Source organism: Hemiscyllium ocellatum, chromosome 12 (genome assembly GCF_020745735.1).
Source record: "Hemiscyllium ocellatum isolate sHemOce1 chromosome 12, sHemOce1.pat.X.cur, whole genome shotgun sequence".
In the NCBI taxonomy this organism is placed as follows: domain Eukaryota; kingdom Metazoa; phylum Chordata; class Chondrichthyes; order Orectolobiformes; family Hemiscylliidae; genus Hemiscyllium; species Hemiscyllium ocellatum.
In genome coordinates this window covers 58,612,724-58,756,902 of record NC_083412.1, presented here as the reverse complement: position 1 = coordinate 58,756,902, position 144,179 = coordinate 58,612,724, and the positions used below count along the sequence as shown (strand labels likewise).

Below are 144,179 nucleotides of genomic sequence, written 5' to 3'. Positions count from 1 at the left end.
ACAGGCAGATGGTGAGACTTTTATGTTCAAAAGTCACAGCTTGATGATTAGGCATGAACTGTGACTTACGAAAATCTAGATCTCAATCAGATCCAACAGTATTCTGAAAGAGACCCTGCTGGGACATTTCCTAACTTTGCCCTTGCCTGTCCCATCCAGCAGACACCTCTTTTCTAAACCTCAACCCCACGGGCAGCATGGTGGCACAGTGGCACAGTGGTTAGCACTGCTGTCTCACAGCACCAGAGACCCGCCTCAGGCAACTGTCTGTGTGGAGTTTGCACATTCTCCCCATGTTTGCATGGCTTTCCTCCGGTTGCTCCAGTTTCCTCCCAAAAATGTGCAGGTTAGGTGAATTGGCCATGCTTAATTGCCTGTAGTGTTAGGTGAAAGGGTATATGTAGGGGAATGGGTCTGGGTGGGTTGCTCTTCGGAGGGTTGGTGTGGACTTGTTAGGCCAAAGGGCCTGTTTCCACACTGTAAGTAATCTATTCACTAACTGGTTCCTTGTATCCTCAGAACTCTGTCCATCAAGAGCTGGTTGTTGTCTGCAGTTATGTTTTTTCTCAGTGTTTGGTTTGTTTAATAGTTTTTTTTTCCACAGACCCTCTGCAGTTTATTTCAGAAGAAGGCTTGCACTGTACCCATAAGGTTGCCTCACAGCTACACAGCATATTGACAATATTGGTCCTCAGTGGTATCAGATTCCTGCCCATAGGAACTGATATCACGACTGCTCAGTCAGCTGATCAGGCCCAGGAATTCAAATGGTTCTGTTCACTGTATGGGATTTCCAGGTACTGGTGAATACTGGGGTTTAATTTATTTTCCTGACCTTTAAACTTTTTATGAAAACAATAATAATTCCAGTTTATGAAATGGAAGTGCTGGTATTGGACTGGGGTGGACAAAGTTAAAAATCACAGAACAATATTTGGATGGGTAAATGAATAGGAAGATTTTGGAGGGATATGGGCCGGGTGCTGGCAGGTGGGACTAGATTAGGTTGGGGTATCTGGTCGGCATGGACGGGTTGGACCGAAGGATCTGTTTCCATGTTGTACATCTCTATGACTCTATGACTCTATAATAAATTCCAATTTATGGCAGACACCAGAAACCTCAGTGGTTTGGGGTACAATATTTATATAGTAGATAGCTAGGATCAGATTCAAACTTCTCTGAAAGGGTAGATTTTAATTCTAGTTCATTGGATTAATGGAGTGGATGTTATTGATAGGGCAGTTTATGCAGAGGTTTTGTTAGAACTTGCCAACTGATAAAAGGCACAGGGGGAGTCACTCTCTCCAAGATTGTGTGACGCCTACTCCATGCCAGGACTCACTTGCCAGTTTACATTTTGGACTCAGGCATTTCTAACATATATCTCGTGCAGTGGCCAGATGAGACCAAGACCAATTATATGACTTTTCTGCAGAATCTTTATGGATCAAAGGGAGACCTTTGTTGTATCACTCCCCTCCTCATTCCCCCTTCCCCCACCTTACCCAGCTCCAAACTTCCAGCTCAGCACCATCTTCATGACCGGTCACCTTGTCAATCTTCCTTCCTACCTCTCTGCTCCACCCTATCACCTTCATCCCCACCTCCATCCACCTATTGCACTGTCCATTACCTTCTCCCCAGCCCCATCCCCTCTCATTTATCTCTCCACCCCCGAGACTTCCAGCCTCATTCCTGATGAAGGACTCCTGTCCGAAACATCGATTTTCCTGCTCCTGGGATGCTGCCTGACCTGCTGTACTTTTCCAGCACTACTCTAATCTTGACTCTAATCTCCAGCATCTGCAGTCCACACCTTCGCCTTTGTTCTATATAGTCTGGTCCTTCCTATGCAGCACCAGAAAAAAAACTCCCTCACCAGCACCAGATATAAACCCTGCCTTCCTCACTCAGAGACTTGAATTCTGATCTAACATCCTGGTTCCTAATCCTATCCACCAACCCTAATTTGGAGCTGACCTGCCAGGACTTTTGATTAGGGATAACATTACGATTGTACTTAGTGAGGATATTCCTGGGAATACGTCCAGAGACATTATTTGGGTGGAACTGAGAAATAAGAAAGGGGTGATCACATTATTGGAATTCTCCTATAGACCCCCCAGTAGGTCAGCGGGAAATTGAGAAACAAATTTGTAGGGAATTTTCAGTTAGCTGTAAGAATAGTGGGGTGGTTATGGTGGGGGATTGTTATTTTCCAAACACAGATTGGGACTGCTATAGTATTAAGGGTTTGGATAGAGGGGGATTTTTATAGGTGTGTACAAGAAAATTTTCTGATTCAGTCTGTGGATGTACCTACTCGAGAAAGTGCAAAACCCGACCTACTCTTGGGAAATAATGTGGGGCAGGTGACTGAGGTGTCAGTTGGGGAGCATTTGAGGCCAGTGACCATAATTCTATTAGTTTTAAAATAACGATGGAAAAGGAGAGACCAGATTTAAAAGTTAGAGTTCTAAATTGGAGGAAGGCCAATTTGGTCAGTATTGGACAAGAACTTTCTAATGTTGATTGGGGCAGATATTTACAGGTAAAGGAATGGCTGGAAAATGGGAAGCCATCAAAATAATACGATGAGAGTCCAGAGACTCTATGTTCCTGTTGGGTTGAAAGGTAAGGCTGGTAGGTGTAGGGAATGCTGGATGACTAGAGAAATTGAGGTTTTTGTCAAGAAAAAGAAGGAAGCATATGACAAGTATAGACAGCAGAGATCGAGTGAAACCTTAGAAGAATATAAAGGCAGTAGGAGTATATTTAAGGCAGAAATCAGGAGGACAAAAAGGGGACATGAGATAACTTTGGCAAATAATGTAAAGGAGAATCTAAAGAGATTCTTCAAATACATTAAGGACAAAAGGGTAACTACAGAGAAAATAGGACCCCTCAAAGATCAGCAAGGCAGTCTATGTGTGGAGCCACAGGAGATGGGGGAAGAAATTAAATGAATATTTTGCATCAGTGTTTACTGTGGAAAAGGATATGAAAGATAAAGAAAGTGGGGAAATAAAAAGCAAAATCTTGAAAAATGTCTATATTACAGAAGAGGGGGTGCTGGACATCTGAAAAAGAAAGAAAAGTGGATAAATCTTGAGGACCTTAGATTGGATTCACTACAGTGTGGAAACAGCCCAACATGTCCACACTCTCCCTCAGAAGAGTAACCCACCCAGACCTGATACCCTCTGATGAATGCACTTAGTGTAATTTAGCATGGCCAATTCATCTGACTTGCATATCTTTGGAGAATGGGAGGAAACCAAAGCAAACCCCAGGGAGAATGTGTAAACTCTACACAGACAGTCACCCAAGGCTGGAATTGAACCTGGGTCCCTGGCACTGTGAGGCTGCAGTGCTAATCACTGTGCCACCCATATCTGATCAGGACCTGATCAGGTGTACCCTAGAACTCTGTAGGAAGCTAGGGAAGTGATTGCTCAGCCCCTTGCTGAGATATTTGTGTCATTGATTGTCACAGGTGAGGTGCCAAAAAACTGAACATTGGATAATGCGGTGCCAAAATTTAAGAAAGCTGGTAAGGAAAAGCCAGGGAACTATAGATCAGTGAGCCAGACATCGGTGGTGGGCAAGTTGTTGGAGGGAATCCTGAGGGACAGGATGTACATGTATTTGGACCTATTAGGGATCGTCAACATGGCTTTGTGCATGGATAACCATGTCTCACTAAGTTGGTTGAGTTTTTTGAAGAAGTAACGAGGAGGATTGATGAGGGCAGGGCAGCGGACATGATCTATATGGACATCAGTAAGGTGTTCGACAAGTCTCCTTACGGTAGACTTGTTAGCAAAGTTAGATCAGATAGAATACAGGGAGAACTATCCATTTGGATACAGAACTGGTTCCAAGGTAGAAGACAGAGGGTGGTGATGGAGGATTGTTTTCAGACTGAAGGCCTGTAACCAGTGAAGTACTGCAAGGATTGGTGCTGGGTTCACTGCTTTTTGTCATTTTTATAAATGATTTCAATGTGTACATAGGAGGTATGGTTAGTAAGTTTGCAGATGACACCAAAATTGGAGATGTAGTGGACAGCGCAGAAGGTTACCTCAAAGTCCAACGTGATATTGATCGGATGAGCCAATGGGCTAAGGAGTGGCAAATGGAGTCAATTTAGGTATATATGAGGTGCCGCCTTTTGGAAAGGCAAATCAGGGCAGGACTTATACACTTAATGTTAAGGTCCTGGGGAGTGTTGCTGAACAAAGAGACCTTGGAGTGCATGTTCATAGTTCCTTGAAAGTGGAGTTTCAGGTAGATAGTATAGTGAAGAAGGTTTTTGGTATGCTTGCCACTGTTGGTCAAAATAAGTTTATCAGAGTTGGGAGGTCATGTTACAGCTATACAGGACATTGTTTAGGCCACTTTTGGAATACTGCACGCAATTCTGGTCTCCCTGCTACAGGAAGGATGTTGTGAAACATGAAAGGTTTTAGAAACAAATTGCAAGGATGTTGCCAAGGTTGGAGGCTTTGTGCTGTAGGTAGAGGCTACTTTTCCTGAAATGTCAGAGGCTGAGGGTTTATAAAATCATGAGGGGAATAGATAGAGTGAATAGCAAAAGTCTTTCGCCCAGGTAGCAGAGTTCAAAACTAGAGGATGTAGGTTTAAAGGTGAAAGGAGAAAGATATAAAAGAGACCTGAGGGGCAACTTTTTCACAAAGAAAGTGGTACATATATTGAATGAGTTGCCGGAGGAAGAGGTTTGTAAAATTATAACATTTAAAGAGCATTTGGATGGGTATATGGATAGGAAGGGTTTAGAGGATATGGCCAAGTGCTGGCAAGTGAGACTAGATTAATTTAGGATATCTGGTTGGCATGGAGATGTTGGACTGAAGAGTCTGTTTCCACATTGCACAACTCTATGACTTTATGATACTGATTCCTGATATGACTTGACAATCCTGAGGTTTCTCCTGTTAGTCACAAGAAACGTTTATCCTTTATGAAATGGGCCTTGAGATTTGACTCCCATCCTGGACCCTCTGACTACATCAGGTGCTCCTTGATAAAATGTGCTCATTGATTCAGCATTGAGTTACAACTCAGAAAGAGCTCATAAAATTTCATTTTTTCTGATTGAAACTAGCTATGGGAGGTGCTTCTTGCCTCTACATTTGATTCTAAGAGAGTGACCATCTATCAATCTCAAAACTGTATTAACCATTCTCATCAGTGTGCTGTAAGTTCACAATTGGGCTGATGAGACATACAAGTAGTTTGACTCAACAAAGGAATATGATTGTCATAAAATCCTAACAGAATTTACTCCCCATTGAATATATATGTATACTTCAAAAATGCCAAGCTAAAAGGAGTGAATTGTTATTCTAAAATAGATGTCCAACTTAGCTGTATATAACACTACTCTTTTCTGTCTGCTTCAAAAGCTCAGAAGGCATTGCCGTAGGGAAAAATCTAGATTCCAGTTAAATTAGTTCCAGTGAGTTCCTGCTCAGTTTTTAGCCCATTGTTGAGATGCGCACAGTTCAAACAGACAAGAACTACTGTACAAAGCCACAACAGTTGTGAGCATACTTCATTCAAGGTACTTAAAGGGATGAATCTTTGAAGAATGAACATCGCAGTATAGATTATTAGTGACATCAGCTCTTAGGAATGCAGTAAGGACTTTTCAGATTACTTAATGAGTGTAGTAGTTTGTTAATGCTGGATTAATTTATGAAATCACTTCAATGAACACAACATAGGGAACCCTTTTGTGATTCTGTGTTTTTTTAATAACCTAGTTTGACAGGAAATAAATAACCTTTAAAGTATTGGATTCTAAAAGGGAGAGCAGCATAGCCCATTTTTGTATTGACACACCATGCATAAAGGATAGGTCAGAGTTCCCTGCATTGGCTATGGTAATTAGAGCTGCTAAGCCAAGAAGGAACCTTCCCCCCATTTGTAGAAAAATATGACCCTTCTATGCTGTCCTTTTTCTGACTTGGGTGGGTGGTGCAAGTAAAAATGCAAAAGAGAATTAAAAAGGCAGCAACTATTGGCATTTTGATTTAGAAACTTTACAGAATGAACTGACGGATAGTCGATTTGTTCTTTGTTACAGCCCATGAAAGCTTGCCATCTCTATGGTTTGCATGCATTAAAATGCACATTATGTCACACTAGTTTGCATACTGAGCAAATTATAATATTCCTGCAAAAACAACATGTTCTTGTTATAAGGTGAGGCTCGTGTGAACAAGAGCCCAATTTAATAATCACTACTACTATAGCCGAAAACATGTTAACATAATTCAAAATAATTATTTTTGCAATAATTAATAATTAATTAAAAGTTATGGAAAAGAACAATAGGAATATTGGTCATTGAAAGGTTGGCCAGCATTAAGGTAATTCCATCTCATGTTGCATATATTAGGATTTATGTTTTAAACCCTTAAAAGGGGATAAAATGCATAAATGTTCTTTAAGACTTTGCCAAACTTGAGACTGTGGCTTTTCTTTATTTGTCTTTAAAATTTATTGACATTTACCGACATGCTCCTTTTATTATTCCATTAAATATGTAGTCAAAATATGAGTAATTAGCATATTTAAATAGCATTAGCACTTTAGAGAATGATACATTTCATATGACTGAACTGTCTGCTTAAGTTCATAAAGACTCAGTTCTATAATATCGAGGAGTAAGACAAACAATATCTGGATTCTACATGTAACAAGGGAACATGTCTATTATTTTGCAGTAAATTCACACACAAACACACACATGAGTTAGGAACAGTCCTTAAGCCTGCTCCATAAGATCATGTCTAATCAGATTCTCGGCTCAATTCCCCTGTTGTGAATGCCCCCTTACCTCCACCCCACTACTACAAAGTACACAAGAGAATTATAATATGAAAGTTATTTTGATTCGCTATATCTGGAAAATAAAGTGTTTAAACATTATTATGGTTCCTTTTCTCCTTGGCTAGGTAACTTACTTTGTATTAAAGTAAACAATCACTGGAACCGCATTTCAAACATGCTTTCCCTCCTTTTTTATTGTGGCAAAATACCATTCTTTAAATCATACAACTTTGACAAAATCTTACAGTACTAGCCTGAAAATTTTAAGTGTGACTTTGAAAACCTGTTGCATACTACACATCTTAAGGTTCATAATTAAGTGAGCAACTGGAACTCGTGGTTAAAAAAAAAGTCCAAATGGAGGTATTAAAATTGGTTAATGTCATTCTCCTTTCAAAGGTGGTATTATGGTGTCTGCTCTAAAGTTCATAGTGTTTGAGCTTGCTCTATGCCTCAACATTGACATTTCCCATACAAAATGACCACCATGTTTCATCATGACTTGACCTGCCAGTGTGTATTGTTTAAGATAGCTTACCATTCCAAAGCAACAGCTCAATACTACGGGTGTTGAAAATCAGAAATAAAAACAGAAAATGTTGGATATTCTCACTAGGTTGGTCAACGCCTTTACAGAATAAAATAAGGTTAATGATTTTAGTTTGTGATCTATCATTTGGACTGTTTCCATAGTTTGGCCAAAAACTTTTCATAAAAAAAATTACTTGCACTGAAGAGTCAACATCAAACAGTAGCAGAAGACAATCCTGATCGAAGAAGACAGGCCACAGTTTACATTAAGCATCAGTAGCATACAATCTATAACATTCGAGGGATATGGGCCAAATACTGGCAAATGGCATGAGATTTATTTAAGGATATCTAGTTGGCATGGACAAGTTGGACTGAAGGGTCTGTTTTTATGGTTTACATCTCCACAACTTTATGACTATGAATATAATCGACCACTTGCCCACCAGGATTTCGGACATTGCCTTGAAAGGCACATCAACAGGACAGGTCGTGCCTCACAAACCTTATTGAATTCTTTGAGAAGGTGACTAAGGAGGTGGATGAGGGTAAAGCAGTAGATGTGGTGTATATGGATTTTAGTAAGGTGTTTGATAAGGTTCCCCATGGTAGGCATATGCAAAAAATACGGAGGTATGGCATTGAGGGTGCGTGAGAGGTTTGGATTAGGAATTGGCTGGCTGAAAGAAGACAGAGGGTAGTAGTTGTTGGTAAAGGTTCATCTTGGAGTGTAGTTACTAGCGGTGTTCTGCAAGGATCTGTTTTGGGACCATTGCTGTTTGTCATTTTTATAAATGACCTGGAGGAGGGGCTAGAAGGTTGGGTGAGCAAATTTGCGGATGATACGAAAGTCGGTGGAGTTGTTGACAGTGAGGAAGGATGTGGCAGGTTACAGCAGGATATAGATAAGCTGCAGAGCTGGGCAGAAAGGTGGCAAATGGAGTTCAATGTAGATAAGTGTGAAGTGATTCACTTTGGTAAGAGTCACAAGAAGATGGCGTACTGGGCTAATGGGCGGATACTTGTTAGTGTGGATGAGCAGAGGGATCTTGGTGTCCATGTACACAGATCTCTGAAAGTTGCCACCCAGGTAAATAGTGCTGTGAAGAAGGCATATGGTGTACTGGCTTTTATTGGTAGAGGAATTGAGTTCCGGAGTCCTGAGGTCATGTTGCAGTTATATATGACTCTGGTGCGGCCGCATCTGGAGTATTGTGTGCAGTTTTGGTTGCCATACTATAGGAAGGATGTGGAGGCACTGGAACGGGTGCAGAGGAGGTTTACCAGGATGTTGCCTGGTATGGTAGGAAGATCATATGAGGAAAGGCTGAGGCATTTGGGGCTGTTTTCATTGGAGAAAAGAAGGTTTAGGGGTGACTTGATAGAGGTGTACAAGATGATTAGGGGTTTAGATAGGGTTGACAATGAGAACCTTTTTCCATGTATGGAGTCAGCTATTACGAGGGGGCATAGCTTTAAATTAAGGGGTGGTAGGTATAGGACAGATGTTAGGGGTAGATTCTTTACTCAGCGAGTCGTGAGTTCATGGAATGCCCTGCCAGCAGCAGTAGTGGACTTTCCCTCTTTATGGGCATTTAAACGGGCATTGGATAGGCATATGGAAGATAGTGGACTAGTGTAGGTTAGGTGGGCTTGGATCGGCGCAACATCGAGTGGCAAAGGGCCTGTACTGCGCTGTATTTTTCTATGTTCTATGTTCTATGTTCTAACACCTGTGGATACCACACAGATCATCCCAAATAATATTTCCGATCATCATAGGAAGCAAATTAACCCAAATGTTATTTAACTTAATATTTCAGGGTGTAGATATAATTGTGTTAATATGTAGCAAAGAAGGGTATACAGGCCTCTGAGAACGTGAGTAAAAAAAGGATTTCCAAGGGGATTATTGTGGTATTAGGCAAATACTTCTAATAAGACAGCCAATGACACCACAGGAAATGATGTCAGGTGGGTCACATGACATTCAGAAGGACTTGTTCTAGCACAGTCATTACAGAATTTCTCCTTGTTCTGTATCCTATGTATTTAGTTGAAAAGAAATGCTCTGGTTATCAGCCTTGCTCAATGCTCATTTTTAAGCACACTTATAAAATTGAGGATTCTTAAAAAAAAAACTGAAAACAGTTTTCTTGGTTTCATGGGAATAACCCTTGATGGCCCAGCACTCCTGTGAAAATTTAAAACAAAGGCAAGTAACAATGGCTGCAAAATCAGGATGGCAGAAAAGGCAGAAATACAGTGAAACTGGAGAAAAAAGCAGCAGAAGTGAAGGAGGCCACAAAAGGTGGTCTAATGTGAAGAGCAGGAAACCATGTGGGATAAAACAGCAGAATGTGGAGCTGCTGGAACCTAAAGATGACCAAACAAGCTTCACTGGTAAGCAAAAGGACTAGGAACGGGTTGACCTAGTAGCGGAGACATCAGGCAGGCAATCATATAGCCTGAAATCAGCAGCACTCAGGGACAAGGTACCAGACGGATGTGAAGGGTTTGTAGAGGGTTCAGAAAAAAAAATTACTGAAATAGCTTCAGTAGTGAGACACTACACAGAAGGGTGAGATGGTTCTCCTTGATTTCGCTGCTCGTTGGATGCTACCTGAACTGCTGTGCTCTTCCAGCAACCATGATCCAGAATCTGATTTCCAGCATCTGCAGTCATTGTTTTTACCTCGTTCTCCTTCGAGTCAAGTAGCTGAGTAGATTTGCAAGAGATGCGTAAAATTGTGAAGAGTTTAACAAATAGAAATTGATGGATCAATAATTAAGTGCACATTTAACTTCGTTTAAACTGATTTGTAAAAATTCCAGAAATGGTCAGAAGGAAGTTGGTTAGGATTTGGAATGTGTCCCTGAAATTTTAATCCCTGGATTAAAATTATGGAAGTACTTTAATGGAAATTGGATAAGTAATTAGAGGAGAAAAAAGAGGGTTTGTGTGCTGTGGTGGAACTGATTGGATTTCTTTTTGAAAGATACAATTCTGTCTCAATGAGCTGAATTGTCTGTTTCTGTGCTGCACTGTTCAATTCCATAGGATCCAAAGTGTATTGTAAAGGCAGTAAGCAGAAGCTGAACTCAACAATGTGTAGGTTTATTGCATATTACTTGAAAGTAAGTTCTATTACATCAATCATATATGATGGACTCTTGTAAGATAAAGGTATAAGTTAAGACTAAGTATACATTATGGCTACTGAAGTATTCTCCCACTGATTTGGTAACAAACACAGAAGAGAACTGGTTAGCTCTACCCAGGAATAATTAGAGCTTGACTGCGTGATTGGGGGAAGCTTCCCTCAGTGATGTCAGTTAACCCTTATAAAACAACATTTTATAATAATTGATCTGGTACAATCCAGAAGACGGAAATTTCCAGTGTGTGCATACTGTAATTAACTCACAAAACAGGTTTTAAGTTTAATGTAGCAGCAGGGGTCTCAATTGTTTCATGCACAGCTTGGTAGAAGAAGCTGGAATTTTTCCAACCCTTAACTACTCGACCTCATGGTGCCTGAGATATCCAACCGAAGGTGGGGGAACAGCTGGCCATAGCATTCCAGGCCAAAGGGAGAGAAAATGTATAAATATTCAACACCATTCATACACAAAGTTGCTTGCTTCTAAGTTTGAGAGCTTGCTCATAACTACGGCTCACTTACAAAGTGGACAAATTATGCAACCAGGACAAAGCAGAATAGTTCAGGTTACAATTCCCAAAATGTTTCATCGGTATTGGGGAACTGAGCAAAACTTATGACATTATGGTATCACTAAACATCAAATCGATATCCTTTCATATGCCAAAGGATTCACATCAATTTCTACGAAGGCTAAACAAGAAATACCTCAGGAGGTCATGTCACTGGTAACCCAGTCTACTAATTCTCATCCTGAGATCATTCCTGTTATGTGTATCTTGCTTCTATGAGAGTTCACCTCATGTGCTATATGTAGCTTGTGAAGGACTCCTTCCTTACGAAGCTAGAGGCCAGCAGGAAGTTCTGGCAGCTACCTTTAGATGATGAGTCCAAGGTATTGATATTTATAATGCCATTTGGGGGGGGGGCAATGCAGCTTCAGTTGACTACCTTTTGAGATTATCTGGACACCAGAGATCTTCTAAAGACCAGTTGCTTCCATTTCGAATGGGTTAAAAGGAGTCAGCTGTGATATGAATGACATCCTTATCCATAGGTCTGTGGTGCAGGAACAGGACACTTGGGTTTGGCCAGTGTTGTCGTGCCTGTAGAATGCAAGGCTCTAGCTAATCTATAAATTTGATTTTTCTAGAACTACAATCATTGTTTTGAAGTGTATCACATGTGCATCAGGCAGCAGAGCAGACCCGTAGAAGTCAAAGCCCATTTGGGACTTGCTTCCACCTCAACATCATGGAGTTTCAATGATTCATGGGCCTCACCTAAATGGTGAATCAGCTTGGGAAGTTCCTTCCTAATCTGCCACAGGACAATGAGTCATAACACCAGTTCTTAAAGCAGAACCATGCAGGTATTGGAATGAACACCAACAGAGTGTTTGAGCACATCAAGCATATACTTACTTTCATTAAATGCTAGGTCATTAAGACACGTACTGTCCCATCATTGTTGTAGCAAATTTGACATCTTAAGGGATCATGACGTTCACAGGCCAGATAAATAATGCTCCACAGACCATTTATTATTCATTCAAAGTGTTAGTTGAGACAGAGTAACAGTACAGTTGTGCAGAAGGATGTCTGAGTGGTCACTATTCATGCAGTTCATAAACCAGAATTTAATCACTTCGCTCAACACCAAGAAATTGACAAAGATATAGAGATTCCACCTAAAATTCATAGACATAAATCTACTCCTGAGCCTTTTCTTTAATTGCTTCATAGAATATGGGGATCGCTGGCTAAGCCAGCATTTGTTGCTCATTGCTACTAGGCCCTTGAGAAGATAGTGGTGAGTTTTGTTTTTGGTCCACCACAGTCCATTCACTGTGAGTAGACCTACAATATCATTAGGGTGTGAATTCCATGATTTTCACCCAGCAACTCTGAGGGAATTGATTTCCAAGTCAGGATGGTGAATAGCTTAGAGGGAATTGCAAGTGCTCATGTTCCCAATTATCTGTTGCCTTTGACCTTCTAGATTGCGTGGGTCATGCAGGAAGTTGCTGCAGTTTAAGGAACCTTGATCTTCTGCAGTCCATCTTGTATATGTTGATTGCTGCTACTGTGTGGATGTTATAGCCTGAAAGTTTATTGTTATGGTTCCAATCAAACAAGTAGCTTTTGTCTTGGATAGTATCAAGCTTCTTTTAGTGTTTTTTGGGGCTGCAGTTGTCCAGGCAATTTGGGGAATGCTTCATTATACTCCTGACTTGTACCTTGCAGATACTGGATAGGCTTTTGTGAGTCAGGACATGACTTATTTACTTCAGGTGTGCTAGTCTCTGACCTTCCTTTGCATCCACAATAATGATATATCTACAAACAAAAACAGAAACTGCGGGAAAAGCTAAGCAGGTCAGACAGCATCTGTGGAGGTACATCAGCGTTAACATTTTGGATCAAGTGACCCTTCTCAGAATGGATTGGGAACTAGTCCAGTTCAGTTTCTGGTCAAGAATAACTCCCAGGATTTCAATAGTAGAGGTTTTAGTGATGGTAATACCATTGAATCTTGAGGGCAATGGTTAGATTCTCATTTGTTGGAAATAGTCATTGTCGGGTATGAATGTTACTTGCCACTCATCAACCTGAGCCTGGATATTGTGTAGGAGAAAGTGAGGACTGCAGATGTTGGCGATCAGAATGAAAAAGTGTGGTGTGGGAAAGCAGAGTCAGTCAGCAGCATCTGAGGAGCAGAAAGTTGACATTTCGAGCATAAGCTAACAGCACATGGACTGCTTCATTATCTGCTGCTGAACATTGTGCAATCATCAGTAAACACCACTCTTCTGATCTTAAGATGGAAAGAAAGTCATTGATGAAACAACTGAACATAGTTGGCCCTCGGACATTCCCCTGACAAGCCCTTGCAGAGATATCCTGGAGTTAATGACTGACCTCCAACAACCACAACCATCTTCTTTGTGTCGGGTACAACTTCATCCAGTGCTTTTCCCGACTCCCACTAACTCTCGTTTTATTAGGGCTCCTTAACGTCATAATCAGTCAAATGGCTTAGGCAACTATCTAACCATAGCAGGCTTACATTCCTGGGTAGGTGCCAACTTCCACAGGACTAATATTGTCGAGGATATGGAATCCTACATTTCTTGGACCATCAAATGTCTACTGGTGAAAATGCAAAACATGAAATTTGAATGACACAAAAAACAAATGTGAAGTGTACACACAATACAAGAATATTGCTTCAACAGCTGGATGACCTATGGTCCCAATGTCTTTATTCTTAAACAGCAGATCAAACAGCATCCGTACCTCAACATTATGGATAATTTGTTAGTATACATTGAAAGGTAATATGCCTTTAAGTCCTAGAATTCAACATTTTCTAACACCTACTCCAAGAACATCAGGGTAACACCAAATGCCAATCCAGAACTTGAAATGTGGTTTGTGACTAAGGATCTCTAAAAGCTTTTAAGGACATGATTTCTTGGTATGTTACTGTTTCCATCCATTGTAAAGAACACAAAGAGTGCTGATAGGTTGCTTCTTCCCTTGTAGACCACAGAAGTGCCTCAAGATGGATCTGTTTGTCTTCAAAGATAAGGCATTTCTTCTTGTAGTCAGTTAGTACTTGCAATGATTGAGGTAGAATGAGTATGTGGTCCCACCATTACTGCTGAATGGCTCTGCTCATGATAAGCAGCATTTGAGACTTAGTTATTTAAGATAATGGCCAACAGTTCACCAATGCAGCTTGAAATGTTTCATGGTCATCCAGCTGTTGAAGGTCATCCATGCCCTGATAACCACACATTAATGGGAAATACAAGACAGCAGTCTGAAGTAAATTTTTATTGAAGAAAAAACAATGATATTAGTTTTACAAAATTGTCACTATCATTCTGACTCCATCAGATCTTCTAATTGGAAGGAGTGATTATGGTTAGCTGCCAGCACTCCCATGTGTTTCAGATGTGCTTCTTGGTGACAGAAATAAACAGGGGCGCATACACAATGGATCACAAACTATATCTGCTGCTGTAAAACAGGCTTTAACAGAACTCCTGATAAGGTGGGTCAGTATGGAGCCATGACCTTAGTTTGGAAGATTAGGTTCTCAGATAAAATGCATTTCTAAGGTCATATCTCATGACAACATAGCAACTTCATAAGAAACAGGTCAATAGTGGTACCCACCCAAACATCCACCCCATCCCTTGCACAAAATAGTCCGAATCACAATAGTTCAACCAGACATTCTACTGGAGGATAAACCATAAGACCAAAAGATATAAGAGCAGAATAGGCCATTTGGCCCATTGGATTTGCTCAGCCATTCATTAATCATGTTTCTAAACTCCATTGTCCTGCCTTCTCCCCATAACCCTTGACCTCCTTACTAATCAAGAACTTGTCTATCTCTGTCTTAAATATATTTAATGACTTGGTTTCCACAGATTCACCACCCTCTGGTTGAAGAAATTTCTTTTCACCTCAACTCTAAAGGGTTGTCCATTCACTCTGAGGCTGTCTCTTTGGGTCCTAGTCTCTCTTGTTAGTGGAAACATCATCTTCATGTCATTCTATCTAGTATTCTCTAAATTTCAAACAGATTCCCCCTCATCCTTCTAAACTCCATTGAATACAGACCATTCCTCCTATGACAAGCTCTTCATCCCATGAATCATTCTCATAAACCTCCTTCAATGCCAGCACATCTTTTCTTAGAATTGGGGCCCAAAACTGCTCGCAATATTCCAAATGCAGTCTGACCAGAACCTTATACAGACTCATAAGTACATCTCTGCTCATATTAGATTACTTACAGTGTGGAAACAGGCCCTTCAGCCCAAGTCCACACCGACCCGCCGAAGCGCAACCCACCATACTCCTACATTTACCCCTTATCTAACAATACGGACAATTTAGCATGGCCAGTTCACCTGACCTGCACATCTTTCAACTGTGGGAGGAAACCGAAGTACCTGGAGGAAACCCACGCAGACCCGGGGAGAAAGTGCAAACTCCACACAGTTAGTCACCTGAGTCAGGAATTGAACCCGGGTCTCTGGCGCTGTGAGGCAGCAGTGCTAACCACTGTGCCACCATGCCGCCCACAGGCTATATTCTAGCCCTCTCGAAATGAATGCAAACCTTACATTTGCCTTCCTAACTGCCAACTGAACCTACATGTTAACCTTAAGAGAATCCTGAACCAGGACCCCTATACCTTAAGCTTCCAATTTCTGAAGTCTTTCCCCTTTAGAAAATAGCCTATGCCTCTATTCTTCCTATGAGAATGCATAACCTCATACTTTCCCACATTATATTCCATTTGTCACTTCTTTGCCCACTGTCTTAGCCTGTCCAAGACCTTCTGCAGCCTCCCTGGATCCTCAGCACTACCCATCCCTCTACCTATCTTTCTGTCATCTGCAAACTTAGCAAGAATGCCCTCAGTTCCTTTGTACAGATCATTAATGTATAATGTGAATAGTTATGGTCCCAGCACAGACCTCTGCAGAACTCCACTAGTCACCAGTTTCCCACCTGAGAAAGATCCCTATGGCTTACTTTCTGCCTTCTGCCAATCGATGGATTCTCTATCCATGCCAGTACCTTGCCCTTCACACCATAGGCTCTTATTTTGTAGCGTCCTGCACAGCAAAGGCCTTCTGGAAATCCAAAGAGATCACATCCACTGGCTCTCCTTTATCTAACATTTGCTCATTACCTCCTCAAAGAATTCGAACGGATTTGTCAGACATGTTCTCCACTTGATTGAGCCGTGCTGACTCTACTTTATTTTACCATGCACCTCCAAGTGTTCCTCTGCAGGATGACAGTAAATCAGTATCTCATCTGACAGATCTAAGAACACAATCGGGGAAGTTGACCAAACCATTGCAACGGAGATATCACTCTAATCCAGGGACAGCATGAGAAACTTGATTAGCAAGGGAGTGGGACACAGGTTACTTATAGAAAAATATAGACATGTTATTAATGGGTAAAAGTAAACATTCAGGAACAGAATGACTACTTGAGAGCAAGTATTATATAAGGCTACAGCCTTATATAATAGATAGATGATAAAAGGATAGATGATTACATCTTAGGAAGTGATGTAAGTAACATGTCATTCAGTGTGAAGTGAGATTTGTTCCAATGAAGTCATCTTTTCCAGCCCAGTTTATAAGGAATACAGTTCAAAAAACAGTCTGGTTATTACATCCTGCTTCATGCTCATCCCTAAGCATACTTTTGATATGTGTAAGACTGAATAACCTTGGACTCTTTTCTCTAGACTTTAGAGGTTTAAGTATAGGAGCCTTATGTTATCTGCTTGAGCTGTGGAGAAAAAAAGTCAAATTCCAAATGTCATTTAGAAAATATTATCACCAATAAATCCAAAAAAATAATTCATCAGAAATGTCCTTACTTTGGGCCCAATTAGAATGCAGATGTCACTACGATACAGAGTAATTGAGGTGAATATCATACATGCATTTAAGGGAAAAATAAGTATTTGAAATAGAGATATATTAGACATTGTAGGTTGGGAGAAAGCTCATGTAGTCAAAGTAGCAGCCTCTGCAGTTGGACTGAATGGCCTGTTTCTTCATTGTGATGTCTCTGTAATGAAATGGAACTATGAGTTAACCAAAAGGAAATAATGAACTTTTAAACTGTCACAGGAACAAAGATAGCATAATTATCCCATATTTTGACAAAGGTTTGCTTTTGGCTCTTATTCAAAGTAATGGGTGTTGTACCTTTACTCTGGATAAACTTACTGAATAAGAAGAAAAGGAATGATGTCATTGGTGATGCCAGATCACATGGAATAGGAGCCTGGAACTGTAGCATTTAACACATTGACATCACTATGTCGAAGTCAGCAGCAAAACACTTTCAGAAATTTACAAGGGTTTTGTTATAAATCTATAGATTAAGATGACAGCAGTTATCCCTTTCTCTATTCAGAAGCCAATTCCCCACTGGTGAATAATACAGCTCATTATTATAAATTAAATTAAAACTAAAACTTCCCACTAGGTGCATTGTACTGTTAAACAGTAAAAAAAAATAAACTTAGCTAAATAAAAATAGGGTTAGCCATCTTGGCTAGACCCAGAAATAGTCCTATAAGGCAGCCCTCGGACTTGCCTGTATCCCCTGTGCCAAAGATCAGGGGAGTGGGGCTGAAGTGCATTGTAAAGAAACCAAAAGGTTTGTTAAATAACTAACTGGGAGATACAACCTCCACAACCATTAAAAAAAAATCATTGATGGCTTGTGAGCAGAACTGACTGTGTCAGTATTTATTATTCATCCCTGGTCGCCCTTGAGAAGGTGGCAGTGAGCTGCCTTATTGAACCATGTTCATTTGCTGTGGTAGACTGACAGTGCTGTTAGAAGGGAGTCCACACATTTGTCCCAGCCCACAACGGAAGAGCACTGATATATTTTCCATGTTATGATGGTGAGTTGCTTGGATGGCAACTTGCAAGTGGTGTTGTTCCTGTGTATGTGCTGCCCTTGTTCTTTTAGAAGGTCCTGGTTAGGGGATTGGAAGTTGATGTCTAAGGAGCCTTGGTGTATTTCTACAAAGCATCTGTAAATGATGGATGCTGCTGATTAAAGATGTGGTCCATGGATTCCACAGCACTACAGAAAACATACCTGCCAGAGAGTCCACAAATGATCTTGGGCTACAATTGTAAAGGAAATTAACTAACTCATTTTTCATTATCAGGTAACCCAATCACCTGTTATGATTCCATTTGCTTTTATTATTGGAAAAGTTAAATCCCAGTCAGAAATCTAACTTGATAGATGATACTTTGTTTTGTTTTTAATAAGTTCGAGTAAAATGTGAGGTCTGCAGATGCTGGAGATCAGAGATGAAAATGTGTTGCTGGTTAAAGCACAGCAGGTTAGGCAGCATCCAAGGAACAGGAAATTCGACGTTTCGGGCCAGAGCCCTTCATTAGGAAGTTTTTAATAAGTTGATCACTCAATGAAAACTAAGCACACAGCAATATAGCAGTTTTGGTTTTAACAATAAAATTAAAGTTTACTAAGCTAAAGAACTGACAATCAGACAAAATAAACCAATCTATTTACATATAGCAAAATCAGAAGATTTTAAGCACGTGGGTGAAATATAATCTCAGTAATCTTAACAACAATCCTTTACAGATCCTAAAAGTACTCCAATACAAATCTTAAAAACATCTTTCATGCAATACTCAGAAGGATGCCTTGTACGATAATCAGACCAATGAAAATATAATTTCATAATACTTTGATAGACGTAGCTTCAGGATAATGTTAACACAGGTATCATGCATCCATATTCAAACATAGTCTGCTTCAAAAGACCTTAAGTGTTTTATCCGAATACTTTTGGAACTGTCACTAAACTTCCTTCTCTAAGGTAACCTATATTTGTTATCTTCTCACTTCTCAGGAGCAATTGCTGTATACAGTCATCTTCATTAAGGACTTCTGCTGAAATACACAAAACTGAAAGGTTCTTCTCTTTAAGCTCTGGGTGTTTTCCCTAAGCTTAAAAAGGCAAGTCCAGAAATTTCTACCAGATCTTGATGCACCATTGTTCTCTTTGCTGTGTTGTAAACACCGCTAATATGCACAAAAAACAATTGATTCTGAAGACTGTCTCTCACAAACGGTTTTAAAAGAAATCACTGCAGCTACAGCAAACATTTACATATTACAAATCACAGGGTGAAAATAATCCCCTCACCCTCACGCTCACCCTTGGGGAGTCTAAATAAAATCTGTGTTGGAGGAGTATATAATACACCCTAGTTCCCAAACTCCAATGAGCATCACCCGATCTCAACCTATTCTGGAGCTGTCTATGTAGACCATTAAAGGGACCTGTGTTCTGAATACTGACAATACAGGGATCCAAGTAAAGCTTGCTGTCCTCTCTATAAAAGTAAGTCCAATAAAGCTTGTAGCTGTTTACTCATAAAACTGCAGATCTCACATTATTGCAGGTAACTTTTTAATGTAAGACATAGCAATTAAGATCCCACTGCAACAAAATGGTCAAAAGACCTATATGTATCTTTTCTAACTATGTAGTCCATGCTTCCTTCTGGAGTAATTAATGTAATAGATGATTAATGCCAGCCTTACATAATGAAGGTATTTCAATACTTTCCTCTAATTACTGGATCCATTAACAGTTTTTTGAAAATATAGGTGATGTGGGTATTAATGGGGTATCTACGTGGTTCGGAAAGCTACCTGGCTCATTGAAGCAGGGGTAAAGGTGTGCAACAACAGTGGAGATATTTACATCAAATTATTTTACTTTCTTTTGCCAGTGCTTTCGTGCTTGGTACTCCATTAGTATGTCCATATGTTTTATCGTTGTCTCAACCTGATTCTATAATATGGGTAAATCTATTTTGACTGCTATATTAACAATTGCAATATTTACAGTTCATTCATAACAATGTTGCTAGAAACTGTTTTTGACCATTCACCATAAGTATAGTGGGACGATTATTGATGATCATGACGTGACCATCTTCTTTCACATGTCTATAGCCCAGATAGGTAGCAATATGTCATTGCAAAGATTTGTGTTATTTGTTGAAGATAATGGTCCAAATAAAAGTTTATAAATTGTCAAAAATATTAATTAGAGAAATAATATGCGTGCAAAGGTGCAATAATGGCTTCAGACCTACCGCCTGAGCCACATTAGAATTCAAGCCTTAGAATATTACAGCGCAGTACAGGCCATTCAGCCATTGCGCCAACACATGGAACCAATCTGAAGTCTATCTATCCTACACAACTCCATTTTCATCGATATGCCTATCCCATGACCATTTAAATGCCCTTAAATTTGGCAAGTCTACTACTGTTGCAGGCAGTATGTTCCTTCTCCCTACTACTTACTGAGTAAAGAAACTACCTCTGACATCTGTCCCATATCTATCACCCCTCAATTTAAAGCTATGTCCCCTCGTGCAAGCCATCACCATCCGAGGAAAAAGGCTCTCATTGTCCACCTATCTAACCTTCTGATTGTCTCTTGTGTCTCAATTAAGTCACCTCTCAACCTTTTTCTCTCTAACAAAAATAACCACAAGTTCTTCAGCCTTTCCTCTCTCCAAACTAGGCAGCATCCTAGTAAATCTCCTCTGCACCCTTTCCAAAGCTTCCACATCCTTCCTATAATGCAGTGACCAGAACTGTAAGCAATACTCTCAAGTGCGACAGCTTTGTATAGCTGCAGCATGACCTTATGGTTCCGATACTCTATGCCTCTACCAATAAAAGCTATCACACTGTACGCCTTCTTAACAACCCTATCAACCTGGGTGGCAACTTGTAGTGATCTATGTACACCATATGTCATATGGACACCGAGATCTCTGCTCATCTACACTACCATTAGCCCAGTACTCTTTATTCCTGTTGCTCCTTCCAAAATGAATCACCTCACACTTTTCTGCATTAAACTCCATTTGCCACCTCTCAGCCCATTTCTGCTGCCTATTTATGTCCCTATGTAACCTGTAACATCTTTCAACACGATCCACAACTCCACCAACCTTCGTGTCTTGTTTCTATGTATTTGGTGAACAGCATTCTCATATATTTGGAGAAATCAACTAGTTTCTTCACTGAACTGTGAGAGAAATCAAGTTGTGTAGAAGGTTCAAATGAATAAAAGTGGCCAGAGATTATTTTGTGCTGTGAATACCACACAGCATGGATCCTGCAAGTATCATTAGTCCCCTTAATACTTGGTACAATAAACAGAGCTTGTAAAGCACAAGATTCAGTCTCATTTCTGACTGAATTCTGTATTTGACTGAAATATTTTATAATGATTGGATAACTAAAGGTCATTTGAGCAAAAACTTGGGCACAATTTAGGCATAACATGAAGTTTGAATGCTCAATGTTGACATTATTTAAAAGTGTAGGTGCCGTAAGTTGAATGCCCTATTTAATGATCCACAAAAAAGAATCAAAGAATCAAAAAGAAATGAAAATTATATAGGATAAAAAGATTTAAGTTTAATTTCCAAAATGAATTTTAACCTATTTTACTGATACTGTTGGCAAGTTAAAAGCAAATTTGTTTCTCACTGATTTGAAACCAAGTCTCTCCTGCTTTGATTGTTATAAACTGTATTTAACTCTAACATTAGATCCCTTATGACATCTGCGAGCATCTTTGTTTATTCTTCGGAGCCAACTTTCTTGGTATTGTAGTTCTGTATTAATTCTCTGGCTTTCGAGTATGTTTATGGCATGTGCAATTCTGTGTTGGTATTTAAAATTCGTAAGAGTGTAATTTTCTAGGATTACAGTGCAAACCTTGCTACTGCTATCCACATGTGAAAGCTTTGAATCCACTGGTAAATCTTGTCAAACAAAATTTACACTGGCAACTCAGCTTGAATTCCGTTTTGCTTACAATAGCAGGTGTAATATGGCTGCAGAGTTGCTCAATAAATAATTGTTAAACTGTGCTGATCAATTTCCTGTGGTATTCCTCACAGACCCAGAAGGGTATAGATCTGAAAACCATTTAAACTGATAGGGAGGAAGTTATAGCTGAGAAACATAGTCCCTGGAGGATAGACAGGCAGTGAAGCGCAATCTATTCTCAGAGCAAATGCCCAGCTGATGCGACTGCTCCTGCTCCCTATCACTGAAAAGAGCACAAACATGGCAGCAAAACAAAATAAATATGAAAGAGGCTTGAAGCCAAGGAGAAAGCAGGAAGCGGCCGGTGTGTTGCCCTGGAGATCAGGTTAGTTTGTGATAACACATCTAACATGCACAAGACACATCCACCCTCATTACAGAATTACAGATGAATTGTAATTAACATGGTATAACAGGCACAAGGTATTTGTAATCATAAAATGATACAGCAAGAAGGAGGCCACTCAGTGTGTCATACATGTAGTTAGCTTGTAAAGCTTTTGTACTTTGCTCATTCTCCAGAGCCCTGTAATTTTTTTTTCCATCAAGTATTCAATTCCCTTTTGAATGTTATTAAACTTGTTTTCACTACCTGTTCAGACAGTGCATTGCAGATCTTATCAGCTTGCTGTCTAAAAAGTATGCTCCATTCTGTTACCCATTACCTTAAATTTATGTTGGCTGGTTACTTATCCTTCTGATATTAAAACTAATTTCTCACTATTTATTCTATCAAAATGATTATTGATTTGACCACTTCTATTAAATCTCCTCTTAACCTTCCTTTTAAGGAAAACTTTAATCTCTCCACAAAATTGAACTCTCTCAGCTTTGATCTCAATTTCTTCAAACACTCCATAGTTTCTATCTATTAGACAATACTACATACTTACAACCACTGCCCCTTGAGTCACATGCATTTTAGTTTTGCTAATAAGACTATTACGACATTCTTTGATAACCCCTTTCAAAAATCTATATTGTAAGCATATCAACTATGCAAGCCTCCTCAAGCTTCAAAAATCTCAATCAAATCAGCCAAACATAATTTTCCATCAACAAGTTCTTGTAAATGATTTATATGTAGTAGTTTCCTATTAACTATTTCATTTTTAGCTGTTGATAACCTATCCAATATTACCACTACCTTCATTGTTAGTGCCATATGTGCAATATCCTCTTTCCCAGTGAACGTATTTTATGTTAAATAATGATTATAACTTTGAAATGCTTAGCTGGAAATCTGTATTAAACTTTTAAAAACAAACTTTTTAATAAGAGTTTGAAATAACATTGGAATCACAATTGTAGCTTGACAAAACCAAATCTTAAAGACTTCAAGGAGATTTGAAGACCTGCATCCCCTGCCCCAGATATTTTTAATCACCTGTGCACACACTATTGTGTCATGTCTCAGATAGGTGGGATTTGAGTCAGGCCAGAAGTAGGGATACTATCACTGTGCCATTAGAGTCCTTCATCTCCTGTCCTATCAATAAGGTATCAATGGCAATCATCCGAATTATTCAATTGGATGAATGCATTAAGTCTATAGAACTCAGATTAAAATAGTTTCCAGTCATGAGCTAATCAAAGACCCTTAGGGATAATTGGTCAATATGTGAATTTGAAACCCTCAAAAGTTGGAGAAGGGAGTTCATATGTCAAGCCAACCCAACCCTTTGTATGTTTTAAGCGTTATTGCAATACTTTCACCAAGGGAGTGTAGGTATCTGGGAGCATTGACAGTCTGGAAGAGATTAGAGATAGGGAGGAGTGAGATCCTTTTTCACAAGAAAAACAAATAAAATGCACGTACACCTGTTCATTCACATTCATCACACATAAGTGAGGTAGCAACTTGATCACATGTTCCCAAGTTACCACATTAGGCTGATGCTTGTTGAGAGCACCCTGACTGGATCGTCAGTGCTCAACTCTGACAATCATTTGGCAGTTTTATCAAAGTGAAGCATTTACTTTTGTGGTTTCACCTTGATTCTGTCATCCATGCCTGTTACTATTTCTCACTGCAGTAGTGTTTTCACTATTGGAGGAATAGTTTGAAAAAGGGCTTATGCCCGAAATGTCAATTCTCCTGTTCCTTGGATGATGCCTGACCTGCGCTTTTCCAGCAACACATTTTCAGCTCTGATCTCCAGCATCTGCAGTCCTCACTTTCTCATAGTTTGAGATTAGCATTGCATTGGAATTTGGATTGGACAATAATTACTTGTGCCTTTGGTAAGTGTCTTTCTCCACTCACGAATTGCCTTGTCTGAGCTAGATTTTCTCAATTTCTTTATGATCCCTTCGGCAATTTTCTTTGCCCCCACAGCGTTTCAATTTGATTGTGATCAGTGTGAAGATGATGTATTGAATTTCCCAGTCATGTATGAAGTAGTTGATTCCTTCATGTGTGAATTGAGGACCACTATCACTATGATTCAAATGCAGTAATGATTGGATTATGATTCTATAATCTCGCTGTCAGTCATTGACATCAACTCATCTAACTCCTAATAATCAAAATAGCAGTTGATGGTGATAAGCTCCTGTGAGGGTGAAGAGGTCTACTCCCATTATCATTCATTGCCCATCTGGAATATTATGGATCATACCCGCAAGTTTACCTTGAGAGAATCCTGGACTAGAACTCGCAAGTCTCTTTACATGTCAGGCTTCTGAATTTTCTCCCCATTTAGAAAATAGCCCATGCCTCTATTCTCCCTATCCAAAGTGCATGGCCTCATATTTTCACGTATTGTATTCCATCTGCCACTTCTTTGCCCACTCTCCTAACATGTCCAAATCCTTCTGCAGCCTTCACACCTCCTCTAAGCTATCTGTCCTTCTAACTATCTTTGTATTATCTGCAAACCTGGCTAGAATGCCCTCAGTTCCTTCATCTACATCATTAATGTATAAAGTGAAAGTTGTGGTCCCAACACTGAGCCTTTCGGAACAACATTTATCACTGGCTGCTGTCCTGAGAAAGACACTTTTATCTGCACTCTCTGCTTTCTGTCAGACAGCCAAGTTTCTATTCATGCTAGGACCTTACTTCCAATCCCATGGACCCTTATCTTACTCAGTAGCCTCCTGTGCAACACCTTGTCAAAGGCCTTCTTGAAGCCCAGGTAGATGACATCCATTGGCTCTCCTTGGTCTAATCTGCTCATTATTTCCTTAAAGAATTCCAGAAGATTTATCAGGCTTGACCTCCCCTTGATGAAATCGTACGGACTTTGCCCTATTTTACCATCCACTTCCAAGTATTCAGAAATCTCATCCTTCACAATGGATTCCAGGATCTTACATACAACTGAGGTTAGGCTACTCGGTTTGTAATTTTCCATCTTTTGCCTTATTCCCTTTTTAAACAGGAGTGTCACATTAGCGATTTTCTAGTCATCTGGGACACTTCCTGATTCTAGCGATTGCTGAAAGATCAGCACTATCGCCTCTGTTATCTCTTCAGCTATCTCCCTTAGAACTCTGGGCTGTAGTCCATCTGGTGCGGGTGATTTATCCATCTTCAGGCCATTCAGCTTTTCCAGCACCTTCTCCTTGGTGATGGCCACTATACTCAGCTCTGCCCCCCTCACCCTCCTGAACCTTTGGGATATTACTCATGTCTTCTACCATGAAGACTGATGCATAGTAATTATTTAGCTCCTCAGTCATTTCCTTGTTCCCCACTACTATCTCTCCAGCGTCAGTTTCCAGCAACCCAATGTCCACTATGCCTCTCTTTTGTCCTTTATATATCTCAAGAAATTTCCTTTATATTACTGGCTAGCTTACCCTCATATTTAATCTTCTCTCTCCTTATCACTAGACTGTTGATCCAGCGATCAAGGTAATTTTCTGGGGACCTGCTGTGATTAGATTAGATTACTTACAGTGTGGAAACAGGCCCTTCGGCCCAACAAGTCCACACTGACCCGCCGAAGCGCAACCCACCCAGACCCATTCCCCTACATTTACCTCTTTACCCAACACTACGGGCAATTTAGCATGGCCAATTCACCTAGCCTGCACATCTTTGGACTGTAGGAGGAAACCGGAGCACCTGGAGGTAGATAGTGAAATAAAATTCAGTTTTCCAGACTTCAAAAATCTGAACTTAAGAGTCTAATGATGACCATAAATCCATTGCTGATTTTTGGAAAAAGACACTGGTTCATTAATATCCCTTAGGGGTGGAAACTACCATCCTTACCTGGTCTGGCCTACATGTGACTTCAATGTCATTGACTTTTAACTGCCATCTGAACAATTAGGGATAGGCAATAAATGCTAGCCCAGCCAGCAATGCCATCATCCTATGAATGAATAAAAATAATCCTTTTCTCAGCACTAAAAGTTTTCTATTCAAATTTGCTCAAGTTTGTTTTTAGAAAGAATCCTGTGGCTATTTTATAACTTTGCCACAGGATGAAAAAAAATCTAATTTTTATTCACATCTCTTTTCAATTCCACTCAAGCAGGAAATGGAAAATACACAGCCATTTTGACTCTCTCAATAATTTACATTTCCAGATGGCTGTTCGTTTTTAACTGCTTCTTCCTGATTCTTTCAATAGTTGGCTCTCCTGCACCTCAGAAAATTCATCCATTTTCAGCTGGATGTTCCTTGTTGTATTTTTCCCAGGTATGGGCTCTGCACCAGTTCTGAAAATCCTCACAGTTACAGCTGCCCCATTCCTGACACTAGTCCAAGTGATGTGTGTTTACTGGCTGCCACGGACTGCACACAGAGGCGTTTACAACCACAGTGGATGTCACTTGATTATGTAAGGCCAGCCAAACATGAAGTTCAATTGTATTTCTCTATTATCTTGCTGAGGACAGAGCATTGCCGTTGTATTCTACAGCATAACTCTTTCACAAGCAATCAAGCTTCTCAGTGTACAAAGGCCAATAATAACTTTGATGATAACCTCTCACATATACTTGGAGAAATGAAAACCTGGGGAGTTAATGGTGGAGTTCAAAAAATGTTGCTGTTTTAATATGTACTATATTCCATACAAGTGACAGATCTTTTGGCAATGATGCCATTTGGCAGAAAATTCAGCAAAAATGCTGTATTTCGTATGAAGCTAAGTTGTTTCCATTATGTAAAATACTTTACAGAGATGATTGTTGAGTAATTCAAATTTTTGGCATAAACATGAAGTTTAGATTCATGTCAACTGTACTTGTTGGGCTGTAACGGTCTCAATCATTCCAACATGAGCACCATTTTATACAAGTTGATCTGGATGGCAACAGCCTTTTTGAGGTCTAATATACATCAGGATTGCAAGTTTGTTAACATTTTCAAAAATATATCCAGCAATACTTTAAGATATGTTATTAGCTTAATTATAATATACTACATATTCAGTGCTCAGAAATTTTTTGATGTTCTCATTATTCTGGTGTTTAAACAATTAATATTATTTAACTTGTAACACCATCTATTGGATAATTCAGTTTATCCGGAATGACAATTGTAGGTAGTCGACTATTATAATCACAGATAAGCAGCAATGATAAACATGTGTTTTCACATTGAGAGTTACTTACATATTTGCAATTACTTTTAATTTAGCGTCACTGCATGGCACTCAAAAACCTGAATTGCCAGCTATTATAGGAAGCTATAGGGCGGATATTATTAAGCTGGAAAGAGTTCAGAAAAGATTTACCAGGATGTTGCCAGGAATGAAGGGTTTGAGTTATAAGGAGAGGCTAGGTAGGCTGGGACTTTTTTCACTACAGCATAGGAGGTTGAAGGGTGACCCTTATAGAGGTTTTAAAAATCATGAGGGGTATAGATAAAGTGAATGGCAGGTGTCTTTTCTCTAGTGTGGGGGTTTCAAGACTAGGGGCCATATTTTTAAGGTGAGAGGAGGAAGATTTAAAAAAGACGAGGGACAATTTTTTTAACACAGCATGGTTCATGTGTGGAATGAACTTCTAAAAGTGATGGGTGTGGGTACAGTTAAAATGATATTTGGATAAGTACATGAATACAAAATGTTTGGGCCAAACGCAGGCAGGTGGGACTAGTTTAGTTTGGGATTGTGGTCGGTATGGACTGATTGGACTGAAGGGTCTGTTTCAGTGTTACATGACTCTATTTAAAACATTTATGTGGATAAGCCCAATTTAAAACATTCTTTTTAATAAAATTATTTAAAGATATTGAAAACAGGAGATTATTTAAATAAATGGCAGTATTAATCTGTGAACTAGTTGCTTGACATTACCACTATGTTCAAATATTTTTGAAAGGTAGTTGTTAAAATTTTTGAGCAAATTGTTTGCAGCATTTCTGGGTTTATGCATCAACCAGATGATACCAATCTCACTGCTAGTCAACTTGTAAGCTCACCAAGACACTTGCATGCACATTAAGATGTATTACTGATCTCATTTCTGCCTTCTTTAAAAACCTTATTGAGTTTGGAGGCAACAACTCAGCCTACCCCTTGAGACAGCAGCAAGTAACTGACAATTGCATTGTGAAGTGAGGTAGCAATGCAAGCTGTGAGGAAGACACAGACAGACTGCAAAGAGATATTGACAGATTAAGTGAATAGGCAAGATGGTGTCAGATGGAGAAATATCATGTGGTGAAGTGTTCACCTTGGTGTTAAGAATGGAAAAGCAAAATATTTTTAAAAGGTCTGATCCTTGTACTTGTGTGAATTGGATCTGGAATGCACTGCCTGGACTTATGGTGAAGACAGGTTCAACTGAGGCATTAAAGAGAGTAGTAGATGACTATTTGAATAGATACAGTATGCTGCAAATGTGTTGCTGGTCAAAGCACAGCAGGTTAGGCAGCATCTCAGGAATAGAGAATTCAACGTTTCGAGCATAAGCCCTTCAGATTCCTGATGAAGGGCTTATGCTCGAAACGTTGAATTCTCTATTCCTGAGATGCTGCCTAACCTGCTGTGCTTTGACCAGCAACACATTTGCAGCTGTGATCTCCAGCATCTGCAGACCTCATTTTTTACTAATAGATACAGTATGCAAAGGTATAGGGAAAAGATTGAGGAATGGCACTGAGTCATAATGCTTGTGGAAGAACTGGTGCACACATAATGGGATGAATGTTCCTTCTGCACCGTAACACTTCTGTGATTCTTCTGTCACTCTACTATGAATATTTGGAATTGTCAACTTCAAGGTTATGAGTGGTGCACTGTTTCAAATATTAAAGACTGAGTTAAACAGAGTTATGGTCCTTCAGTGAAATAACGGGATGAGGGGAATTGGTGCAAAAAGTAGAACTGAAGACCAAGATCAGCCCTGATCTCATTGAATGCTGTAGAAGGCCAAACCAGCCAAATTGTCCATTTTATTCCACAAGGTAATAGTTCTTGAGAAGTTACCCATCATATGATGTTGGTTCCAACCATTCTACTCATGTCCCACATAGTCTGTTGGTGGAGACAAGGAGTTTTACTTTAGCTTTTGGAGGGAGCAGTTGGTCCCAGCAATTAATGCCTAAAAGGAAGAAGCCTGTTGGGTTTACTGATAAAGGCATAAAAGGAAATGTTTCATTTGGCTGAGAAGAAATGGTGACCAGCACAAAAAAAAGAGTTTCAACCATATTCAACTGGAACAAAATAGTGCCAATGGTCTGCTATCATTCATTTTGTATTGTATTAGAGGCCAGATTAAAAGTCTAGCAAGTTGGCCAAGAACACACATTTTGAGCACCAACAGCATTTCTCAGTCATAAACTACATATTAGTATATGATGGAGAATTTTCCCAGCTTCCCTTCAGGACGATGTAATAAAAAGACACATCAGGAACAGTAAGGCATCTTCAGGTGTACAGCCTGGACTCAGTCAGCAGTGTGATGCCAGAGATTGCAAATTAAATTGAAGACTCACTACATCATCTGCAATTGCATAGGATTGTCAGGTCTGAAAACATTACTGTCACCATATACTCTGTTTTTGTGTCAGCTCTCTAGCATCTACAGTTCTCTGTCTTACATTTTGACTTGGCACTCTAACAGCTTTCTGGACTCAAAACTGAGTTCAACAACTTGGGATCATAACTTTTGCCTCCTTCTTATTTTGGTGTTTTTTTTCCTTTTGTTGTGTTCAGTCAGTCTTGTTTTTTTTTTATCCTGCTGAGTTTTTCCAAAATTTTCTATTTAAGTGCTGTTGCATTGTTCTGTTAACTGCTAAAATTGTTCACTATTCTAGGATCATCCGAGGATGCAAAAGTATAATTCCAACAACCAATTCTCAATCACAAATTGCCATCTTAAAACATTTCTCATTCATTTCCCTCACCACATCACAAAAATACTCATATACTTCTGTCATTAAGATAGAGACAACAGGTCAACTATTCTTCTCACTTTCCTGTCTTCTTCTAGTCCATCAGACCAAACATTCCCTCCTCTGTCTTAGCTGTAAACTCATACTTTCCTCTTGTGTCTCCTATCCCCTTTACTGCCTTTGCCAAGCTCACATTATCCATCAACCCTAACCTCCTTTACCAGCTCATTATTGCCCTTCTTTATGGGAATTTCCTCCAATTAGGTGTGTGCTCTTGCTATTGTATAAAAAATCAAAGGCACTAGTGACATTCAATATGACAAAGGTTCTTTCTTTTGTCCTCTATTCTTAATCATTTGCAACCTTTGGCAGTTTATCCTCAAATTCCTCTCTACTGTTATCCAGGGTAGAACTGCATTCATCTGGTGCCATTCTGATCTGCCCACTTATACCCAGAGAACCATCAAGCATGTCATCTCTTTTCACTCCCTCACTATCGGCTCTGTGCACAGACTGCTCCATCTCTGTCCCTTTGCATTTACTCAGATATTTCTGCCTTCTGGTAAAATCAGAAAACAGGCTAGCTCTCACATGTGTGCCAATGACACCTGCCTTTATTTCACCAACCATGCTTTCCACTCCTCCATTGTTGCTAAATTATCAGACTACTTGTTTGACATCAAATACCAAATGAGAAATTTCCTCCAATTAAATTTGGGAAAATTGAAAGCCTTTTTCATCCTGCTCCAAACTACATTCCCCAGCTACCAAATTAATTCCTATCCCTGCCAATTATTGGAAGATGAAACAGACCCTTCAGAATCTTAGTTTTGATCCTGGGATGAGATTTCAATTATTTATTCATGCCAAATCCAAGCCTGTTTACACCTTGATAACATTATCCAACTCTACCTCTGGATCAGTTCATTTGACACTGAAACCCTCATTCATGCCTTTGAAACTCTTAGTCTCGACTATTATGGGTGGCACGGTGGCACAGTGGTCAGCACTGCTGCCTCACAGCACCAGAGACCCGGGTTCAATTCCTGCCTCAGGTGACTCTCTGTGTGGAGTTTGCACATTCTCCCTGTGTCTGTGTGGGTTTCCTCCCACAGTCCAAAGATGTGCAGACTAGGTGAATTGGCCATGCTAAATTGCCCGTAGTGTTAGGTGAAGGGGTAAATGAAGGGGAATGGGTCTGGGTGGGTTGCTCTTCGGAGGGTCAGTGTGGACTTGCTGGCCTGAAGGGCCTGTTTCCACACTGTGTAAGTAATCTAATCTATTCCAATGGTTGATCTCCCACGTTCCATCCTCCATAAACTCTGCTCCGTTTCCCTCATTTAAGTCAGTCCTCAAAACGTACCTTCTTAACCAAGATGTTTTCACCTGACCCAAAGTAAAAGTGAAATATTTTGTTTTATAATGCTTCTGTAAAACTCTTTGGAGTGTTTATTACACTAACGGAACTATATAGATTGAAATAATTGCGTTTCTTGAAAATCTCAATTCAGCAAAAAGACAAGGTCAGGTGACATTGACGTTTGGAAAGTGATAGATTGTTTGCTTCATGATTTGATTAACATTTCCATGGTACTTGGGACTTTTATAAAAATGTTTTCAGGATTATTATGGTAATTAGAAAAGGGAAATACAATTTCATACATCTGGAAATATTCATTCTTGGTGTGCTAGAGTTGAATTGCTCAGCTTTCAGGAGTGGAGGATCACCTTGGAGACCAGCTGCATGTTAATTTTGTACAGCCTCATTCAAATGGCTATGGTGTGCAACCACATTGTACACAGGCTTCAACCGTAATAGAGGTCTAACATGATGCACGGATAACACATGTTGTCTCTAGTTTGCCTCCATCTCTTAAAAGGCAGTTGATCACTCAAGTGAGGTCTAAAGGTTGCCAACATCATGCAATTCTGGAAGCAAAGAAAAATATGGAACATTACCCCAGCAAAGAGAATCAAAGATTAATTAATGTACATGAGAGTCAAGAAGATAATGGTAAGGTCCTAGGGAGTGTTGCTGAACAAAGAGACCTTGGAGTGCAGGTTCATAGCTCCTTGAAAGTGGAGTGGGAGGTAGATAGAATAGTGAATTGGAAGTGTAGTGGACAGCGAGGAGGCTTACCTCAGTTTACAGCAGGATCTTGACCAGATGGGCCCATGGGCTGAGAAGTGGCAGATGAAGTTTAATTCTGATAAATGCGAGGTGCTGTATTTTGGGAAAGCAAATCTTAGCAGGATTTATGCACTTAATGGTAAGGTCCTAAGGAGTGTTGCTGAACAAAGAGACCTTGGAGTGCTGGTTCTTAGCTCCTTGAAAGTGGAGTCGCAAGTAGATAGGATAGTGAAGAAGGCGTTTGATATGCTTTCCTTTACTGGTCAGAGTATTGAGTACAGGAGTTGGGATTGAAAAATTTGGTGCTGGAAAGACACAGCAGGCCAGGCAGCATCGGAGGAGTAGGACCTGCTCCTCGGATGCTACCTGGCCTGCTGTGTTTTTCCAGCATCATATTTTTCAACTCTGGTCTCGAGCATCTGCAGTCCTCACTTTCTCCTACAGGAGTTGGGATGTCATGTTGCGGCTATAGAGGAAATTAGTTAGACCACTGTTGGAATATTGCATGCAATTCTGGTCTCCTTCCTATCGGAAAGATGTTGTGAAACTTGAAAGGGTTCAGAAAAGATTTACAAGGATGTTGCCAGGGTTGGAGGATTTGAGCTATAGGAAGAAGTTGAACAGGCTGGGGCTGTTTTCCCTGGAGTGTCGGAGGTGACCTTGTAGAGGTTTACAAAATCATGAGGGTATGGATAGGGTAAGTAGACAAATTCTTTTCCCTGGGGTCAGGGAGTCCAGAACTAGAGGGCATAGGTTTAGGGTGAGAGGAGAAAGATATAAAAGAGACCTAAGGGGCAACTTTTTCACACAGAGGGTGGTACGTGTATGGAATGAGCTGCCAGAAGAAGTGGTAGAGGCTGGTACAATTTCAACATTTTAAGAGGCATTTGGATGGGTATATGAATAGGAAGGGTTTGGAGGGATATGGGCCCTGTGCTGGCAGGTGGGACAAGATTGGTTTGTGATATCTGGTCGGCTTGGACGGGTTGGACCGAAAGGTCTGTTTCCATGTTGTACATCTCTACGACTCTAAGATGGACTCCACAAACAAGCCACATTTCTTTTGGCTTTTTGCTAGACCCTCCACAGAGAATGGGAGGAGATGGCAAGGAATGTCAATGCTCAGAGTTTATACCTTGACAATTTAACTAACTGCCAGAGGGAGTCTAAATCACATTTTTAATAAAAACTTGTATGGGATGTAGACATTGCTGGTGTGACCATTGATGGAGTAGTTAAACCATTTCAGAGGGCAGGTGAATTAACCATAGTGCTGTGGGTCTGGAGACTGGGTAAGGATGCAGATTTATTTCACTAAAGGCCATGTGTTTTCATTACAATGAACAATAGTTACAAGGTGCTGCTAGACAAGCATTTAATTCCACAATTTAACATGATGGCGTAATGTCTATGAATGCATCTTCAATTTGCCTTTTATTCAACAAGCCACTAAATTCTACTCTTTCTCAGTACACTACACACCCATTCCTTCAGCATTCTCTCTCGACTATATTTACAACCTCTCAGCCGCATCTCCCTGCCTCCAAGCCAACACCTTCCACCCTGACCTCAATTTCACCTGGATCCTGTAAAAATGCTGTCCCTTATTTCCCAATTCCTCCACCACTGCTGCATCTATTCCCAGGACGACCAATTCCACCATAGAGCATCCCAGATGGCCTCCTCCTTCAAAGGCCGCAATTTCCCCTCACAGGTGATCGACGATTCCCTCCAGTGCATCTCCTCCACTTCTTGCATCTCCGCCCTTAAACCCCACTCCACCAATCACAAGAAGGACAACACCCCCCTGGTACTCACCTTCCACCCATCAACTGCCAGATACATTGCATCATCCTCAGCCACTTCTGCCAACTACAAGCAGACCCCACCACTAGGGATATGTTTCCCTCCCCACCCCATCAGCATTTTAGAAGGACCATTCCCTCCATGACTCCCTTATCAAATCCATGCCCCCCACCCCACTCTCCACCAGCCCACTCCTGGCACCTTCCCCTGCCACCGCAGAAAGTGCAAAACCTGCACCCACACCTCCCCCCTCATTTCTGTCCAAGGCCCCGAAAGATCCTTCCACGTCCGAAAGAAATTTGCCTGGATTTCCACACGTCATCTACTGCATCTGTTGCACCCAATGTGGTCTCCACTACATCAGGGAGACAGGACGTCAAGTTGTGGATCATTTCAGAGAACATCTCTGGGACAGCCGCACCAACAAATCCCACCACCCTGTGGCCGAACACTTCAACTCCCCCTCCCACTCTATCAAGGACATGCAGGTGCTGGGCCTCCTCTATCACCAATTCCTAACCTCCCAATACCTGGAGGAAGAATGCCTCATCTTCAGTCTTGGGACCCTGCAACCACACAGGAGCAATGTGGATTTCACCAGGTTCCTCATTTCCCCTCACCTAACCTTATCCAAGTCCCAAGCCTCCAACTCGGCACCGCATGCTTAACCCATCCATTTTCCTTCCCACCTGTCTGCTCCATCATCCTCTTTGACTTATCACTTTTTTTCACCCCACCTTCATCTACCTATAACATTCTCAGCTACCTTCTCCCCACCCCCTCCCATTTATCTCTCAGCCCCCTTGGCCCATAAGCTTCATTCCTGATGAAAGGCTTAAGCCCGAAACATCAATTCTCCTGCTCCTCAGATGCTGCCTGACCTGCTGTGCTTTTCCAGCAGCACACTCTCAACTCTGATCTCCAGCATCTGCAGTCCTCGCTTTCTCCTCCAATATGAATCCCTGGCATTCTGTCCTCTCCATTGCTTGAAGTCTCACATGTCAGGAGAGACTAGCAGTCTGTTGGCAGGAGGCTGCCAGACGTCACCTGCGTGTGATGATGGAGATGGTGCTGAGGATCACACAGAGCTGGTCACTGCAAGGAAAATAGTACTTGATTGTCCTACACCCCACCTCAAATCCCTCCTCACCCTTATCGACATATTGAGGAGAGAAGGAATGTGTAGCTTATGTACAGGTCCCTGGATGGTGAGGTCATGGAGGAGCTGTGTTATAAAGGTCTCAGATATGGACTTTGAGGAGGATGGCCAAAAAAACAACACTGATGTACGGAAACAAGATGCTTCATCCACCAACAGGCCTGCTAGACAATCTTCTATTACTGTCAGGGAGAGTGAAATATTTGAGCTCTAAACTGTGGCAGATTGGAGTACAGCAAATGCTGACTGACCCTGTGAGAGCACCAGCAGAATCAAACAGGAAGGAGCACCTATGGCCCATATTTGGATTTTGCCAACGCACAGGAGCACTGCAGTGATTCATCGCAGCTCAGACATATATGACAAAATTTCAGTTTTTGTTTTCTATAAAATTTCAGGGTTCTTCTGTTGTACCATGGCTGTGGATATCAGTGTTCAAAGGTGCTCTGGAGAGTCTCTCAGCAGCCCAGCAATCTGTTATCATCAGGATGTGGAGGTACTTCCCAGTTAGCATCCCGGAGTGTCAGCTTACTGTCCTCTAGATCACAATGTTCATCTTTACACCACTCTAATAATATCAGTGCCCTCATCACCCATCCAGCTGATACAGTTGCAAGTTGTTACAGTCTATTGCTGGGTCTGATCAGTAAGCTTCACACAGTCAGGAAGGAGAGATTGCATCTGGAGTGAGTATATAGATCAAGGAATTTGGAGACAACAGGGGAATTCAATGCAGAGGTGAGCGAGGTGCTTTTTGCTTGCTTTTTCTTTTTGTCTTGTTGTTTATAAGGTTTTGTTTTTAAAACGGAAAAAATTAAAGCCCAGGATGAGGGACCCAGCACAGAATGCTGATATCCCACGAAAACCTTAAGTTCATTGGTTGGTGATAGTTACTAATTTGACTATCTATTATAGGTTACTTCTAGAATTAAGGTAAATAGGTTAAATATTTACAAGCTGCAAATGTGTTGCTGGTCAAAGCACAGCAGGTTAGGCAGCATCTCAGGAATAGAGAATTCAACGTTTCGAGCATAAGCCCTTCATCAGGCTTATGCTCGAAACGTCGAATTCTCTATTCCTGAGATGCTGCCTAACCTGCTGTGCTTTGACCAGCAACACATTTGCAGCTGTGATCTCCAGCATCTGCAGACCTCATTTTTTACTTAAATATTTACAAGCGACAAACTAAAAGACTACTATGAATTTTTACAAAAAGCGATACTGGGCCAAGCAATATCTTCTACTTGCATGATGTGGGAGTTGGTGGAACCCTTTGTGGTTCATCAACTAGGAGAAAGTGAGGACTGCAGATCCACATCTGACAGAAATTTACCTGTACTTCCACACACGTCATCTACTGTATCCATTGTTCCCGATGTAGTCTCCTCTACAGTGAGGAGACAGGACGCCAACTTGCAAATCGTTTCAGAGAACATCTCTGGCCACCAGCCCCACTGTCCCATGGCTGAATACTTTAACTCCCCCTCCAACTCCACCAAGGACATGCACATCCGAGGTCTCCTGCATCACCTAACCCTTACTACCCAACACCTGGAGGAAGAATGCTTCGGGATCCTGCAACCACACAAGATCAATGTGGATTTCACCAGTTACCACTTTTTCCCTCCCACCCCACCTTATCTCAGCACTGCCCTCTCGAACTGTCCTACCTACCCATTTTCCTTCGCACCTGTCTACTCCACCCTCCTCTTTCACCTATCCCTTTCAACCCCACCTTCATCTACACCCCTCCCCCCTCCCATTTATCTCTTGTCGCCTTGTCCCATAAGTCTCATTCCTGAAGAAGAGCTTATGCCCGAACTGTTGATTCTCCTGCTCCTTGGATGCTGCCCAGCAGGTTGTGCTTTTCCAACACCACACTCTTCGCCTTTATGGTTTGTATTGACCACATCGATAGCAAGACCTTGGAATGTAGGTTTATTGTTCCTTGGACGTGGAGTTGTCTTTAGATAGGCTAGTGAAGGTGGAGTTTGGTATGCTTGCCTTTATTGGTCAGTGCATGGAGTATAGGAGTGAAGAGGTCATGTTGCTGCTGTAAAGCACATTAAGCTGCTTTTGGAATAGTGTGGTTGGTTCTGGTTTCCTTCCTAGCAGAAGGATGTTGTGAAACTTGAAAGGGTTCAGAAAAGATTGACAAGGGTGACAGACTCTGGCTACATTTCCCTGAAGTGTCAGAGGCTGAGGTGTGGTCTTCAGAGGCTTTTAAAATAATGAGGGGCATGGATGGGGTAAATAGACAAGTCATTTTCCCCAGGTGAAGGAGTCCAAACCTAGAGGGCATAGGGTTAGGATGACATGGGAAAACATTTATGGGGACCTAAGGAGCAACTTTTTCATGCAGTGGGTGGTGCATCTGTGGAATGAGCTGCCAGAGGAAGTGGAAAAGTTGGATGGGTGAATAAATAAATAGGAACAGTTTAGAGGGATATGCTATTAGGTTTATTTTGGATATCTGATTGGTGTGGACAAGTTGGTCTGAAAGGTCTGTTTCCATACTGTACATCTGTACAACTCTTAAGTGTTGGCAGCTTGAGCAACTCGGCTCAGAGTTGGTAAGTTAGATTCTGCGCTTCAAACACCTTGACACGTTGAGAGGGAGAGACTCACCTGGACACCGTCTTTACAGTCACACAGTTAGTGGTCAGGGACAGGGTGATGTGACTGTGTGAGACAGGTAGAAGGATCCAGGAGATGGTGCTGAAGGAGCCTCAGCCCTTGAGTTTGTCAAATAAGTTTGAGATTCTTGCTCATGTATGGATGCGAATGGGGCTTTATAAAGAGAAATATAGTTGTTATCAGGGATAGTATAGTCAGGTTCAGTAGTGTTCGCTGTGGCCAAGTCTGAGTGTCCCAAAGGCTATGCTGTCTGCCTAGTGCTCAGCTACAGCGTATGTCATCTGGGTTTCAGAAGAACTTAAAGTGGGAGATGGAAGAACCAGTCGTCATAGCCCATGTAGGTACCAATTATACAGGTAGAAAGAAGTTCTACTGAGAGAATATGAACAGCTTGGGCTAATTAAACAGGAAACAAAAAAATAAAATAGGTAATAATCTTCAGACTACTTGAGCCACAAACAAATTGACACAAGGTTTACAGAGGGAAATGTGCAGCTCAAAGATTGGTGTGGGAGAAACCGGTTCAAATGCATGAGACATCGGCATCAGTACTTGGGAAAGAGGGAACTGTTCCAATGAAATCAGCTCCCCAAATCATGCTGACACCAGAGTCCTGGCAACTGACATAACCAAGGCTGTGAATAGGGTTTTAATCTAAATAGTGGGGGAATGGGTTCAGTTGCATTAAATTATAGAAAATGTTTGGGGTGGGGAGATAAGCTGTATTGGGTTGGGAAACTAAATTGAAGATGCTGATGGGAGGTGTGTATTAGCTTCCAAGCAGTAGTCAAGGCACAGGGAAGAAAATAAATCTGGTGATTGAAAAGGCATACGAGGCAGGCCCTTTTACAATAAGCATTGGGGGCTTCAATATACAGGTATACTTTGGGGGGGGGGAAAAAAAAAAATCAGGTTGCAGTGGATATTAACAGAAGGAATTTGTAGAATATTGGAGGAGATTTTTTTTCAAAGATCCCACTAGGGAACAGGCAATTCTGAACTTGATGAGTAATGAGGCAGACTTGATCATGGATCTTAAGGTGAAGGAACCCCAGGAGTGCAGTGACCATAACATAACAAGATAGAACTGAGCCTATAGTTTGAGAGAGAAACTGGAATCAGATAGAAGATGATAGAGTAAAAGACACGAAGAAGGAGCTGGCCAGAGTTGATTGGAAGTGATGGTGGCGGAACCACAATGGTACAAGTGGCTGAAGGTAATTCAGAGGCACAGCTGAAATTCATCCCAAGGAAGAAACAACATAAAAGGAGAGAAAGACAACCATGGCTGACAAGGGAAGTCAGGGACAGCATAAAAACTTCCCTTCGTGGGAAGGCAAAGGTTGAGAAGCCTTTAAAAGCCAAACTTTTAATAAAGCCAAACTATTTAATAACTTAAATTTTAAAAAAAAAAGTGGGGGAGATGAAGAAATGAGGGTAAACAAGCTCGTTCGTAATATAAAGAAACTCTTGTGATCACCTTTTAAGATCTAGCGAGGTGTTAGAGAGATAGACCACTGGAAAATGAGGCTGGAGGAGTAGTAATGAGAAACAGAGAAAAAGTGGGAACTGAATAGGTACTTTGCATCATTTTTCACAGTGGAAGACACCAGCAGTATACCAGAACTTAGAGAGTAAAGGGGCAGAAGTGAGTGAGTGGCCTATACCAGGAACAAACTGCTGACGAAGCCGAAAAGGTCTGAGAGTAGATAAATCACTAGGACCAGATAGATTACACCCCAGAGTTCTGAGGAGAAAGCAGAGGGGATTGTAGGGCATTAGTGGTGATCTTTCAGGACTGAGTCAGGGAGGGTCCTGAGGATTGGAAAATGGCTAACGTTATATCCCTGTTTAAGAAGCGGGGGGGGGGGGGGGGGGGGGGGGGGGGAAGAGAAAGAGCCAGAAGACAGGAAACTTTAGGGCTGTTAGCCTGATCTTGGGTGTTGGTAAGAAGTTTGAATCCATTAAGAATGAGATTGTGGAATACGTAGAAGTGCATGGTAAAACAGGGTGAGTAAGCACTGCATCAAGAGGAACTCACATCTGACAAATCGGTTAGAAAAATATTTCAGGAAGTAACAAGCGAGTTAAACAATGGAGAGCCAGTGGATGTGATCTATTTGGATTTCCAGAAGGCCTTTGAAAAAAGTACTGTACAGGAGTGTCTTGGGGGCAAGTTACTGGATAGAGGATTGGCTGACTGGCAGAAGGCAGAGTGGGGATAAATGAGGTCTCTTTAGGCAGTGGCAGCTGGTGCCTAGTGGAGTTATGCAGAGGTCAGTGTTCAGACCACACCTGTTCATGTTGTGTTATGCATTAAAAAATTCAAATGATGGAATGGAGGACATTGTTGCTAAGTGTAGAGGAGACAAAAGATAGGTGGAGGGACAGGTAGTGTTGAAAAACAAAGGGGCTGCAGAAAGACTCGGATAGGCTAAGAATGGACAAAGCAGCTGCAGAGGGCTGTTAAAGTCAAGTCATTGATCCCTTGCTAATCAAGAACCTATCTATCTTTGTCTGAAATACACTCAGTTTATTGGGGAGAAAGGAATGGAAGGAAAGAAAAGAAAAACGAAAAGGAAGGAAGGATTGAATGGTGGAATCGTTTTGATGGGCCAAATGGCATAATTCTGCTCTTATATTTTTAATGATCTTATGGCCTCAAGGCAAAACCCAAACAGCATTCTGCTTTACCATGGACTTCTGTTTTTGTTCCCATGTTTCCCTTTGCACAGAGCTTTCCCCCCTCTGCACCATTTCAATCATGTTACAAACCCAGAGCTCTTCAATTGACAGACCTTCCCTGTCAACAGCAAGATCCAGGAAGCACAGGAGAAGCAGAACGAGAGACAAACAAACATGCAAATTTTCTTAAGAACCAATGAGAACTTTTGGATTCCTCTAGGCTTTAGTTTCTGTATACTGGTCATGACCACTGGCTAAAAAAGGTGCTGTAGGAAGTAAAAGAAAAATTAAGTGGGGCAATTTGATAGGAGGACTAGCCCTGGCAAACAAAATCATTTTGCCCCTTTTTTCTAGAAAAAAAGATATGTTTTGGGGTTTGAAAATTGATCAAATTTGATTTGAGGAAATTTGTTTCCAGGAGATAAGGTCAAACACTTCTACAATTCTCTCTAAGCAATGCCACTGGAGATGAACCATAAGGAATGAAAACTTGCTAGAAACATTTCACCAAGCACATGAATATGAACCATGAGAAAACTTTAATTTGCATGGTTTTATGTACAGTACAGCTGTAAGAGTCAGCTGAAAATTTACAGACATTCAAATAATTAAAAGAAAACTTGAAATGCACCTAAGAATTTTACTTTAACCATTTTGAAGTTACTGGTAATTTTGGTTAACCCATACGTGAATAAAAAAGCAATGACATGTAGGAAATCTTGAAGACTAACATAGTCTTTAAAGGACTTGCCACATCATGGTACTAACCTGTTGAAAACCAAAGAATAGCTCAAGAAATAATACAGGAAAATTAATGTTTTTTTGTAACTGAACACTAGAATGTGATGGTGTACATCCTACCTACTTCCAAGCTGCACAGGAATTGTCGACACGAATTCATGCAGCAAAGTCTAGGCATAGGGGTGGGGGTGGAAAGGAGGTGATTTTAAGATGAAAATTAAGCAGTTTAAATCAGAAACATGTACATGAGTGGGCATAGCACGGATCATTTTTGTTTTGGAAACATAGCCAGATTTATAGTGGCTGTGTACCTCTCTAGTGTACTCAATACTTTGACAACAAAAAAAGTTTCCAAGTAGATTTTTTAAGCACAACTACCTACCACTATTTGGTATGTAACAAATCAAAGATTAAGTGGCATCTGAAGTGCAGAATAAAAATGAAACAGATGGTTCAACTGGATTAACACATTCCCATCCACTCAACATTCACCACCCTGGAAGATGCAATCTCTTTCTGAAGTAAGCTCGATTTTGAAAACAGATCCACTTAAGGAATTAGAATATTGCTCCTCGAAAGAAAGATGGTAGAAATAAAGACATCTTTGCTGCTGACATTGTACAGAATTCAATGTAAAGACCACTTAAAAAATGACTGCAGTTTCAGATTTTATATATAAAAAAAAGTAAAAGGAAATATCACTGTTTCAAACACCTGTCCTGGATCTTGGCTCTAGTGCATTCAGAATTCTTCAGAGGTTCATTTTAAAAGTGGTATGTTTCAAGAAGAGCAGCTGATTTATTCATATTGATAACTGACAAAATACAAAAGTTGCACAATTTGGAAATCTGAAGTAAAAACAAAAAATCTGAATACACAGAACATCAGTAACAGCATTGCTTCCACAAGTATACATACACACTTTCATGAACTTTTAGGAAGGAAGGTACAATTCCCTGGAGTTTAAAAGAACAATTCTAATAAGGGAACAACTAGAGCTGAGGCAGTGGTTATGGATTCAAGTTAAAGTTAAGTTTAAATGCTATATGAAAAACACTAATTATAAATCCTCAGTCACTCAATTAAACAGTTTAAAAGAATCTGTTGTGTTACAGTAGTAATTTCCACCAAATGATATTGGCACTATTTGTTCACTTACTTGTGCAGAACATTGTGCACACTTCAAATAGAAGTTAATGCTCTTCTTAAAGTGTGGAGACATAAGAACCATTTTATACTTGACAGTTGCCTACTTATGACGCCATTAGCAAATATGCTTCTTTTATCTGCAAGAGGGGCCAACAGTGCGTGGCCAGCATACTGCTCCACAAACATGAAAAGGTCAGGTCTGGATTCTCCTTCAGGATAGGTAGGATCATCGCCTGTTAAGGCCAGACTCTTACCTCAGAGGGATTGTTCTGTTTAGTGATGCAGAGCAAAGTTCCTGCCAGACAGGGGGAACCAGCCACTGCTCAGAGGGAACGATGATCCAGTAATACCACAGTCAGCAAGATTATGGACCTAACAGGAAGGAGAGGCTTCTTTTAGTGGGTTTACTCCCTCCTGGAGCAGTTCCAATGGGCCTTGCAATGCTGCCAGTGAATTAACAGTGATCCCTCTTAAAAAGAGTCATTAAAATCAGCATCAATAGTGGCAGAATGCAATAAAATGGAGTACATTTCCTGAACATCATTCACTTCCATCATTAACATGAAGTGAAGAAGGACCAGCTAGACCCCAGGAAAATCCTCAGTGGTGCTAACAGGGACAGATATACAGCAAATCGGCCTCTCCACTCAATTTCAATTTTCCACCACACAGCACCAAATTGAGCTGAGTTATACAGCAGGGAAACACTGTACAGTTTGTGAACTGATTTCCCGCTCAGCACACAAAACAGAAGGAGGAAATCTGGAAGGTTCTGTTGGTAGTAGCACTTAACTAGAGAGAAAATGGTCTTCCACGGCACTAGCTTTACCCAGATAAATACACTACATTCAATGTCTCAGGATCTGATCAGAAACAAGGCTTTTCAGCATCTGAATTCTCTTTGAAAAAAGGCAAAAAAAAGGTACAAAAGTTGTCATATGCAGCAAATATAGAATGTGGTTTATTGAACAATATCATCCCACACTGAACTACTTCCCCAACCTACCTGCATGAGTGTCAAACCAGCAGTCAACAACTTAGACTTTGTTTAAAGCTGCATTAATTGCAATAAGTTTAAACAGAAAACTATACTGATCTCAATGTAGATTTTTCACATCAAGATTAGACGGAAATGCACTCTACTGGAGTTAACCATGGTAAGATCAATATCCACTTGGGTAAATTTCCAACTTGTGCATGTTCAAAAACAGCAATAAACAATTGCACAATTGTTCTCTCTCAATGATGTCTTGAAAATACATTGTATAATAACAGAACTACTGCCTCTCCCTTTAAAACACTCCCAAAGGAAACTTGTGCTGCAGCCCATTTTAGCCCCTGGCACTGGTCTCCGTTTCAAGCCAGTCTTCCATCAGAATGAAAGACTGTTGCAGAATAGCATTGACATTGTTTATTTTATTGGCTTCAGGCATTTAAAAAAAAAACTGGTAAAGCTTGGCTGTCTGCTTGATTCAACATTTCACTGTAATGTGAATGCAGGTTCCAAATTACAAACTCCCATTCAAGACAATAATGTTCAATACCAAATTGATCAATAATCTGAAACCACAGCAATGGTAACTGACCAGCAGAAACCAAGGAAATGCAGCTCGAGTTAGATCTTCTCTATCAATAGAGATGGGCAGATGTTGAGGAACACTGGCAGTATCTCCACAATATCACTCACTCCGCTAACAAATAATTAACAAAATCACACAGTGACATTCCCAAAGAGTGTTTGTACCCCACTTGAATATCTGAAAATGGCTTTTAAAAAGAAATTACAATCATTGCACATGTTAACATTCTTAAAACAAAACACTTCCTTAACATCTGTTTTTCTTCTCCCCAAAATTGCAGAACTTAACTAGTTCATCCAATGGTCACTCCTGCACCCCTGCAAGAGATTGTTGTCTCAGTCGGTGGCCATTGATATCAATCTGTGTTGTTCATATCTTGGTGTTATTCTCTCCCCACAGCAGTATCGAGATGAACAGTAACCAATTGCACAGGCGAGAATTCCAATTAATATGGCAACACCAATTCCATATATCAAAGGCATTTTGAAGGAATCTAGCACTAAGGGAGAACAGGGAGGGAATGAGAGAAAACAAAAGCAGTAATTAGTATGTTATCCTTTGGTTAGAAATCACAACACCAGGTTATAGTCCAACAGGTTTAATTGGAAGCACTAGCTTTTAGAGTAGTGTTCCTTCATCAGGTGGTTGTCAACCACCTGATGAAGGAGCAGCACGCCAAAACCTTGAGCTTCCAATTAAACCTGTTGGACTATAACCTGGTGTTGTGATTTTTAAACTTGGTAAATCCCAGTCCAACACCAGCATCTCCAAATCACGATTCTTTGGTCTTCTCTTACTTGCTGAAATATGCGAATATTGTATTCTAGCACTTTTGTCCAATCTTTGAATATTATTTCGAGTGCTACCTCCATTGTCTGCTTCTGAGATGCCTGATCATTCCCTGGAGCTGTAATACAGGTACTTCTTGTATAACGTGCATTTTGTCAATGCACATTGACTATAACACAATTGACAAGTTGTGGACGCTCTGTTTGGATAATGTAAACTTTCTACTGAATGGGTATAGCGATTTTCTATAGCGCAAGGTTACAGAGGAGTGTAATGGTCACATTATCTCAGAATGCCCTTTACTGTGTTTACATCACATTTCTCATTAAGCATCTGTATTTTAATCATTTCTGGCTTTTGCTTGACATCTTTCCTTTCATTCTTATCCAATTTCTTTGTTCAATTCTATTACTGGAACCTGGCTATAGTGTAATATTAATAAGTGACTTTTAAAAAAAAAAGCATTTTAGCATTAGAAAGATTGTGTGTAATTATGTTGATAACAGAGATCTCAAAATAGTGATGACTAAAAAAGGAGACCAGTTGACTCATCCCTCTGCATTCTGTTAGTATAGGTCTATGGATACATAGTGTCACACAGGCTAGCTCATGGTAAAAGCCCACAGATTTTGTCACCCTTGGGAAAACAGTGCCACAAAGATTGTTCAGAAACATTATCGAGCAAAATCTGTGTGCTTATATGTTGTAATTGTGAATTACGTACTTCACCTTCTGTTTCTAAGGAGAATATCATGGTCACAGCTGCAAGAGAACAAGCCATGCAATCAAACTAGCTTTTATTACATGTTTACTTTCACAAGATGAGATGAGCAATTACTGTGTTGTCATAGAAACCTTCTCCTGAAAACACTTGTGGCCTCCACGATGTCACCATCTCAAAATAAATGGTGATACAGGGGGATAAGAAAAGGGAGATATTTCGATACAAACACGGAGGCATTGGGCTGCCAAGACACAAAACTGTAGGAATTTGTTAATGGCAGGGGGGCAACGGTGGCACAGTGGTTAGCACTGCTGCCTCACAGCGCCTGAAGACCCGGGTTCAATTCCCGACTCAGGCGACTGACTGTGTGGAGTTTGCACGTTCTCCCCGTGTCTGCGTGGGTTTCCTCCGGGTGCTCCGGTTTCCTCCCACAGTCCAAAGATGTGCGGGTCAGGTGAATTGGCCATGCTAAATTGCCCGTAGTGTTAGGTAAGGGGTAATGTAGGGGTATGGGTGGGTTTCGCTTCGGCGGGTCAGTGTGGACTTGTTGGGCCGAAGGGCCTGTTTCCACACTAAGTCTAATCTAAAAAAAAAAGGGGAGTAACAGAACAAGTTTGTGGCAGAGAACCACTCAGCTTTTCAACATCTGCATTAACTGAAGCAAAGTCTGGCAGTCCCTTTACAAGCATGCACTCTAACACGCACAATTTTAAAGAATGGACAATCCACTGTGCATGAAGACCTGATGATCATTTCTCCCCTTAGGTGCCAAATGGTGAATCACAGTTACTACATTCTGGCCAGAGCTAACTTTGCAGCCAGAATAAAACACAGATGATATTCAAAAATACCTGTTGATATTTTGTGCTTTTGCTCATTTCTAAACATCACTTCATGGCTTCAATAGCTATTATTAAAAGCTAAGTGAGAGACCTAGGGCTCAACATCACTGGCACAAGGGCCGATTTGGAGAACACTCTTGGTGCTTGGAAGTGAATCAAGACCTTCCCTAATCATCTAATTTTTAAACAGACTGCCTGGTTTAAAACAACAGGCTCTGCAGGTTTGACTCTTAAACATTGAGGTTGTTATTCTCAGTCTGGTATCACTATGGCTCTTGAACAGTGAAGGAGAGAAATAAAGAGGAAATTTTAAAAATAGGATATTGCTCCTATGTGCCATCCAAAGATTCACCTTGAAAAAGGAGTGAATAATCTGTGAACACTGGGTAAAACCAAATGGATTCTGATGCCAACAGGAATAGCCTGTTAATTCTTTCTCCACATTCAAAGTGAGAGACTATCAGGATTTCAGAAGAGGATCTAATTCACATTCAGAACAATTGTACTCATAATAAAAAGGAAAGAACAGAATAATAGAACAGAAATTTTAGCTTTTAAATTCATCTTCCTTGGCAAACTTTTGACTCTTATATTTTCTTTTCTCCAATTTACAAAAAAAGTAGTTCCCCAGAATGTCTTACAGAATGAATCATCTCAGTTCCAGTAGCCAGTGAAAGCCAGAAGATTGAATTATAATTCAGTTTGCTTCAAAAATATCAAAAATCTTTTGAACAAACCAAACTTAATAAATACTAGTGTTGGAAAAAATAAAATACCTGCTTTCTTCCAGCTTCCCTGAACTTTAAATAAACAATAAAAATCCCTTTGAAAAAAAGGAGAGCATCCCTGACCACATCCAAGAACAATATGCTTAAGTTTTACTCAATGATATCTCATGAAATGAGAAATGAAACTAACCTGAAATATCAATGCGTACAGAAAGAGAATCAGAACGCTGTGGAGGCATTTTCTGCCATGTCCCAGTCTCTGATTTCACCCAAGGTGTGACTTTGCAGAAATAATCCCCAGCAACAGTCTTCTCAGAACAATGAAGTCGTAGACGGAATTCGTGCATGCTGATTCGTTCAACGCTGATATCACTATTGGCTTTCAGATGCGTCACCACTGACCTTTGATCTATCAACAGCAGAGGACGTTCCCTGGTGTCATTGGAGAACTGTTGGGTCACAAGCCATTCCACTTCATACAGGACATCTAGGAGTAATGTCAATTCATCCAAAGATAGTTTAGAATTGCTTCATTATAACATTGAATGAATTTTGAATATATTCAATCTCTCAAGAGACACAGCTCATTCACAACACCCAGAATTTACATCAGGAAGGCGGTTAATAAACAATCCAGAAGAGTAATCAATTGAAGGAAGGCCAAATTTGAAAAAGGAACAAATGGCTCTGGTTTGAATAATTTGGAGGAGTTCAAGCATAGCCAGAAAAACAGTAGCTGATCAATGGGCCACCTTCAAAATAAAAAGACAGATAATATGGACACAGATGGCCAGGCAAATATATCCAAAGGTGCCTGGTTGACAGGGAAATAGAACTGGTGACAAAGTACTAAACGTATGCCTATGCCAATGTCAGGTATAAAATAAAAATTGAGAAGCTACGTGCCGGAGGTGGTGGTGGGGGGGAAGTGGGAGTGGAAAACGGCAGAGAAGAGGGAAGACAAGTGAAGCAAATAGGGTAGATCAAATGAGAGTAGCAGCTAATAAAAAAAAAGGAAATGCAAGTATCTTCTCATCTTCTCTGGGCATATATAGAACAATCTCAGTTACCCAAACATCAATAATCCAAACAAGATCAAGGTCCTGATGCCTGGGTAAACTGTTACCCAAACAGAATACTCCCCAGCTGTATTGTTCAGATAATTGAGGTTGCCCTGTAAATAGTAAAGAGGAGGAGGGGGACCCAATAGTGATCAAAAGGCAGACTTGAATAGGAGGCCAACAGACAGGGAATGCTGGAGAAACTCAGCAGTCTGGCAGCATCTGGAGAGAGAAAAATAAAAGAGTTGGTGTAGAGTCCAGTGACCCCGTCTTTATTGAGAAGGGAGACAGGAGGAGGAAATACATGCTAGAGGGTTTCAAATTGATGAGAACGGCGAATTGCATAGGTCACCTGTACTTAAAAAGGTGACAAATCACAGAGCAAGTGAAATGCATTCAAAAAGGAGCCGAATGAAGTGAGAAAGGAAAAGACTTCGTATAACTTCAATTTCAACATTTGCAGAGTAAAAAAATTTGGAAGCATAATAAACTTCAAGATAGAAGGTGAAAATCTTCACAAAACAGAAGTTGGAAGAGTGGGCAAATGGGTGACAAATGAACTTTGAGGTAAAGGTCAAGTCACCATGGTCCTATAGGATTGCTCTCAGTGATGACTGATGGTAGTTTAACCAGAGGGTTACTACACTTCAAGTGAGGGGGGAGACAGAGAAAGAGTCCTTTGTGATAATCACAATCAGTGGAAACTGAACCCAAACTGTTGGCATCCGTCTGCATCGCAGATGGAGTTTAATCCAGATAAAGGCAAGGTGATGTATTTTGGAAGGTCAAGTACAGGTGGAAAGTATACAGTGAATGGCAGAACCCTAAGGAGTGGGTTCTGCCATTCACTGCAGAGGGATGTGGGTGTGCAGGCCCACAGATCACTGTGGTGGCAGAGCACATAGATAAGGTAGTTAAAAAAAAAAGGCCTATGGCATACCTGCCTTAATTGGAAGGGACAGTATAACTTCTTTATAGAACTTTAGTTAGGCCATACATGGAATATTGCACACAGTTCTGGTCACCACACTACCAGAAGGATGTGGATGCTTTGGAGAGGGTGTAGAAAAGGTTTACCAAGATGTTGCCTGCTATAGGGGATCTTAACTATGAAGAAAACACTGGGTAGAGTGGGTTTGTTTTCAGTGGAAAGTATGAGGGGAGACCTGATAGAAGTTTAAAAAGATAGTGAATGGCACGGAAATGAGGCTTTTCGCCCAGAGTGGATGGGCCAATTACTAGGGGACACAGATTCTAATGTTGTTTGGGAAGGGTGTCCAAGAGCTGGAGAGAGGGATTTTTCTCTCAAAATGTGGAGAGTGCCTGGAACGCATTGCCAGAGGTGGTGGAAGCAGACAATAGCAGCATTTAAGAAACACCTGGACAAATACATGAATAGGAAGGAAATAGAGGGATACAGATTCTGTAAGTGAAGACAATTTTCATGTGGAAGGGCAAAACATGTCAGTGCAGGCTTGGAGGACAGAAGGGCACAGTCTGGTGCTGTGTTGTTCTTTGTTTGTTCCAGTGATGAGCAATTAAATGCTGACCCAGTCAGTCAGTGAGGCTCATGTCAAATTAATTCAAAATGTCAAGCCAGTGACAGTACAAACAAAAAAGGAAATATTGGATTAAAGACAAAGGACAAAATCAGGTTTATTTTAACATATGAGGTTTTAATAGCTCATAAGAGTAACTACAGATTGCTAACTTTTTTTGGCATTAGTGTTTCATTGGCAAGTACCAAGTGTCGAGGAGAAAGTACTCCGAAAGGGTCGAGAATCTGAACAATTTGCTACTCCAAAGTGCAGTGGATGCTGGGACAGTGAGTAAATTTAAGGAGGAGTTAGACAATTAGAGTTTTAATTGGTAATGGGTTGAAGGGTTATGGGGAGAAGGCAGGAAAATGAGGGCAAGGAACATATCAACCATGATTGAATGGCAGAGCAGACTCAAATGGGTCAGATGGTCTAATTCTGTTCAATATCTTATGAAGTACGTACTTAATATTTCACATGATGTATTTAAAAATGGATAACAAATTTGGTATGTCTAAGTAGGTGTGAAATTTAAAATGCTCAAAAATAGACTCCTGTTTCACTTCAGACCAAATCTAACTTTGAGGAGCCGTCATTACTTTTGAGCTGCTCACTGCATTTCAGTGGGGAGCTAAGTAAAATGATGTTATCTTCATGACAAATAGATGATCAGCCCGTCTCAGACAGCTACTTTGGGATTTCAGTGTTCAACTCTGTAACAGCTTTTGTCTCAAATTATTGTAGCATTTGTACATCAAGGGAGGGTGGGTTCTAGGCCATGTCATGTTATGTTAATGCTGCAATGAAGCCAACTCACTTCATTGTTGTTCTTAACTAAAGGAGTTGCTAAACATGAAGCACAAATATGGTTTGAGACATTTTGCATTAGTAGAAAGTTTATTTTGAAGGGGTTATTAAAATGTGTGTATTCTGAAAGCTACAAAAAGAAAATCAATGAACTTTACCAACTATAGTAATTAACAGGGCTCAAATAGATTACATAGGGATTTTAATTGCTCCTATGCAAGATGGGATATGGGCCGGGTGCTGGCAGGTGGGACTAGATTGGGTTGGGATATCTGGTCAGCATGGACGGGTTGGACCGAAGGGTCTGTTTCCGTGCTGTACATCTCTATGACTATCAAATAAAAGCCAAAATGCTTTCTGTAAAAATTCCAAATGTCATTGCAGCACCCTATCGATTCCAAAGTGAAAAAGTAGAAGATGATTTGAACACAAGATCTTTAAATGTGGTTTCATTCTAGAAAATGAGAGGAAAGCTGCTTTAGAAGTACAAAAGGTGCAACTGCATGCAGCTCACTCTAAATCACCTTTGTTTCAAAGTTTTACTAGGCGGGGATGGGGTGAATTGTACATGGAAAAGACTTAATGCGAATCAATATTTCCATACTCTACTGCACTGGAGTAGGATGCATTAAAACTAGCACAGTCAAGAAAAATTCTTGTTTAATGTAATAAAAATCCCAAAGCATTTCACAAGCGTATTATGAAACAAAATGACTCAGACATGTCAGCAAATTAAGTCAGATAAATCAAAAACCTGCCTCCATTACTCAGCTTAAGGAGGGTCATGAAGGGGGGAAAAGCAAGGTAGAGACACAGAGCGATGAGAAAGACTTTAGAACTTGGAGCTTACATTCAACTGAAGGCATGGCCATGAATCATAGACCAATTAAAATCAGTAATGTTCAAACAGCCAGAGTTTAGGAGCACAAATACCTTAGAGGATTGTGCAGATTATAGAAAAAAAAAGGGCCAAGCCTGGTTTTCAATGTTCATTCCTTTAAAATGAAAGGATCTATTAGATTACTTAGCAACAACATAACATTTTCCCTGCATCACAGATATTAATCTAAACATAAAATTTAACCAGGCTGGTAGGGGAGTTTTCTTTGGGAGATTCCCAAGAATAAACAAGTTTGACCTGCATCCTCCACTATTAAAATCATCCATGTCATATTGGTCGATAACCTTCCAATTATTTGCCAACGAGATCAAATTGCAAAGCAAACTTTAAGCAAGCTACATTTTTAATAAACAGATTCCCATTGTTCCCTCCTTTGGAGTTGCAATTCTCTCCAATCACCTCTGTTACACCAGAATAAACAACATTTTGAACTGCCCACTGTGCCATACATTGCCTAGTCAACTTTTTATGAAATCTCAACTATATAGTATCCTTCCTATCAGAAGGATGTTGTAAAACTTGAAACGATTCAGAAAAGATTTAAGGACATTGCCAGGGTTGGAGGATTTGAGCTATAGGGAGAGGTTGAATAGGCTGGGGCTGTTTTCCCTAGAGCACAGCGGCTGAGGGGTGATCTTATAGAGATTTATAAAATCATGAGGGACATGGATAGAGTAAATACACAAGGTCTTTTCCCCAGTGTGGGGGAGTCCAGAACTAGAGGGCATAGGTTTAGGGTGAGGGGACCTAAGGGGCAACTTTTTCCATGCAGAGGGTGGTGCACGCATGAAATGCACTGGTAGAGACTAGTACAATTACAACATTTAAAAGGCATCTGGATGGGTCTATGAATAGGAAGGGTTGAGGGGGACATGGGCCAAGTGCTGGCAAATGGGACTAGATTAGGTTAGGATATCTGGTCGGCATGGATGAGTTGGACCAAAAAGGTCTGTTTCTGTGCTTTACATCTCTAATGACTAATAGAGGAACTAAAAAGAGTCTTGGCTGCTTGGGCCCTGGTTATAGATACGATGGGTCACTTTGTCTGAACAGGGACTCTTTTTCCTTCAATATTCATTGCATCATAGACATACATAGAGAACAAGAGGAGAGGAGTGAGGCGGCACAAGTGGTAAACTGCAGATTCCAGAGAGACACAGCAGCTGAAATGGAAGCATGCTTGTCTGAAGATTTCAAACATCATCTGCTTGAAACCATGAACCTTCAAGGTACATTCTTAGAAAGTTAGTACAGACCTCCGTGATGGGCCTGCTGCCAAGGTTACCTGAGTTGTTAGGTATGTCCGATAGATCAACAGCGCAAGTCATTTCCATAGTCTCGCCTTGGATTACATGAGGCTTCTCAGATTGTAAAGTCACATTAAATTGAGGGGCTGCAAAGCAAGATAAGAGACAAGCAATGGTTTATTTTATTATCCTCAAATTATTTATTGAGTGCAGCTTTAAACTTTGAAATTCCATTCAAAGTACTTGTCATCTTCCTTCTATCATATAGGTCGGGACAATGGATTGTCAACATTCAACATGATTTTTAACAGAGACTTTCGTGAACTAAAATGTGACTTTTGTTTAAAAAAAAAAGATAATTACCTAAAGTAACCATGATCCCCTGGCCTGAGATTAGGACAAGTTTTAATAACAAGTTTTAATAAACCAATGCGATGCACAAAACCCGTCTACACTGAAATTACAAAATGTCATCCAAAGACAGTGGAATTTGACTGGGCTAACAAAAAAAAACTCAGGAAGCTTGACACCATCCGGGACAACACAGCCTGCTTAACTAACACCTCCACAAGCATCACTTCCTCCGCTATCAATACTCCGTGCACACGCTCTTACTATCTACAGGATGCACCGTAGAAATTCAGCAAAGAGCCTTAGACAGCATTTTCCAAACCCACACTCACTTCCGTCTAGAAGGACAAGAGCATAGATACATGGGAGCACCACTTCCCACAAGTTCCCCTCCAAGCCACTCAACATCCCGAATTGGGAATATATTTCCATTCCTTCACAGTCTCTGGTTTAGATTAGATTACTTACAATGTGGAAGTAGGCCCTTCGGCCTAACAAGTCCACACCGACCACCGAAGCGTATACCACCCAGACTCGTACTCCTACATTTACCCCTTCACCTAACACTACGGGCAATTTAGCATGGCCAATTCACCTAATCTGCACATTTTTGGATTGTGGGAGGAAACCAGAGCACCCGGAGGAAACCCATGCAGACACGGGGAGAATGTGCAAACTCCACACAGTCACAGTCAGTCACCTGAGGCAGGAATTGAACCCCGGTCTCTGGTGCTGTGAGGCAGCAGTGTTAACCACTGTGCCGCCCATGGTTTAAAATCCTGAAATTCCCTCAAGGACACTGGGGTCAACTTATGGCACATGGATTGCCATGGTTCAAAGCAGCAGCTCACCATCACCATCTCTAGGGCTTGAGACCCAATTTGAACAGAAGATGAACTCCATTTAAGTAATTTTTTTTGTTATTCAAAATGGTACACTGATTGTGACGTAACACCTCTTAATGCCACATACCTAGGAATGATTTGGAGATGCCGGTGTTTGACTGGGGTGTACAAAAGTTAAAACTCTCTCAATACCAGGTTATAGACCAATGGGTTTAATTGGAAGTACTAGCTTTCGGAGCGCTGCTCCTTCATCAGGTGGTTGTGGAGTACACAGTTGTAAGGCACAGAATTTATAGCAAAAGTTTAGTGTGATGTAACTGAAATTAAACATTGAAAAATACCCTGATTGTTTGTTGAGTCTCTCATCTGTTAGAATGACCTTGTTAGTTAACCTGAGAATGTAACGTTTTTTAAAAAAATTGTGATTTACAAAGTTACATTCTCAGGTTAACTAACAAGGTCATTCTAACAGATGAGAGACTCAACAAACAATCAAGGTATTTTTCAATGTTTAATTTCAGTTACATCACACTAAACTTTTGCTATAAATTCTGTGCCTTACAACTGTGTACTCCACAACCACCTGATGAAGGAGCAGCGCTCCGAAAGCTAGTACTTCCAATTAAACCCATTGGTCTATAACCTGGTATTGAGAGATTTTTTAAACTTTGTACATACCTGGGAAGATAGTGAAATCATTTATAACTAGAGACAAAATAAATGCTGGCTTGGCTAGTGATAACCATATACCATAAATGAACAAATACAAAACAATGACTAAGCTAGCATCAAGAAAATTTTGTTTCAATTTGATGTATTGTAGACACATGTGCCATATATACTCCAGTAATAGTTGATCTAATGTAAATGTAGACTCCTCCACCATTTTTAGCCAAATAACTTGGAATTTTCCATATAGTGTAAAAGTTGACCCAAGTTCTTCACAGTTCTTCGGTGGGCGGCATGGTGGTTAGCACTGCTGCCTCACAGCGCCCGAGACCCGGCTTCAATTCCCGCCTCAGGCGACTGACTGTGTGGAGTTTGCACGTTCTCCCCGTGTCTGCGTGGGTTTCCTCTGGGTGCTCCGGTTTCCTCCCACAGTCCAAAGATGTGCGGGTCAGGTGAATTGGCCATGCTAAATTGCCCGTAGTGTTAGGTAAGGGGTAAATGTAAGGGTAGGGGTGGGTTGCGCTTCGGCAGGTCGGTGTGGACTTGTTGGGCCGAAGGGCCTGTTTCCACACTAAGTAATCTAAGTAATCTAAATCTAAGTAATCTATGCTGACTCATCGTTGTTTGATATCCATTTACCACGGTGGTACTCAGATTATTCAACTACTTCGTATGGAATTGGACAACAGTGTCATGGATATACAGGAGTAAGGTAGGGGGCTGAGCTCGCATGTTTGTGGGGGGGGGGGGGCACCAGTTTTGAGGATTATCGTGAAGGAGGGTGCTATTGTCTGTGGGTCAGGAAGCTGAGGATCCAGTTGCAGAGCTGAGACCCAGGTTTTTGAGATCAGTCTGAGAGGGATAATGATGCTGCAAATGTGTTGCTGGTCAAAGCACAGCAGGTTAGGCAGCATCTCAGGAATAGAGAATTCGACGTTTCGAGCATAAGCCCTTCATCAGGAATAAGAGAGAGAGAGCCAAGCAGGCTGAGATAAAAGGTAGGGAGGAGGGACTAGGGGGAGGGGCGATGGAGGTGGGATAGGTGGAAGGAGGTCAAGGTGAGGGTGATAGGCCGGAGTGGGGTGGGGGCGGAGAGGTCAGGAAGAGGATTGCAGGTTAGGAGGGCGGTGCTGAGTTGAGGGAACCGACTGAGACAAGGTGGGGGGAGGGGAAATGAGGAAGCTGGAGAAATCTGAATTCATACCTTGTGGTTGGAGGGTTCCCAGGCGGAAGATGAGGCGCTCCTCCTCCAGCCGTCGTGTAGTTGTGTTCTGCCGGTGGAGGAGTCCAAGGACCTGCATGTCCTCGGTGGAGTGGGAGGGAGAGTTAAAGTGTTGAGCCACGGGGTGATTGGGTTGGTTGGTTCGGGCGGCCCAGAGGTGTTCTCTGAAGCGTTCCGCAAGTAAGCGGCCTGTCTCGCCAATATAGAGGAGGCCACATCGGGTGCAGCGGATGCAATAGATGATGTGTGTGGAGGTACAGGTGAACTTGTGGCGGATATGGAAGGATCCCTTGGGGCCTTGGAGGGAAGTGAGTGTGGAGGTGTGGGCGCAAGTTTTACATTTCCTGCGGTTGCAGGGGAAGGTGCCGGGGGTGGAGGTTGGGTTGGTGGGGGGTGTGGATCTGACAAGGGAGTCACGAAGGGAGTGGTCCTTGCGGAACGCTGATAGGGGAGGGGAGGGAAATATATCCTTGGTGGTGGGGTCCGTTTGGAGGTGGCGGAAATGGCGGCGGATAATACGTTGTATGCGCAGGTTGGTGGGGTGGTAGGTGAGAACCAGTGGGGTTCTGTCTTGGTGGCGGTTGGAGGAGCGGGGCTCAAGGGCGGAGGAGCGGGAAGTGGAGGAGATGCGGTGGAGGGCATCGTCGATCACGTCTGGGGGGAATCTGCGGTCCTTGAAGAAGGAGGCCATCTGGGTTGTGCGGTGTTGGAGGACTCAAAGCCCTCCGCTTCTTCCTTTCCCGCCGCACTAACCAGTACCCTTCCACTGACACCCTCCTTCGACTGACTGAACTGGTCCTCACCCTGAATAACTTCTCTTTTCAATCCTCCCACTTCCTCCAAACTAAAGGAGTTGCCATGGGCACCCGCATGGGCCCCAGCTATGCCTGCCTCTTCGTAGGATATGTGGAACAGTCCATCTTCCGCAACTACACTGGCACCACCCCCCACCTTTTCCTCCGCTACATCGATGACTGTATCGGCGCTGCCTCGTGCTCCCACGAGGAGGTTGAACAGTTCATCAACTTTACTAACACCTTCCATCCCGACCTGAAATTCACCTGGACTGTCTCAGACTCCTCCCTCCCCTTCCTAGACCTTTCCATTTCTATCTCGGGCGACCGACTCCCACAGCTACCTGGACTACACCTCCTCCCACCCTGCCCCCTGTAAAAACGCCATCCCATATTCCCAATTCCTTCGTCTCCGCCGCATCTGCTCCCAGGAGGACCAATTCCAACACCGCACAACCCAGATGGCCTCCTTCTTCAAGGACCGCAGATTCCCCCCAGACGTGATCGACGATGCCCTCCACTGCATCTCCTCCACTTCCCGCTCCTCCGCCCTTGAGCCCCGCTCCTCCAACCGCCACCAAGACAGAACCCCACTGGTTCTCACCTACCACCCCACCAACCTGCGCATACAACGTATTATCCGCCGCCATTTCCGCCACCTCCAAACGGACCCCACCACCAAGGATATATTTCCCTCCCCTCCCCTATCAGCGTTCCGCAAGGACCACTCCCTTCGTGACTCCCTTGTCAGATCCACACCCCCCACCAACCCAACCTCCACCCCCGGCACCTTCCCCTGCAACCGCAGGAAAAGTAAAACTTGCGCCCACACCTCCACACTCACTTCCCTCCAAGGCCCCAAGGGATCCTTCCATATCCGCCACAAGTTCACCTGTACCTCCACACACATCATCTATTGCATCCGCTGCACCCGATGTGGCCTCCTCTATATTGGCGAGACAGGCCGCTTACTTGCGGAACGCTTCAGAGAACACCTCTGGGCCGCCCGAACCAACCAACCCAATCACCCCGTGGCTCAACACTAACTCCCCCTCCCACTCCACCGAGGACATGCAGGTCCTTGGACTCCTCCACCGGCAGAACACAACTACACGACGGCTGGAGGAGGAGCGCCTCATCTTCCGCCTGGGAACCCTCCAACCACAAGGTATGAATTCAGATTTCTCCAGCTTCCTCATTTCCCCTCCCCCCACCTTGTCTCAGTCGGTTCCCTCAACTCAGCACCGCCCTCCTAACCTGCAATCCTCTTCCTGACCTCTCCGCCCCCACCCCACTCCGGCCTATCACCCTCACCTTGACCTCCTTCCACCTATCCCACCTCCATCGCCCCTCCCCCTAGTCCCTCCTCCCTACCTTTTATCTCAGCCTGCTTGGCTCTCTCTCTCTTATTCCTGATGAAGGGCTTATGCTCGAAACGTCGAATTCTCTATTCCTGAGATGCTGCCTAACCTGCTGTGCTTTGACCAGTAACACATTTGCAGCTGTGATCTCCAGCATCTGCAGACCTCATTTTTTACTCAGGGATAATGATGTTGAAGGCAGAACTGTAATCCACGAGTAGGAGTCTGACATAGGTATTCCTGTTGTCCAGATGTTCCAGGGATGAGCACAGGGCGACAAAACTGCACCCACTGTGGACCAGTTATGTCAGTAGGCAAATTGCAGGGGATCAAACCAGTCTGGGAGGCTAGGAGTTGATGGGGGCTATAACCAGCCTCGCTAAGCAGCGGACAGTAATCATTAAGGCACTTTAAACATGTTTTCTTTGGTACTGGGATGGTGGTCTTCAGTTTGTAACAAGGAGAGGTTGAAGAGGTTAGTAAGTACCACCGCCACAAGTTCTAAGTGCATGGCTGGGGACTCCGTCTGAGTCAGTAGCTTTTCTCAGGTTTACTCAGAGACCAAATCGGATGTCTGCAGCGGGGAGAGGGGGAACGTGGGCACCTAGGGCTGTCTGGGCAGGTGACACCATGCCGCTGACGTTCTGTTCAAACTGAAAGCTTTTTCAGCACATCAGGGAGGGATCGTCTCTACTGTGCTCTGCTCCATTTTGTATCCAGTTATGTTGTGTAGGCCTTACAACAGGCCAGTGTACATATGGTTGGTTTAGGTGTCTAACTAGGTCTAGTACTACCTCTTGGCATCTCTGATGTCTTTGCAGAGGTCATATCTGGGTTTTCTGTAAAAGTCTGGGTCATGTAATTTGAATGCCATATGCCTGGTCTTAGTCAGCAATGGATTTCCCAGTTCAACCAATGTTTCCAATTGGAGAACACGGAATGATTTCTTTGGCACTCAGGTTTTCTGCAGTTGCTAATGAAGTCCGTGACAATGGTGGAATAATCGTCTAGGTTATCCACTAGGTTTTGAATATGGTCCAGTCCATTGATTCTAAGCAGTCCCATAGAAGCTCTCCCATGTCTCAGACCAGCACTGTGATACTTTGTGTAGGATCCCCCTGTTTAAGCTTCTGCTTATAAGCTCATGACAAATTCAGAGATGAAAAGGTTGTCTGGAGAGTAATCAGCCTGAAAAGATGATGTATCTGACACAAATATACAAACTGACTTACATTAATAGACACTTGAGCATAAAAGCAGAGGAAGAGGAAAAGGAAAGGAAAATAAACCAACAAAAGTCTGTCACAATCTCAAAGGAGCATCCGATAAGTACTTAAAAGGAACTTAGGATAACAATTATTTGCTGAGAATGCAGAATCCATAAAAATGTCACCACTGTTGAGGGTGCAAAGTCAACCATTAAATAAATGGCCTCAGGTTGAAAAATCTAACTTCTCAAACAAACAAAAACAAAACAACATTAGTCATTATCTAAGTTTGAGCATTAGAAGGCAATAAAATCACTCTTTCAAGAAAGGCTTGTAATTTGGCCCCTTCATTTTAACCTAATTAAAAATTAAAACGTAAGCAGGACCACCACATTCTAAAAAAAAAGCATCTGTTGCAGCCAAGGGGTTATTAAATAGGAAAGCAACTCTACCTTTGACTTATGACCCATGAACCAAATTAAGAGGGTGCATTTACTCCCAGTGACCAATGCTGCTGACCAAAGAGTGAAACACATTTTAAAAGACATTTTCTCCCAACCTGTCCTCCACTGAAGGCATTGAACTCTTGCTGACATGCAGTTCTGTTGCCACAGGCTAACCTCCAACTTCATCCTTCGAAATGTCTTTTCTTCATTGACCAAAAATTTCCAACCAAATTTATGAAGGACACTTTCTGATGCAGTGTTTTTTTTTGAATGGGAATGGACAGCCAGGGGAATTGTGTAAACCTTTACGGCCAAGCCCAAGCACATAGCTAATTCAATCTGAAAACTTCCAGTCCGTACAGCTTGATGTTACAAATGGTTAGTTACGGTATGCCAAGTCAAATGTTCTAACACATTCTGTACTATTTAGTCCTGTTTCAGAATACTTCTATTTCCTCAACTGGGCTGAATTAGATACTACACATGGTGAAGAATTAACAATTACATTTGAAATCAGTAACAAATTAATTTGAACTCTGTGGTAACCACACATATTGCAGCTCTAGAATAAAAAGGAAAACCTGCATCTTTTTAGTGGTGGGAGTTGCAACTTGATTAAAAACAGCATTTCCCTTATTCTGTACTAAATAATATGTCACCAACAATTTCACTGGCAGAACATTCACCTATAAGAGCTAAAAACTGGGCAGCCACAACAAACTAATGTCCACTAATGCAGAGATTCTGGAAATAACAGAGGGTCTAAAAAACCAGTGTAGGGTAAAATTACATTGCCACCTCATGAAAACCCAGAAACCTCAAATCACATGCAGTAATAATTATAGTTTTGTGTTAATTATTTCAGGAATGTAGAGTGTTTCAAAAACACATCCAGGTTAAAAATTCAAACATAGCAACTGAAGACACTGATAATACAGGAACTAGATTAGTCATTTACAGATTAAATATTGAGTGCTCAAAAATAAAACTGATGCATGGTCAACAGTTTAAAGACAAATTGCACTGTACTTTTAGCAAGTTCACACATTTGCAAAATCAACCATTCCAATCCAATCTCCATCCCCTCCACTGCCTTTTTATTAAAGTGCTAAAGGTTCGTTTAACGAGTTTTGGTCACATTTAACCCTGAAGTCCTAATGAAGCTTCATTTATAATACTTAACAAAACGTTTTCAAAGTTTCAATGCTGTTAAAATTTTTAACTTGGAAACAAAATTCAAATCTGATGGAACTTGAATTCCCACAATTTGATTTGATTAGATTAGATTAGATTAGACTAGACTTACAGTGTGGAAACAGCCCAACAAGTCCACACCGACCCGCCAAAGCGCAACCCACCCATACCCCTACATTTACCCCTTACCTAACACTACAGGCAATTTAGCATGGCCAATTCACCTGACCCGCACATCTTTGGACTGTGGGAGGAAACCGGAGCACCCGGAGGAAACCCACGCAGACACGGGGAGAACGTGCAAACTCCACACAGTCAGTCAGTCAGTCACCTGAGTCGGGAATTGAACCCGGGTCTCAGGCGCTGTGATGGCAGCAGTACTAACCACTGTGCCACCGTGCCGCCCGAAAATTGAATGCAGGCAAAACAAAAAGATAGCATCAGCTTCCGAAAACTGATGTAACATTTGGACTGCAAAAGAGATTACAGACAGACAGTTTCTGGGGTGTGAACGGGTTCCATTCTTGGGTCTGTTTGCATTTCAATTTGAAGGCAAAATCAGAACACAATGCAGGATAACTTGAAAGAAATCGTTCACAAGGACAGGAAATGTTCATATGTTGGATCTTTTATGAATACTTTTAAATACAGGGGTGTAATTTTAAATGCGGACATTCACAAATCAGGGACTCCCTGTGTACGTTTTCTAGGTTGCAAAACATTCAAATCATCCATGCGTTAGAAAGACTGTTACTTTTTGTTTTATACTCAGCAGTCTTCTAGTAAACCACATCTGAAAGACACAGCAACTTATCTGAGGATTGTCAATAATTTGATTAAACTAAATTCAGAACTTACCCGCTGTTTTAAAGGTGACAACAACAGTGTTGGATGAATTTGTAACTATTTCAGACCACTGTCCATTTGTATCTGGAGCCCAAGCTTGGACAATACAATAATACGATCCCTCATCGGAAAACTGAGTCCTATACAGACGGAAACGGAACTCATCATCGCCAACTTTTTCCAAAACAACATCTTCTGATCGGTCCTTGTCATCCCATCTCTCCAATTTGACCACCGAGTCCCGAGTCAATGAAATAAGTTTTTTACTGTGTTGTGTCCCCATAAAGGTTGGATCATTCATTGCTATAGCCACAGAGTAATGAGGAACTTCAACATGCTCTGCAGAAACTCTACAGATCATCTCAAAAGTGTTGCCTCGTGTGGATACTGGTTTCTCCTCTATTGCTGTAATACTTAGGCTTGGATCTATGAAAGAAAGGAAATGCTATTAAGTGCAATTTAAAAGATAAAGGTCTTCATAATTCTAAACCAGTTGTTACAATCTAAAAGAATTTATCAGATGTCTAATACACACCAACTTTGGTCACAAGTTGTTCTAGAGTGTGCAGAACATTCTGCTTAGTGGAAAAAGATTTTTGACAATTACCACCCATAGTAACCCACACTGTACTCTCCCAATGTCCCACATAATTATGGAAAATAAATAAAGGCCAAGAAATTCTGGAGGTGGTGGTAGCATGGAAAAAGAATAAATTCACTAGACCCAGCCAATATTAGCCTGGTTAGACAACCGAAAGCAACATCTAACAGTCTTATCTTGTCTACATTAACACTTACAAGTGTTGATCAATTTTAATTTTCTTTCTCTACTTTCAGAGAAAAGCATTTTTATAAACACAGCCAAACATCAGACTTCCTAAAAAAAAAGAGCAGAGGAGACCTACATAAGAACTGTTGAAATATTTTACCTTCGGTTTTCCAGTCAATATCAATGGCAAGTGAAGAGACTTCTTGTTTTTTTAACCATGTGTTACCTCGTTGTTTAATCTGGGCAGTAACATTGCAAAAATACTTTCCTCTATCAGAGGGTAAAGCCTGCTGCACCTGAAACTTGAAAGTATGTAGTTCAGACTTCATAAAAATGATCTCTCCCTTTCCTGCACGCTCAACATATTCATCAAACAACTGTAGTGTCCAATCTGGATCCATTGTTGCTATAGGCACTGTCACTTCAGAAGTTCCAATCAGCTGTTTTGGGCTGACATACCAGGCTACAGTCAGTTTTGTGTCATCTGCATTTTGCAAGTCCAACACCCGGCACTCAAGCTCAGCTGACTCTCCCGTGGAGCTAGGTACCTTGATGGATTTTAACTGAACAGTGTATGTAGGATCTGCAGATACAATTAAAATGTAGATTAAGAGTTATACACTTCAAATAAGTTCAAATGATACAGTTCATTCCACTAATAAAAGTGATTGTATAGGTAACTATTTGAAAATGTTGACAAATTGCAGTCATATTTTTAAAAATATATTCATGGGATGTGGGCATCACTGGCTAAGCCAGCATTTATTGCTGATCCTTAATTTTCCAGAAGACGATTAAAAGTCAACCACATTACGGTGGGTCCGGAGTCACATGTAGGCTAGACCTACAGTAAGGATGGTGGTTTCCTTCCCTAAATAAAAAGGACACTGGTTCACCAAACTGGTTTTTCCAACAATGGATTCGTGGCCATCATTGGACTCTTAATTACAGTACTTTTTCAACTAAACTCAATTTCCACCATTTGCTGTGGTGGGATTCCAATCTGGGTCCCCCAGAACATTATCTGGATCATTGGATTAATTTTCAACAGTAAACAGGTTGTATGAAAACTGTGTTAGAAGCACATTCCATTTAGAACAGCATTTTTATATCCAGCTCTGAATCTCCAGACTTGTTTGCAGATTGTTAAAGGGAGCTCTTTGCATGCCAGAGTTTCAAAACGTTCCATCAAGATGCAAAAGAACTGTGGGAAAAATTTCAGTTATTTCAAAAGTAACGGAGGGAAAAAAAAACGTGCAACATGGGCCACACTAACCCAAGAGCAAACAACTCTGCCACAAGAAAACAATTGTAACACATTCACACTGAAACTGCAGTTTCAAGATGTAAATGTTGCCTGAACCTGGAGATCCAATGCATGGTCAGACACTGGCAGTGATCAGGCAAAAGTGTGGTACAAGTGCAACTGTCCTCAAAGTAGAGAAAGAGCAAAAAAAAAACCAGAACCAAAGATCACTTAGACTCTCAAACTGTAGGGAACCTACTGGAATCCAAGGTGATTTTTAAGTGCATTGTTAAAACAGAGAAATCATGTTTCACAATTTATTAGAACATTTATCAGGATGCAACTAGCAAGGTTGCTAATAGGAGGACCAGTATATGTAGTAAAATCAGGGCTTCCAAAAGGCATTCAATACAACGCCAGGAAGAGTTAAGGTAATGCATTGGTTAAATGGGCAATGATTAGGAATAAAATGGAGTGTTTTCCAGTCAGCAGACTGTGACTAGTATAAGGCCACAAGGATCAGTGCCAGGGCCTCAAATATTTCCACTCTATATTGATGATTTAGCAGAACAGACAGCAAAAAAAATCTAAGTTTGCTGACAATACAAAGCTAGACTGCAAGGTAGAAACAAAGAGGAAGAGGAGATAATAATTAGATTCAAAATGAGTGAGCAACAAGTGCTCCCTTTGATGGGGATGGAATAGAAAATAAGATCTTGTTAAAAGAGCAGAACTTGCAAATAATATTCACAGGGACTCTGGTGTATTTATGCAAAGATTACAAAGTTGGCACTCAGATACGGCAAGTAATTAGATAAGCAAATAACTTGCTGGCTTCTGTTTTATTACAATAGTTGCCTTGTAACAAGAAAGCCTTGCTTGTAAAGTTTTATAATTGTATAAGCCTTTGGAGACTTCTGCATGCAGTTTTGGTCTCCACATCCACAACAGGACTACACTGGAGGTAGCCCAGCACGTATTCACTGTTGGTTCCTGGGATAACAGGAATGTCCTATGACTAGGTTAAATTGGTCCTACATTTGAGAATTTTGAAGAATGATGGTGATCTCTTTGAAACAGTCAAGCTGCTGAAGGGGATGGATACAAAAAGGTCATTTCCTAGTTGGTAGTTGGGGAATCTATAGAGGAAGAGTACTGTCTCAAGATGGAAGTGAACATCTGGGTTGGAGATGCGAATAAATTTCTTAACTCAAAAGGATTGCAAATCTATGGAATTTCGTGCCTTAAAGAATGTATATGTTCCATCTTTGAATACATTTCAGATGAGGATGGACAGATGTTTGGACTCTCCGGGAACCTAGGAATGAGTAGAAATTAAAGTTGGGGCCAAAAGTCAGCCTCAAATCATATTAAACATGAAGCAAATTTGAGAATGCAAAATGTACTTCTATTTACAGATTTTATGAGCGAGCCTGGAAGGGAAATTTTTATCTTGAAGCCAGCTTAGGTCTCAAAAGCCTCAACCTGGAAATGGATTGCAAGGGTTTATTTAAATAAATGGAGGATAAAAATGCTTTACTTAAACACAGCAACACTACCAGGTAGAAGCTGGACAAGTGCAGAAGTGGGCTTTTACTGGGATCTTCAATCTCTCCCAGCAAATAGCCAAAGGTGTTTATGAATGGTTGAAGGTGGAGACGACAGAAGAAAACATTTAATCCACCATCTCAAACAGGAGCACAGGGCTACTGGCTTTCTTCTAAGGCCCGGGAATATTATTCACATTCTTTGTGGCCCACAATTAAAACAGGGATTTTAAAAACAAGAATCACAGACACGATTGTATATACTTGCTCCTCATGTTTCTGGCAAGAGTTGACCTAAACATAAAACCCAATTTCCAAACATTCCAATGCTGTCAGGAACTCAATGGTATAGTCAGAGATCAACATTTTCTATATTGGTTAGGCTCGCATCCATCCTCACATCCTTTAGTTTGAGATGCCACTTTTCAAAAGGTCATTTACTTCTCAATGGTTTTCCCAATACTGGTTTAAAATTAACTTACAACTATCACTTGTCACAAAAAAAATAGTAAATTTGAGTTAGCCGTACATAAATGCCATCTCTCCTGCTACTGCACTGAGACAGGAAGTCAGTGCCAAGGACACCCATGGGCATATGGAACTGGAGGCAGTACCCATTTTGCCCGTAAGCACTGACCTCCATGCGCGTGGCTGATCACTTATCACTTTGCTCACCACCCCCTTGGTACAACCTTACTGGCTGCACCACTCCCAGTGTCAGCATGTCACCAGCCAGCAGACTCTTTGCTTATGGGGAATGATAAACAAGGGAACAGGGAGGCATGGGTAAACAGGATAGCCAGCGAGCAGAGTGGCCAAGTATTGAGGGTTTGGCAAGCAATTCATGATCCCGGGATTTGAATTGACATGAAAAACTTAGAAAAACCATATTATATAAAAAAAGTGTTGCACTTATTAAGAACTTCGCTAACGTCATGAATAGACACGGTCTTAGATTCCAGAAGGTGCCTATGGCTTAACTAGCAATGACATGAGACAATAACTACATGGGTGGCAAGTGCATTGCCTGCAGTTCCAGCAAAGACAACCTTGTATTAAAAGCTTAAATGGAACATTGTCTATTTTAATACTGTGTCATGCAATATATGTGCCAAGGTAAACAGATGAAATAGAATACAAGACATTCTCTATGGATGTTCTAATTTCATATGTATGGGCTTTAATTAAGTACTCTAGCGCTTGAAAATACTGAAGAATTAAATTACCTAAAATATCAATATTGACACCAATTGGATGGGATGTTCCCTCTGCTGCTTTGTGCCAGCTCTCACTGGTATATGGCACCCAGACCGAGGCTGTACAGTAGTAATATCCACTGTCTGTTTCATCAATTTGTTGCACTCTCAGTCGGTATTCACTGCTACTAATCTTGGTCAATGTGACAAAATCAGTACCGCTCACCACTGCTGCCCGGTTCAAGCTCACTAGGACCTTATCACTTGGAGGATGCATTGCTGCAGATGTGCTGAAATACCAGAAAACTTCAACTGTCAGTGTGTCTTCAACTCCTGTTACGTTGCAGATGAGATCAATTTCATCACCTTTATTCAAGGTGAGTTTCTGGCCGATCGCAGAGACATTTAGTGTCTGGGCTGTAATAAACAAGCAACATTGTATTATTTAAATCATAAAAAACAACAGGATCCCTACTGCATGGGCAGCAAGTCATTCAGCCCATCACATTCACATCAATCCTCCAAAGAGCATCCCACCCAGACCCATCCTCAGCACTATCCCTGTAACCTTACATTTCCCATGGCTAATCCATCTAGCTTGCACATCCCTGGACACTGACCAGTCATCCATCCTACATATCTTTGGACTGCATCAGAAAACTGGAGCATGCAGACACGGGGGGAAAATGTACAAACTCCACACAGAGTTACTCAAGGGTGGAACTGAACCCAGATCCCTGCCACTGAGAGGCAGCAGTGCTAACCACTGTCGCCATATACTCTTCAGTAAGCCTTCTCGAAAGGAGTATTCTCCTAACGGTTGAAGTTGGAACTTTGCCAACTGTCCAAAGATGGACCATGGAGCTGGGTGACCCAAATTATTAGGGTCAAAAAACAAATTATGCAACCAACAAAACCATTAGTTTACATTGTGTAATGGTACTCACTCTTCACATGACCATTTGATTCTGCATGCTTCCCGTGTTCTCACACCCTTCGCTCCTTTCGCCACCTAGAGTTGCTGCAAGGTAATTGCTAACCAATGAGGAATTTTTAAGCTATCCTCTCCAACTCCAGTAGTGTTTTCTACCATTTTAACAACCCCCAAAACTATTTTTCTTGCTCATCGATTTAGTTCTTTCAATCTTGTTGTTTCATATATGCAAGGCAAAGAGTAAAAGAATCATGCCCCTTCCAACGCTTGCAAGTTCTAAACAACAATTTTAAAACAGCTCTAAGTCAATGAATTCATATTTATCTTGTGTCATATCTGATAGTATCCCATGCAAAGATTATAAGACCCTTACACTTCCCTAAACATGCCTCTGTATAAAACTGCTTAAAATTTTATAATCGATGTTACATTTTAAACATCTTTCTACATAACACTACATTCTGCTAATTTTTTTAAAAAAACTTTATCTATATATGCACAAAAAAAAACCAAACTGGTTTTTGACCCTACACATGGATGTTTTATTCCTTTTGCCTACAACTGGATGTAAAGGATTATGCAGGTGATCTTTTTAAAAAGATTACATCATGTATTACCCATCCCTCATTGCCCAGAGGGCAGTTAAGAATTAACCACATAGCTGTATGGAGTCACATGGAGACCAAGTCAGCCAAGGATGGCAGATTTTCCTTCCTGAAGGACAACAGCCAATTAGACTTTTTAAAAAAAAAATAATTGACAGTGGTTACATGGTAGCTACTTGTTATTCCAGATTAACGAATTCAAATTTCAACCAACTGCCATGGATTGGATTTGAATGTGTGGCCCCAGAACATTGGACTAGTAAGATGTTTACCAAGACACCACTGCCTCCCCCATTAGGGATGATGAATAAGAGTTTAAGCCATGTCAACATGGAGGGAACCCATTAGCTTAATTTTATACTCAATGTAAAAATTAACTTTTGAAGTTGCCAAAGACAAGAATCAATTAAATGGCAATGTTTATGAAACATTCAATGTGAACACAATTTAAACCACACTAACATTAATGACTCCATCCAAACCACCCTTAACCCAAGGAAAGGAGAGGGGGGCGGAAATCATTCAATAATGTTTGCACGATGATTTAATCCATTCCAAATTTTGGGATTACTTTGAGAACAACATACCCAACTGCTGCACTTCAATCACTGCAATGTCTGTAGTTTTTTCTTGAATCAGTTTCCAGTTGGAGCCATCTTCTTTGACCCATTCTGCTGCCATGCAAGAGTAAACACCCTCATCCTCAGGTCGCAAACTGGTTAGGATTAACTTGAAGAGACCATTTGTTTCCAATCCCATTCTAATATCTCCATTCTGATACCTTTCCTTGTACAAATCACCAGGCTGAATCCAACTGTCTTCAGTGAATGACAGAAGATTCTCACTCTTATTGCTGTTTGCTTTTAACTGCCACGTGACAGAGAGGTGAGTGGAAACAGATGAAGTTGTCCTTGCGACACACTGAAGTTCCAGTGGTTTCCCTTCTAAGTAAGTTACAGGCACTGTGCTTCGGGACTTTCTAGGTGATACACTCAGCCCATCTGGGATCACTGTTTGAAGAAGAATGCATCAGGATTTAGTAACAAAACCAGATTAAGAGGACACTTGAAAAGAATAGTCAAAGTTGAGTCAAGAGCTTCACCTGAACTCTTACAATAACAATGCCTTATTTCAACACTAGTTTCAGTTCTCTTTCCCCCCTCCCGACGCCAGTAGTTGGGAAATTTGTTGGCTTAGCATAATATGAATGTTGCAGTAAAGGAAAATGGAATTTCTTTATCATTTGATCTTTAATGAAGTGATAGATAGAACACTTTGAAGCAATACTCTTTGCAATGATTCAATTATATGCTAGATTTCATTGCGTTTATGACAAAACATTCCAGTTTCATCAACTTAAGAAATTTTTATAAGTTTATTTTTTGACAGTGCTCTCTAAATTTACACTCTCGTAACCAACTGGTTAGCAGTTGAAACTGGTCTTTCTGATTTCTCCCAATCATTTCCCACCTATAATATCTCTGAAAAATGCCACTGTCATCCTAGCGAAACCCTCTATTTTCTCTGGTCAAGCCTCTTTTCTTGAAAGAAGATACCCAAAAAAAAACAGACCAGAATATTCGACTTGAAGCCAAACCAAAGATCCATGCAAGCTGAACACTATCTCGATTTTTGTAATTTGTACCCTGCAATGCAGAGACTGGAACACCAAGACTCTATGAACACTTTCAAACTTCACTGACTTTATGTTTCTGAACTCATTTACAAAGAATCATTCTACAGTGAAACTCATTATGGGAACTGGCAGCTTCCCAAGATCTTTACAAGTATATCAGAAGAATTGTTTAGCATTTTCAAACTGACAAGTAACAACAAAGCACAGTGTGAGTAACTGTGAAACAACATTACAAGACAGAAATACTTAATGATTCATCTCATTATAACATAAAACCCCCAACTCAACCAATACTTCCTGAAGGAGGCTCTCCTTTCTATCAAATCATTCTTTAAAATGGGACAACATAAAACATCAACTACTCTCCCCTGTCCAGACTATTGAAAAGAAAGAGTTAATTTCCCTGGACAACATTGGTCAAGTCCCTATCACTACCCAAAAAACCACAAAATCTGCATTTGAACTCTCTTGTTATTGGATTCTTTGCAGCTTCCACTAATTGCTTTTTCGATTAAAAGGACACCAATAATACTGTCCAGAATTAAATCTCAACATATTTGCTACTCTGCAATTGATTGAACATAGGCCAGTATGCTAAGGCAACCCATAAATTTGTGCAGGTCTGGAGACAAAATGTAAAATCACAACATTTACAGATACTTTCAAGAGGGAGTCAACTTAAGTATAACAGTTAGCAATGGAACCCTTCTTGAGGGGTTAAGGTGGAGGGGGAAAGAATAGAGGCCAAGGATTTCCTTTTTCTGATCAGTAACCAGGAACAGCCAAAAAGGCAATATGCATTTGCACATGTACAAACAAAAAGCTATGTTCTGAATAAACTGGAATAATAATAAACAATACTCCCATAGCTGAACAACCTACTCTTGCTTTTGGTTAAGACTTGGTACTTGGTGGAATTAGCAGTCAGCTGCCAGAATTATAACCCATTATCCAGCAGAAAATTTAAGGGGTACAGAAAGAAAAAAAAACACGTGAAAAAAAAATTAATTTTGCCTCAAGTTAATAAAGTGAGTAAATACAAATGCAACCAACTTGTAACCCACCCATCTACCGGAAATTGATTAAAATAGCAGTTAATACATCCTTTGTAAAACCTACCCTGCAAGAACACACTGTCATCATAATTTCCAGAACTATTTTCATCTGTGCTAGGCGTCTGGCACTGATATCTCCCATCATCCTCAAATTTAACGCTTTTGAAGTGCAGCTCAACAGAGTAGCCATTAATTCTCTCCACCCAAACTTCCTTCTTCTGGATTTTCTCCTTGTATTCAGCATCTGAAAATTCAGGTTCCAACGTGCTGACAATCCTAAAGTGCTTGTTTGCATGGGTCACAGACCAGTCAAAGTTCTGTTCAGCAGGCCCTTGATAATCACTGACGTTACAGGGAATGCTGACTGGAGTTCCAACAATACGGTACAGAGGGCCCGATGGGACTTTCACAACCCGTCCTGAAATCAGTCCTGCAAGAAGAAAAGAAAAGTACCCAAACGTGAAAACCTCTCAATGTAGACAGAAAACATCAAGCCAGAGGAGAAATCCCCACATCATTACAAACAAAGTCAATAAGCATTTACAAACAAACATAAACATATCTTACTAATCTATGGTTTCAACTGATTGAATTATGATTGCTTTAGTTAAATTGATCATACATGGTGAAAAAGGAGATAATTAGCTCTTAAAAGTCAGATGAGAAGTGTATTTTAAAGAGTAGCACTTGCTAGCTCTACTGATTTCCTTAAAAATGACTGATGAAATCACATCTCTTTCCATTGTGACCAATGTTTTAAATTTTGAGCCATCTATTTCTCCATGCAAACCTCAGGCCATAAATGACGCCATTGACTAATACATCAGCTATTAAATGTTGTTATTCGGGAATCCAGACATGAGCAACTGTATTAAGACAGACATCTTACTAATGTTTGACCTCAAATGTTCATTTACATGACATACATGTCTAGATCAGGGCTTACACATGAATAATGACACTATAGAATCATTCTAAAGCAACGATACAGACAGCCACAATTTGAGTGTGTATTTCAATGTCTGCTATTTGTCAGCCTTTAATTGCCACATTCCTTTGTGCAAATTGATTTAAGAAACAAGCTCAATATCGCATCAAGGAAACTGGGCACCTGGAGACAGTGTTTATTTGCATCTCCTTAATCAGACTGAACAATTGGTGAAATTAGCAGTACAAAAACAGAGAAGGAAATGAAATTAGAGTGGGTGAATTCAAAGTCAAATAAACCACAGCAGAAAGGGACAGAAATTGTTTTATTTTCTCTCAATCCAAACTTAAAATGTGATATTTTCAAAAGTATTCAAAAAATTAAATTTAAAGGAATGAGACCTGTTATTATTTCATTTCTGTGCTAAAATCGACTGGCAGTGTTTAAGGCTCACACATCATTAAAAGAATATTTTCAACCAGTTAGACTTAACTTTCTCTGGTGAATTTAGTAGATATCCAACACTAATGAAGCAACTTCAAACTATTTGATATATTTGAACTGCAAAGCAGACAGACAGCAAAACAAATCAGAGAGCAGAGACCAACATTTTGGACAAGTTTTGAATTGCCACATACACCGGCTCATTTTCTTTAGTTGAAGTTGGGTATTACTGTCACATAATTAACAAACTCTGTTAGCATCCATTATCACTTAGCAAGTTATGGAACAATTTGTTTTCCCAGAACAGGTAAAAAATTTTAATCACAAAGCCACAGAATAGTTACTGTGCAGAAAGCAGCTAATTAACCCAACATGTCTGCATCAGCTGTTTTGAGCATTTGACTTGGTGCTAAAGTGTTGGTTTTTCTTTATCATTCTGCACATTGGAGGATTTTAACAAATGACAATGCTGCTTTGAATGCCTCAGTTGAGGCATTCCATCACATTTCCACGCAGGGCATTCCAAACACAATCAATTCACTGTGTGATACAGTGAGGTCTGCAAAAGCTAAAAAGGCAAGAGTTGAGAAAACATGGAGCTGGAAAAAGCACAGCAGGTCAAGCAGCATCAAGAGGAGGAGGAGGAGGAGAGTCAACGTTTTGGGCAGGATCCTTCACCAGGACTCATTAATTACTGTATGGGCAAATTGGTTCTGAACTTGCATTTGCTTCTACAGCAACACACAATCTGTCTGATGAAACCAGATCCTTTTACAAGCAGGAACAGTTTCACCATAATTGACTCTGCCCAGACCTCTCAATTTTACAAATGTTAACTAAATCTCCCCTAAGCCTCCTCCGCTAAAAAGGAAAACACTCCACTCCTTCAACTTTCCCTTCATAACAGAAGGTTCTGATCCGTGGGACCATTCTCAATCCAAAGCATTCCCATCCTTCCTGTGTGGCAGCCAGAAATATACTTCATACTCCAGCTAAGGTCAAACCAGTGTCTTAAGTTCAGCATAACTTTGCTGCTTTTATAGTTTATGCCTCTATTAATGAAGTCTAAAATATTAGATGTTTTAACATCTCTCTACAATTTCTGCCACATATAATGACTTATTTAAAATACACACATTAGGTCTCTGTATTCCTGCTTCTCACTTAAAAATATCACTCACTTTATGCTGTACAATCTCTCCAGGTTCTTTGTGCCAAAATATTTCCACATTGAACTTCATCTGTTCACTGCAACTTGACCATTTTGTGAAATTCTGAACTGGCCTCACACAGTTTACAATACTTCTAAAGTTTGGATCAATAACGTCTTTAGGGAATAAGCTTTTCCAGGCACAAACAGGGGTTCAGGCCAGTCCTGACAATATAGAGATACTTTAGGATATGCCTCCAAGCAGGCTCTCTATCTGCTATCCAAATGCCTAAAAGGTAATAAACTAGGAACTGGGTAAAAAAAAAGAGATCAAAAAGATCTAACTGACGTTTGCTGAACTCACTGAAATGTACAAATACTACTTTCACAAGCACATCTATGTCTGGGCTCACATTAAGTTGTCTGGTTACAATTTTATCAATGTCGTATTTGAGGAACCTTAGATCTTTATACTGTCAAAGTTAATTGATAATATAAGCAGCATGTTTCTTAAAATTATACTGATATTAACTGCAACATATCTTTTGAAGCTAACATGTACAGCTTGTGTGAAGTGGGCATGTCAATTTCTTCTGAGGATTTCTCTCAGTTGGATTTAAGGTATATTCAGAGGGGGAAAAAAAGTAGCAGTCACATTACACATGGGAAATTCAAATGGGCAAATACTACAGGACGTAAGTGTCACAGCAAATACAAACCAAATCAGGAGTCATAAACTATGTGGAAACTCAGCCTGCGAGCGCAAGAGCGCGATCAGACAAGGCAAGTTTATAAATTATTCCCATTATATATGGTTCAGCTCATACAGCAATTAAATAATCTTCCATTTCTGAGCTTTATAGTAAAGTCACCTCAAGGCCAAGTTAGGGTTGTGGAGGAGTACTCCACTGTACAGATGAGTGTTGTTGGAGCTGCACACAAGACAACTGAAAGCATCTAAGACAAAGCATCCTGCTCGATTGGCACCATGCCCCAAAGATCTCCTTTCTCCACACCACTCAAGGGCAGTGTGTGCCATCTACAAATGGCACCTCAGAAATTTATCAAGTCTCCGACAGTACCTTCCAAACCCACAACCACTTCCATTTAGAAGGACAAACGTAGCAAATACATGGGAACACCACAAGCTACAAGTTCCCACTAAGTTACTCACTGTCTTGACTTGGGAGTATATATCACAGCTCCTTCAGTATTGCTGGGTCAAATCCTGGAAGTCCCTTCTCAATGTCATGAATGACCAAAAACCCGCCAAAATAAATCACATCGGACTTCTCAAAATAACTTTCAGATATGATCAGCTGCACCCTTCATGAAATGGCAATGGTCTATACCACAATTAAGCTTTGTTCATGCCCCTACATTAAAAACTGGAGCAGATGGCATTAAACCAGGAGAATCTGACTAAGCATGAACTCTGCCCTTCATGAGGAACTGAAATTAATGTCTATGAATTAAGCAGGAGTCACTTCAAAGAGGAGTTTAGTAACAAATAAATAGATAAAAGTGAGGGAGCTAGAATCTGCAATCGTTTTGCAATATTTGACTAATTTAACATCAACAAGACGCCTGACTAATTCACCCATTGAGTTCAGTTCTTTCATACTTTGCACATACCCCAATTATAATACGTTTGTGAGGAATGAAGGATAGATGTTTATATCAATGTTTGTAACTTCACGGTGCATTTTGCATCTAGATATTGGTGCAATCACCCTCCACCTTAAAAGTAAATGCAGTCAGAAGGAATGGGTGACCAGTAAGAATAAGCCTGGCAGGTAGATAGTCAGGAAAGCTCCAGAACAGATTTTGGTGCTTTGGAACATGAATGTGATGACTCCTCTGGAGACTTCGGGAGTAGAAAACAGAGGGAGAAAACCTATGGAGGAGATTTAATAGTGAAGGGTATGTTGCTTTCCTAGAGACAGGATCAGGTATGTCACTAAGCAGCTGCAGGGCATTCTGAACAGGGTGGGTGAAAAGTCAGATTGTGGTTCATATTGGGACCAACAATATAAGGGATGGGTTGTCACAACAAGAATTTAGGGAGGTTGGTAGCAGATTAAAAAACAGTACCTCAAAAGTAATCTGAATTACTCCCAGTGCCACCTGCTCATCAGGAGAGGAATAGGCGGTTATAACAGACGAACGCATACTTGAAGAGTTGCAGCAAAAGGCAGGGTTTTAGATTCCGGGATCACTGGATTCATTTCTGGGGAAAGTGGTCCTGTACAGGTCTGACAGTTTGTACACAAACCAGAATGGGACCAAGATCCTTGTGGGAAAGTTAGTGTGGCTGGTGGAGTCTAAATCAATTTAGCAGATGAGTGGATGGTGGATACAGAGTGGAGGTGCAATGGGTTATCATGCACAGACAAGAATGGGTGAATGACCAAGTCAGTCTCGAAAGCAATCTAAACATAGTCAAGTTGAAGCAGAAGGGAGAATAGCAAGACTGATGGCATTTATTTTAATGCAAACAAACAGTCTTGCAAGTAAGGCAGATGAGTTCAGAATTGATTAGCCTATGAGGATAGGATTTCATTGTTATCACAGAGACATGGTTGAGGGAGAGATAGGACTGGCAACTCAGTCAGTGGGCATGGGCAGGGTGGAAGATGAGTTGGGGGTCACAGTATTAATCAAAGAATAATCAATTACTCCAGTAAAAGGAGGGATGAATCCTCAAAATGCCGCCAAATAGGTAGAACTTTAAATCTTTTAAAACAAAAATTAAAAAAAGGACCCACACACACACACACTCTGGAAAGATAGAAAGACACCTGTAGGCAATAATCAAAGTGTAAAGCTAATAGGAGGAGTAATAATATAAAGGGGATTTCAATTCCTCTGCACCCCAACCTGTGTCTCTCCAAGTTAATACCGGAGGTAGAGTGCTGGCAAATAGGACTAGATTAATTTAGGATATCTGGTTGCCATGGACAAGTTAGACAGGAGGGTCTGTTTCCATGCTGTACAGATCTATGACTGACTATGGCTTAGAAAACTATCCTGGACACATTTCAAGATTTCTGTCTGAGTCCTACAGGAGATACTCAGCTTAATTTTAGGAACAAAGCTAGGCACATGAGGGGAGGGGAAAATTCTAGCCCCTGATGTCTATGCCACATTTGCCAGAATTTGGCATCAAGCAACAATGGCAAAGCTGGAATCAATGGGATCAAATGCTCCACTCATTGGAGTCATACCAAGCACATGGTTATGATTGCTGGAGCTCAATCATCTCTGCAGGAGATCCTCAGGGTAGCAGAGGCCCAACTATCTTCAAATGATAAAAAAAGGTCAGAAGTGGGGATGTTGGCTGATTGCACAATATTCAGCACCATTTGCAACTCCTCAGAAGGGCATTTGTGTGCATGTACACAGGTCCTTGCAAATTACATCTCCACGAGACAGCCACAGCTATTGCTTACAGATGTTAAAAGCATACAGATCAAAATTATGCGAATTATTGAAATATGTGCATATTTTAGGGAGTAATACAATTATACATAGACCAGGTTTATGGTCTAAACTAAAAACATTAACAGTGTGGATATGGCCTCACTAACTATTCTACATGAAGCACAGTACTAACTTAGCCTGCAGTCAGATATAATCCAAAACAAAAATGTACAGTCCCCACCTTCCTCCTCCTCCTCACTGACTTTTAGGAACCTGAATTCCAATGTCAAAAGCTTGCAGAGCCTGAATGGTGCCCATGTACAAAAGCACAGCATTTACAAAAGCACAGTTCTCTAGTTCAGTGTTTCTTGAGGGCTACTCAAAAAAAAAGAAAAAGCTACTTGAAAACAAAGATGTAAAATCACAAAAATGGAAACAAGCAGAAAAATTGGTTTAAATCAAAATTAATTGGCCCTTTTGGGAGTAATGCAGTAGGATGAATAGCCTATTTCTGTGCAGTGAATTCAGTAATTCTACAGCACTGATACAAGATCCATTAATTTAATTCATGGATCACAAGGTTGGATTTGGTGAAGAAAAAAAAAGTGATAGAATTGACTGCATCATTCTTCTACCGAATACTCGGCCTTACAATAGTACTAATGCAGATGGGATCACTCCGCTGTCTGAAATTAAAATAATCTGTATTCTTTAGGAAGCACATGCTTTCTATGAAGCTGGCAATCATACTGATATACCATCCAGTAGGGCTCAAACCGCTTCTGCAGAATTATTTATCCATACAACTGTACAGAAACTGGGAGATCTGCAAGAGGTCTTATTTGAAAATAAATGAAGGAAAAGCTGAAACAGTTCAGAGTTAAAAGGTACTGTTTTCTGAAATCTACTACTAAGTGTTGATAAATAAAAGCTCATATTGATCCAGTTGCAATATCTTGGCTTTCTCCATGGTCAGGGTAGTCTTCATTTAAAAAAAAGCCAGATATTTTCATGACAACATTGACCTTGCAGAACTTTTGACATGAAGCAATTTGACTTTGTTTGTTTGTCTAATTCACAAGTTAACAGCGCTCACATCTTTCATGAGCAAAAGAAACAGTGCACAGATGTTGGTGTCCTTAGTGCATTTTCCCAATTGGCCTTAATACTTAAAAGACAGCCACAATTAAGATTATAGACATCTTAGCAGCAGATAGTTCAGCCTGCAAAAAAAAAAGATTTAAACCTCAATTATGTCCTATGAGTAAGAAAGTAAAAATAATCAATCGTGTCATTTGGAAAGAGAGAGTGTGGTCTTATGTCCCTTTGTTGACATCAATGCAATGACAGATGAGAAACATCTACAAATTGTGATTTTTGGACTGAGCAGGTTGGAGCTTTGCATACAGAGTCCAACACATTTAGAAGGGGATTCAGTTTTCCAAAAAGGTCTTTCAGAGAATATTTCCTTACTTCAAAAATACCAACCTAAACCATTCAGACCCTCTGACACACCATTGTGATTCCCTTTGGGTCATCAAATGGCAGAAGATGTGATGTAAATAAGGAATACCCAAAAATGCATTTGAAAAGATGACCAAATTGGTGATTTGCTATTACTTTGGCTCTGTAGATTGATCGGTGAAGTTTTAACCACAATACAAAAGGATATAGCGGCATTTAAATCAAATGATGTGCCAGACTCTGAGCCTGGAAATTGAGTCAATGAACCAAATATGCCACATGGCAAAGCAATTATTCAATTTTTCCATATCACTGCATTTGGGAACATTTTAATTTGGAACAGGGAGTGGGAAACTACATCAACAGATTTCCAGTCGTGACATTCCTGGCACGTCACAGAGTTAGTCTTGGTCTCAAACGGAAAGTTTTGGGCCAATATAATGATTTTCTTCTGCCTTCAGACCAACCACAAAATTGGTTCTGCTTAGGAGAAAAACCCACAGCGGTTTTGCCTTCAGGATCAAGTGAATAATAGGGCCCTGATCATCTTAGGTCTTCTGTAGGTAGATGGTGCACAATCCTGCAGGTCAAATGTTGGATCAGCATCCAAGTGTACTGTGTTTGTATTGAATATATAGGGTCAAAATTCAACCCATGGTCCTTGAAAAAGCACAATTTCCATTACTTAAATGGAATGTAATTACCACAAAAAGAAACATCTGGTATAAATATGGACTGGTGGAATACTTAAAGCTAATTTAATATGGACTTGAGTCACATTCCAAATACATAATTTCCATGTCCCATAAATCCCAAATATTCCAAAGTCCCATATTAAAGACAGTGTTTGCACACAGCATACATTGATTTTATTTAAATCTTTTGCTGTAGTCACCAATGACATTAGCTGAAGCCTTAAGCAACTGCAAAGAGTCAGTAGCTCAAAAAGGAGTTAAGCTAGATTTCAGAGCGGTCAACAATAAAAATAGAATGCTCTCGTTACTCCTTCTGTGCCTTCAGTACTACTTTGTAAAGAAAAACATGAAGTCTACAGTCTGTAGGCAATGAATAAATGCAAATTTAAAGCAATAAAATTTACATAAACACTACTGCCAGATCATATGATGTACAGCATGTAACTGTTAGTCAAATACCATTGTGACTCATTAATTATAAAACTCATGGTTAGCAAAGAGAAAAATCAGCCACATTTAGTCATTAAGTGACAACAAGACTACTGGTCTGAAACTGAAAACATCCATAAAAGGCATTCCCATTATCCAAGGGAATATTTTTATAAGTATCAATCTACCGATCTATCTACAGAGCCAAAGTAATAGCAAGTCACCAATTCAGTCATCTTTTCAAATGCATTTTTGGGTATTCCTTATTTACATATTTTTATAAGTATCAATTTTGCTACATTAAAATGATGCATCAAAAATTCATAAAGAAACCAATGCATGCATCAACAATACAGGACATTTAAAGTATATTCCCAGCAATTGAAATGTTTTTTTATTCTCTATAAAATGATTCCAGTGACATCACAAACTGAAGTTGTGCTGTATTATCCATATGTTGCACAGACCAGACTACATCTCTCTCACATTTACATGTCACTACATGAAAACGTCAAACATCTGCCTGAATAGGTAATAGCTATTATTTATATCTTCATATAAAAATGTCCTGAAGCAGTATAATTTTGTACAAGCAAGCAGCTGGAATAGAAGATTCACAAACAATTAATACACTGAATCATCCAGATATAGAAGATATAATCACTTCCTCCTTTCTAAAAAAAGATAGAGGTCAAGATGCATTTATGTACAGAAACTTTATTTTTAATCTAAGAACTTTACGGCTCCTAAACATTTCCACAACTATGCATGGTGTGGTAATGAAATTTTTTTCGTGTCTGTTGAAATAGTTTTCCTTGACACACTTAGGACATTAAAGTGACTCTTGCCCTGCTTCCTAGAAATTCCTGACTGCCGGAGTTCATAACACAGCAGAGGGGGGGGGGGGGGGGGGGGGGAGGAGGGTGGGTTCAACATGAGGACTTTACCTGAGGCAAAGTTTGAGATTGACTGGCTACAGGGTATGTACCTACATGTAGGCTTTACATGATTATGGCAGACTAGGACTGACATTTGTATGCGTTTGCAGTTCAATCCAAACACCCTCCTTTTGATACAAGAATAATGACATGGAACATGTATATTTTTAGTAACCCAACAGTTACTCTGTTCTTAGGCCCTAGCAGGTCATTATTGCCATCAGTGTCTGCATATGCACGGCACTGGAATTATAAAATTGCGTTAGTCTCTTAAAACGTATGTTTGCATATGGTTGTTGGTGGTTCATCTGGATGGTGTTATTTTGCCAGTCTGTAAAGTTCCGGTCATGTACTATTATTGTAGCATCAGTTGTTTCTCAATGAGCCTCTGGGTCCAATCAATGAGCAGTGTTCAGTGTCAGTGGTGTGTGTTTTCTTCTTCCTGATCTGCCCCCTGCAGTTGGGTGGATGTACCTGCAGTTGCAACAGCATAGCAGGTCATTCACACTCACCATGTTCTATCAATCAGGGTGACAACTGCTCCATACAAATCCCAAGTTGTTACTTGGACTGGCTTTTGAGGAGAGCATTGAATGATTGCACCCTGACTGGCTCGCCAATACTCAACCTAATTGTTTAAAGTTAAAAATCACAACACCAGGTTATAGTCCAACAGGTTTAACTGGAAGCACACTAGCTTTCGGAGCGACGCTCCTTCATCAGGTGGCACATGAAGGAGCGTCGCTCCAAAAGCTAGTGTGCTTCCAGTTAAACCAATTGGACTATAACCTGGTGTTGTGTGATTTTGACTTTGTACACCCCAGTCCAACACCGGCATTTCCAAATCATAATTGTTTAAACACAGTCTTGTCAAAATGAAATAAAAGTTTTGATATTTCAACTTGATTTTCTCTCACTTAACAATTACTATTTCGGGTTTAAGTAGCCTTTTTTGCTTTTGGAACCTGGACTGTAAAAACACATACATGGTGGCAACTGTCCTGTCCTACTCTCCATGCCTTCAGATTGTGTTTCTCCACTTGGGGATTGTTTATCTTTGTGGGATTCATTCATCCTTCAATTTTCACTGCCACCTCAAGCTTTCCATTTGACAGGGGACAGAGTGTGGAAATGATGTGGTGTTGAATTTCCCAACCTTTCATGAAGTGATTGAATTTTATCATTCATGAGTAGAGGGCCTTCATTGCTCACAACAATATCAGGAATGCCATAATGACTGAAGTGCACTTTAAGGCATTCAACAATCTCAGCAGCAGCTACTGAAGTAATCAGATTTTACAGAAAAACTGCAGATGCTCTAATCTAAGCAGGAGACTGGAAGAACACAGCAAGCCAGGCAGCATCAGGAGGTGGAGAAGTCAATGTTTCGGATGTAACCCTTCTTCAGGACTGAAGTAATCAGTCCACCTCCCAGCATTGTACAGTCCTATGACAAGACAAATCAGTTCTTAGGCGTTAAGAAATTTATACCCAGCTTCATCCACTGTCTGTCTGGGATGTCACACATCATCAACAACTCTCTAGCTTGCTCAGTTTGGTATTCATTGCAGGCTGTTCTAGCTGATATGGCCCTTTATTTCACTGCTCATTTTTGGCCAGTAAAAAAGGATATTTCTTGATTTCCTCAGACCTTACTTGCATTCACTGGTGACTCATATGGTTGGGCTTTAACAGCTCTCCTCAACTCCTTCAGGAGAAATAGCTATTTCCTTTGTACATGTTATATTGGGTTGTCAATTCATCTTTATGTACCCAATACAGCAAAAAGGGTGTGCATTTAATGCTCTCTAGCCATCCTTTTATCACAGCTTCTTGCAGTACTTAGGGTTAGAGATTTACATCTTCTTGGATAGCTTGTTAAATTGGACTAAGGCTCTTGCCTCTTATATTCAGAGTCTCGGTGCAGTTGTTGACTGCTGATTTGTGTTGAATCCGGAAGATTTCAATCTGTTGTAGCACCGTGCAGTCTTTACTGAGTGTGCTCTCAACAGCACGTCTGCAATACACATCAGTTTTCCTTACTGGGTGTGTAACATTTGGATGGTAGCCCTAACATTCGCTGCAAGTGAAGCGAAGGGTGGTGGCTAAGGAAGATGCTCTGAAGGGGCTTGCATTCAGACTCAACTGTCACTTTATCTTTTCCACTTGTAAACTGATTAAGATATTCAGGAGCAACAAACAAGGTCTGGGCATTCTCTTGATCGGGGTATAACATACTTTTTGGATGAAATTGCAACTGGTTGACCTTCCTACATTAGTGCTGTTTCACACCCTGTCTCCCTCATATAGATCATGATCATTTAGCACTGGTTTTGCCGTGATTGGGGTCCTGGATTTTAGTCTATACTAATTCTTGTTCGGAGCTCCAGTACCACTGTATGACCTTGGCAGAGTTCACATAATGGTTCACACTAGTGAAAAAAAAATTGAGCAAGAAATTTCCAAACAGTTGACAACTCCAACAAATTATTGCCAGGCTTTTACATCTGTTGGTTGCAGCACAATTGGTATAGCTCTCATTTTACAACCTGGGTAAAAGCCACGCAAGGATATGGACAGGTCAATGTAGTTGATTTTAAGTATTAAATTGTAATCTTCTCCAACTTAAGGTTCACTTGGTGAGCTCTGTCAAACAAACAGTCACACTATGTTTTGATAGGGATCAAACGATGGCTTCTTCCAGGGCGTTGCCACATCCACAATCTAGTAGATCGGCCACTCAAGGTAGATCAATAACATGTCATCTGTGTTTATATTCTTCTCAAACGTTGTAAATGCCAATATGCTCAACCACCTCTGTCATTTGAAGAGCATCAGACCATAGTTTACAAAAACCACTAACTTCATCTGCCAAACATCCTTGGCATGGCAAATATGAAACTAGAAGAATTGGGAGAAGTAGCTGCAAAAATGAAACTAGGTGCATTTACATCTCAAATGAATACTGGAGACAGACACGGTCAGTGTCAGGCAGAAAATTTACAAGAAAGAGAAAATGATCTCTCAGAAAGAGTAGAAATTCTACCCACAGCCTTAAGTTCAGGCTTCACATTCAAAGACTTTACTTTCTCAAAGTCAAGCTCATTGAAGGAAGAGGAAACACCTCTGCAGAAAGAAGGGGGTCAGATAAGTTAATTGAAAGCATGTAGGAAGAAGGGGGACAAAAAAAGTGGTCCTTTTCAATATCTACTTACAAATTAGGTGAGTCTTTGTTAAATGCAATGTTGCTAGAAATTTGTTCAAAAAAAAAACCCATGTAGATTCCTCCGACTGTAACAGTCATGAATATTTGAGTTGTGATAATTCTAAAAAATAAATGTGCAAACTTCTGTCACATTTCAGGTATTGCTGATATTTCTTCTGAAAAGTGTTATGCAAAATTATATATATTAAAATATAAGATGTTACATATTGTGAAGACTTAAACTTTGTTTTTAAAAAGTGGACTGAATGAGAAACTGTTTTCAAAACCAGTGTTGGAAAAATCATGATTAGATTAGATTATTTTACAGTGTGGAAACAGGCCCTTCAACCCAACAAGTCCACACCGACCTGCCGAAGCGCAACCCACCCATACCCCTACCCTTACATTTACCCCTTACCTAACACTACGGGCAATTTAGCATGGCCAATTCACCTGACCTGCACATCTTTGGACTGTGGGAGGAAACCGGAGCACCCGGAGGAAACCCACGCAGACACGGGGAGAATGTGCAAACTCCACACAGTCAGTCGCCTGAGTCGGGAATTGAACCTGGGTCTCAGGCGCTGTGAGACAGTAGTGCTAACCACTGTGCCACCGTGCTGCCCCAGCTGCAGTTTTGAAAGCAGATAATCGGGCATCCACAGTAGGTAATTTGAACAACCCCACCTGAACCAGCAGTCATTGAAGCTCAAATTCCTGAACATCTGGGAGGGGAGGACACTACTGATGTAGTTCTTGGTGGCAGTTGTCAATGATTGACTCCTGCTTGCCAACTGAGATGGAGTCTAGAGTGGCTGAGCAACTTGGAGTTGGAAACAAGTTACAAAAGAGTTACTGACCAGCAAGAACACAACTGAGGGACTGAAGTGTCCAGGTCTCCTTCCAGCCTAGAAGCTACTTGTTCTGTGCTGTCAAAACAACTAATTTTAACCCTGAAGAACACCAGTTACTTTTCCTACAGCAGTCGCTGTGACTTTTACATTGATAAAGACATGTTCCAACTGAGTTTTTAAAAAATTCTTCAGATGTGGGAATTGCTGGCTGGCCAGCATTTAGTGCCTATCCCTTGTTGCCCTTGAGAGGGTTGATCCATAGGGCAGGAATTCTAGGATTTGACCCAGTAACTGTGAAGGAACATATTTCCAAGACAGAGTGGGGGAGTGGCTTGGAGGAGAACTTGCAGCTTGCGTATGTATCCCAGGTAACTGCTGCTTTTGCCCTCTTAGATTACAGCAGTCATAGGTTTGGAAGAGACCGGCTAATGATCTTTGTTGAATTGCTGCAGTGTATCTCGTCGATTGTGCATACTCCTGCTACTGATTTTTGGGGTGAAGGAAGGGAGTAGATGCTTGTGGATGCGGTGCTAATCAAGTGTGCTGAATTAGTTACTCTATTTCTTAGAGACTAGTAGACACACCCAAAGAAGAAAAAAAGATATCTGAACAATCAAGGAATGCCTGGACAGTCAACGAACTACCTCAATATCAGAACTGAAGCAATAACATTCCAGGTTTTCAATCTCTGCCAATAATTGGGTAACTGGGAAGAGAATAGGGCCCCTCAAAGATCAGCAAGGTGGCCTTTGTGTGGAGCCACAGGAGGGCAGGCAGGTACTAAACAAGTACTTTGCATCAGTATTTACTGTGGAAAAAGATACGGAAGATTTAGAAAATAGGGAAATAGATGATGACACCTTGCAAAGTGTCCATATTACAGAAGAGGAAGTGCTGGATGTCTTGGAAATGCACAAAGGTGGACAAATCCCCAGGACCTGATCAGGTGTACCTGAGAACTCTATGGGAATCTAGAGAAGTGATTGCTAGGCCCATTTACAAATATCTCAGCATCATCGATAGTCCCAGGTGAGGTGCCGGAAGACTGGAGGTTGACAAATGTGGTACCATTGTTTTAGAAGGGTGGCAAGGACAAGCCAGGCAACTATAGACCAGTGAGCTTGACGTTGGTGGTGGGCACGTTATTGGAGGGAATCCTGATGGATAAGATGTACATGTATTTGGAAAGGCAAGGACTGATTAGAGATAGTCAACATGGCTTTGTGTGGGGGAAATCATGCCTCACAAACTTGATTGAGTTTTTTGAGGAAATAACAAAGAGGATTGATGAGGGCAGAGTGGTAGATGTGATCTATATGGACTTCAGTAAGGGGTTCATCAAGGTTCCCCATGGAAGACTGGTTAGCAAGGTTAGATCTCATGGAATAAAAGGGAGAACTCACCATTTGGATACAGAACTGTCTCAAAGGTAGAAGAGAGGGTGGTGGTGGAGGGTTGTTTTTCAGACTGGAGGCTTGTGACCAGTGGTGTGCCACAAGGATTGGTGCTGGGTCCTCTATTTTGTGTCATTTACATAAATGATTTGGATACGAGCATAACAGGTACAGTTAGTAAGTTTGCAGATGACACCAAAATTGGAGGTGTAGTGGACATTAAAGCAGGTTAGCTCAGATTACAACAGGATCTGGACCAGATGGGCCAATGGGCTGAGAAGTGGCAGATGCAGTTTAATTCAGATAAATACAAGGTACTGCATTTTGGGAAATCAAATCTTAGCAGGCCTTATACACTTAATGGTAAGGTCCAGGGAGTGCTGCTGAACAAAGAGGCCTTGAAGTATATGTCATAGCTCCTTGGAAATGGAGTCACAGGTAGATAGGATAGTGAAGGCAGCGTTTGGTATGCTTTCTTTTATTGGTCACAGTATTGAGTACAGGAGTTGGAAGGTCATGTTGCGGCTGTACAGGACATTGGTTAGGCCATTGTTGGAATATTGCATGCAATTCTGGTCTCCTTCCTATCGGAAAGATATTGTGAAATGTGAAAGGGTTCAGAAAAGATTTACAAGGATGTTGTCAGGGTTGGAGGATTTGAGCTATGGGGAGAGGCTGAACAGGCTGGGGCTGTTTTCCCAGGTGCGGAGGCTGAGGGGTGACCTTGTAGAGGTTTACAAAATTATGAAGGGCATGGATAGGATAAATAGACAAATTGTTTTCTCTGGGGTCGGGGAGTGCAGAACTAGACAGCATAGGTTTAGGGTGAGGGGGGAAAGATATAAAAGGGACCCAAGGGGCAACTGTTTCATGCAGAGGGTGGTACATGTATGGAACGAGCTGCCAGAGGATGTGGTGGAGGCTGGTACAATTGCAACATTTAAAAGGCATTTGGACGGGTATATGAATAGGAAGGGTTTGGAGGGATATGGGCCGGGTTCTGGCAGGTGGGACTCGATCGAGTTGGGATATATGGTTGGATCGAAGGGTCTGTTTCCATGCTGCACATCTCTATGACTCTAATAATTGCTTTTTTTCCTATTTGTTGCTTGTGTATTAGGGAGAATTTTAGGGTGACTAGAGTTTTAGTTAGTGTTACATGCCAATGGTTTGTATCTGTACACCTGTAGCTACAGATTAATTACTTTAATAAATAACTAGTGTTCAGTCCAGAAATCTGATCTGTGCTGCCCATCAATCTGGATCCAAACCTCATGTAAATTGGGATAGTGTACACACTTTGAAAAAGAAACATAATATGTTGTACAACTCCAGGAATAACAGGGCTCAGCTTATAGCATGATACCCCAGTGGGTTGTACCATTGTCCACTTAAACAATGCTATGTTGCAAGATCTGAATTTTGCTATCTTTCTGTCTCTACTGGCTAGGTGTTGCTGAAGCTAGTTTTATAATGGCTGGTTACAGCTGAGCACGTGTTAAGTCTTACTTGGTGTAAATACACAACAATAAGTCAAATTAGAAACAACTATTCACTCGGAGCTTTCCCCAACAATGATCACCACCATCCCCTCTCACTCCCTGTCCAGATCTGTAACATTCTGACAACTTCAGGATAGTAACAGACCCATGACAGTCATTTACTAGCACTGAATAAGTGTTTGGTTGAAGCCATTCCCAGATGTATCCTGAATTCCTCAGCTTTAAAAAGGATTTAAAAAAAAAGGTGAATCTGTGCAGATACCTCAATTTCTATAAATTTTGATAAATGCATGTATTGTGACTTGAAAATATATTTGGATTGACAGCTACTCAATTAAGTCAGGTGGCATCATGCCCTACTGAATCAATATTGACTGTTTACTAGCTTGCTACTATACAGATGTGTTCTCATTTACTCCTGAGAATTATATTATTTTGAATTAATCCTTGGTTTCTTGAGGAATTAATTTGTTTTTGAGGCTGAATACCCTTTTCTTGAACTTAAGCTGATTACATATTGATCATATTTGTGTTATTGGAGGTTTGAAAAATCTTGCTGTTCTCAACTTCCCTTGTAAATATGAGAAGGAAAAGAGCAAGAGAAAACCATTAAAGGCAATACACAAGGGAGGGCACCAACATCAGAACACTGAGGAAAACACAACCTTCAACACCAAAGGGAAAGGAGCACTATTATCAGCAGTACACATGAAGCAGCACTTACAGCACAATTGTGGTGAAATTGGTGGGTTCACATTGACAGTTTTAGAGATGAAACAGTCAACCATTTTCGAATCATCAGGCACAAAATGTATACCTCCTGATTTTAATTTCAGGGTCTGTATTCTGGTGAAAAATTTAACTATGCGAGAGAGACAGTGAAAAAAAATTATAATTTACATAAATGGTGCTCTACCTTGAGTATTGCAAGAGGCAGTTTTGTTAAAATGTAACTGTCACGGGTTTGTTACAATCCTGGTTTTGCTTCTCCAGATGGGAACTGAAATAGTTGATCCAGAGGCAAAACACAAAAACAAACAATTGACTCTCTAAAAGCAAATGTTTATATCAATATTGAAATTGCATACAGAAAGGAAAATAACAATATACAAATAATTAACAGATTCAGGAGTTAGCCTAATACTAAAATGTGGACTTCACCAGTATCCTCATTCCTCTCCCTTTCACACCCCCCTCCTTTCTTCCCCCACCCCCATCCTTACCTCAATTCCAACTTACAGTTCAGCACCATCCTCATGGCCTGTCCCATCTGTCAATCTTCCTTCCCACCTAACCGCTCCACCCTCTTCTCTATCACCTTTACCACTTCCTCCATTCACCTATCGCACTCAACTACCTTCTCTCCATCCCCACCCCCTTCCATTTATCTCTCCACCCTGAAGGCTTCCAGCCTCATTCCTGATGAAGGACTGCTGCCTGAAATGTTGATTTTCCTGCTCCTCTGATGCTGTGCTTTTCCAACACCACTCAACTTGAAAAGAGCAAGGATAGCAAGATTCATAAAATAGTTTAGGTTTGAAGTGTTGCAGTTCAGATTTCCCAATTGGACACCCAAATCTCTGCTTGAATAAAATGGAGGCTGAAAACTGAAAGTTCGAAATGATGAATAGTCTGGAGCAAAACAGACTTCAGAGGATGAATTCTCCGGTGTCCCTAATATAATGCTAGCTGTTTATTGTTATTCTACAGCCAGCCTTGTGAGCAACCCCATGTAGCACTTCATCATACAATCTGTCAAAAAATTAGGCATAAGCTGAAAAGGCCCTAGAATCTGAATGAAATTTCAGAATTCCCCAGTGAACACTTCTTCAGTTGGGAGTATAGAGTGAAAATAATCCCATAAACCAAAACAAAATACTTTCTTGAACACATCAGTTAATCTGATCAATATCAAATGAAAAGAACATGATCAAACTAGTACCTCAGATTTAAGATGTGTTAGTTGAGGAGAATCGTCAAGACTAATTCTCTTGCAAACCAGAAATGCAGTGAGGATTGAGCAACATGTTTTGATTCAATTTCTGCCACCACACAGTTTCATTTGATTATTATGCTTTTAAAATTAACAACCAATCGCACCCCAGTGGAACATTAATAATTATTTTTAAAATCATTTGATATGAAAATAAGCTCATTGAAAGCATAGTCATTCCCTCCCCCCACTCCCCCTTCTTTTCAACATTAAGACCTGGTGCTCTCAACCCTGGACACATCCGTAATCTTAGTGTGCAATAACTGGAGGCAGTTTTGATGCTGAAGACCCTACAACGTGGACTGCAGTTCTTTCAAAATTTTATGCAGATATATTCTGGCATCACAGCAGAGTCTTGAAAAGCCTGATTGCATGCAAATATTGGGATTGTACTTGTAATTCCTTAAAAACATACAGGGCAAAACTTTTTTTTTTAAAAATGGGAGGAAAAGTCAAACTTTGAATTGACACTTGCAGATTTTCAAATACAGCAATATCCCACAAACAGCAACAACAACAACTGGATTGAGGTTAGTGATGAGAATCTATTAGCCAGGACACCAGTAAGAACTCCCATGCTTCAAATTAAAGTCATTCACAGGACATGCACATAGCTGGCAAGGTCAACAATTATTGCCCACCATTCATTCACGATGTCAAGGGATCTTTAATACCTACTTGAGGGGGCATTTGAGACCCCAGCTTAATGTCCCAACTGAAAAGACCAAGTTTGCCTTTAGTACCTGTGCTCAGGATTCAGTTCATTAAGGTGACTGGCTCAGATGGAACTGTGTACAAAAAAAAGTGTGGCTATTTTTCATTAAATCGATCAAGTACCATTGTCTTACTGAATCAGAACCCCCTCAACACACTTCAGCTAACTTCCTCACAGACAGCAATTTACACACATACACCAACTGACAAAAACCTATGCCCAGGTCTAAACCACTTGTTACACGTCACTTTCCACTCCATGATGAAACACTCATTCCAACTATTGCCCATTTTCATGTCATGACTCAAAATGGTCAAGTCTTTGTAAGAGCTATCAATCAGTACACATTCTTTGGATCAAGGAGTAGGAAAGATAGGGAGTCGCAAACAAAGTTCCCAACATTAGATGGTATCCTTTCGATCATCATGTCAAGCGGCCCTTGCTAAACAGGTTAGCAATTGCACAGACAACTTCCAACACTGGGGCCCCAGTATAAACTCATGAACTGGTGAAGATACAAACACTGCATTCTGGAGGGGACATTATCCCCTCAAATCAACTAAAAAGCCAGTGAGTAACCTGAATGGCCAAATCATTTGCTGACTGCTTGGCTTGCATTTTGCTATATAAAACCATACTGCAGAGAGATTTATTTATGCTGTTTTCAATATCCACACCCTTATGACATGGGGTTTCCCAAGCACCAAGCAAAAAACATGATGCTGGTAGCAGTAGTCAGTGAAGTAGATTGCCAGATCTGTTCACTGTTAGCTCAATCCTGGCTTCAGTTCACTAGCCAACATGGGTTCATATTACTGTGTGGAAAGAACTTTCCCTCATTTACAACTTTGGCTGGAGCTCATTTCATCAGCACTTGCTCATTATTCTGACTCCATTGCAAGAGTATCCAGGTAGTTACTGGAATTCAGTATCTCCAATTAACCACACAACTAAGTGCTTACATGGGAACATGCTTCCCATTTCAAATAGTGTTATGTAGATCCAACATCTATTTCAAGCAAGTTGACCATAATTCAAGTTGTGTTCTTGGTCAAAATGCTGTTATCTGATATAACAAGAAATATAGACAAGAAAAACAAACCCTATAATATCCACAATGACACTCGACCAATGTTTCCAGTGAGTTTAGACTGATTCATTTTATAACAAATCATCCAAAAATTTTAAACAGGCAAACAATTATGGATGGGTATAATCAGGATTAATTTCAATCTTGGGAAGAGGCCAATTGGCCAGCTCTTCATTCCAGTTCTATTTCCCCCACCTTCTAAATTACTGCATTCTGCCTTTTCAAATCCCTTTCCAATTTCACTTTAAAGTGACATCATTGTCTCTGTCTCACTAACTTCGAGAAAAACATTGCATAACCTTCATTTCCCTCAACCTTCACCTGTCCTCTCGTCAGAACCTGGAAATATATGACTTTTGTAGGCAGTCAATCCACTGTATGAAAAGGTTTCGTGTAGTCAGACAGTCAAGCAGCATAGAAACAGAACCTTTGGTCCAACTAGCCCATGCTGACCACGTTCCCAAACTAAACTAGCCCCACTTGCCGGTTTTTGTCCCATATCCCTCCAAAATCTTTCCCACTGATGTACTTATCCAAAATGTCTTTTAACATCTTGGGGCAGCACGGCGACTTAGTGGTTAGCACTGCTGTCTCAGTGCCAGGGACCCAGGTTCGATTCCAGCCTTGGGCGACTGTGTGGACTTTGTACATTCTCCCAGTGTCTGTGTGGGTTTCCTCTGGGTGCTCCGGTTTCCTCCCACAGTCCAAAGACGTGCAGGTTCATTGGCCATGCTAAATTGCCCGTAGTATTAGGTGCATTAAATCAGGGGTGAATATGGAGAATGGGTGTGGGTGGGTTGCTCTTTGGAGGGTCGGTGCAGACTTGTTGGGCCGAAGGGCCTGTTTCCACACTGTAGGGAATCTGATCTAATCTAATGTTGTAACTGTACCTGCATCCACCACTTCCTCAGATTATTCCACACAAGCTACTGAAAAAAAACCTATTTTCCTCTCATCTGAAAAAAATGTCCCCTAGTCTTGAACTGCTCTTATGATAGACATTACCCTAAGCCCCTCACAATTGTATAAACCTCAATAAAAGGTCACCCTGCAACCTCCTATGCTCATGAAGAAAAGCCCCAATCCTTCTGGTCTATTTTTGTATCTCAAATCCTCCATTCCCAGAAACATCCTGGTAAGTCTTTGCTGTACCCTCTCAAGTTTACTATCTTCCTATAACAGGCTGACCAGACTTGCACACACTACTCCAGAAGAGGCCTCACCAACATCCTGTACAACCTCAACAAGACATCCCAACTCAATGGTCTGAGCAATGAAGGCAAACATGCTAAACACCTTAACCAACCAGTCTACCCATGACTCAAATGTCAAAGATCATACACCTGAATTCCTAGGTCCCCCTGCTTGACCTACAGCCCGACCACTTATTGTCCAAGTCCTGACCTTGTTTGTATTACCAAAATGCAATAGCTTACATTTATCCAAACCAAACACCATCTACCACTCCTCAGTTCACTGACCCAACTGATCAAGAGCTCTTTCTAATCTCATTTGATACTTACTTCTTCAAAATCTTGCACAATTCAAAAAAGAAACTGGCTCCACTCAAAATCCTCCATTCCTGTGGTTAAAAGGAAGGGATCAATATTCAAGCCTCAATAATAACCTCCTATTCCAAGCATGATTTCAATGAAATCTAAATGGCTCTGTATTTCCATCATTCCAAAATCCTCCTGACAACAGGGGTGCTCAGAATGGTGCAAAATACAGCAGGTTTTCTAACCAATGTTCTATACAAATGCAAAATAATGTCCTTTATATGTTTAATGTTTCCATGTATAAAAAACACCCCTGGCTTTTCATGGCCTATTCTTTAGGCAAACGTTCAAAAGTCTATGCATCAGCACTTCTAAATGTACCTGGTCTGACCATTTTAGACAAATCCTTTAATGGGTCTTACGAAAAATATGCCACTCATTTTGTGCAATAAGTTGACTACTATGACATGGATGGAAGTTGCAATTTTTAATATAAATGTAAGTGGATCTTTTATATTGAGCAACTTGTACACCGACATAAATAGGTGCGGCATAATTAACATTAGTCACGTGTGCCAACACAAACTAAGCAGGGTGAAAACCTCATTTAGCCTGTTTCTATCCCCTTGGAGGCTCTTTGGTCATCCTTACTACTCACTCATCTTCCCATTTTATTTGTATCATTCACAAACTTGGTGATCATATATTTTCCTCTTCCAAGTTATAGAGTCAGAGATGTACAGCACGGAAACAGACCCTTTGGTCCAACCCGTTCATGCCAACCAGATATCCCAACCCAATCTAGTCCCAGCTGCCAGCACCCAGCCCATATCCTTCCAAATCCTTCCTATTCATATATCCATCCAAATGCCTCTTGAATGTTGCAATTGTACCAGCCTCCACCTTAATATATTTTTGTAAATATTTATGATCCCTGTTATACCACTGGTTCCAGATTGCCACCCTGAAAATGGTCCCATTGCTATAACTGTCTTCTACTAATTAGCCTTTTTTTTAAAAAAAGCTAATATTAATATACTACCTTACACACTGTGGGCTTTAGTAAATAGTTTTGCCTACCTATCCAATGCTTTTTGGAAATCCAAAGATATTGGATCTTCTGGTTTCCCTTTATCAATCCCGCTTGTTACCACCTCAAAAGAAATTCTAATTATTTTTTGTCAGGCTTGATTTCCCCTTCATGAAGTCATGCTGACAGTGCTTGATTACAATATAAAATTTTTTAAACGCTGTGCTAACGTTTTCCCCAATTGTAGTACTATACACAATTCTGGCCACCCTGCTACAGGAAGGAGATTATTAATTGGAAAGTGTTCAAAACAAAAAAAAATACCAGGAATGAAAGGTTTGAGTTATAAAGGAGAGGCTGGGACTTTGTTCACTGGAGGGTAGAAGATGGAGGTTTATAAAATCATGAGGGGTATAGACAAGGCAAACAGCAAAGGTTGACAGTGGGGAAGAGTTCGAAAGTAGGGGGCATATTTTCAAGGAGAGAGAGAAAAGAAAGATTTAAAAAGGATGGTGGGGGGGGGGGGGGCAACTTTTCCACACAGGGTGATTTATATGTGGGGTTAACTGCCAGTGGAAGTGGTAGATGCAGGTACAGTTACAAAAGACGTTTGGATAGGTAAATGAATATTACCTATTAATATTAGCTTAGAGGAATATCAGCCAAATGCAGACAAGTGGGACTAGTTTGTTTGGAAAATTTGGTTAGCATGGACGATTGGACTGAAGAGTCTGTTTCTGTGCTGCATGATTTGTTAATTGCATTTTCAGGTGAAACGTTCACCACTCGAAAGTCACCTGAATCCTTCACAACATTTCAGATGGCTAAGTGTTTCTGAAGTAGACATCTGAGATGATGGTCATATCCCCCACAGTGGAGGAACGGCAATACATTTCAAAGTCAGGATAGAGAGTGGCTTGAAGTGGAACTTGGAGGCAAGTGGGGGTGTTCCCACATATTTGCTGCCCTTCTCTTTCTAAATGGCACTGGTTGTGGGTTTGAAAGCTGCTATCTAAGGATCTTTGAACTTCTTGTAGATGGTATTCATTTGCTGTATGCTAGTAGAGGGAATGAACATTTGTTATGCCAAACAAGCAGGCTGTTTTGACCTGGATGGCGTCAAGCTTCAATTGTTGCTGGAGCTGCATTTTGAGGTAATGGAATACTCCTCACTTACATGTCCAAACCGTGCCTTTATGATGGACAGGCTTTGGGGAGGCAGGAGAAGTAGCCATAGTATTTGTAAGGTAGGTCCAGTTCAGTTTCTGGTCAATGGTAACCTCAGTATTGATAGTGGAGAAATTCAGCGATGGTAATGCCAGGAGGGGTTAACTTCTCTCCTGTTGGGTATTGCTAGGCTTGGTGGCACAAATAGTCTTTGCCACTTCGCAGCCCAAACTGGAATATTGTTCAGTCTTAGAGAAATGTTCCATGTCTAAATGCAGTATTGAGGAGTTGAACATGTTTGCTGAGGATTGTACTATCTCTACTTTAGGCTTTATGATTGATGGAAGGGAATTGATGAAGGAGCTGAAGATTGCATCTAGAACACTATACTGACAACTACGGGCTCTTGTGGTGCAGACATTGTGTCCCTACCTTTGAACCTGGAGATCGGATTTCAACACCTACCTGTTCCAGAGGTGCATGACCAACATCTCTAAAAAAGATTGATTAGAAAATATCTATACTTGGGAACTCCTGAAATGATACCCTGGAAGTGAAACAATGGATCTCTATCTTACTTTGCTAGGTGAGAGTCTACCAGTGGAGAGCTTTGCCTGATTCCCATTGAATTCAGTTTAGCTAAAACTCCTTTGGTTAAAGGCAGCCTTGATGTCAAGGGCAATTACTCTGACTTCACCTCTTCTGCACGTTTGAACCAAGTTTGACACCATCCAGGGTGAAACAGTCCACTGTAATGAGGAGCCATTACATTGACCCTAGTACTGGAACCTAAATAGAGTATCAACGAATAGGTTATTTCTGAGCAAAGTAAAAAATCACACAACACCAAAGTTATAGTGCAACAGGTTTATTTGGAAGCACTAGCTTTCAGAGGCGCTGCTACTTTATCAGGTGGCTGTGGACTATAAGAATGTAAGGCACAGAATTTATAGCAAAAGTTTTGTGTGATGCAATTGAAATTATAATGGAAAAAGACCTGGATTGTTTATTAAGTCTCATCTTTTAGAATGACCATGTTGGTTTCAGTTCCTTCATTATGTAAATCCAAGACTCTTTTTTAAAAAAAAGAGTTACATTCTCAAGTGAACTTTAACAATAGGTGCCATAATCTGCCCAGCACTCCAAAAGCTAATGCTTCCAATTAAACCTGCTGGATTATAACCTGGTGTGATGTGATTTTTAAATTTGTCCACCCCATTCCAACACCAGCCCTCAAAATCATTTTTAAGCAAGTGCTACTTTATAGGACAGAATGATCCCTTTACTGATGAGCAGATAGATGGTACAATAATTTGTGGTGGATTTGTCCTTTGTATACAGGACATACCTGGACAAAAATTTCCCACATTCTGGGGAAGATGTCAGTATTGTAGCTGTAAAAAGTACAGCCCAGCTCAGCACACAGCAAGTTCTTTGGTACAAGTACTCAGTATAATTGCTAGAATGCTCAGTTTTACATAAACTACTTGTTCCCTCGAAAAAGTAATTAGATTACTTACAGTGTGGAAACAGGCCCTTCGGCCCAACAAGTCCACACCGACCCGCCGAAACGCAACCCACCCATACCCCTAACCTAACACTACGGGCAATTTAGCATGGCCAATTCACCTGACCCGCACATCTTTGGACTGTGGGAGGAAACCGGAGCACCCGGAGGAAACCCACACAGACACGGGGAGAACGTGCAAACTCCACACAGTCAGTCGCCTGAGAAGGGAATTGAACCCAGGTCCCTGGCGCTGTGAGGCAGCAGCGCTAACCACTGTGCCACCGTGCCGCCCAAATGTTTAGCTTTTACTGAAAAAATTTGCACTTGATTGTCCTGGTGAGAACTATGTTTCCCATTCCAATGCAGATGTTAATCACAACAGCTTAATGATGAGTTGTTCATTCTGGATCAATTAATTGCATGTGTTGCTCTATTCAATATAGTGAAACACAATAAGTTATGAAGCAGACAAATCATGTAAGTGATTGATTAATGTGTCTGCAGCTTGTAGCAAAGCAGACCAGTCAGGCAGAGTCATAGAGATGTACAGCACAGATACAGACCCTTCGGTCCAACCTATCCACGCCAACCAGATATCCCAACCTGGCCAATATCTCTCCAAACCATTCCTATTCATATACCCACCCAAATGCCTCTTAAATGTTGCAATTGTATCAGCCTCCACCACTTCATCTGGCAGCTCATTCCATACACGTACCACCCTCTGCGTGAAAAAGTCACCCCTTCGGTCTCTTTTATAATCTTTCCCCTCTCACCCTAAACCTATGTCCACGAGTTCAGGACTCCCCCTCCCCAAGGAAAAGACTTCGCCTATTTACCCTATCCAAGCCCCTCAATTTTGTAAACCTCAAATCCTCCAACCCTGCAACATCCTTGTAAATCTTTTCTGAACCCTTTCAAGTTTCTCAGCATCTTTCCAATAGGAAGGAGACCAGAATTGCACGCAACATTCCAACAGTGACCTAACCAATGTCCTGTACAGCTGCATCATGACCTCCCAATCCCTGTACTCAATATTCTGACCAAGGCATTTGGTATGCTTTCCTTTTTCACTATGCTATCTACCTGCGACTCCAAAGGTGACACTAAGAGAAACTACACAGCAGATTGACCTGATGGAAAACCCTATTTAGGTACCAGTGACATGAAAGAAAGGACAAAGTGGAAGGTAGAGAAAAACAATTTCTTAGAGCTTGAGAAGATAGACTAGCAAGTTTGCCAGCAATAATGACAGTAGCAATAAAGAAGCTTAACGACTGGGAAAAACCATGTTGCTAAGAGTAGGGCTGAAAAAGAAAAAAAGTGATGCCCATTAAACCTAGTTCCTCAATATAGTTCCAACGAAGGAAGGAAGTTTGAATCTGATTCTGTGAAATAAAAGTAGGGTAAGTGGGGTGTGTCTAATTAGGTGATCAGCCAGGTAATATTGACAACAGTGCAATTCAGTTTAAAGTAAAGTAATCAGGGAGAGATGAGATGAGAACAAGAACATAAAAAAAGGAGTTTTTAAAAATACTCAAATGGAAAGAGCTCATTTTACTGGTTTAAGGTGGTAATTGGTTTAGAAAAGAATTGCAGGATAAAACATTGATGGAGTAATGGAGGGTAAACAGGGAAGAGACCATTCTACTATAAACCAAGTGTATTCATTAAAATGGAAGATTAGATCACCTAAAATAGAACATTACAGCGCAGTACAGGCCCTTCGGCCCTCGGTATTGTGCCAACCTGTCATACTAATCTGAAGCCGATCTAACCTACACTATTCCATGTATGTCCATATGCTTGTTTAAGGACGACTTAGATGTATTTAAAGTTGGCGTATCTACTACCGTTGCAGGCAAAGCATTCTATATCTATACTACTACGAGTAAAGAAATTACCTCTGACATCTGTTCTATATCTATCACTCCTCAATTTAAAGCTATGCCCCTTGTGCTGGCCATCACCATACTTGGAAAAAAAAAAGGCTCTCCCTGTCCACCCTATCTAACCCTCTGATTATAGGTCTCTATTAAGTCACCTCTCAACCTTCTTCTCTCTAACGAAAACAGCCTCAAGTTCCTCGGCCTTTCCTCGTAAGGCCTTCCCTCCATACCAGACAACATCCTAGTAAATCTCCTCTGCACCCTTTCCAAAGCTTCCACATCCTTCTTAAACTGCAGTGACCAGAACTGTACACAATACTCCAAGTGCAGCCACACTAGAGTTTTGTACAGCTGTTTTGTACAACCTCGTGGTTCTGGAACTCGATCCCTCTGTTAATAAAAGCTAAAACACAGTATGCCTTCTCAACAACCCTGTCAATCTGGGTGGCAACTTTCAAGGATCCGTGTACATGGATACAGATCTCTCTGCTCACCTACACTCCCAAGAATCTTACTATTAGCCCAGTATTTCCACTTCGGTCGGAGTAACCGGAATGCAATCACCTCACACTTGTCTGCATTAAACTCTATTTGCCACCTCTCAGCCCAGCTCTGCAGCTTATCTATGTCTGTCTGTAACATACAACATCTTCTTCACTATCCACAACTCCACCAACCTTAGTGCCATCTGCAAATTTACTAACCCACCCTTCTATGTCCTCATCCAGGTCGTTTATAAAAATGATGAACGGGCAACAGACCTAACATCGATCCTTGCGGTACACCACAGGTAACTGGACTCTAGGATGAACATTTCCCATCAACCACCACCCTCTCTTCTTTTAGCAAGCCAATTACTGATCCTAACTGCTATATCTCCCAAAATCCCATTCCTCCGCATTTTGTACAATAGCCTATTGTGGGGGAATCTTATCGAATGCCTTGCTGAAATCCATATACACTACATCAACCAGTTTACTCTCATCTACCTGTTTGATCACCTTCTCAAAGAACTCAGTAAGGTCTGTGAGGCACGACCTACCCTTCACAAAACCATGCTGACTATCCCTAATCAAATTATTCTTTTCTAGATAATTATAAATCCTATCTTTCATAACCTTTTCCAACACTTTACCAACAACTGAAGTAAGGCTCACTGGTCTATAATTACCAGGATTGTCTCTACTCCCCTTCTTGAACAGGGCGAGTACCACATTTGCTATCCTCCAGTCTTCTGGCACTATTCCTGTAGACAATGATGATTTAAAGATCAATGCCAAAGGCTCAACGATCTCCTCCCTGGCTTCCCAGAGGATCCTAGGATAAATCCTATCCGGCCCAGGGGACTTATCTATTTTCACACTCTGCAGGATTTCTAATACCTCTTCCTTGTGAACCTCAAATCACACCTAGTCTAGTAGCCCGTATCTCAGTATTCTCCTCGACAACAGTGTTGTTTTCTGGAGTGAATACTGTTGAGAAATATTCATTTAGTGCTTCCCCCATCTCCTCTGACTCCACACACAACTTCCCACTACTATCCTTGATTGGCCCTAATCTTACTCTTGTCATTCTTTTATTCTTTAAATACCAATAGAAAGCCTTAAGGTTTACCCTGATCCTATCTGCCAAATTCTCATGTCTCCTCCTGGCTCTTCAGAGCTCTTTCCAAGTCTTTCCTGGCTACCTTGCAACTCTCAAGCACCCTAATTGAGCCTTCACATCTCATCCTAACATAAGCTGCCTTCTTCCTTTTGAAGAGAGGTTCCACTTCCTTCATAAATCACAGCTCCCTCGCTCTACAGCTTCCTTCCTGCCAGGTACATACTTATCTAGGACACGCAGGAGCTTTTCCTTGAATAAGCTCCACATTTCTAATGTGCCCATCCCATGCAGTTTCCTTCCCCATCCTATGCTTCCTAAATCTTGCCTAATCGCATTGTAATTGCCTTTCCACCAGCTGTAACTCTTACCCAATGGTATCCACCTATCCCTTTCTATCACTGCAGTAAACATAACAGAATTGTGATCACTATCACTAAAGTGCTCACTTACTTCCAAGTCTAACACCTGGCCGGACTCATTACCCAGTACCAAATCTAATATGGTTTCGTCCCTTGTTGGCCTGGGTACATAATGGAGGTGCCTGGGATTGAAAGTAAAAGTTGACTAAGGCAGTTTCATTTCAGACAATCTTCAACAGCTACTCTTAATTATTGTGCCTTTAATATAATATAAAGCTAAGCAATGCATTTCACAGGAGCATTATAATGTTAAATTAAGCACTGTAAAGACATGGGTAACTAAACAAAAACTCAACCAACAGGGTTGGTTTTAACAAGGGCTGTAAAAGGAAGAGAGGTGAGGATTTAAGGGGGAGGAGATTTCCTGATTGAAAAGCAGAATAGGTTTGAGAACCCATATCACCTACTCATACACTGCATTCCCCCAATCCGCTACAAACTGCAGATAATCTGAGGGGTGAAATTTATGACTGTGGGGTTAACAACTAGGGAACTTGAGGATAAAATGGAAGACACACATGCCCTTTGGCCCAACAGGTCCACCGAAGAGTAAACCACCCAGACTCATTCCCCTCTGATTAATGCACCTAACACCATGGGCAATTTAGCATGGCCAAATCACCTAACCTGCACATCTTTGCACTGAGGGGAAACTGGAACACCCAGAGGAAACCCATGCAAACATGGGGAGAATGTGCAAACTCCACACAGTCACCAGAGGCTAGAATCGAACCTGGTTCCCTGACGTTGTGAGGCAGCAGTGCTAGTCACCGAGCCACTGTGCTGCTCATATAGAATGGTGAAAGAGACAGGATAGGATTTTGAAATAAAAACAGGCTTCTGACCTGCACTGTGCAAGTAGTCAGTCAGAGATGTTTGCCAGGTCAGCTATCAAAGCCTGAGGGTATAGGTTCTCTATCCTAGCAAGCTGCACTGGAAGATAAGTGAGGGAAAAGGATGCTTCAAAGTGATGCCCTCTCCTCTTCTTTTTTTAAAAATTGAACAAAGTAAGTGTCACAGTGAATGGGAAGTGGGGGGGGGGTTAAACCCATCCATATGGGGCTGGCAGCTGAAAGACCCCAGGCAGCACAGTGGCTAGCACTGCTGCCTCACAGCGCCAGAGACCTGGGTTCAATTCCCACCACAGGCGACTCTGTGTGTGGAGTTTGCACATTCTCCCCGTGTCTGCGTAGGTTTCCTCCGGGTGCTCCGGTTTCCTCCCACAATCCAAAGATGTGCAGGTAAGGTGAATTGGCCATGCTAAAATTGCCTGTAGTGTTAGGTGAAGAGGTAAGTGTAGGGGAATGGATCTGAGTGGGTTGCGCTTCGGCGGGTCGGTGTGGGCTTGTTGGACCGAAGGGCCTGTTTCCACACTAATCTAATCTAAACCCAGATGAGCAGGTTTGCTTGAAGCAGAGTTTGCATTCTTTCAGCAGGGAGCAACTTCCAGGCACCTAAAACAATCCCATTCTTCCCTGCTGAAACTTGGAGGGGAAAGTACGTGGCCCTTAACAAGCCATCCAGCATCCAGGGGCTGGATGGAGTCAGGGAAATGACATACCAGACAGGCTATTTTTAACTCCCACTTGTATGAGACCATGTCCTGAAGTTTTCTGGGCTCAAAGATCAAGCCCCTATTCTTTCCACATCAGAGGGATTACTTGAGAATTAAAAAGCAAAAGGCTAACTAGGATCACATCAGATTTTATTTCATTTTGACGTTAATGCACAATACTATTTGACATATGTTGTAACAGATTGTATATCATAATTGAAAATTTGCTCATCATCAAGAGGATGACCATTTGAATAGTCAAAAATTATGAACAAGACAGACAAATATTTTAGGGTTGATGCTTGCGTCAATGTTGTTGTTACAATATTTTAATCTAGCAAAGAACATATTTTTCCAAACACCTAGTCACAAGGTCAAGATTTCACAAGTTATTTCATATCCAATTAAGTTTTAAGGCACAATCATGGTTTTGTACACAATCGATGTTCCAAATTAAAATAGGATAATCAACAAATTAATCTACATTTTTCATGAGGTTATTTAGGGGAAGAACATGAGTAAAGATGAGAGAACTACCAGCACTTTAGACAGTGTCATTGAATATTTCACATTCACACAACAACAAATAGTGCCTCAATTTAACTTCTAGAATATCTATAAAACACAAAGTATTGCACCAAAGTGTCAAACAGCTGACGTGCTTAATTCCTGGCATGGAGTTTGGAATTACAAACTCTTGACTCAAAAAAAGTGATACTAAACAAGAAAATATAGAGATAGTATTGTGTGCCTTTACAATCTGTTCTTTGTATGCTGTAAGTAATATCAAACGCTTCAAATACTAGTAGATAATGATTATGCATATATCAAGTTTAAAATGTTATCCTGAAACATGCACACAGTTTGACAGTGCTGATACCCAAAATAGTTTTCACCAGATTCAGGAGTCAGGCATTTTGCACTTCAATAGTCAAATCAATCATTACACAGTATGCATTCTGCAATGTAGAATTCTCACAAGGGATGATCAAGGATAGACAGGGTACTAACACTAAGTTAGTGTTTAGTGGGAAAGCAAAACTACCTTGACATTGCATTGAAGGTTTTAGGATTCTGGCCAGCGCCTTAACTCAACCCCAAGGCCAATAATCAGACCTTAAATCAGGTAATAGGTCAACAGGCTTGCACTTTGCCAGGACTGTATGCACACACTATAAAAATGGATCCAACCAATACCAGTCTAAAGGTAAAGTAGAATCGCTAAGTTCAGAAAAACAGCAGCTCCTCTTAATTGTTATTCATCAAATTTAGACCATTTTCAAACTTTCTGGTTACTTTGGAAAATCTGGGATGAAAAAAAAAGTCAGATTGTATTCTATGACTGAAAACAAAAAGTGCTGGAGATCACAGTGGATCAGGCAGCATCCATGGAGAGAAAGCAAGCTAGCATGGAGTCTAGATAACTTGAGACCCGCTGTGATCTCTGGCACTTTTTGATTTTAGTACAGATTCCAGCATCTACAGTAATTTTCTCCTGGATCTTATTTCATTGCTGTCTCTAGTCTGGCATTGCAACTGTCAGAAAGTAATCATTTCCTAGCACTAAGAAAAAAACCCTCAAACCACTTCTGAAGAACAACTGCAGAGTTAGAGGGCTGGAAAAAAGGAAAACAAAATCTTTATAACCACAGATTCATTCTAATTTTTGTTCTGGTGTTTGACATTTTAGAATTGGAGAGAAGCAGTGACAGACATAGTTTCTCAAGCATTTATCCTGCATCAGCATCAGGAAAAAAAACTTAAGCTTCCAAACATAAAAAAAGGGTCTGTAGAAAGTCTTACAGCCCACTGATAACAGATTTTAAATAATTAAAAAAAAAACTTTTCTTCCTTGGACTCTTCAAAGTTCTAAATGCTTTCAATGAATTATTTGACACTGACAGGGAAAGTGTACACTTACTGAAACAACATGAGAGAGTAGACCAAATGCTGGAAGTTAAACCTTCTGAAGTACATCCATGAGGGAATAGTAGCTACACTGAGCAAGTAAGAACTCAACTGGAACAAATGATACTGCAACATAGACAAACCAGGAGACCCTAGAGTCTTCACATTCCTTGTCGTAAGTATCCATTGCAAAAAACTAATTACACTGTTAACATTATAAAATCGCCAAGTACAAGCTCATTCCTTGCACCATCAAAATCAACTTAAGATTTGCAAGAGATCCCAATTTTTATTTTGGTTAGGTGATGGTTTGGAGATGCTGGTGTGTGTTGAGGGGCGGAGGGTCCTGGGGTGCTCTGCATTCAAATCCCACCACGGCAGATTGCAGAATTTGAAATTAGTTGATTCTAAAAATAACTGCCAGTAAACTAGCTATCACTTAACCACCACTCATTGCTGTGAAAAACATATCTGGTTCACTAACATCTTCTCAGGGAGAAAATCTATTGTTGTCCTCACCTGGTCTGGCCTACACATGACTACAGACCCACCGCAACATGGTTGACTTTCAACTGCCTACTAAAGAAAAGTGACCTAGTAAGTCATTTAGTTGTATCAAACTGCTACGAAAGCTAAATAAAAGAAATGAAACCAAGACGACCACCCAGAATCGACAGAGGCACTGAAGACAATGACTAAAATCCTCCTTACCAACATTGAGGGGCTTGTGCCAAAATTAAGAGAGCTGTCCCACAGACTAATCAAGTAACAGCCTGACATTGTTTAGAAAATATGATGATTCTAAGAGAATAATGATGTGCTGAAAACCACTAATATCATCCCCGATTATGTGTCCCACTGGTAGGACTGACCACCTGGAGGTGGCAACAGTGGTACACAGTCTATGAGCCTTAACCTAGACTCCAGACACCATGATATCTCATGGCATCAGGTCAAATATGGGCAAAGAAACCTCCAGCTGACAAAACAGTCCTCCTCCACACAACACAATCTGGAGGAAACAAGAGTTGATGGTAATGGCACAGCACGTACTCTGAATGGGAGACTTCCAGATCTATCACAGACTGGCTCAGTAGCAGAGTTCACTGTAAAGAACACAGTTGGTAACACCTCCAATAGGTGCTGAGGGGACCAAGAGAGGAGAAAGTTCTTTTTGACCTCACCCTCAATCTATTTGCAGATGCTTTCATCCATGAGTGTTGGTAGGAGCGGCCAATGCACACAGTCCTTGCAGAGGTGGAAGTGCATCCTAACACTGAGGACACTGTCCATCGTGGTGCGAGAGCCCGAGGCTGGAATCGAACCTGAGACACTGGTGCTGTGAGGCAACAGTGCTCACCACTGAGCTATCGTGCCACCATGTACCATCTACAAAATGGATGACAGTAACTCAAAGTTACTTTGGCAACACCTTTGAAACCCACAACCATTAAAAGGACAGGAGAAGCAGATGCACAGGAACACTGCACCTGGAGGTTCCCCTCCAAGCCATTCACCATCTTAACCTGGAAACATTTGCTATATTAAAATTCTGGAATTTCCTTCCTAACAATATTTGGGTATTCCTACACTCCAAAGATTGTCATATCTTTAAACAGCAATTCACTCATCTCCACAGCATTTAGGAATAGGTAATAAATGCTGGCTGAGTCAGCATATTCCATATCAGATGGATGAATAAATAAAAGCAATGATAATCTTATTACCACTTTCATTTTACCATTACTAGCCACATATCAAAAATCTGGTTCACAAATGTTCTTTAGGTGAGGAAATCTACCTTTATCTGACCTGGCTTATACAGAGTCACGAAGTGATAGAGATATATAGCACGGAAACAAACCCGTCGGTCTAACTCAGTCATGCCTTCCAGATATCCCAACCTAGTCCCAGTACCTGGCCCATATGCCTCTAAACCCTTCTATTCATATACCCATCCAGATGTCTTTTAAATGCTACAATTGTACCAGCCTCCACCACTTCCTCTGGCAGCACATTCCATATACGTATCACCCTGAGCGAAAATGTTGCCCCTTAGGTCTCTTTTATATCTTTCCCCTCTCACACACTAGTGCTGTACTCTCCCACCCCAGGGAAAAGACTTGTCTATTTATCCTGCCCATGCCCTCCCAATGACCTTATAGAAGTTTTGTAAGGTCGCCCCATAGCCTCCGATGTTGCAGGAAAAACAACCCAAGCCTATTCAACCTCTCCCTATATCCCAAATTCTCCAACCCTGCCAATATCCTTGTAAATATTTTCTGAACCCTTTCAAGTTTCACAACATCCTTCCGATAGGAAGGAGACCAGAATTGCACACAATATTCCAACAGTGGCCTAACCAAATGTTCTGTACAGCCTCAAAATGACCTCCCAACTCCTGTACTCAATACTCTGACCAATAAAGGAAAACATACCAGGGACCTTCTTCACTATCCTATCTACCTGCGCCTCTACATTCAAGGAGCTATGAACCTGCACTCCAAGGTCTCTGCTTAACAACACTCCCTAGGACCTTACCATTAAGTGTACAAGTCCTGCTAAGATTTGCTTTCCCATGTGACTTCAGAATAGCCCATTACTCAGATAAAGGGCATTTAGGGATGGGCAATAAATGCTAGCCTTCTCAGGTGATTCCCACATTTCACAAATAAAAATAAAGTGACACTTGAGCTACTTCCACAATCCTTTCACTGTTTTGCCAATGTCAGACAGCTTATCCACTAACCAGGCTTGGACAAGTTGCAATGTCCTGGATTTAAATAGTGGGGCAAGCAAGGTTGTTTGTGACTAGGAATCAAAAGTAACATTCAGCCTTTACCATCAATTCTACCCTGTAGCCCCAAAAGATTGCAGTCAACTTCACTGTCCTAACAGGACAGAGATCAGGGGCTCCTGAACTCTCCATCTCCAACAGACTGCCCATTTCAATGGTGCATCAGCCTCCATCTCCAACATCACCAATAAGTTTGCTGACAAAAAAAAACTTTTCTGTTGATCCCAGAGTGCACAATTCCAACAGTCTCCTGGCCATCCACCATTCATAAACTGCAGTGTTGCTAAACCTCTGCTGTCTAAATACTACAAGAACCAAGCCCCACTTGTTCAATGCCTCGGCACTCAATAACCTACATTGCAGTACTGCAAACCAACACCACAAAACAAAAATTTCATCTGCATGTTCAAATCTCTCAGCAATCCTGCCTATCTTCATTTATTAGATGGAGTGACACTACAACCATTTGAGAATTCTATATTCCTCTAAATACAGACTCTTCTGCACCTCCTGCCCAGTGTAGCCCAGCACTGACAGCTGTGCCTTCCATCCTCTAGACTCTAAGCTCTCCACATTCAAGACTCTCCTTAATACTTACCTGCTTGTCCCTTCCTGTGGCTAGGGAATCTTTTCACGGTTGTTTATTTTCCCTCAAGTACATTCAAGGCACTTCAAGTTAAAGGCACTATAAAATTACGGTTGTATTTTGAACTGTTGTATAGAGTTACAAATTAACAATGAATACATGGACAAAGTAACAGGGTGTGACTTGCAAAAGTGAAATCATATTTCGATTAAAAAGCGGGAGAAAAACCAACGCAATAAAAAACCCAGGACAACAACGGTTGGTAACTCAACACCATGATCCCACAGAAATTGTTTGCAGTAAGGTGTGGCTGCAAGCTTTTTTGGAAAACCGTTTTTTTAGGGCATCGCTATGGCAATGTGGTCAGAAATAAACAGGTACAAATATCAAAATGGAAGAAAATTTTACAGAAGTTATCAGCCCAAATGTTACACTAAGTGAGCAGACTGCACATTTATTAGGGAGTCAGTGGGGCAGGCTAGGAGTAACTCCAGACTGAAATAGAGTGATCTCATAGTTTGGAAAGATTAATCACCAGGACTGCATTTAGCTTCCTTTTAAATACAAGGCTCAAAGTCCAAACAGGACCCTGTAAAAAGGAAATCTTTTATGCATTGGAATTCAAAAGAATAGAAACAGGTCTACCGTTGCCAATGGAGTTTAAAGTAAATGACAATTAAGGCTTCCCTTACAGGAGCATGGGTAATTATATTCAGGAAGATGGTGGACCCAGGTGGTGGTAGACTGCTGAGATGTGTCAAACATTATTGAATCTTACATTTATAAATAATGCATTTTTTTTGAAGTACAATTTAGGGCTCCAATACTAACCACCCTGGATAAAACAACACGAGAGAAATTTCTAGCCAGTCAGGAGAGCAAAAAGAGAGACAAAAGTTCAAAGTCAGATTTGAGGTGAAGGTGAGCAGAAGGCCGTTGTATGTTGTGTGGCGTGCTACCTTCTCCCTTTACTGAAGTTCAGAAATAAACACTGTCCATACTGACTAAGTGAATACAGACAGCGAATTTACACAAATCATTAAATCAGGAATCGCTGCCCAGGCTTATTCTCGGGTTGAAGGAAAAACTCTGAATTTAAACTGGGAATACGGAGGACAAAAAAGGACGATAAGTACCATGCGTCAAGTTTCAATTAATCTCAGATTCCAGAAAACATTCGAATACCCTTAAAAAAAAGACAATAAAACGCGCATTTTAAAAAAAAACACGAAAAGATTACTAGGACAGTCGAACGACAGGAACAGCTCTAGGAAAATGAGGCCAGTGTCTGTGAAAACTCACGAGAGAATAATTCCCCCAAGACCAGTAGCTTTAAGGGTGAGGCGGATTGCGAATTCACTGGGAAATAAAAGTCCAATGTTTAGCTTCTTGAACAAAAAGAATCCGGATGGGCAGTTATAATGCAGGACAAACGGCTTGGGAGTGATTCAATGGACTGTGTGTATTCAGTGAAGAGCTTTCACTGTCCTCACTCGGCACTTTCCCCCCACCCCCGGCGGAATCAGCGCGCTGGTCCTGCCTCCCCTCTCACAGAGCCCTCGGCTTAGCGTTCACTCCCAGTCCCGCAGTGTCGCAGCCTCCGAGGCTCCTCTAAAGGAGGTGGGGAGACACAACGATAGGGTTGGGAGATGGGGGGGGGAAAAATAGGAAATCCAGGGGTTCTCCACTGCAGCCAGCGACCCCCACACTTACCCCAATTGACCACCAGAAGCAGCAGCAGTAACATCGATCGCTCCATCCTCTCCCCGGATCTGCCTTTAATGGCAAACACTCCCCAAACTCGGGAAACAGAAAGAGAAATCAAATCCCTCCCTCTTTCACTCCCAACTGGAGCCTTTCCAACAACTCACTCTCTGTCTGTCTCCAGGTAGCACTTCTTGCAATATGACCGAATTCCAGGCTGAAACTTCAAAAAAAATACTTAATGTACTGCCAGAAAGTTTATTTTATCCTTGGGAACGGGGAACCCCGAGGCTAACTTTACCGGTCAAGCACTTGGAAAGTTTCTGATCCTTTACCACAGAAAGCTGGCGGAAACACCCAGGAACTTCCCTTTCTTTCAGGTAATTGGCTCCGTTAAAAGGGGAGGAGAAAGACGTCAGGCGACACACGCATTAAAAAAAATCCAAAGATTGCAATCCTGCCTCACGGGACTTTTTATTTTTCTGCAGTTATTTGTTCGTGTTCATTGATATCCTATCGTTGGAAAGCATTGGGATCATTATGATCCGGTGTTGCCTTTCAGTTACTGAGGTTGGTATCACTTCCTCTGTGAACATTCACCTCATCCTCCAAATAGTGTTGAACACATCTTAAGTCAAAACGGTCAACGAGCATGGTTTTGCCTTGGATGGATGTTGTGCAACGTAAAATCAAGTCACAAAGAAAGAAAACGCAATCGACCTATTCTGTAATTACAATCGATTCACACTGCTTGGGTTGAAGGTTCAAACCCCACGTCTCAGAGTTGAGCCTCATAGATCAGCACTGAGGGAGTGGTACACTGGTAGAGGTGTGACCCCTCCGATGAAGATAAATAGATAACTTGGCATTATTTGGAGAAGAGCAATGGAGTTTTCCCATTGTCCTATATAAAATTTATCCCTCAAAACAACACCATAATTGATAATCTGATTCTTTGGTTCATTGATGTATACAAATTGACTGCATCATTTCCCAAACTACAACAGAGACTATATTTCAGTTCCATCTGTGGATGATTACTGAAATTTAGTTGAATTGCTTACTGACACCACAACAGATGACATAGACTTTTTGAGTATCACGATTAAATCCATCTGATCTCAACCAGATAAATTAGTACAGCATCAATTCCCAAAATAATTACAGGATTTTTTGCTTTCACTTCTCTCCCCAGCAGAATTTGACTCCTACTCATATGAAGTCAGTTCTACCTGTGTTACAATTTAGGTTTTTTTTTAAGTACTCTTTTTACATCCTTTACTAACTTATAAGCAATCAATAGATCATTTTGCCGCCACCTTCTTCATAGAATGGAAGAATCATCATAGAATCCCTGCAGCATGGAAACAGGCCCTTCCAACAAGTCCACACTGACCTCTGAAGAGCAACCCATCCAGACCCATTCCCCCATCACACCTTTACCCCTGACTAATGCACATAATCTACACATCCCTGAACACTATGGGCAACTTAGCATGACCAATTCACCTAACCTGCACACCTTTGTACTGTGGGAGGAAACCCACGCAGACACAGGGAGAATGTGAAAACTGCAGACAGTCAACCAAGGTTGGGATTGAAACTGAATCCCAGCACTGTGAGGCTGCAGTATGAGCCACCCCTTTAAAAGGTGAAATGTGTAAGTTTATTCAGCTTTTCCTTTTGGCTCAAAACTTTGACATTAGAGGTTTAATTCTATCTTAACTTGCCCTGCAAGAAACAAACACCAATTTTACATAATTAATTTATTATTAAATTGTAAAAACATACACTTGGTAAAACAGATTGTTGATCCAATCTCATCAGTTCTCTGCTGAGTGGATTACCTTTTAATTAGCCCTAAGGAATCATTTTTATATCTTCTCTCTGGATTCTTACCAGTGTTATGTTTGCCCTTAATGGTTTAATTGTTAGGTTTGGGCACAGTTCATGAAGTGTTATCTAGCCAGCACACTATTCTTGTAATTCGTTCACAGGATTTGGCAATGCTGGCTAGATGAATATTTATTGCCCATCCCTTAATTTCCCTTGAGGAGCTGCCTTTTTGAAATGGTGCAGTCCACATGGTGTAGCAACACTCACTATGCTGTTAGGAAAGGGGTTCTAGGATTTTAATTTAGTGACAGTGGTGTGTGGCTTGAAGGTGAACTTGCAGGTGGAGGCATTCCCGTGCAGTAATTCATGTCCCCTTCTAACCTATATTTGAATGTTTTGGCTGTACAAAGCAGAATTATATTTGATTTGTTGGTTGTTATCACACAAGGAATGAACATGTGGATACATCTCATGTAAAATGAATAGATCGATTACATTTCCCTGAGCTACTTCAACAAATACCATGGAGTACATATATTTTTCATTTTGTTTTCTTCCTGTTGACAATGTTTTACATTTACCTTTATAAGACTTCACATTTCTTTTGTTCCATTCACTTACATAGTTTGCCAAATAGTATTATGGGTCCAGGGCAAGTTCCTTCTTGAGATCAGTTTCTGTGACTGATCTAAATCATTAATCCTCCAATGAGACAGTACAGATCTGCAGAACAATTCCTCGGGCTCACTACACAGCATTTCTCACCCCAGCATCTTTTACACCTACTTGCCTGTTAAAAAAACTAGTTTCATGGTTTTTATCTTTTAAAATGACTCTCAGTTTTCCTTTGAGTTCCTTATTTTTATGTAACCTAATTAGTCATTTTCTATGAAGAACTTGGTCAAAGTGTTTTGTAAATCAAGTTGCATTGAGTTGGAGGGTTTTGAAAATGATCACTTCCTCAAATTGCACTTAGATACTAAAAAACAAGGACACCTATAACAAGTTCACAGTCAAAAAGTATGGCTCTGGAAAAGCACAGCAGGTCAGGGCAGCATCTGAGGAACAGGGAAATCAACGTTATGGCCATATGCCCTTCATCAGGAATGTGGGGATGGGGGAGCCCAAGGAAGCTGAGAGATAAATAGGAGGGATGTGGGGGGTGGGGGGAAGGCAGCTTCGAAGGTGACAGGTAGATGAAGGTGGGGGTGATGGTGATAGGTCGGAATGGAGGATGGAGTGGAAGGATGATGAACAGATAGGACAGTTCAAGAAGGTGGTACTGAGTTGGAGGGTTGGATTTGGGATTAGATAGGGGGATGGGAAATGAGGAAATCACATTGATGCCATGTGGTTGGAGGGTCCTCAGGCGAAATGTCACAAAGTTGGTCCCTTTTTTCCTTAAAGCTTCTCCTTGGTTCAAGGAGACTCTGTCCTTGATTTTTTTTCAGAGGGGCAATAAACTGGGCTGGGCTCCGCTCAGTCTGGTTTGGTACAGAGATAAAAAGGATTTTGAGAGGCCTTTTGTTAATATGTAAACAGATGAGACTTCAGGCCAAAGTGATAATGTTTTAGAAGTGAACTGTATACTGACCCAGCTCTTTAGCTGGGCTAAGCAGTTTTAGTTCAGTCTTTAATTGGGAAATTCAACAGGGAGCTGTGTGGAAACTCTCTCTCTTTTCTGCCATAAGACCATAAGACATAGGAGTGGAAGTATGGCCATTCAGCCCATCGAGTCCACTCCGCCATTCAATCGTGGCTGATGGGCATTTCAACTCCACTTACCAGCATTCTCCCCGTAGCCCTTAATTCCTTGTGACATCAAGAATTTATCAATCTCTGCCTTGAAGACATTTAGCGTCCCAGTCTCCACTCCACTCTGTGGCAATGAATTCCATAGGCCCACCACTCTCTGGCTGAAGAAATGTCTCCACATTTCTGTTCTGAGTTGACCCCCTCTAATTCTAAGGCTGTGTCCACAGGTCCTAGTCTCCTCGCCTAATGGAAACAATTTCCTAGCGTCCACCCTTTCCAAGCCATGTATTATCTTGTAAGGTTCTATTAGATCTCCCCTTAATCTTCTAAACTCCAATGAATACAATCCCAGGATCCTCAGCTGTCCCTCGTATGTTAGACCTATCATTCCAGGGATCATCCGTGTGAATCTCTGCTGGACACACTCCAGTGCCTTCCTGAGGTGTGGGGACCAAAATTGGACACAGTACTCCAAATGGGGCCTAACCAGAGCTTTATAAAGTCTCAGTAGCACAACGGTGCTTTTATATTCCAACCCTCTTGAGATAAATGACAACATTGCATTCGCTTTCTTAATCACGGACTCAACCTGCATGTTTACCTTTAGAGAATCCTCGACTAGCACTCCCAGATCCCTTTGTACTTTGGCTTTACAAATTTTCTCACCATTTAGAAAATAGTCCATGCTTTTATTCTTTTTTCCAAAGTGCAAGACCTCACATTTACTCACGTTGAATTCCATCAGCCATTTCCTTGACCACTCTCCCAAACTGTCTAGATCCTTCTGCAGTCTCCCCACTTCCTCAGTACTACCTGCCTGTCCACCTAACTTCATATCATCGGCAAGCTTCGCTAGAATGTCTCCAGTCCCTTCATCCAGATGCCCTTCAACCTCAACCTGTAAACATGTGTTCCATTTATACTTAGTTTTAAAGGGTGTTTGCTTATTGGGACTGTTGTGTATACAGTATCTGGAACAGCATAATTAAGTCTAACTGGATAGGTTGAGTTCTGTAGGGGTTCTTTATTCTGATCTTTGTGTTTCATTTTGTAAATTTGTGAATACATTTTTGTCTGCTTTAAAATCTTGTAGTCAACCTAGCTAAATTACTCTGGGTAATTTTCATTGTACACATACCGAAACTAATTGCAAAGTTATGGTTTGGGGCTGCCTGCTTAAGAGTGTTTTGAGTGGTCTGGCCTAGTCCATAACAGGAAGATGAGGCGATCTTCCTCCAGGAACCAGGTAGCTAGGATTTGGTGGTGGAGGAGGCCCAGGACTTGCATGTCCTTGGCGGAGTGGGAGGGGGAGTTGAAGTGGTCTGCCACAGGGCAGTGGGGTTGTTGGATTCGTGTGTCCCAGAGATGTTCTCTGAAATGTTCCATGAGTTGACGTCCTGTCTCCGCAATGTAGAGGAGACCACATCGGGTGCAACAGACATAGTAGGTGAAGTGTTTGGGTGTGCAGGAAAATCTCTGCCAGATGTAGAAGGATCTTTTGGGGCCTTGGATGGAGTTAAGGGGTAAGGGGTGGGCGCAGGTTTTACACCTCTTGTGGTGGTAAGGAAAGGTGCCGGGAGTGGAGGGTGAGTTAGTTGGGTGCATGGATCTAACGAGGGAGTCGCAGAGGGAATGGTCTCTAGGGAATGCTAATAGGGATGGGGAGGGAAATATATCTCTGGTGGTGGGGTCTGACGATAGGTGGCAGAAATGGCGGAGGAAGGATTCATTGAATCCGGAGATTGGGGGATGGAGTGTAAGGACTGGGGTGGGGTTCTATGCTTGTTGAGGTAGGGCGGATGGAGTTCAAGGGCAGGAAATGGAGGGGATGCACTGGAAGGCATTCTTGATCATGTGGGAGGGGAAATTGCCATCATTGAAATAGGAGGCCATCTGGAATGTTCTGGATGGGAATTGTTCTCCCTGGAAGCAGATACAGTGGAGGCTGAGGAATTGGGAGTAGGGGTTAGCATTTTTCCAGGGACGGGGGGAGGGGGGGTATTGGGGGCTGGGGGAGGACGTGTAGTCCAGGTAGCTGTGGGGGAATTCACAGCTTACAAAAGAACCTAAAAGCAAGACAGTCTCTGTCTTACTGTGGAGGTAGAAGTTGTACATGGGTGATTGAATGTTCTTAAGGAAATTAAGAAATTGATACTGATAGCTGTTAAATGAAGACAACTATGGGCTTTCATTTTAATTCAACTCAATTCCACTTTATTGTCCATATGGAAATTAATTATGGGCACATTTTGTTAAAATATTATGTGTAACTGTATAATAACATTACAGAAAGAAAATAATTTAATCAAAGAGATTTAATTCTAATTCAAAACTGTTTCAATGCATTAGAGTAATTTGTCAGTGATTGCCACACTTAGTACATATCCACAAACATACAACAAATTTCTGTTAAAAGTGCCTGTAACGAAGGGCACGTACAGGTTGAGGAAGCAACATGTCCTGCATCTGAGAATTCGTTGCCTTCTCTCTCACAATGAGATAAGCATCATTATTCATGGCAGTCTTTCATCAAATTTCTTCAAAAGCAGATTTCATCAAGAAAAATGTACTCATCAAATATCCTGCCTGATCCAATACTTTTATTTATTCATTCATGAGATGTAAGCCAGACTATCATTTATTACCCACCACTAATTGCCCTTGAGAAAGACATGATAAGCTGCCTCTTGAACCCACTGTTGCCCTCAATGGTATTACTTGGTTAACCCTGCAGCATGATATCTACAGCTTGTCATTTTCCCTTTTACTTTTGTACAAATCAAGGCCTGAAATTGTTATGCCGACATATTTAAACATTTGAACACAAGGGAAGCTACATAGCAAATAGCAACTTTCAGTACCCAAAGGTGTATAGCTTTAAAAAACAACAACTGCTTCTTTCAGTTTTGCTATATGATAAAAACTGACTCGTTTAATGATTTTCCTCAGCTTCTTGTGTGAAATGATTATAGAAAATTTCAGAATTTCATTCTCGATCACAGTTACTTGACACATCAATACAGCTATCAATGGAGATGTCAGTCAAATCATGTAAATTTATTGGACTGGTATAGATAAACTGTTATCACCGGGTTAGTTCCAGTCAATACCCTAGATGTCATAAAGCACATTCATATGCAGAGTTATGTTCAGGTCCATTCGATTCCCGAAGGACTGAAGAAAGTGAATGGAGCAATTGATTCCCACATGTACGCATTATGGATCATTGCAGATGACAGTTGACTCCATTTACTATGCCTTTGTCTGATGTTTATCTGAACCCAAACAACACCAGACATAGACAGACTTATCCTGCCTTTTTTTTTGGTTCACTTTCATCAATAGAGCCTTGTTTTTAGTACAAACAGTGACATTGACATCATTATACACCATCATCTTCCAGCCAGTGTAGTCATGAAATAATGAGAAAGACTTTATGGAGGCATAGTAAACAAAGCAATGTAATAACATGTCACAAGTTGCCTTAATATGAGTGAAAATGCAGGGAAACTGGAGATGGGCTAACAGATATTATGGATGGGTGATGGTGAATTTTTGTGTAGAGAATTGATGACTGTATTTTTGAGGAGGCAAGACTTGTGCCAGAGAAAGGACCATTGTTGAAGGAAGGTATTGATGTCAAGCCTCATGAACACTAGGAAGAGTAGTACAGCGTCACGGAAGGGCATGGGGAGAGGATCTCACTGGGGTTGAGTTTGGAAAGGTATTAAAAACGCCATTAATGGTGAGCGTTTAGAATTGGTTGTTAGAAATCTGAGAGGATGTTAGCAGATACAAAGGTGGAGTTATTGAAAGTAAGGCTGTCAAAAATAAAGCTACAACAGTGGTTCAATACATCTACGGCAGCAGAAATGCCAGGATATTGAAAAAGAAAGAAATAAAGGGAAAAAAAAGTCTTGTAAGGTAGAGATCGTATTCATGAAAGAATTTGATTTTTTTTTCTGTACCAAGAGAAGTGGCACTGTGGATGGTAATAAAAATGATTTAGTGATCAGACCAGGAATCATTCTTGCTGAACAAGTTGGGTGTTGACAACCACTGTCTGTGGATAAAATAATTTGATTGTAGCTCTGTAATTATATGCAAAAAATGTATTTTATGCACCAATGCATAACAGTTTGTTTGTGAACCCTGGGTTGACAACTGGGAAGTCAGAAGTTCTGAACAAAAGTGAAATACTGGAGATGCTGTCTAGAATCTGGTTTCCAGCATCTGCAGTCCTTGTTTTTACCTAGATGATTTTAACCCTACTGCGAATCCTCTTGCAAGGATGCCTGCCTTGAAGGAGTTTTCCTCCTCTCTCTACAAAAATCTCAGGGAGTCCTCTCATTTATCTCTCCACCCTGCAGGCATTCTGCCTCTATTCCTGATGAAGGGCTTTTACCTGAAACGTCAATTTTCCTGCTCCTCGGATGCTGCCTGAACTGCTGTGCTTTTCCAGCACCACTCTAATCCAGAGTATTGTCCTCATCTCCCAGCCCAGCCAATAGCTGACATGCTGCCTCATCTCCCTGTGGCTTAGTCAGTTCTGTTAAATTGTCATTCACAAGGCCCTCAGAGTTTCCAAAACTTGATGAATATTGGCCAGAATGTATCTCAGCAGTTGATGAGCTGACAGTCTCATTGTTTGTTGAAGCGCAAGAGAGGAACATGAGTTATAGAAATCAGAATTCACCAAGAATTTATCTGTGGGCATTTTTCATAATGTGCTATTAATTTTCCATTTTTTAAAACACCAAATAAAAGTTATTGATGAACACCACCTTTATATCTTGCCTGTTATTAAATACTGAGTATCAATTCACTCTTACGCTAGATGGAGGTTGGGAAAAAAATTCAATCAGTAAGAGCTGCTCCTTCTTTGAGGTATTTTTTGAGCTGATTTCCTCAAATTCTAGGAACAGTAATTACAGTTTTATGAGCTGTTGCATTGTTTTGGAACTTTGGGGGTCAAAAGGAAAAGACAAAGACACATTAAATAGGAGGAAGGCAGACAAAGGTAGACACCATATGGGAAGCAAATCAAATAGAGAAATAAACCTGCACTGCTGTCTGACCCAGCAGTGAATCTGCACAGCTGACTGTTTTGCTGTTTGATGTCAAGTATCTCTGGATTTTGGAGTCTTTTAAGAAAAAATAGCAATCAGTGAAACTCACAGCTGACCTTGGAGAAACCTGTGTGGGAGAGCTCACAACACGGTAGCAGCGAAGTGGCTTCTTAAAGTGGAACCTTGCTGTTTTTATTGTAAATGTACAATAGTGAGTAGAGTGGGTTCCTTTTTTGATTATATATTTTATTGAGATCTGTCTCTTGATTAAATTTGAAATATATAAAACACTTGCACTGTTTACCTGGAGCAGTGTTTTTTAGAGCAGTAAGACTATGCCATTTTCTGAAAGGGGAGAGGGCCCGGCAGGAGGTCATTGTACACATTGGAACTAATGACATTGGAAGGGAAAAGGATGAGATTCTGAGGAGAGAATATAGGAAGTTAGGCAGGAACTTAAAAAGGAGGGCCTCAAGGGGAGTAATATCTGGATTACTCCCTGTGCTACAAGCTAGTGAGGGTAAGAATAGGAGGATAGAGCAGGTGAATGTGTGGCTGAGGAGCTGGTGTATGGGAGAAGGGTTCACATTTTTTGATCATTGGAATCTCTGTACAAGTGACCTGTACAAGAAGGATGGATTGTACCTGAATTGGAAGGGGACTAATTTTCTGGCAAATTCTTGCTAGAGCTGCTTAAGAGGATTTAGACTGGTAAGGTGGCAGGAGGGGATCCCAGAGAGATATTGAGGAAAGAGATCAGACTGAGGCTGGTATAATAGTTGGGAAAAGGAGCAAGTCCAACAGTCAAGACAGGCAAGAACAAAGCAGAGAACAAGGTAGGACTGATAAACTGTATTTACTTCAATGCAAGAGGCCTAACAGGGAAGGCAGGTGAATCCAGGGCTTGGTTGGGAACATAGAAATAGAGTGACATGGCTCAGGGATGGACAGGACTAGCAGCTTAATGTTCCAGGATATAAATACTATAGGAAGGATAGAAAGGGGGACAAGAGATTAGGGGGAGTGGTGTTTTTAATTAGGCATAACATTACAGCTGTACTTAGGGAGGATATTCCTGGGAATATTCCAAGGAAGTTAATGGGTAGAACTGAGAAATGAGAAAGGGATAATCACTTTATTGGGATTGTTCTATAGACCACCCAATAGTCACTGGGAAACGGAGAAGCAAATTTGTAAAGAGATCTCAGTTATCTGTAAGAATAATAGGGTGGTTATGGTAAGGGATTTTAACTTTCTAAATATAGACTTGGACTGCCATAGTGTTAAGGCTTGGATGGAGAGGAATTTGTTAAGTGTGTACAAGAAAATTTTCTGATTCAGCATGTGGATGTACCTACTAGAGAAGATACAAAACTTGACCTACTCTTAGGAAATAAGGCAGGGCAGGTGACTGAGGTGACAGTGGGGGAACACTTTGCGGCCAGTGACCATAATTCTATTAGTTTTAAAAAGTGATGCAAATGGGTGGATCAGATCTAAAAGTTACATTTCGAAATTGGAGGAAGGCCAATTTTGACGGTATTATGCAAGAACTTTCAAAGGTTGACTGGGGGCAGATGTCCACAGGCAAAGGAATGGCTGGAAGATGGGAAGCTTTCCAAAATGAGGTGGAGCACGCACATACACACATAAAAATCTATTGGGTGAATTTGCATTTACAGATCGGTATTTACAGCTGCATTTTATTTTGATCAGAAGGCACATGATCTGTAAGCAGTCAGTCATTGTGGCTGTTTATAAATCCCTACTTTAGAAATAAAACCAGTCTAGCTCCAAGTTGGGATACAGATAGACTTGAAACATGGCCTTACACCTAAAATGCATTGTCTGACATGAGGTGTCACCTTTATTCTGATAAAACCTGACGTTATCTGGGGCCAGTGACTTGAAAGAAATTCTGGGATTTACAAATTAATCAATTGAAACCTGCAACTCTATTCTAACTGATTAAAGACTTAATAGCCATCTAGGTTTGTTCAATACATTAGCATAAGTTGTATGACCCTTTTATCTTTTACTTATAAATTCTGTGTCTGATGTATTGTTTTCCATTAGCTGCCTGAGGAATGAGCAGGAGCTTCAGAAGCTTGTGGTTTCAGATAAACCTATTGGACCATAACCTGGTGTTGTGTGATTTTTGACTTCAAAAATAAGATAATGAGAGTCCAGAGACAGTATGTTCCTGTTAGGGTGAAAGGAAAGGCTGGTAGGTATAGGGAATGCTGGGTGAGTAGTGAAATTAAGGCTTTGGTCAAGAAAAAGAAGGAAGCAAATGTCAGGTATAAACAGTAGAGATCGAGTGAATCCGTAGAAGAGTATTAAGACAGTAGGAGCATACTTAAGAGGGAAATCAGGAGGGCAAAAAGGGGACATGAGATAGTTTTGGCAATTAAGGTTAAGGAGAATCCAAAGGGATTCTACAAATATATTAAAGGACAAGAGAGTAACTAGGGAGAGAATAGGGCCCCTTAAATTTCAGCAAAGCTGCCTATATGTGGAACCACAGCAGATAGGAGAGATACTAAACGAGTAATTTATATCAGTGTTTATTGTGGAGAAGGATACAAAAGGTATAGAACAAGGGGAAATAAATAACAACACAGTGGAAATGTCCATATTACAGAGGAGGAGATGCTAGATGCCTTAAAATGCATAAAAGTGCACAAATCCCAGAGACTTGATCAGGTATACCCTAGAACTCTGTGGGAAGCTGGAGAAGTGATTGCTGAGCTCTTTGTTAAGATACTCGTATCATTGATAGCTGCAGGTGAGGTACCAGACGACTGGAGGTTGGCTAACATGGTGCCACTATTTAAGAAAGGTGGCAAGGACTAGTCAGAGAACTATAGACCAGTGAGCCTGACATCATGGTATGTCTACCATGGAGGGAATCCTGAGGGATAGGATTCCAAGTATTTGGAAAGGCAATGACTGATTAGGGATAGACAGCATGGCTATATGCATGGGAAATCAAGAGAGTTGATGAGGGCAGATTGATGGTCTATATGGTCTTCAGTAAGGTATTCATCAAGGTTCCTCATGGTAGACTGGTTAGCAAGATTAGATCACATGGGATGCTGGGATCACATTTGCATACAGAAATGGCTCGAAGGTAGAAGACAGAGGGTGGTGGTGGAAGGTTGCCTTTCAGACTAGAGGACTGTGAGGAGTGGAGTGCCACAAGAATCAGTGCTGGGTCCACTGCTTTTTGTCATTTATATAAATGATTTGGATGTGAGCATAGGAGATATGGTTAGTAAGTTTGCAGGTGACAATAAAATTGGAGGTGTAGTGGACAGCGAAGGAGGCTACCTTAGATTACAATGGGATCTTGATCAGATGGGCCAGTTGGCTGAGGAGTGACAGGTGGAGTTTAATTTAGATAAATGCGAGGTTCTGTATTTTAGGAAAGCAAATCTTAGCAGGACTTATACACTTAATGGTAAGGCCCTGTGGAGTGTTGCTGAACAAAGAGACATTGGAGTGCAGGTTCATAGTTCCTGAAAGTGCAGTCGCAGGTAAATAGGATCCTCCACCTGTGATCCTCTCTGTGTGCTATGTTGTGCAGAATGCAGAATTCATCATTCTGCACCCTCACTGAAGAGTACTAAAAGGTACCTGCAGAAATATTTAAGCATTTCAATCACACCTTCCACTGGTTTGCTTGACAACACAACCAATGGCCACTTGGCTGTGGTCAGAGAACTCCTCTCCACCTCAATAATCAGTTCCTCATTTGTATGTGAGACAAGTTCAGTACTAATATCTTTTAAGGTCTGTGAGTCAGTTCTCTAAATCTTCTTCCAAGATGCTCTGAAACATTGATCCACCAGAAATGAATCCTGACAACTGCCATCTGGACAGCTTCACAATCTCTTCCAGCAATTGCACTGAAATCGCTGGTGGACACAAATCCTGTTCAGTTTAGAGAAACTCCTGAGTGTTATGATGATGGTCAGATTGCTGTGGACATGTATTCAAGTGGCTGCTCATTATGGCAACTGTCATCACAGAGGAATTTCACAAAACCCTCATGCCTGGAAATCTATTCGTCTGTCACCTTCCTCATACATTTATTTAGAGTGGACTGTGAGATCCCATGTCATCAGTAACAATGTGAAATGAACCAGAGGTACATTGAGGACAATGGTGTTATACACAGTCACTGGTAATGCATCTTAGCTAGTTGCAAAAGAAGCAAGTTAATTTTGATGAAGCTGCAGATGTTTGGCACCATGACAATTTCAGACAATAGGAACATGGATCATTTGATAGGTTAAGGAAGCTGCACATCTGTCTGTAAACCTTGTGATGTGGTAGTGACAACTGCATCCGTGACCCTTCTCCTGCACATCATCCTGTTACATAAGTGCTGTCCCACCATTGCACATTGTCACTGCCAGGAATAGGGACACAGTCAAACGCATCCAACATTCAATCTCATTGACAGTGTCTTCTGTCAGTATTCCATACTGTGAGATCATGATTTGTGCAATGCTGAGAAAATGTGTGCTGACATATGTGGGTCAGACACCTCATCCTGGAATTGACTGCTGCTGAGTAGGTTCAGCATCCACTGGTTTCTCTTCTGGGTCCTCTTCCTGGCCACTTTCCATGATTCCTCGCCTCTCCCAATCCCCTCCAAGCAGACACTCATGGCTATCAGCAACTATCTCCCACTTGGTTGTGTTGATGTCTCTGCCCTCTTCATATTTTGGTTACTGATGTCCCACAAGGTCAAAGTCCAGTGGTTAATTCGCCATACAGAGGGTTTTTGGGTAAACAGCTGTCATCCTTTTGATGAATGTAATCAAGCTGTCACAGATATCATTGACTTAATGATGAATGTATATAGATAGAACTAGCTGCCCCAAGAGATGAAATCTGTATCCACATAAGAACTCTGCAAAATATTTGTCATTAGGAAAAAGCAGCTAGAAGTGTGAGATTTTGCTCAAATGGGACAATTTTCTTGGTCAGTTTCCTTGACTCTGAGGAACTGCAGGTTTTAAGTTTATAGCTAAGTAACACATTTTTACAAACATTCAAGATCTCCTGAGGATGTCTATCGAATGAATAGCTTCTGCAATAATTGAATCCCTGACTCTGGTCCAACGTTTTCTCACTGGATCCAAAAGATTCCCCACTAATCCCTGGAGTGGATATGTTGTAACAAGGTTGTAGATATGATTAACAAGTAAATTTCAACAAGATTTTAACTGCCACCTGACACCAATTTACCCTTTCCAGGGGTTAGAATTCCACCCATTGAGGTTATGAAATTGAATAGTTCAGCACTCACAGGTGAAATTAAGTGATGCTCTAGAAGTGAGGTTAGCTTTTGTATCGATTCATCCATCGTGAAATTTAAGTTTAATTTAATGATGAAGCAGAACATCATAGAGAGTTTGCTGAGAAAAATAGTGACCTGTCCATACCAGGAACAGGAAACACTATCCTGCTGATGGAATTCTATAATAAATATTGGACTGTAACAACAGTGACAGACTCATTTTTGAAAATTTTTGGATTAGCGTTTTGTTGTTGTAGATATTTTGTAATTACATTATATTGTCTCCCTGATAGGACTTGCCAGAGTTCCCTGATTAATCACACCTCAATGTCATTATCAGAATCAGATTAGCAGAATCAGAATCTGCGTTAACAGTAGGTATTGTCCAGAACAATAGAAGCAGACATGCTGGCTACAACCTATGTCCAGTGCAGGAACCAGGTATTGGCTGGAAAAACTGTAGAACACAAACTGTGTCACTTAACTATTTGAGATTGTCAAGATCATCCTTTTACTTTAGCAATATTAACCTCTTAATACTTATCATCAAGTAGCTATTATGTCATGTCTAGAAGTTGTATGAGAATGAATTTGGTTCGATGTACAATTTGGGTATCATGTGATGTGATGTACAAAATATTAAGGAACAAACTCTCCAAATATAGAACTGACAACAACATCTCCTGAAGGCAAGTTTGGTTATCTTGGGTTTACAGGAAATCAGGTTGCATGACTCTTTTGTATAGCCATAAAAATACTTATAATATCTATGGCTGAGGAATAAAAGTGCAGTTGGAAACATGTTTGAACCAAGATTTCAAGGAATCATTTAACTGTGATTTTAAAAAATCCCTAACACACACTAAGCTTCTGACTGAATGCCATATTGCATTACACTTACAGGAATACCCAGGAGAAGGTTACTGTGCTACCTGGTGTGGAGCTTAGTTCTCAAACTTAATTTTATGCACCATCCAAGTAATTTTCTAAAGCTAGAAGGGTGAGTAACCAAGTATCTTAATAGTATTTTTATCAACCCCAGTGTTCTTTTTAAGGATTGTGCAATGACTGGATCTGCCTGTTACTCATACAAATGACAACAAGTAAACCAGAGAGAGCAAAATCAAGTAGCCCAACAGCCACCCCCTTAATCAATGGTAGCCTTGGGAGGAGCACCCAACTCTCTTCCTTCGACTGCTGGATAGAAACATGTCGGTCCTACAAGTAGGAATTTCTTCATACACAATTGCCACTGTCCCACTAATACTTATGGGGATTCCTTTCCGAAAAGATATGTAGAGATGCAGGCACAGTTACAATTTCTAAAAGACATTTGGGTAAGTTCATGAGAGGAAAGTTTGGAGGGCCATGGGCCAAGTGCAGTATAGTTTGGAATGATGGTTGGCATGGACCAGTTGAACCAAAGTGTCTGTTTCCATGCAGTGTGACTCTTTACCTATTAGCTCTATGACTCTAGAGTGATGTCATTTGAAAACTGGATTCAATGACTGGACAGGGAAATATTCAATAACAACTGTTTTTATAGCTTGCAAGTCAAAAGAAGAGAGCAAGGCATTGTTGTTGAAGTATTTGTGGAGGAATAATGATTATACTTACTTTGCATAATCCTTACCTGTAGGATGTCATTGGAGATGAGGAAAATTTAGTGATTGTGTGAAGGAGAAGAACAGATCAATCTGTCAATATAATCCCAAAGGTCCCTTGAAAACACTTACACAGATGAGTTCAAATGCTGGGCACCTTTTGCCATTGTTGTGTTATTATTGGAGCATTTGATGTGAACAAAATTAAGGTGAATGAAACACCAACAGCTATGTGGTGAACTCAACAAACATGTAAAGCTACCTCTCTTATTACAAGGAAGTGCAGTAACCTCAACAGCAAAGTTATCAAATTTTGGAATTGTCTTTGCTGGCAGAATTTTGGTACCTATCTGATTTTTGTAGCAGAGGTACTATTTTAAATATTTTCAAAAGAGGAATAGGGTACAGTCGAAAATATTATGATGTAATATGTTATGCTGAAATATTTACCCTCTGATCTCCTCAGCATAATTCCTGCTTTTGACATAAATTGGGTTGACAAACACATTTTATATCTTTATGAGGATGATAAGGAAAATAAAGAAAAAAACAAGCCATCCTGACTCCCCAGGTGAATCTCACCAAAGCCAGTTCAAAAACATTGTCGTTAGAGCTAGCAACAAATATTCTTTAAGAGGAACGATATGACATAGAGTGATAAAATGAAGACAGTTAATTAAAATGCAGAGAAGAGAAAAATCTCATGACCATTTTCTAGAGAATAAAAAGCTATGCAATTCATTTTCTTGCATTTTTTTGTTGCAGTAACTAAATCACAAAGTTCAATTAAATCTGGCTCCTGACCCTGCCTTGATGCCTTCGTGCCTTTCTGTGGCTCATGTTTACAAAGGCAATCCTGATGGCATCAGTTTCTTGTGATTAGGACGTGGAATATTGGGACCTTCACTCTTTATTGTAATAACTGCTGAACAATGTGGAACAAAAAGATTGAAAGGAAACATATGGAGCAAACAGCACAGTTGGTACTGGAAATAATTTCCATCGACAGAAACAGCATGGCTATCTGTTCAGCTTTTTACAATACCATGCAGTAAGATATCGTCCAAAATGCATACTGCATAGCACTGCACTAGACTGGTACTAATGCAAAGAGTCAAAATAAAAGGAGTTTCTATTATACAGCAGCTCTCACCGCCACAAGACCTTACAATTAGTGAAGTATCTCTAAAGTGTGGTTACTGTCATAATATAAAAAATCCAGCAGCCAATTTGCACATCTCAAGTTCCGTAAACAATGATAAGATAATAACCAGATAATCTGTTTCTTGCAATGTTAGTTAAAGACAATTATTGGCTTGGCAACTTCAAAGAATTCTTTGCTGTTCTTGGATCCAGAATCATGTAATGTCTTACATCTACCTGAGATGGCAGACAAGCCCTCAGTTTGACATCAGATCTGTAAAACAGTTCTTCAACAGTGCAGCACTCCTCAATTTGCACTGGAGAGTCAACTAAATTTTGAACTCAAGTGTCTGGCTGGGGACTTGAAACCCACAAACTCTGACTCAGACGTAAGAGTGTTACCGCTGAACCACAGCTGGCATCAGAACATACTGACTGGTAGTAATTTCAGAATACTGCTCTTGCTAAACTCATGAATATCATCCGAGCCTTGAACTGAATCACACGCAAAAGCATATTTGGTGCAGACATTGTACTCATTGAATAGTGGAAATGTGTTTTGCCAAGAAGAATTTACAAGTGTTTCTCCTATCCAAACTCTTGTCTTTCCAGGAATATAACAACAAAAGAAGATAATCTTGAGCTTGTTTTATCATTCAGACAGAATCTTACAAATTGTTACCTCAACTAAATGTACTTGCCTTTGCTCTAAATCCTTTGATGCGCTAACAAAATAAGATCTGCTGATCTCAGCCTTGAATATTCCAAGGTTTTCGAGAACACGTTCCAGATGTTCATGACCATTTCTAAGAAAAAGTGCTTCCTGGTTTCCTTCATACATGGATCTAATTTCAACATTACACTCTCTTGTTTTGCATTTCTCCACCAGAAATGTTTCTCTGTTTCTACTCGATCAATTCCATAATCATGGAAAATACCTCAACTAGACCATCTTCAATCTTTTAAATTCAAGGGGGGATGTGTAGTCTGTCCATGTAATTTGATCCTTTGAATCTTGGGGTAAGGTTTTTCTGGTCCCAACTGAGACCAGATAGAGGGAAGACTGAAAAAGATGACCAGTGAGCAGGGCGGTCAGATGTTTTGCCTTTGTTCCCAACCATAGTCATTTTCATAAGGGCCGAAGAAGGTGGAATTGGGTCTTTGAAGGAAACAGTGACAGCATTTTGACAGTCAATCCTAGGTAAGGTTTTAAAAGTTTTATAGGAAGAGCTCAATGTTAGAAGCTGTTAGATTTTCAACCGGCTGTTCAAGACATGAGCTATGGCTCAGAGGTGGAAAGACTTTTACAGAGAAGAAAAATGGTTTTGCCTTCTTTACAGTTCATCAGAGTATGTTGGAGCCTGAGTTATATCAGTGTTCAGTAAGCTGAATTGTGACAGTGCTGTGATGGAAGATATAACTAACCATTGCCAGATTGTTACTTCTGCCAGCTGGCGAGTTGTCAAGTAAAAGGTCAACATTGTAAATGTGGAAAAATCTTTAGATGAATTAAAAATGTGGATCTGATGGATAAAGTAGTGGAATCAGTTTCTCGAGAGAGTAGCTGAGTGTGATAACTAAGTATGAATGTTTCATGTTTTCCTAGTTCCTTATTCCTTATATATTCTAGACATCTATTCAGACAGAGGTTCTGAAGTCTGTTTGTTCACGTTTTTGGGGGGTGGGGCTTATGTGCTCTTGGCTGCAACATAACTTCCTAATCACTCTTCAAGTGATTGACATCATTTATCCAAATAGTTTGAAAAGTCTATTTGGCAACTTGAATTTATTTGGGTTATTGAATGGCTTCCAATTGTTATAACAGAGCTTGTGTGAGTTCTGATCATACAGTGGATAGTGAGTAAGGGTGAAACCATTGAGGGTAGGATGTTGAGGAGACAGGTGTGAGGGACCAAGGTTAAGGTGGTTTAAAGTGGTTAGAGCATTCAGTTGTATACAAATGAACTGCTGATCGCCTCAGAGACAATAGCTTCTGAGGGAGAGATGAAGGCTTTTTAATCTGCCCACTTTTGATTTAACCACAGAAGGATATTGCATTCAGACCTTTTAGGACCTAGACTTCCAAAAGGACCTAGGTGCCTGCAGTCTCAAGATGGAGGCTAGAGTGCGATGATAGGATTTATCACATCTCCTCATTCTTACCATTGAGAATATGATGCTTGGAATTAAAATTCCAGTGAATATATGCACTGGGGCCTGCTATCTTTAAAGATGGATCAGGTTTATGAAAGTAGAATGAGATTAAGTCAGGGACCAGATTCATAGCATTTTCAGAGTATTTATTTATCAGCTTGACTTGGATGAGATGTGTCTTTTATTTGATTGGATTGCTTTTTAAACTCTTCTTTAAAGAAACAACATTTAAACATATATTTTGTGTAGTTATTTTACTAATAAAATGTAAAAAACAACATAGTGACTTAATCACCAAATACAAAATGAAGTGTTGAAATGTTCATGATTCCATTCTGGAATTGCACAAAGAATTTAGAATTGCATTTATAATTCTGGTTTTTGTCCCACCTTTCCTTTTTTAAACACATCTCTGTTATGTACAATTTCTGTTGTATATGTTAATAATAGATGATTAATGAGTTTTTTCTGGACTGACAATTCCAGAGTTGACGGCAAGACTTTTTATTTTCATTGCATGATTCTGTCTTTCATGTTCATGGGCTAATGGTCCAAAAATCAGCATTATCATGAGGTACTGCTAAGTATCAGCTACTAACTGGTACTGGTGTACATTACAATCAGCAGATTCAAATTTCCAGTGCAATAGGGAGCTGAGAAACCAGTGGGGCAACTCTCTAAATTTGAAATTTAAATTGTGTGTATGAGTGTCCTATAATTAATAGCTGGTTCCCTGAGGAGTCCCAATAGTTCTTCGGCTGTCCAACTAGCCACAAACGTTCTTTGATAAAATTGAAGAAGTAGATACTTCCCAGAGTTAGACAGCATGATCTTACTTATTCTCAAGAGAAGTTTCTGGATAGTTATATTAAAATTCCCCTCAGATTCCATTTGAATGTAAAGCGTGGAATATCACATTGTTGCACTGTATAACACCTGAGTTTAGCACAGACTAACAGAGCACAGTATAGCATTATGCTCCATTGCACAGCACTGCATGACACTACAATGTGTCATTTATCCATTTTTCTTCTGTCAGTACAGTTACTGAGGTAACCACCAGCCAGATAACAGCCCTACACTGTATATTAGTGCACCAATCCCAGACTGTAATCTGAGCTGCTCTCTGTCTGCCATGCTAGCCACAGCATGTACACCAAGTGATTTATGAGCTTTGTGCGGATTTCTTATTCTAACTCATATCCTGTGTACATTTCTGCTTCGATGTGATTAATCCTTGGGAGGATAGGAATTTTAGTTAGAACTATGTCAAAACCAACGTCCTGACTGCATTGCTTCTGTTTTATTACAGATGCTGATTACTGCGGAGTGTGGGAGATGACAGGGTCTTTTCACCTTCCCCCACCTTCTTCCACAGTGATGACTTCTCAGGAGCAGTGATAGTATTATCAAGTGGCAGATGTAGGAGGAACAGAGGCTGGGGCAAAGGAGAGTCAGGCAGCATTTAAGGAAAGTTACACCATCAGAAAATTTGGGTGGATACTGATAAATATTCATCCATTGTGACAGCCGTAGGACATGGTATTGGGGTCTTGGGTAATAAGGTGTGACTGGCTGTGAGAATATCCAATGGAACTGGAAGCAGCAGGGATATAAATAGTAATGAGAAATGTATAAGAGTAAGAAAGAAGACAATGGAGAAGTTCTGTTACGATCCGTGCAAAGACTGGAGCTTTGGACGTCTGACCATATTGCACTTTGTAAAGTAGAAGTGACAAATGTCTTCAATTGTATTATCAAAGACTCACTTGGATGTTCTGAAGGGCAAAAGTCTAAGGTGTAGTATGTGTTTTTGACCTGAGAGAAGGCAGTAATACACTTTGGTCAATTTAAGTTGGAACCATGTTGGACCTTGGATTTGACCTTCTTCCCTGTCCATCTAATGATGCTCACCTATTCTTAGCTTGTACCCTGCCATTCTTGCAGGCCCATCACAGCAGTGAGGGAATCGGGAAGTCAAAAGGAGCATGAGGAGTAATGATGAAAGTGTAGAAAAGGAACAGGGATATAATTACTTCCTGCTTGTGGCTAGCCTACCCTAGGAGATCTGCCGAGTTCTGTCTTGTAAACTACATATAATGCTGAAGAAGGGAAGGGATGATGATGATAATAGTGATGAAGGTGAAACTGGACTCAAGTCCATTTGTAGAGTTTGTGCAGAGACCTTTAACAATTACAATATTCATTGTTGAGCTGTGTGCATTACTGGCTAATGTTTGTATCCTTGCCTATACAAATAACTTCTGCTTCATTAATATGATATCTTGGGCGATAAAACTCAAGTTGAATTAGACTGTACAATGTCTGTGTATTGTAAGGATATCTACTGCTTGGTTTTACGGCTAAGATATACAGCAAGATAATGGGATGAGACTTAGTTTACCTGAAGGTATGAGTCATGTGACAGTAATGAAGAGGGTGAGGAATTTTGTGTAGATTGTCAGAGGAAGAAAAAAGGTGTTGAGATCTTTAATAATGAGAGGATGTTGCGAGAACTATGACCAATGGAGAGGTAACCAGGGTGTGCGCGTATTGGAAAGGAAGTTAGTTGATGTATCATAGACATACAAAAGATTCTGGTAGTTAGAACCAAAAGACGTTGTATTTTAAATGATAGGACTGACTTAATTGTTGTGAGTGCAGCAGAATACATATTAGGGTATGGAATACCATAAGGTGGGTCATTGGCTGTGGATGGTGGGAGTTGATGGCAGCACGGGTGACACTGTAGTCTTGGAGGTTTGGTGAAACCAGATATTTCTTAATAAAGCATTAGTTCTCTAGTATTTGGGAATATTTTAAATGATCTGCAGAGAGGGAATTGCACTTGGATGCAGTCTGCAGAGTTTGGGACAGCAAAAATGTGCTCATATTTCCATTCTTGTTGCTCTTTACTAACCCACAGCTGAGAACGCGAAGGACAGGATTAGGCATGGTTGATGCACAATGCTTCAAACACTCAATATCTGCATTCACATGAAATGCATCATAGGCAAGGTATCAGAACACAGAATGAGTCACTGTCTTCTGGCAAGAAGGGAAAAAATTGGGCAATAGAGAAATGCTGATATGGGTAAAACAGTTATTGGCAAGTTATGTTTGTGTGTAACTGGATTCAGCTGTGCAGTCCGGAAGGGTTTTGGATCTATGCTGCCCCCTCATGGTCAAAATGGAACTGTAGTTGAAATACTGTCCATTTATTTTATTGTAGCCACTTGCCAATCATCAGTTTATTAACTTGGGATAGTGCAAGAGAATTTTATTTCTGATTTTTATTAACTCTGATTTTCCATATCTATCTAATCTAGTTTTGATATCATTCCAATTCCTTGGTTCCATAAGATTCAATATCATAACCCATGACATTGGAAAATAACGTTTAAATCTGTTTTCATTCTAAAATTAATATTAGAAAAAGAGATATTTGTGACAACTAGAAATTAATGTGACTTTAAGCATGGGGTATGCTAAACTGATAAGCTGATTAGTTGGGCTTTCCTCAGAATATAAGAGGCAGGAACAGCGGTAGACTATGCGGTACTTTGAGCTGACCACAACATTCATAGGAACTTAGGTGCAGGGACAGGCCATTCAAACCTTCACTGCTTCACATGGTTATTCAATATGATCATGGCTGGTCTTGGCCTTCAACTCCACTTTCCCATGAGCTCCCCATCATGCTTGATTCTCCAAGAGGTCAGGAACTTGACACTTCCAGCCTGAAATGTATTCAATAATACATTTTCTGAAGGATGTCCCAGAAATCCTCATGGGAACTGCCAGTTTTCAAAAGATTCACCACATTGAATGATAATATATATAAGTGAGTGACTACAAGAAAGCTACACTGAAAGAGTTTCCAAACATGAAGAAACATGTTTTATTTTCTGTTTTGTCAATTTGGTTTTCCTTGGTAGATTCGTTTAGACAAGAGGCAGATATTTGAGTAGAATGATCTCCACAGATCTGACTTTGGACGCAGGGGTGTGTTGAAATTTGGAAGGTGTGCATTCCTGCCTCCTTGAAATGCTGCCAAAGGCAGATTCAAAGCGACAGAGGTTCCCAGTCCAACAATAGTGAGTAACCAATTGGAAAACCAAGATCCCACTTAAGAGCACGTTTCTGAGGCTGACAATATTTTCTGGCATTGAACCAGCCCCACACTGAGTCTGGAGGCTGGCAGCAACTTGGAAGTGGCATTGGTGATAAAATGTGTATAAAATATAGAGATGAATATCATTTTTGGATTTTTAGTTTCCAAATAGTAGCATGTAGCTGTTAGTGGGGAGGTGATTGCCTAGTGTTATAATCACTGGACTAATAATCCAGAGATTCAGGTAATGTTCAAGGGACGCATGCTTAAATCCCACCATGGTGGAATTTGAATTCAATTTTGAAGAAAATATATAGAATTCAATGTATGATTAATACCATGCAACCATTCCCAATTGTCAGAAAAACTCATGATTCATTAATGCCTTTTAGGCAAGGAAACTGGTATCTTTACTTAATCTGGCCTTAATGTGATTCCATTTCCACAGTAAAGTGGTTGACTCTCAACTGTCCTCCAAAAGAATCACTGGAACATTCAAAAAAGGAATGTAACTGAATGGAAAACGTGGCATAGCTATGCACCAGAAATGCCAATGGCATAAACAGCCCTGTCAACCTTGAAAAATCCTCATTTCCTCTTATCTGGGGACACACCAAAATTGGAAGAGATGTCTCACAGACTAATCAAGCATCTCAAGGAATCCCACCTTACTGACATTGTTGAGACACCGCCATCACCATTCCTGGGTCTGTCCTGAGCCCCTGGGAGAGGTGGGCAGCACAACAGTATACAGTCAGGAGGTAGTCCTCAGCAATGATGCTGGGCACTATGAAGTCTCATGACATTAGGTCAAACATGGGCAAGGAAGCCTCCTGCTAATTACCATGTACTGCCCTCCCTCAGCTGATCAATCAATGTACTTCCATAATGATCAGCATATCCATATTCAACATGTTCAACAGCATGAACACCATGTTGGTGGAAGCACTGAGGGGACAAGGGCACAGAATGCACCCTGGATGAGAAGCTTCATTGTCAACACCAAGAGTGGCTCAACAGCCTTACTGCAGATGAGCTTGTTGAGTGGTACAGGACAGTACTACCAGATTGGGTATGCTACAGATCTGAGGCAACCAATAAGAGGAAAAAATTAATCTGCCGACTGCAGATGCATCTGTCCATAACAGTATCAGAAAGATGATAATCACATGGATCTTATGAAAGCAAAGTTCTGCTTTCACATTGAAGATGCCTTCACTGTATTGTGTGGCACCATCACCAAGCTACATTGATAGATCTCAAACAGACCTAGCAACCCTAGACTGGGCATCCAGTAGACACTGGACTGTGAGTAGCAGAATCATATTCTAACACAATATGAAATCTTATGATACAACATATACCCCGACTCTACCATTACCATCAAACTAGGGGAATCAACCCTGGTTCAATGGAGAATGCAGGTGAGCATGACAGGAGCAGCAGCAGGCATGCCTAAAAATGAGGTGTCAATCTGATGAAGTAACCCAACATATGAGTGTCAAACAGCACATGCAGCAACTGACAGAGCTAAACAATCCTACACCAGTAGATCAGATCTAAACTCTGCAGTCCTGCCACATTCAATCATGGATAGTGATGGACTATTAAATAACTTACTGGAGGAGGAGGCTCGAAAATATCCCAAACCACAATGATGCAAGAGCCCAGCACTTCAGTGCAAAAAAAAGCAAAGCATTTTTAACAATTTTCAGCCAGAAGGGCCAAGTGGAGGATCTATCTCAGCCTCTTCCACAGGCCACTAGCATCAGAGGTGCCCATCATCAACCAGTTTGATTCTCTTCACATGATATCCAGAACCAGTGCAGGGTACTTGATACACTCAAAGGCTGTATGTCTGACAACATTCCCGCAATAGTACTGGCAACCTGTGCTCCAGAACCTGCTGCTCCCCGAGCCGAGCTGTTCTAGTATTGCTGCAATACTGACATCTATCCAGCAACATGGAAAATTGTTCCTGTACTCAAAAAGTAGGACAAAACCAACCTGGTCAATACTTCCCCTGTCAAAAGATACTACAAATGGCGTGAGTGGGGTGTCAGCAGGCTGAATAATAAGTCTTTGCAGCTGATCAAAACTGTCGGACAGTGTGAGTAATATGTCAACAGCTGAACAGCAAATGAAGGGATGACCTGTCACCTGATTAATTAAGATCATAACAAAATTTTCAAGATAATGTTGTCAAAACAGAACAGTAAGGAAGAGTTTGCAGATACAGTACAGTGCGGTTGGGTTACATGTAGCGCAACATGAAGTCAAGATCACAGTTGAGGCTGTCTTCATGGGTACGGAACTTAGCTCAGTTTCTGCTCAGTGACTGTGTGTTGTTCTGAATATCGAAGGCCGCCCTGGAGGACACTTACCCAAAGATCGGAGGCTGAATGTTCTTGACCGCAGAAGTGTTCTCTGACTGGAAGGGAACACTCAGAACCAGTCGTGGATACATGCATCTCCATCAAGGACAGACTCTCAGTACCTCACTCCACCACAAGCCCATGAATAACCTCATGATGTTGCACTTCTCTTGCTTCCACCTTAAACATGTTAAAAAAGCCTCCTGTACAGACAAGCCTCCATATACACAGAATCTGCTCAGATGGGGAGGAGTTTGATGGACACCTAAAGATGCTGAAAGACGCCATCATGAGAACAGGATATGATGCTCAGCTCATTGATCGCTAGTTCCAATGTACCACAGCAAGAAACCACAGTGACCTTCTCATGAGACAGACGCAAGACACGATGGATAGAGTACCCTTCGTTGTCCGATACTTCCCCGGAGTGGAGACACTATGCCATGTTGTTCGCAGCCTTCAACATGTCACTGATGACAACAAATATCTTACCAAGATGATCCCTATGTCTCCAATTCTCACCTTCAAACAACCTCCAAACCTTAAACAGACCATTGTTCATTACAAATTACCTAGACTTCAGGACAGCACAACATCACACAATACTGTCACGGCAACCACTGCAAGACATATCAGATCATCAACACAGATACTACCATCACATGTGGGAAAACCACCCACCATATATGTGACTCGGCGAATGTTGTCTACCTCATACATTGCAGGAAAGGATGCTCCAAGGCGAGACCATGTAGACACTACCTCCATCAAGGACAGACGCATCAGTGCCACAAGCCCTCAGATAACCTCATGATGCTGCACTTCTCTAGCTTCCACCCAAAATCCAGATGAAAGGCTTTTGCCTGAAACATCGATTCTCTTGCTCTTTGGATGCTAACTATCCTGCTGTGCCTTTCCAGCATTTTTGACTCTAATCTCCAGCATCTGCAGTCCTCACTTTCGCAATGTAGAAAAGACACCGCACAAAACAATCGTCAGACAGGAATGTTCCCTCGCAGTCGTGCAAACCTTCAGCGGTCAAGGACATTCAGCCTCCAAACTTCGGGTAAACATCCTCCAACGTGACCTTCGAGGTACACAACAACGCAGAATGATCAAGCAGAAAGTGATAGCCAAGCTCCTTACCCATGAAGACAGCCTCAGCCAAGAGTGTGAGTTCAAGTCGCTCTACATGTGACCCCACCATATTGTTCTGTATCTGTAAAATCTTCCTGACTGTCCTTGTCTTGACACCGTCACCTTGATAACATGATATGATCTCTCTACCTTAATTGGTTTGTACAGTTTTGGATTACTTGTTACTTTGGTTAAACCCTCGGCATGCATACCTATCATGTTATTCTAGCCATTTGGTTGTCTCTCGCACTACCTCATTTTTAATTTTTTGTAATTATCTCTGTGCCTTCCTTCCTAGGTCATCCCTTCAATTGCTGTTCAGCTGTTGACACTTTACTCACATTGCTTGACACTTTTGAACATCTGCAAAGACTTACTATTCAGCATGTCGACACTCCACTCACATCATTTGTACTATCTTTTGACACGTTTAATTACTTATCTTGCAACGTCAATAACTTCTTTGCCTGTGTACTTCCCTCCACTTCACCTGACAAAGGAACAATGCTCCGAAAGCTAGTGCTTCCAAATAAGCCTGTTGGACTATAATCTAGTGTTGTGTGACTTCTGGCTCCGCCCACCCCAATTCAACACTAGCACCTTCCACATCATGTATTCTGAGTTGCCACCAGTTGTTGGTCATCTTTGAATCCCAGTGAACACACAACATGGAAGCAGCCAAAAATCACATACAGTATATCCCAAAGACTGTGTTATTTGTTGTAAGTGGATTGCCTGAGAACATTATAATCAGAGGCTTGGGGTATGGAAGTGATAAAGAATGTTACCTGCTTCCTGATCCCCATCCTGCCCTATCTTGGTAGAGAGTATTCTGATCAGAAATTGACCTGAAGACAGCACTGGATTTAATGGTGGTACTACACAGTATTACCCGAGAAACAATAATATAAAGGATAGCTCCATCCGTGAATTAAAACAAAGCTAACGTGCTACATCAGCTTTTGCTATCTTCAGAAGAGAATGAATTTTTAAAAAATTTATTCAGTTGTACCAACTTTTTAAATTGCTCTGAGATTTGTTTGCATTTCATAACTTCAAACTTACAGGTCCAACACTGTAAATGTCAGTAACTATAATGCTGCCTCAAATAGCTATTAATATGAAGGATCACAGCTGTGTTGATTCAGGCTTTTATGTTGCGTTCAATAGAGAAAGGATTTTGTGCAGTTGGTAAATTGACTTTTGTTACAGTCACAGTTCGGAGCCTGGGTGAAAATCCTGGGACATCTGTTCATTTGTGGTCTATATTACATTCTGCCATTCACTCCCCTCCCCCACTGGTTGGAAACAGCCAGTTCACTCTTCTAAACATGCCCACAGCCATTTTCAAACAATTATATATTGTTACTTTTTACTTTAATTTGACCCAAATTGGTCAGATTTGGAAACAATTTTTCATAGATTTAAGGTCACTTTCATCACAGTTCAGTCTAGTGATCTACAAATAGACTGGGTATTGACAAAGTATTAGTGACTGTGTTATTAAACATCAATACAACAAAAAGAAGCTGAAATGAATACAAGCAAGTATTTTCTGTTTCTGGGTAAGTAACTTGTTGATATTAGGGTTACAAATGCTGTACATGGATTCAATTCAGCCTGTAGCTGGCAGTGATGTGAAACTGCACTCAGTTCACTTATTTGGCAATCAGTTGAGACATAGTTATTTTGAAACCACTCAGGACAGCTAACACAGCATTCATTGCTCAGGAGACAAATGCATTCAATTGGCGAAGATGGTTATATGTTTGCTGCCCTATGTTCGAGATTTATCGGGACTGTTGGATGACCATTTCCTTTGGCCTACTGCCAGAGTTCAAACTGAGAAAATTTGAACAGCTCCATGCTGTTCAATCCACACATAAAACATTCTGTGATTATCAATCACAGCCACTTACTTAACCAGGATTAATGGTTGTGAACAATAGAAATATGTAGCAGGCAAGGGAGTTCACGTTTGAGGTTACAATCAAGTCACATTGTTAGGCATGGTACAGCTTTACCTTCCTTTCAACATAAATAATACCTCTTCTGAAAAACTCTCAACATTAGCAGAATGGAGAAAAGTTGCATTCCCCTAGCATTGGGAATCCTTATATTAATGAATGCAATATTCATCAATATTAATAAGTAACAATTATGGGGTAAATTAGTGTAGAAATATTATTTTACCCTGGGGTTATTGTCCAAGGCTGCTGTTTACAATTAGTTTGCGATATTAAGTTAATGGCAAAGCAGTCATATTGAAATAATTGTAGCAAACTTGATAAACATAACAGCAGTAGCTACCAAAGATGCAAAATCCTGAGGTACTCCCTGTAGTTCCTTCTTCCTAATGAAATGCCAGGTAAAGTTGTATTGGGAAACTGGGTCTTCAAACATTGCAAGGAAATACGTTGCTTCTGAAGTTTGGGGCCTAAATAATTGATGACCTTAGTGCAGAAAAGCATGATTTGATATCAGCAGCAGCTGTTGCTTTCCCTGAGTGATTTCAGCATCTCAGTGTAAATCACATAAAGTGTGGATTATTCAAATTTGTCAAAGGTAATTAGGAATTAATCTATCAATTTGTATTGCACAGGTGCCTGGCCGACTGCACACACACACACAGGGCTGTGATTAGTTCTTATTCCTCTGACTTCAACTTTGGTTTTAACTCGGTGCAGGAACCAAACAGCTCGAGTTGGGGTGGGTAGCATGTCCTGTAACATCATTGATGAGAACCTTCTGGGTTTCACTTAAATAAGATTGAAAGGGTGCCCATCTGACAGTGTTGGAAAATGGTCCGTTTGCTCGTTTTCAGTGCAATGTTTCACGAGTCACCTCAGGTATTAAAATGAAAGGACATTTCATGACGCCAGACTTCTTTGCATCAGTGTAGGTACAACTGATTGGTGTAAGAATAATTCTACAACTACCTCGACCTTTTCGAAGGCCTGCATTGAATTCCTTTCGCAGCGCAAGGATGAAGTACTGTTTCAAAATGCCTGGAGAAGCATCTATTAGCCGTCAGACCTGGGTAGATGTCTTACTGCAGTAATACAAGGAGAGGGTGAGGACTGCGGGTGTTGGAGAGTCAGAGACAAAAAGTGTGGCCTTGGAAAAGCACAGCATGTCAGGCAGCATCCGAGGAGCAGGAGAGTCCATGTTTCGGACATAAACCATTCATTATGTTACCAACGAAGGGCTTATGCCTGAAATATCAACGCTTCTACTCTTCAGATGTTTCATGATCTGCTGTGGTTTTCCAGTGCCACAGCTTTTGACTCTGCAGTAATACAAGGCATTGTTGGGACTAGACCTTGAATATTTACTACAGTTCTGGCTTCTCTACCTAAGAAAGAATATACTTGTCCCAGAAGGGATTCAGCGAAAGCTCTCTTGACCGATACTAGTATAGCAGGACTGTCCTAAGAAGAAAGATTGGTTTAACTGGACCTATATTAACCTATGTTTAAAAGAATGAGAAGGTATCAAATTTTAACAAGGATGGACAGACTAGACACAGGGAGGATGTTTCCTGGTTAGAGAGCTATGGGACAGTCTCAGGATGTAAGGTAGTGAATTTTGGAATGAGAGAAGGAAATCCTTTTTTACTCATAGGATTATGAATCTGTGGAATTCTGTTGTGGTTCTGTTCGCCGAGCTGGAAGTTTTTGCTGCAAACGTTTCATTCCCTGGCTAGGGAACATCATCAGTGCTATTGGAGCCTCCTGTGAAGCGCTGCTTTGCTGTTTCTTCCGGTATTTATAGTGGTTTGTTCTTGCCGCTTCCGGGTGTCAGTTTCAGCTGTAGTAGTTTGTATGTGGGGTCCAGGTCGATGTGACAGACACATCGACCTGGACCCCATATACAAACCACTACAGCTGAAACTGACACCCGGAAGTGGCAAGAACATCCATCAACAGACACATCGACCTGGACCCCATATACAAACCACTACAGCTGAAACTGACACCCGGAAGCAGCAAGAATATCCATCAACAGACACATCGACCTGGACCCCACATACAAACTACTACAGCTGAAACTGACACCCGGAAGTGGCAAGAACAAACCACTATAAATACCGGAAGAAACAGCAAAGCAGCGCTTCACAGGAGGCTCCAATAGCACTGATGATGTTCCCTAGCCAGGGAACGAAACGTTTGCAGCAAAAACTTCCAGCTCGGCGAAAAGAACCACAACAACGGACACCCGAGCTACAAATCTTCAACCAGACTTTAAACTGTGGAATTCTGTACCACAGGGAGCCATGGAAGCCAGTTCACTGAATATATTCAAGAAAATGATGAATTCATATTTAGATTATAATGTCATCAAGGAGTATGGAGAGAAAGCAAGAAAATGATACTGCACTGAGATAGTCAGCCTTGATTATATTGAATGGCAGAACAGGGAAGGATGGAGTGGCCTATTCCTGCTCCCAGTTTCTATGTTTCTGCGTTATCAGAGGACATGATATAAGCAATGGTACTGGTTTGTGGGAACTCAGAAGAAATGAAAATCTGTCACCTCCTACAAGGTAATCAAAGGCCTAGTAAGGGGTTTCAGCAATGATGACTGAAAGTATGGAAGTGTACACTACAACTTGCATGGTGGCATCTCACATGGTATCAACACTCTGTTTTGTACTGGGAGAGTGTGGTAATTACCAAGAACACTGCTGCAAGACCCTCACAACAACTGTCTCTGTCACTAGGTTTGTAGTTTTCGTTGAAGCTCACACAGGTTATCATAGATTATCGTAGTTTCCCTACTGTGTGGAAACAGGCCATTTGGCTCAACAAGTCCACACCGACCCTCTGGAGAGTACCCCACCCAGACCTATTCCCCTACCACATTTATTGAATTTATTGTCACGTATATCGAGGAACGGTGAAAAGCTTTGTCTTGCAAGCAAGACAGGCAGATCAAATAGTTAAGTAGCATACATTATCTACATTTCCCCTGACTAATGCACCTAACCTACACACCCCTGAATACTATGGGCAATCTAGCATGCCCAGTTCACCTAACCTGCACATCTTTGGATTGTGAGAGGAAACCAGAGCACCCAGAGGAAACCCATGCAGGCACTGGCAGAAAGTGCAAATTCCATGCAGATAGTCACCCAAGGCTGGAATCAAACCTGGGTCCCTGGTGCTGTGAGGTAGCAGTGCTAACCACAGAGCCACCATGGGCTCCCCTCTGAAGCGACATGTGCCCAACTTGAACAGAGTGGTGAACCAGATGGCAAAGTCTCTCAGCATTCTTTTCTCTTTTCAACCTCTTCCAGCAAAATTAGTGGAATTGCAGAGCCCTAGGAGCGACAGTGGTACAGTCACATTTGTTCCTTCACCATCTTCCCCGTCAATACATCTAATCATGCCAGTAAGTCAACGAGGTCACACAGACTCCAAGGTGAAATAGTCTGCAGCAAGGTAGACTAAAATAGCCATGGGCAGATGGACAAATTGGGTTTGCACATGACGAGGCAATCAGAGAATAGAAGGTAAATATTGTGTTCGACTTTCAATTTATTGCTATTACCACATTTAGCATTTTGATGTATCTTGTGATCTCAGATCAGCTTCAGTGTCTGCATTCCCAGTATGTTATTGGTACAGGAGTTCACTGAATGGGTTCAAAGCTCTTAGTGTAGAATGAATGGGAGTGGGGAAGGATATAACACTGTAGCAATACTTTGATTTCAAGTCAGGAAACAACAGGTCATGAAGGTTTTTGGCTAATGTCCTGATGACAGCATGTGTGTAGTCAATGATATCCTGGATGTAAGGGAATCTGAGCTACTCCTAAAATCCTGACAAATCCAATTGTGCTGCTTAAATCTTACAGATTGGGAGATGCAGAATGTAGTAGACTGGAAGGGTCCCATGGCAATGAATTTAAGGGCTGTAGTAACTTTAGGGACTGCTGGCAAAGTATAAAACCCCTGCCTCCACCCTCACTCGAAATTGTCCCCCAGATCCAGCAGATAGCAGGGCCAGAGAGCAGAGGTCATAGAGTACAACTTGCAACATGGCAGCCTTCTATAGATCCATGAAAGTGACTGTTGGCCTATACAGACTGTGAAGGAAAGTCACCATGGGTTGATACTTGAAAAAGATGAGAAATAAATTGAAGGGAATGGCTGCCATTACAAGCACTCCCCACTGAGACCCCGGCAAAGCTGCTATCATTAGAAAGTTATGTTGTGATCTTGGAGTTGTCCTTTACACAAAGTCTTTTCTGAGTATCCTTCCGTCAGCAGCTATTTGCTCATGGGTTGTTGGTGTTTGTTGCACTGATTAAGGATAAATAGTGAGGAAAAATGAGGAAAGCACTCCAAAGGCAGGAAGCAGTCCTAGCAGTATGGATGGACATGGATTTGTGATCCATTTATTAGCAGGGGAGTACCCCATTAAATTATATACCAACATTCCCACAAAACTTTGCTGAAGATTTAGGCATGTTGGGGGTGAATGGCCTTCTTCTACACTATCCCACTATATGACTGTATGAACTGGCAAGCATCCTTTCCAACAAAATAATTGCAGAATGTAAAGAGCAGCCAACTCATTGGGGAATATGACGTCATCTACAGAAATTTTAACTAGCCCTCAGATTCATGCTGTGAAGTCAGGGTTAAAAAAAAATGACCTTTTGGACAAAATTAATGATCCCTGACTAAACGGACCTATCATCGTTAATGATAATTTAGACAAAATGGCACATACTTTCAAATCAACTTTTTCAGGGAATTTATTACACAGCTGCAGCGTAGGTGGGACTTGAACCCAGGCCTCCCGGCTTAGAGGCAGGGGCATTGTCACTGCATTGGAAGACCCCTAACCCTCAGGTCAACTGATACTTGATTATTATAGCATTCTTTGAAACAAAAACTGTTTTTTTTAAATGATTACTAAAGCAATTCACTGAGCCCTAACATGCAACAGCTGTAGAACTCAAACATGAAAAGTAGTCTATAAAATGTGGAGAAGAGTAAAGATAATACACTATAACTTAGTTTTCCCACTTACTCTGGGTTAGATTCTCAGTTATAATTTTGGTCTAATGTAAAAGTTGCAGAAAAATGGATCTCAGGAAAATCATGTTCTGTCACTTCCAAATTTGAGCTAAATTTTTCAATGAGCTCTTCATTTGTTATAGCCAATTTAAATCCTTTGTCGCAAAGTTATTTCCTCCCCTGATTGGCAGTAAAATTTTGTCTTCTCCTTCTGGGAGCATAATCCAGATTAGTAATGTTGTTGCACTCTACATATCTGTGAAGAAGTATTCCACATCTTTTCTTTTTAAAAGTTTAAAGTAATTCCAGGATAGAAAATTCTTGTTATTTTCACTAGAAAATTGCTTACAGCATGAGTATCATTGTTGAGATCTATTTATATTTAAATGCAGAGGTGCAGAATGCAGTATGCTGAAAAGCAATATAGATTACATCGTACCATTAGTCTCTCGCATAAAACACTCACAGGAACACATCTACTGCATCAGAATAAATTACAAGTATGTCTACACTTGTAGTTGATTTGTTGCCTAAAGATGAACCGAATGGGCAATCAACCCTGTGTGTGGATCTGCTTGTGCCTGTCAAAGTAACGAGAGTCCTGACATTATTTTTCATGAATATTCTGAGCTGTCACAGGAGATTAGATACAAATGATGGTTTCTGTTGCTGTGAATGTACTCACGAAGCTAACTTCTGCAAAGTTCTGTTATGTGGACTTTGGCATGAAGCCGCAGGAGCAGACATCCATACAGCAAACCATTTGAAATTTGGACTCCATTACCTCAAGCCATGGCATACAAATATGCAAAAGAAAGGATATTAGTGGACAGACATTGAGTCAGCTCAGGATAAGCATGTTCTTTATTAATGCCAAGTCTCAGGGAGCTGCTATAGCTCTTGGTTTGTGACAGTGTCAACACTTGGTCCGTTCCCTGGTAACAGCAAGCCAGATGGATGGCTTCTGGGAATTCCAGCTATCTTAGTTGACTGTTGCTGATTACACCAGTTACCATGCCAACCAACAAAGCTGAGCAGCAATACAATGAAGCCCTTGCCAAAAATAGGAGTGCACACGGAACAGTGTGTGGAGGTTTGAAGCGACAATTGAATTGCCTCGGCCACAGGAGGACAGAGGAGGGACGCACGTTGTAGTGCATTATAGAAAGTGTCCGGGAACATTCAAGGAGACATCAGGATACAAGAACTCCAATGAAAAACAATCTCCAGCAAATGAGAAAGATGAAAAGTGACTGAGAAAGTATTATTTATCAGCTCTGAACTTCTGTAGAACAGTGTTACATTCTTCAGCTGAGCTCAAATATTGTTACAGTGAAATACGTCAAGAGCAGTGATTGCTATCCTTTACATGTCCTTTGCTACTGCCAATACTGACCTGCAGCTTAAAGGCAAATTACTGATACTCACTATGAATGAGGAGTGTAATAACTCCACAAAGGCTGGTATCCTATCACCGAGCCAGTCTTTACTTACATATGGAGAGTCCTTGACACTGATCCAGCTCCCTCAGAGCCAGCTCTCAGAGTGAGCAGGATGGCTGACATTCCTGTTCTTTTTTTTAAAAACCCGAGTGGCCAGTTACAAATAGTGCCTTTCTGAAAGGGGAATGCTGCGTGATCAACCAGTGAAGGGGAGGGAAGGGGGAAATAAAGCACTCCATACCCTGCGGTGCCCACTTCTCTCCCTGAACAACTCGAGGGTTTTGGTAGGCACCTAGTGTTCCTTCTCCGGAGATACCCAGGTTCAAACGTAACCATGGAAGAGGGGCAGGCAATTGACCATAAGACCCCTCCACAGCCCTGCTTATGGCCAGGCCCAGGAGCAGACCTCTGACCTACCCTCCCCCCTCCGTACCGGATGCCCAAAGATCAGGAGCGTGGAACTGAAGTGCAACCAAAAACAAAAGTAGGTTTTTAAGAAAATCAAAAAGGGGGT

The 144,179-nt window shown here is 40.9% G+C and overlaps 1 protein-coding gene across 1 annotated transcript; it reads right to left on the bottom strand.

The window, feature by feature from the left end:
• Positions 1-41,320: 41,320 nt before the first annotated feature.
• LOC132821073 (prostaglandin F2 receptor negative regulator-like) lies at positions 41,321-109,035 on the bottom strand. Its single transcript, XM_060833591.1, has 9 exons — positions 108,702-109,035; positions 70,864-71,229; positions 68,696-69,118; positions 66,600-66,986; positions 62,741-63,163; positions 61,824-62,237; positions 52,914-53,021; positions 47,512-47,808; positions 41,321-44,737 (listed from the first exon to the last, which is right to left on the bottom strand). The coding sequence occupies exons 1-9, from the start codon at positions 108,745-108,747 to the stop codon at positions 44,574-44,576; spliced, it is 2,628 nt and encodes an 875-aa protein (XP_060689574.1). The 5' UTR covers positions 108,748-109,035; the 3' UTR covers positions 41,321-44,573.
• Positions 109,036-144,179: the final 35,144 nt, after the last annotated feature.

Bases quoted from the DNA above. Each gene is read 5' to 3' on its own strand.
- LOC132821073 (XM_060833591.1), bottom strand. From the start codon at position 108,747: ATGGAGCGATCGATGTTACTGCTGCTGCTTCTGGTGGTCAATTGGG. The intron at 62,238-62,740 runs GTAAAATATTTC...TTTCTTTCATAG, and splicing joins TATTGACTGGAAAACCGAAG to ATCCAAGCCTAAGTATTACA. The intron at 47,809-52,913 runs GTAACCTTGGCA...CATTACTCCTAG, and splicing joins GGACATACCTAACAACTCAG to ATGTCCTGTATGAAGTGGAA.